Source organism: Tetranychus urticae, chromosome 2 (genome assembly GCF_039701765.1).
Source record: "Tetranychus urticae isolate SD_2017Ah chromosome 2, NJAU_TeUrti_SD_1.0, whole genome shotgun sequence".
Lineage (NCBI taxonomy): Eukaryota > Metazoa > Arthropoda > Arachnida > Trombidiformes > Tetranychidae > Tetranychus > Tetranychus urticae.
The window spans coordinates 3,930,098-4,066,033 of record NC_142959.1 but is presented as its reverse complement, the minus strand read 5'-3'; the positions used below and the strand labels follow the sequence as shown (position 1 = coordinate 4,066,033).

The 135,936-nt window shown below is 31.3% G+C and overlaps 9 protein-coding genes and 3 long non-coding RNA genes across 32 annotated transcripts; 8 read left to right on the top strand and 4 right to left on the bottom strand.

Annotated features, from left to right (window-relative positions):
• Positions 1 to 58,510: 58,510 nt before the first annotated feature.
• Positions 58,511 to 75,951, bottom strand: LOC107363656 (carbonic anhydrase-related protein 10-like). Its single transcript, XM_015930915.3, has 12 exons — positions 75,759 to 75,951; positions 69,425 to 69,575; positions 68,292 to 68,601; positions 67,015 to 67,071; positions 66,502 to 66,638; positions 65,511 to 65,756; positions 65,347 to 65,442; positions 62,831 to 62,897; positions 61,346 to 61,500; positions 60,348 to 60,479; positions 59,406 to 59,448; positions 58,511 to 59,226 (listed from the first exon to the last, which is right to left on the bottom strand). Exons 3-12 carry the CDS (start codon positions 68,335 to 68,337, stop codon positions 59,201 to 59,203), a joined length of 1,005 nt encoding a protein of 334 aa, XP_015786401.1. The 5' UTR covers positions 68,338 to 68,601; positions 69,425 to 69,575; positions 75,759 to 75,951; the 3' UTR covers positions 58,511 to 59,200.
• Positions 74,295 to 75,367, top strand: LOC107363657 (uncharacterized). Its single transcript, XR_001568953.2, has 3 exons — positions 74,295 to 74,610; positions 74,672 to 74,804; positions 74,950 to 75,367. It is a non-coding gene; the product is annotated as an uncharacterized LOC107363657 (long non-coding RNA).
• A 4,243-nt stretch (positions 75,952 to 80,194) lies between the features above and the next one.
• LOC107363568 (transmembrane protease serine 3) lies at positions 80,195 to 93,329 on the bottom strand. The gene is made up of 6 exons (XM_015930802.3): positions 92,459 to 93,329; positions 89,260 to 89,547; positions 82,956 to 83,102; positions 81,440 to 82,174; positions 80,873 to 81,367; positions 80,195 to 80,639 (listed from the first exon to the last, which is right to left on the bottom strand). The coding sequence occupies exons 1-6, from the start codon at positions 92,643 to 92,645 to the stop codon at positions 80,545 to 80,547; spliced, it is 1,947 nt and encodes a 648-aa protein (XP_015786288.2). The 5' UTR covers positions 92,646 to 93,329; the 3' UTR covers positions 80,195 to 80,544.
• Positions 81,532 to 84,187, top strand: LOC107363569 (uncharacterized). Its single transcript, XR_016199009.1, has 6 exons — positions 81,532 to 81,674; positions 81,817 to 82,129; positions 82,283 to 82,501; positions 82,568 to 82,820; positions 83,335 to 83,707; positions 83,815 to 84,187. It is a non-coding gene; the product is annotated as an uncharacterized LOC107363569 (long non-coding RNA).
• A 5,931-nt stretch (positions 93,330 to 99,260) lies between the features above and the next one.
• Positions 99,261 to 101,027, top strand: LOC149093725 (uncharacterized). The gene is made up of 4 exons (XM_089267859.1): positions 99,261 to 100,422; positions 100,547 to 100,618; positions 100,704 to 100,793; positions 100,852 to 101,027. Exons 1-4 carry the CDS (start codon positions 99,310 to 99,312, stop codon positions 100,912 to 100,914), a joined length of 1,338 nt encoding a protein of 445 aa, XP_089123985.1. The 5' UTR covers positions 99,261 to 99,309; the 3' UTR covers positions 100,915 to 101,027.
• A 209-nt stretch (positions 101,028 to 101,236) lies between these two features.
• On the top strand, positions 101,237 to 103,566 carry LOC107363566 (methionine synthase reductase). Its single transcript, XM_015930800.3, has 2 exons — positions 101,237 to 101,770; positions 101,847 to 103,566. The coding sequence occupies exons 1-2, from the start codon at positions 101,359 to 101,361 to the stop codon at positions 103,421 to 103,423; spliced, it is 1,989 nt and encodes a 662-aa protein (XP_015786286.2). The 5' UTR covers positions 101,237 to 101,358; the 3' UTR covers positions 103,424 to 103,566.
• On the top strand, positions 103,563 to 106,531 carry kermit (PDZ domain-containing protein GIPC-like protein kermit). Of its 2 annotated transcripts, XM_089267857.1 has the most exons (5): positions 103,563 to 103,704; positions 103,916 to 104,522; positions 105,517 to 105,747; positions 105,849 to 105,987; positions 106,052 to 106,531. In XM_089267857.1, the coding sequence occupies exons 2-5, from the start codon at positions 104,262 to 104,264 to the stop codon at positions 106,408 to 106,410; spliced, it is 990 nt and encodes a 329-aa protein (XP_089123983.1). In that variant the 5' UTR covers positions 103,563 to 103,704; positions 103,916 to 104,261; the 3' UTR covers positions 106,411 to 106,531. The 2 variants fall into 2 exon arrangements, with proteins under 2 accessions (XP_089123983.1, XP_015786287.2); XM_015930801.3 differs by lacking the exon at positions 103,563 to 103,704 and having other exon boundaries at positions 103,890 to 104,522.
• A 542-nt stretch (positions 106,532 to 107,073) lies between these two features.
• Positions 107,074 to 108,964, top strand: LOC107363564 (acetylcholinesterase). The gene is made up of 2 exons (XM_015930798.3): positions 107,074 to 108,605; positions 108,692 to 108,964. The coding sequence occupies exons 1-2, from the start codon at positions 107,149 to 107,151 to the stop codon at positions 108,855 to 108,857; spliced, it is 1,623 nt and encodes a 540-aa protein (XP_015786284.2). The 5' UTR covers positions 107,074 to 107,148; the 3' UTR covers positions 108,858 to 108,964.
• Positions 108,965 to 109,024: 60 nt separating this feature from the next.
• On the top strand, positions 109,025 to 110,187 carry LOC107363565 (uncharacterized). The gene is made up of 4 exons (XM_015930799.3): positions 109,025 to 109,166; positions 109,236 to 109,339; positions 109,426 to 109,538; positions 109,607 to 110,187. Exons 1-4 carry the CDS (start codon positions 109,148 to 109,150, stop codon positions 110,034 to 110,036), a joined length of 666 nt encoding a protein of 221 aa, XP_015786285.2. The 5' UTR covers positions 109,025 to 109,147; the 3' UTR covers positions 110,037 to 110,187.
• A 440-nt stretch (positions 110,188 to 110,627) lies between these two features.
• LOC107363563 (pfs47 receptor-like) lies at positions 110,628 to 111,656 on the top strand. Its single transcript, XM_015930797.3, has 2 exons — positions 110,628 to 110,809; positions 110,947 to 111,656. The coding sequence occupies exons 1-2, from the start codon at positions 110,683 to 110,685 to the stop codon at positions 111,426 to 111,428; spliced, it is 609 nt and encodes a 202-aa protein (XP_015786283.2). The 5' UTR covers positions 110,628 to 110,682; the 3' UTR covers positions 111,429 to 111,656.
• Positions 111,657 to 111,933: 277 nt separating this feature from the next.
• Positions 111,934 to 113,504, bottom strand: LOC107363561 (uncharacterized). 2 transcript variants are annotated; one of them, XM_089267858.1, is made up of 3 exons: positions 113,419 to 113,504; positions 113,250 to 113,320; positions 111,934 to 113,207 (listed from the first exon to the last, which is right to left on the bottom strand). In XM_089267858.1, the coding sequence occupies exons 1-3, from the start codon at positions 113,444 to 113,446 to the stop codon at positions 111,999 to 112,001; spliced, it is 1,308 nt and encodes a 435-aa protein (XP_089123984.1). In that variant the 5' UTR covers positions 113,447 to 113,504; the 3' UTR covers positions 111,934 to 111,998. The 2 variants fall into 2 exon arrangements, with proteins under 2 accessions (XP_089123984.1, XP_015786282.2); XM_015930796.3 differs by having other exon boundaries at positions 111,934 to 113,320.
• Positions 113,505 to 121,565: 8,061 nt separating this feature from the next.
• Positions 121,566 to 135,373, bottom strand: LOC107363744 (uncharacterized). 19 transcript variants are annotated; one of them, XR_016198504.1, is made up of 11 exons: positions 134,495 to 135,373; positions 133,904 to 134,109; positions 133,503 to 133,813; positions 133,064 to 133,406; positions 131,956 to 132,097; positions 131,381 to 131,521; positions 129,391 to 130,700; positions 127,887 to 129,320; positions 127,315 to 127,381; positions 122,880 to 123,135; positions 121,566 to 121,985 (listed from the first exon to the last, which is right to left on the bottom strand). It is a non-coding gene; the product is annotated as an uncharacterized LOC107363744 (long non-coding RNA). The 19 variants fall into 19 exon arrangements; XR_016198502.1 differs by having other exon boundaries at positions 122,880 to 122,959; positions 132,953 to 133,406; positions 133,486 to 133,813; positions 134,495 to 134,870; XR_016198500.1 differs by adding an exon at positions 134,269 to 134,400 and having other exon boundaries at positions 122,880 to 122,959; positions 127,315 to 129,320; positions 131,188 to 131,521; positions 133,486 to 133,813; positions 134,495 to 134,869.
• Positions 135,374 to 135,936: the final 563 nt, after the last annotated feature.

Below are 135,936 nucleotides of genomic sequence, written 5' to 3'. Positions count from 1 at the left end.
CCATTTTCATCAATCATAAAACACGAATGATTTGAAGAAATTTTTGCTTTGTTCGAACTAAAAGTTTTCTTTGTTCACTAATGGACTGGAATTGTCGAAACATAAAATGAACGAGATTGACCAGTGAACAGAATTGAAACTGATGAGGGTAAACAATTTATTTTCACGCTTCTCCTTGATTTACTCTTCTCGCCTACAAAAGTGCCAAACTATATAAACATTAATACAGTTGAGAGAGAAACAGGAAAATGAGAAGAGGAAAAAATGGTGAAAACAAGAGAAATCAATTGATGAAGGAATCCAATCCAGTGGAGCAATTCAGATGAATTTTGTCTGCATTTATTAAATTGTTGAGAAGACAATATATAGAGTTGAAACAAGAGCGCATAAAATTTACCTTAACATGAACAAGAGTGGGTGAGCTATAAAAATAGATGATGCAAGTGTAGGAATAAAGGTTAAAATTGGTTGTACGCTTTGCCCTCAATTCATCGGATCATTTAATAACAATTCCCTTCTGGTTCAATTTTTGCTAAATCACGACAGGGATCTATCACTATGACGGAATAATTGTCCATGTTTTTACTCTTTTTTTTTGCTATTCGATAATGGTCGAAAGTAAATTGGCCAACATTTATCGAGCATTGAAACACCTTAGTTATTGCAAAGTTTATGATTTGTTGAATAAAATGTATTCCAATGAAAATAATAAACTCTACTCATTGACTTTCAACAGTAGTAATTGGTGTGATGGACTTTAATGTTCCTCTTTACATTGTTGTATCTTGTTGAATTCCACCTTCAAGTTGATAATGAGCTTGAATTAATCAACTTGGTACATTTGAAACATTTTTCGGGTTGATTCAGCCAGCTAAAGTGCAATAGTTTATCAGATCAGGCTACAAATCCTAGTTCAGCTTTCTTCTTGCTTTCTTGAACAATTCCAGTTCAAACAGGAATGTTTCCTGTTTTGAATCGACAGGTCAACTTTGCTCTTTGATCACTCCTTCATCTTCACAGTCAACATCACTTTTTGATCTTTTCTCGTCCAGCATAATACCATCGAGTCTTGACTTAATTAGCTCGGATTCCAGCTAATTAGCAATGAACATTTCACTCAACTTGGACTTTTCATTGTAAATGTAAACTACTCTGGATACTCTATCAGGAGGTATTTCCATCAACGGTTTCAAATTTTCATCGAATAAAGTGTGTGAACAGAGTTATGAGCATGGCCTGGTGGGAAATATGGTAACTTGTAAAATCCAAGTAAAATAATTAAATTTGTTCGATGTTCGTTTTGTCTTGGTGTTACCCGGACAGGTTGTGATCGACCAGAATCATCATAGCCATACTTGATTGAAGTTGAATCAGGGTATCTAACCTCTGAAAGAAGATCATTACGATCATAGAGGAAAGTTTCCGAAACCAAAGAGCCTTGTTGTCTAGGTCATTTTACGAAAAAGCACTTAAGCTGTTAAAAGTTATTGGTTGAAATTGTTGCTGTCAAAATGAAAATGAAGCCAAAATAAATAAGTTATTATTGAATGTAAAGTAAAGGCTGTTTCGAAAACCCGGGTTGTTTCAAAGATAATTAAATGTTTGAAAGTTCAAATGAGTTGAATGGATAATAAGTCTGTTTATAAAGATCAAATGCGAATATGCAGAGTAGATTGATTGAGTACCAGATCAACCATTTAAGCTAATTATTTGCTTTATCTACACAAAAAGCTGCTTTAAACATGACAATAGAAACAGTGAAAGTTGCATTAAAGATATTTGTTTTCAACTTTGATATTGAAAGGACTGCTAGTGGCAGCAAACGGCCTGTTTTTGAACTACCATTTTCGATAACTTAGCATCACCTCTACCCTCCTTTGTCGAAGTCGATTCCAATCAAGCATCGTTGCTAAGAATTTTCAATTGCGGAAGTTGACTTTAAACATCATAATGAGGCAAATGTTTTCAATCAAATACTGAAAATATAATAGTTCAAAGGTAAATTTACTTCGAATGATCTAAAGAAATAAGTTGATACTTACTATCACAAAAACTCGAGTAGTCGCATCCAAAATTTTACCGATAGTAAATGCAATATCTGTTCTAGAAAGTCGATCTTCTAAATCAGTTACCTTGAAATCATTAAATTCAGTTTATTAAATTTTCATCTTTTACCAAGAAACCAAATACTACCTTTATGAAGACTTGCACATTTAATTGTAAATGCCTTGTTGCTTTCCTCAGATTCTTGCAGCAAGAGTGCATCTAAAAGTAGTTAAAATACAAACATTATTATTGAATGGAAACATTGAAAATCCTTTTATACCTTTGCCAACATGACTCCATTGGTGTATGAGCAAACTCCAATTACTACAAAGCCAATCACAGCAATGTTCACAATGAAAAAGTCCATGAGTCCGCGATCAATATGAACAAAAACGGCAGCATAAATTCCGAAATTGTCAACAAAAGAAATTCCGAGATAAGCGACAATGAATAAGTTTCTAATACCAACATTTATTTGCTCGATTTCATTCTGATATCGAATAATCTCACGAACAGTAGCTTTGTAATCAAGCAAATAGCTGGCGTTATTTGATTGTAATCTTTTCAGTGCAAGATTCTGTACAGTTCGGGCTACATGAGCAACTTTAAAGTAAAAGTAACACAATTTAATTGTAATTAAACTACCAATTAATATCGCATTGGTCATGACCCAAACGAATCCAAGATATGTGATGATGAGCCAAAAGCCACTGAAAATATACTGTTCCAATGTTTGCGGTAATTGAGACACTGAATGAAAAATGAAGATTAAAATTGGTGCGAAACTAATTGTAGCACAAAATATTATCCTAACCCAAAAAATTGCTAAATTCGTGACGAAAAAACGCAATTTTCGGCAATAGAATTGATCCATGCATAAAAGTTGACTCTTGAATCCCTTTGAATATATCAATTCAAACTTGAAAGATGTTGAGTGACCATCCTTAGCCAGATATATCCAAACGCGTCTTAATGCTTCCCCAAAAATAGATCCGTTCAAAAAGAAGAGCCAAAAGAAACGACCATTCGGATGACCGTGGAAAAAGTCACCAAGAAGATGATGCCATTCAACGGGTAGATCGAAGCTACTCAACAATATCAAGTGGATGATATTAACGGCCATTAAACTTGAATAAAGGATGGATTTTGTTTTAGTCAACTTTGACTGTGTTGCTTTTGGATCTCGTGAAAATTGAATTGGTAATATATTGTATGTAGTGCATATCGATTCCAGTTGCTTTAAATATTTGACTGCTATAGCATCATCAACATCACTCCAGTGAACTCCAATCACAAACCGAACCAATTTCAATACAATCTCCGTGTGATTGTGTTTAGCTCTTGGTATGACCTTTTTTTGTAACCGCACTGCAATTTTGCAGAATTCAAAACTCAAAAATCGTAAAAAACGTACGAAAAACATGTTAATAAAATTTAAAATATATGCTCTTCAAAAGATCAACTGTTTTTAAGGAAAAATTATTTATGTTGTTTTCAAGAAAAGGCAACATCGATAAATGAGTAGCAGAACCGCTGAATCTTTCTTTTAAATTGTATTTCAGTGATAATTGCCTGATAAATCTAGTTCTTCGAATTACTTTCATAATGAAAACACAGCGGGCAATAGTAAACAATCAACTAATTAATAAAATAAGAAGTTGCTTAAAAATGAGATTTTAACTTATCAATAATTAATTATTTCCTTTATTACTTATATTGATGTGCATTGATCGATTCATGAATGTGAAGTGAAGAAAATGTGCAATAACGATGCTCAATTGTTTCAAGTGTTTGTTTTCAACAGCATCATGGACATTAATTGATCAAAATCAAAATGTAAGTTGAATCAATTTCGACATACATGTAATTCAAAACTCAAGATTGCCTGTAAGTTATTCAATTCAAGGGCGAATTTTAATTGTAAATTGGCTTTGAATTGTGTCAATTCCCAACAATAATAATGTTGCCCAGTGGATTTATTGATGACTCTAGACAAGTTTAAATTAATTAAATGTAGTTTAAAATGAATTTCAAGTTAAAAGTTCAATATTTTATGATTTTTTTCAGATTAAGTTGTTTACTCATTGAAAATTTATAAATGGCAATCATGCTGAGCAATATCAAAACTCATTAGGATGCAATTAGTTTGCTAATTATTGATGCTATCACCATTGAAATGAGGTGCTTTGGAAAATTACATATGAATGTTGCAATCTTAAAGTTTAGAATAGAGTACAATTAATTATCATGTCTAATTCAAATAATTTAGAATATCCTTGATCTTAAAATTGCAAATCAATAAGTTGCATTAATCTGTATTGACTTATTTGTTTTCAAATTTGAATGCCGATCGATCAATTGATTCTCGCTAGTTGACAATAAATGAGTAGCATTTTCCTTCGCGATTGGTGACGATTTTCTTCCATACGAACCAGCCATCTGAAATACTCACTGAAGGATTATACGATAGTTCAGTTGACCTTTTGGAGTACCTACTGGAGTAGTCGGAACTACTAAAAACTAGCACGAACCGCCTTTTGTCATGATTTAACATCAACTAAACATTTGCAAAAACCTATTGAAAACCCAGAGTTCAACTGAAAATCAAGTTATCGATAATGATTTTATGAAAGGAGGGTCTCCAAAAATCTTCACTTTTTTGTCTTTGCTAGTTAAGATCTCAACTTTTTTTTGAGAGCTAATGCAACTATGAAGATCACAAAAATTTTATGTATTTTTCTCTGAGATCAACAGTTTTCGAGATTTTTAAGGTCAAAGTGCGTAACTTTCGGGTCTCTTGCAGGCCAAACCATAGCCTATTGCATCTTTATATTGCAATTCATTGTAGATTATATTTGATACAATTGATTAAACGTATGAAAAGTTTTCTATCAGTTACATGTGCTGAGATAATTGAGAAAGAGATTGAGAACATGGTAAAACTAGAATTAGCATTTGTAAACTATCACCGAAGTTCAAACTTTATTTTAACATATTGAACAGCCATTATACAAAATAAACTCGTTCTCTCTGAATTTACTTGCGCCTAGCAAGAGAACAACTAATCACAAATCTATACAATATATAAAGTCAAAGTATCAAATTTTTGCGTCAAGATTGTGGCTGAACGGAGCGGGTTCCAAGAAAAAAAATTACACAGTCTGAAAGCCCTGATTCAACTACAACGACGAAAAATAGAAAACCTAACCTCAGAATCTCATAACCTCTGAGAAATTCATGAAAATAGAGAATGGGGGAAAAAATGTAGAATCCGTATCCAATAACATTGAGAGAGGGGGAAAAACTTTTTTGTTATTCGGGTTGATGTTTCATTGTTGGACCAGGATTTTATGTAAAAATTTGTCATTTGAGTAAAGAGTAAAGAAAGGCTTTTTTCACCATACTGTCTACCACTCAATCCAACACATCCACCAAATCAACCAAAACAACATCAACAAAAAGACTTTTCTCAACAAAATTGTCACCATTGCACCATCTTGACCACTTTTACACCATCTAGCATGTCCACTATTAATCGTCATCATATCTCAAAAAGTGGTCAAAAATTTGGTGGATTTGGGTGGTGGATAATCTTATAAGAAAAAGTGTTTGTAAATGTAATGCAAAAAAGCCACTCTAAAGTGGTTAATGAAAGTGGTGGACAAAAAGTGGTGTTTGATTTAGTTGATTTGGCGAATGTGTTAGATTGGGTGGTGGACATTACCGTGAAAAGACAGTTAGCATGGGTGGTCAAAAGAAACTTGCGATCAGCCATGATCGCATTAGTTTCTTGTAAATCTAATGATACAGTTTGGTTCATGACTAATGAAGTTTGTATAAAAAGCCATTGTTACGGTATATCAATTGACTGTCAACCCATCCGACTTTCGACTTAAATCGAAAAATTCAGTGAAAAAAGTGTAATCAGTTGAAATGAAATTGTGCACTTCTTTTCTATCGCTTCTGCTGTTCGCTGGCATTTCCATGTTTAGTTCCACCTCAGCAGAATCTGATGTGCAAACTGTGCTTGGGGTGGTCAATAAAGTGACTGATAGTGCGGTTATTTCAAGCGACGGTAATGATAACACAATTTTACATAAGACTGTTACTGCTGCAAATAACCAAACCGAGTGTATACAAGAAATGATACAGACATTTCAGATGTCCAGGGCAATGTTCTGACTGTCGACGGTCTTTTGAATAAGAAGGTGATTCCGAAAAAAGGTTCGAAAAACAATGCTTTACAGAATGTAGCTATGAAGATAAATATCAAAACTAGAGGACTTTTGTACCAAAATGGTACAAATGGGCTAAAACCCTGATGTAACCTAAAAACGACTGAATGCTTCTGCTAATGGAAAGAGCTAATTACCAGGCTTAATTGCTTTAAATGTTAATAATTTTATTTACATTTTTTCAATAAATATGATTATATTTACGTCAACTGAAAACAATTTCTTTCTAATTCTTTAAGATTCGCTTTCAATGCAATGCTTTTATAAATATTGCAAGTATAAATCATGCAAAATACCCAAGTTAACGGCAACCCTATAAATGAATTAAAAGCTACTAAAATCAGATTTTTCTTGGAATCATGAATTTAACTGTTTTTCAATTCATTGGACCACTTTCTTTTTTTGCTGTGACAGAATCCGTTTACTTTAAACGCGATGCAGTAGAAGTCTAACATTTAAAACTTACATGTTAGTCAATAATGATGATGAAAGATGTCAGCAGATGAGAAGGAACAAAAGTTGTAATAAAAGTTTATGCAAGCTTTGTTGAGTAAAAATTTCATCCTTTTTCAAATGATAGATTTATAATTTAAAATAATAAATGCAAAATTAACGCACTCTAACAGTTGCAAGGCTAGTAAATCTATTGTCTAATGGGCGTTCAGGTCACATATTGCAACATCACTATTTTTAGACTTGAAATGTGTGTAAAAATGGTAATTGTTATTCAGTCATATTTAGTAAGTATTATATACTTTAGCTATATTACATATAAACTATCTCTCTGAGGTCTTAAACAGCTGTGTAATTGATAAAGTGAACTAGTTTAAGGACTGGGATGTGGATCCATAATGCAACCATAAAACTTGTAGTGAAAGCAAGTTGTGCAACCTTCTGGAGTCAGAACTCTTCAGAGCTTTTCTCTTTCACCTGAGTCGAAAATTTCTTCTTGTTTCGGCCTTAATTGTCCTTTTTCATCTTTTGTTAAATTTTTCATCTGTTTTCATTATTTATTCACAAAAAGTCAGAATTTTTGCTACAGCTAATGATTTGAACCATGAATTGATCATCCAGAATCAATCTGACAGTTGTGCTCTTGTTATTGAACCGATAAGGGATAAAGGAGTGGGGGTAAAAAGTCTGACTTTCGAGTTAAGAGTTAGGACTTTGTAAGTTTGTAGGCCCATAAAAACTGAGTGCATTAGTGGCATTAAAAATTGTTCTACAATTTCTGGAGTGCGATTGGCTTGAATGGTTTGAAACCGTGCTTTCTCAATATGGTTCTCACTTTATCTTTCTCTGTTTCAACCACAGTCGCTATTGCCGAAGAAAGCTTAAAGAAAGACTTTCAGTTTAAGAACCCTGTCGATAACTCGCGTGAAACGGCAGGAGCGTAGACACGTTTTTCGTTTCAATGGAACCAGTTTACTTGAATTTTTAAACAAGACGCACAATGAAAGATTGACTGACCTCAAGATTGAAGGAGTGGTGATAAAAGTCTGACTTTCGAGTTAAGAGTTTGGACCTTGTAAGTTTTGTGGCTCATAAAAACTGAGTCCATTTGTGGCAATAAAAATTTTCTCCGATCGACAGTTTTCGAGAAAATCGAGGTCAAAGTGCATACTTTGATCGCCTTTTTTTCAATTATGTGACAAGATTTTTCATGGAACTTTTTTTTCTGAGGTAACTTTTGATGGCTAAACAGAAAATGTAATCATTTTGAAAAATCAAATTCTCTGTTTCTGTGATTACAGATCACTTCGATTAAACCTCCGCTATACTGTGACCATAATAGCTAGAGATTTGCAATTTATTATTTGTCGATAAAAACTGTCGGTTCATATCATCGATCGAAAGCTTCTTCAATTTATCAACAGTTCTCTTGATTTTGGCATTGGCCTGAGAACTTTGAACCTCTATATCTCGCGATTGGTAGTGCCCACAGTCATTATTTTTTATCTAATCTATAGCTTTTAACATGGACTATTTCATTTATTTCATTATGGACTTATTATTTAAAAAATGACCTGTTTTCATTTATAATCATTTTTATCATTTCATTCTGTTTCGAGCAAGACGGTTCAACACCGAATTGTGCCAATATGACTTTGGAGCTTTTGCGAGTATATTTCGGGGAAAGAATTATTGATAGAAGAGCTAGTATTGAGTGGCCTGCAAGTTAACCAGATTTGAATCCGTCAGATTTTTATCTTTGGGGCCATCTTTACGCTCAAGTCAAAAAATCTAGACCAAACAGTGAATCGAATTAAAGAAAAATTGATAATAGAAACTGAAAAAATATCTATTGAAACCCATCAAAATGTTATTCAAAATTTCGCTAAGCGATAAATTCAATTGCGTCTCCAAATCGTGGACAATTCATTGATTTGTTGTAACGGAAGGGTCTTTCATTTTTTTCAATTTTTTATCCTTTTAACTCTTTTTTGAGAATAGATTTGGCAGTGAGGATCACAAAAATCTTGTTTATTTTTTGTCGAAGATGAAAATGCACTTCATGATACACATAGAGGTCAAAAAAGCCAACCAAATGCATATCAAAATAACTAAAATCCGAAATCTTTGCATAAATAATCTCTGCTGTCATAAATTGACTGAATTCTTTGATATTTTTAATATGTGGCAAAAGGCATATCAAAATAACTAAAACCCCTGCAATTCTATTTTTTTTCTTGAAAATTTTCATGTTATAATGTAATTAGTGCGCAAATAATTCAAAATTAATCTGATAATTATAGGTAAATACTTGTGTAATTTCAAGTCAATTGATTATGGAAAAATTTTGATAAAATTTATGCAAAAATTCAAGATCTACATAGCAAATACCGTATAAAACCTGCAAACTTAAATAGCAGTTAAATGAAAATAGATGGACATCTGTTTGATAAGTAATTTTGTGATTAACACTAGTAAACAAGAGATCTAGATCGTAAGGTCAATTATTTAAAAAGCTGATTAATCAACCTAATAAGCATTGATATTATAGCAGCACTTAATATTAAGATTTTCAGAAAAATTCACTATTGTTTGATGAATACATTTGAACCCAAACAAGAATCTTAAAATTCCGAATTTAACTGTCGTCTAGACAAATAATCAAACAAAACTGTATGAAGGTGCAGAAGGTTTGCTGAGTATAAAAGGGAATAATCTGAAAGAAAACAGTATCAGTTTATATATTGAGTTTAACAAGTGACTTTACGAGTAATCCTATTGATATTGCGTTTAAAATATAACAAAAACAAAATGCAACTCTTCAAAACTTTCTCATCTCTATTTTATTTGGCTTTAATTGTCATAGTTGGACACCAAAGAATCCAGCGTGAGGATAAACCTGGTTTAGCTGGTGCAGTTAATGCCCTAATTGGAAGCGGTCCAGGAAAATGATAGTTCTTTAAACTTATCATTTTGTATCCCTAAACTTACGTACAATAATATTTGTATACTCAGAATAATGAAATGAAATAAAATTATGTCAAATTGAAAAGTTTAACTCAATACAACCATGCTTCATCTAAATGTTTTTTAATCATAACGGTCGTTTTCATTGATCACTATTGTTTTCAGTATAAATCGCGGACAATTATTTATATAGATAGCAGATTTAAACCATTAGCTCAACTGAATTCAAGACCCATAAGGTAACTCGAATTACTCGATAATTTTAAATCTGACTGACATTTAAAGGTTGTTTTTTGAGGCTTAAATCAACCTTGAACCATTCTGGCAATATTGTCCAATGCTTGCAATTCTAAAACTTTATAAACAAACTTCCCTATCCAAGTTTCAGTTATCTAACATTATCATTGATTCTGAAGTTATCAATTCAAATATTTAAAATAAAAAACTCAGCATCTTGAAATAGTTAACCTTGAATTGACCTGATATTACATACATAACCTTTATAATTTTTACATCAATACTGTACAACTGTAAAACTGACATTTTTTACTGGATCAAATTCGATAATCTATGTTTCATTAATGGACCAAGCAAGTTTATTTACACATGTTTCATTTCACTATCCGAAATCTTTGCATAAATAATCTCTGCTGTCATAAATTGACTGAATTCTTTGATATTTTTAATATGTGGCAAAAGGCATATCAAAATAACTAAAACCCCTGCAATTCTATTTTTTTTCTTGAAAATTTTCATGTTATAATGTAATTAGTGCGCAAATAATTCAAAATTAATCTGATAATTATAGGTAAATACTTGTGTAATTTCAAGTCAATTGATTATGGAAAAATTTTGATAAAATTTATGCAAAAATTCAAGATCTACATAGCAAATACCGTATAAAACCTGCAAATTTAAATAGCAGTTAAATGAAAATAGATGGACATCTGTTTGATAAGTAATTTTGTGATTAACACTAGTAAACAAGAGATCTAGATCGTAAGGTCAATTATTTAAAAAGCTGATTAATCAACCTAATAAGCATTGATATTATAGCAGCACTTAATATTAAGATTTTCAGAAAAATTCACAACTATTGTTTGATGAATACATTTGAACCCAAACAAGAATCTTAAAATTCCGAATTTAACTGTCGTCTAGACAAATAATCAAACAAAACTGTATGAAGGTGCAGAAGGTTTGCTGAGTATAAAAGGGAATAATCTGAAAGAAAACAGTATCAGTTTATATATTGAGTTTAACAAGTGACTTTACGAGTAATCCTATTGATATTGCGTTTAAAATATAACAAAAACAAAATGCAACTCTTCAAAACTTTCTCATCTCTATTTTATTTGGCTTTAATTGTCATAGTTGGACACCAAAGAATCCAGCGTGAGGATAAACCTGGTTTAGCTGGTGCAGTTAATGCCCTAATTGGAAGCGGTCCAGGAAAATGATAGTTCTTTAAACTTATCATTTTGTATCCCTAAACTTACGTACAATAATATTTGTATACTCAGAATAATGAAATGAAATAAAATTATGTCAAATTGAAAAGTTTAACTCAATACAACCATGCTTCATCTAAATGTTTTTTAATCATAACGGTCGTTTTCATTGATCACTATTGTTTTCAGTATAAATCGCGGACAATTATTTATATAGATAGCAGATTTAAACCATTAGCTCAACTGAATTCAAGACCCATAAGGTAACTCGAATTACTCGATAATTTTAAATCTGACTGACATTTAAAGGTTGTTTTTTGAGGCTTAAATCAACCTTGAACCATTCTGGCAATATTGTCCAATGCTTGCAATTGTAAAACTTTATAAACAAACTTCCCTATCCAAGTTTCAGTTATCTAACATTATCATTGATTCTGAAGTTATCAATTCAAATATTTAAAATAAAAAACTCAGCATCTTGAAATAGTTAACCTTGAATTGACCTGATATTACATACATAACCTTTATAATTTTTACATCAATACTGTACAACTGTAAAACTGACATTTTTTACTGGATCAAATTCGATAATCTATGTTTCATTAATGGACCAAGCAAGTTTATTTACACATGTTTCATTTCACTATCCGAAATCTTTGCATAAATAATCTCTGCTGTCATAAATTGACTGAATTCTTTGATATTTTTAATATGTGGCAAAAGGCATATCAAAATAACTAAAACCCCTGCAATTCTATTTTTTTTCTTGAAAATTTTCATGTTATAATGTAATTAGTGCGCAAATAATTCAAAATTAATCTGATAATTATAGGTAAATACTTGTGTAATTTCAAGTCAATTGATTATGGAAAAATTTTGATAAAATTTATGCAAAAATTCAAGATCTACATAGCAAATACCGTATAAAACCTGCAAATTTAAATAGCAGTTAAATGAAAATAGATGGACATCTGTTTGATAAGTAATTTTGTGATTAACACTAGTAAACAAGAGATCTAGATCGTAAGGTCAATTATTTAAAAAGCTGATTAATCAACCTAATAAGCATTGATATTATAGCAGCACTTAATATTAAGATTTTCAGAAAAATTCACAACTATTGTTTGATGAATACATTTGAACCCAAACAAGAATCTTAAAATTCCGAATTTAACTGTCGTCTAGACAAATAATCAAACAAAACTGTATGAAGGTGCAGAAGGTTTGCTGAGTATAAAAGGGAATAATCTGAAAGAAAACAGTATCAGTTTATATATTGAGTTTAACAAGTGACTTTACGAGTAATCCTATTGATATTGCGTTTAAAATATAACAAAAACAAAATGCAACTCTTCAAAACTTTCTCATCTCTATTTTATTTGGCTTTAATTGTCATAGTTGGACACCAAAGAATCCAGCGTGAGGATAAACCTGGTTTAGCTGGTGCAGTTAATGCCCTAATTGGAAGCGGTCCAGGAAAATGATAGTTCTTTAAACTTATCATTTTGTATCCCTAAACTTACGTACAATAATATTTGTATACTCAGAATAATGAAATGAAATAAAATTATGTCAAATTGAAAAGTTTAACTCAATACAACCATGCTTCATCTAAATGTTTTTTAATCATAACGGTCGTTTTCATTGATCACTATTGTTTTCAGTATAAATCGCGGACAATTATTTATATAGATAGCAGATTTAAACCATTAGCTCAACTGAATTCAAGACCCATAAGGTAACTCGAATTACTCGATAATTTTAAATCTGACTGACATTTAAAGGTTGTTTTTTGAGGCTTAAATCAACCTTGAACCATTCTGGCAATATTGTCCAATGCTTGCAATTGTAAAACTTTATAAACAAACTTCCCTATCCAAGTTTCAGTTATCTAACATTATCATTGATTCTGAAGTTATCAATTCAAATATTTAAAATAAAAAACTCAGCATCTTGAAATAGTTAACCTTGAATTGACCTGATATTACATACATAACCTTTATAATTTTTACATCAATACTGTACAACTGTAAAACTGACATTTTTTACTGGATCAAATTCGATAATCTATGTTTCATTAATGGACCAAGCAAGTTTATTTACACATGTTTCATTTCACTATCCGAAATCTTTGCATAAATAATCTCTGCTGTCATAAATTGTCTGAATTCTTTGATATTTTTAATATGTGGCAAAAGGCATATCAAAATAACTAAAACCCCTGCAATTCTATTTTTTTTCTTGAAAATTTTCATGTTATAATGTAATTAGTGCGCAAATAATTCAAAATTAATCTGATAATTATAGGTAAATACTTGTGTAATTTCAAGTCAATTGATTATGGAAAAATTTTGATAAAATTTATGCAAAAATTCAAGATCTACATAGCAAATACCGTATAAAACCTGCAAATTTAAATAGCAGTTAAATGAAAATAGATGGACATCTGTTTGATAAGTAATTTTGTGATTAACACTAGTAAACAAGAGATCTAGATCGTAAGGTCAATTATTTAAAAAGCTGATTAATCAACCTAATAAGCATTGATATTATAGCAGCACTTAATATTAAGATTTTCAGAAAAATTCACAACTATTGTTTGATGAATACATTTGAACCCAAACAAGAATCTTAAAATTCCGAATTTAACTGTCGTCTAGACAAATAATCAAACAAAACTGTATGAAGGTGCAGAAGGTTTGCTGAGTATAAAAGGGAATAATCTGAAAGAAAACAGTATCAGTTTATATATTGAGTTTAACAAGTGACTTTACGAGTAATCCTATTGATATTGCGTTTAAAATATAACAAAAACAAAATGCAACTCTTCAAAACTTTCTCATCTCTATTTTATTTGGCTTTAATTGTCATAGTTGGACACCAAAGAATCCAGCGTGAGGATAAACCTGGTTTAGCTGGTGCAGTTAATGCCCTAATTGGAAGCGGTCCAGGAAAATGATAGTTCTTTAAACTTATCATTTTGTATCCCTAAACTTACGTACAATAATATTTGTATACTCAGAATAATGAAATGAAATAAAATTATGTCAAATTGAAAAGTTTAACTCAATACAACCATGCTTCATCTAAATGTTTTTTAATCATAACGGTCGTTTTCATTGATCACTATTGTTTTCAGTATAAATCGCGGACAATTATTTATATAGATAGCAGATTTAAACCATTAGCTCAACTGAATTCAAGACCCATAAGGTAACTCGAATTACTCGATAATTTTAAATCTGACTGACATTTAAAGGTTGTTTTTTGAGGCTTAAATCAACCTTGAACCATTCTGGCAATATTGTCCAATGCTTGCAATTGTAAAACTTTATAAACAAACTTCCCTATCCAAGTTTCAGTTATCTAACATTATCATTGATTCTGAAGTTATCAATTCAAATATTTAAAATAAAAAACTCAGCATCTTGAAATAGTTAACCTTGAATTGACCTGATATTACATACATAACCTTTATAATTTTTACATCAATACTGTACAACTGTAAAACTGACATTTTTTACTGGATCAAATTCGATAATCTATGTTTCATTAATGGACCAAGCAAGTTTATTTACACATGTTTCATTTCACTATCCGAAATCTTTGCATAAATAATCTCTGCTGTCATAAATTGACTGAATTCTTTGATATTTTTAATATGTGGCAAAAGGCATATCAAAATAACTAAAACCCCTGCAATTCTATTTTTTTTCTTGAAAATTTTCATGTTATAATGTAATTAGTGCGCAAATAATTCAAAATTAATCTGATAATTATAGGTAAATACTTGTGTAATTTCAAGTCAATTGATTATGGAAAAATTTTGATAAAATTTATGCAAAAATTCAAGATCTACATAGCAAATACCGTATAAAACCTGCAAATTTAAATAGCAGTTAAATGAAAATAGATGGACATCTGTTTGATAAGTAATTTTGTGATTAACACTAGTAAACAAGAGATCTAGATCGTAAGGTCAATTATTTAAAAAGCTGATTAATCAACCTAATAAGCATTGATATTATAGCAGCACTTAATATTAAGATTTTCAGAAAAATTCACAACTATTGTTTGATGAATACATTTGAACCCAAACAAGAATCTTAAAATTCCGAATTTAACTGTCGTCTAGACAAATAATCAAACAAAACTGTATGAAGGTGCAGAAGGTTTGCTGAGTATAAAAGGGAATAATCTGAAAGAAAACAGTATCAGTTTATATATTGAGTTTAACAAGTGACTTTACGAGTAATCCTATTGATATTGCGTTTAAAATATAACAAAAACAAAATGCAACTCTTCAAAACTTTCTCATCTCTATTTTATTTGGCTTTAATTGTCATAGTTGGACACCAAAGAATCCAGCGTGAGGATAAACCTGGTTTAGCTGGTGCAGTTAATGCCCTAATTGGAAGCGGTCCAGGAAAATGATAGTTCTTTAAACTTATCATTTTGTATCCCTAAACTTACGTACAATAATATTTGTATACTCAGAATAATGAAATGAAATAAAATTATGTCAAATTGAAAAGTTTAACTCAATACAACCATGCTTCATCTAAATGTTTTTTAATCATAACGGTCGTTTTCATTGATCACTATTGTTTTCAGTATAAATCGCGGACAATTATTTATATAGATAGCAGATTTAAACCATTAGCTCAACTGAATTCAAGACCCATAAGGTAACTCGAATTACTCGATAATTTTAAATCTGACTGACATTTAAAGGTTGTTTTTTGAGGCTTAAATCAACCTTGAACCATTCTGGCAATATTGTCCAATGCTTGCAATTGTAAAACTTTATAAACAAACTTCCCTATCCAAGTTTCAGTTATCTAACATTATCATTGATTCTGAAGTTATCAATTCAAATATTTAAAATAAAAAACTCAGCATCTTGAAATAGTTAACCTTGAATTGACCTGATATTACATACATAACCTTTATAATTTTTACATCAATACTGTACAACTGTAAAACTGACATTTTTTACTGGATCAAATTCGATAATCTATGTTTCATTAATGGACCAAGCAAGTTTATTTACACATGTTTCATTTCACTATCCGAAATCTTTGCATAAATAATCTCTGCTGTCATAAATTGACTGAATTCTTTGATATTTTTAATATGTGGCAAAAGGCATATCAAAATAACTAAAACCCCTGCAATTCTATTTTTTTTCTTGAAAATTTTCATGTTATAATGTAATTAGTGCGCAAATAATTCAAAATTAATCTGATAATTATAGGTAAATACTTGTGTAATTTCAAGTCAATTGATTATGGAAAAATTTTGATAAAATTTATGCAAAAATTCAAGATCTACATAGCAAATACCGTATAAAACCTGCAAATTTAAATAGCAGTTAAATGAAAATAGATGGACATCTGTTTGATAAGTAATTTTGTGATTAACACTAGTAAACAAGAGATCTAGATCGTAAGGTCAATTATTTAAAAAGCTGATTAATCAACCTAATAAGCATTGATATTATAGCAGCACTTAATATTAAGATTTTCAGAAAAATTCACAACTATTGTTTGATGAATACATTTGAACCCAAACAAGAATCTTAAAATTCCGAATTTAACTGTCGTCTAGACAAATAATCAAACAAAACTGTATGAAGGTGCAGAAGGTTTGCTGAGTATAAAAGGGAATAATCTGAAAGAAAACAGTATCAGTTTATATATTGAGTTTAACAAGTGACTTTACGAGTAATCCTATTGATATTGCGTTTAAAATATAACAAAAACAAAATGCAACTCTTCAAAACTTTCTCATCTCTATTTTATTTGGCTTTAATTGTCATAGTTGGACACCAAAGAATCCAGCGTGAGGATAAACCTGGTTTAGCTGGTGCAGTTAATGCCCTAATTGGAAGCGGTCCAGGAAAATGATAGTTCTTTAAACTTATCATTTTGTATCCCTAAACTTACGTACAATAATATTTGTATACTCAGAATAATGAAATGAAATAAAATTATGTCAAATTGAAAAGTTTAACTCAATACAACCATGCTTCATCTAAATGTTTTTTAATCATAACGGTCGTTTTCATTGATCACTATTGTTTTCAGTATAAATCGCGGACAATTATTTATATAGATAGCAGATTTAAACCATTAGCTCAACTGAATTCAAGACCCATAAGGTAACTCGAATTACTCGATAATTTTAAATCTGACTGACATTTAAAGGTTGTTTTTTGAGGCTTAAATCAACCTTGAACCATTCTGGCAATATTGTCCAATGCTTGCAATTGTAAAACTTTATAAACAAACTTCCCTATCCAAGTTTCAGTTATCTAACATTATCATTGATTCTGAAGTTATCAATTCAAATATTTAAAATAAAAAACTCAGCATCTTGAAATAGTTAACCTTGAATTGACCTGATATTACATACATAACCTTTATAATTTTTACATCAATACTGTACAACTGTAAAACTGACATTTTTTACTGGATCAAATTCGATAATCTATGTTTCATTAATGGACCAAGCAAGTTTATTTACACATGTTTCATTTCACTATCCGAAATCTTTGCATAAATAATCTCTGCTGTCATAAATTGACTGAATTCTTTGATATTTTTAATATGTGGCAAAAGGCATATCAAAATAACTAAAACCCCTGCAATTCTATTTTTTTTCTTGAAAATTTTCATGTTATAATGTAATTAGTGCGCAAATAATTCAAAATTAATCTGATAATTATAGGTAAATACTTGTGTAATTTCAAGTCAATTGATTATGGAAAAATTTTGATAAAATTTATGCAAAAATTCAAGATCTACATAGCAAATACCGTATAAAACCTGCAAATTTAAATAGCAGTTAAATGAAAATAGATGGACATCTGTTTGATAAGTAATTTTGTGATTAACACTAGTAAACAAGAGATCTAGATCGTAAGGTCAATTATTTAAAAAGCTGATTAATCAACCTAATAAGCATTGATATTATAGCAGCACTTAATATTAAGATTTTCAGAAAAATTCACAACTATTGTTTGATGAATACATTTGAACCCAAACAAGAATCTTAAAATTCCGAATTTAACTGTCGTCTAGACAAATAATCAAACAAAACTGTATGAAGGTGCAGAAGGTTTGCTGAGTATAAAAGGGAATAATCTGAAAGAAAACAGTATCAGTTTATATATTGAGTTTAACAAGTGACTTTACGAGTAATCCTATTGATATTGCGTTTAAAATATAACAAAAACAAAATGCAACTCTTCAAAACTTTCTCATCTCTATTTTATTTGGCTTTAATTGTCATAGTTGGACACCAAAGAATCCAGCGTGAGGATAAACCTGGTTTAGCTGGTGCAGTTAATGCCCTAATTGGAAGCGGTCCAGGAAAATGATAGTTCTTTAAACTTATCATTTTGTATCCCTAAACTTACGTACAATAATATTTGTATACTCAGAATAATGAAATGAAATAAAATTATGTCAAATTGAAAAGTTTAACTCAATACAACCATGCTTCATCTAAATGTTTTTTAATCATAACGGTCGTTTTCATTGATCACTATTGTTTTCAGTATAAATCGCGGACAATTATTTATATAGATAGCAGATTTAAACCATTAGCTCAACTGAATTCAAGACCCATAAGGTAACTCGAATTACTCGATAATTTTAAATCTGACTGACATTTAAAGGTTGTTTTTTGAGGCTTAAATCAACCTTGAACCATTCTGGCAATATTGTCCAATGCTTGCAATTGTAAAACTTTATAAACAAACTTCCCTATCCAAGTTTCAGTTATCTAACATTATCATTGATTCTGAAGTTATCAATTCAAATATTTAAAATAAAAAACTCAGCATCTTGAAATAGTTAACCTTGAATTGACCTGATATTACATACATAACCTTTATAATTTTTACATCAATACTGTACAACTGTAAAACTGACATTTTTTACTGGATCAAATTCGATAATCTATGTTTCATTAATGGACCAAGCAAGTTTATTTACACATGTTTCATTTCACTATCCGAAATCTTTGCATAAATAATCTCTGCTGTCATAAATTGACTGAATTCTTTGATATTTTTAATATGTGGCAAAAGGCATATCAAAATAACTAAAACCCCTGCAATTCTATTTTTTTTCTTGAAAATTTTCATGTTATAATGTAATTAGTGCGCAAATAATTCAAAATTAATCTGATAATTATAGGTAAATACTTGTGTAATTTCAAGTCAATTGATTATGGAAAAATTTTGATAAAATTTATGCAAAAATTCAAGATCTACATAGCAAATACCGTATAAAACCTGCAAATTTAAATAGCAGTTAAATGAAAATAGATGGACATCTGTTTGATAAGTAATTTTGTGATTAACACTAGTAAACAAGAGATCTAGATCGTAAGGTCAATTATTTAAAAAGCTGATTAATCAACCTAATAAGCATTGATATTATAGCAGCACTTAATATTAAGATTTTCAGAAAAATTCACAACTATTGTTTGATGAATACATTTGAACCCAAACAAGAATCTTAAAATTCCGAATTTAACTGTCGTCTAGACAAATAATCAAACAAAACTGTATGAAGGTGCAGAAGGTTTGCTGAGTATAAAAGGGAATAATCTGAAAGAAAACAGTATCAGTTTATATATTGAGTTTAACAAGTGACTTTACGAGTAATCCTATTGATATTGCGTTTAAAATATAACAAAAACAAAATGCAACTCTTCAAAACTTTCTCATCTCTATTTTATTTGGCTTTAATTGTCATAGTTGGACACCAAAGAATCCAGCGTGAGGATAAACCTGGTTTAGCTGGTGCAGTTAATGCCCTAATTGGAAGCGGTCCAGGAAAATGATAGTTCTTTAAACTTATCATTTTGTATCCCTAAACTTACGTACAATAATATTTGTATACTCAGAATAATGAAATGAAATAAAATTATGTCAAATTGAAAAGTTTAACTCAATACAACCATGCTTCATCTAAATGTTTTTTAATCATAACGGTCGTTTTCATTGATCACTATTGTTTTCAGTATAAATCGCGGACAATTATTTATATAGATAGCAGATTTAAACCATTAGCTCAACTGAATTCAAGACCCATAAGGTAACTCGAATTACTCGATAATTTTAAATCTGACTGACATTTAAAGGTTGTTTTTTGAGGCTTAAATCAACCTTGAACCATTCTGGCAATATTGTCCAATGCTTGCAATTGTAAAACTTTATAAACAAACTTCCCTATCCAAGTTTCAGTTATCTAACATTATCATTGATTCTGAAGTTATCAATTCAAATATTTAAAATAAAAAACTCAGCATCTTGAAATAGTTAACCTTGAATTGACCTGATATTACATACATAACCTTTATAATTTTTACATCAATACTGTACAACTGTAAAACTGACATTTTTTACTGGATCAAATTCGATAATCTATGTTTCATTAATGGACCAAGCAAGTTTATTTACACATGTTTCATTTCACTATCCGAAATCTTTGCATAAATAATCTCTGCTGTCATAAATTGACTGAATTCTTTGATATTTTTAATATGTGGCAAAAGGCATATCAAAATAACTAAAACCCCTGCAATTCTATTTTTTTTCTTGAAAATTTTCATGTTATAATGTAATTAGTGCGCAAATAATTCAAAATTAATCTGATAATTATAGGTAAATACTTGTGTAATTTCAAGTCAATTGATTATGGAAAAATTTTGATAAAATTTATGCAAAAATTCAAGATCTACATAGCAAATACCGTATAAAACCTGCAAATTTAAATAGCAGTTAAATGAAAATAGATGGACATCTGTTTGATAAGTAATTTTGTGATTAACACTAGTAAACAAGAGATCTAGATCGTAAGGTCAATTATTTAAAAAGCTGATTAATCAACCTAATAAGCATTGATATTATAGCAGCACTTAATATTAAGATTTTCAGAAAAATTCACAACTATTGTTTGATGAATACATTTGAACCCAAACAAGAATCTTAAAATTCCGAATTTAACTGTCGTCTAGACAAATAATCAAACAAAACTGTATGAAGGTGCAGAAGGTTTGCTGAGTATAAAAGGGAATAATCTGAAAGAAAACAGTATCAGTTTATATATTGAGTTTAACAAGTGACTTTACGAGTAATCCTATTGATATTGCGTTTAAAATATAACAAAAACAAAATGCAACTCTTCAAAACTTTCTCATCTCTATTTTATTTGGCTTTAATTGTCATAGTTGGACACCAAAGAATCCAGCGTGAGGATAAACCTGGTTTAGCTGGTGCAGTTAATGCCCTAATTGGAAGCGGTCCAGGAAAATGATAGTTCTTTAAACTTATCATTTTGTATCCCTAAACTTACGTACAATAATATTTGTATACTCAGAATAATGAAATGAAATAAAATTATGTCAAATTGAAAAGTTTAACTCAATACAACCATGCTTCATCTAAATGTTTTTTAATCATAACGGTCGTTTTCATTGATCACTATTGTTTTCAGTATAAATCGCGGACAATTATTTATATAGATAGCAGATTTAAACCATTAGCTCAACTGAATTCAAGACCCATAAGGTAACTCGAATTACTCGATAATTTTAAATCTGACTGACATTTAAAGGTTGTTTTTTGAGGCTTAAATCAACCTTGAACCATTCTGGCAATATTGTCCAATGCTTGCAATTGTAAAACTTTATAAACAAACTTCCCTATCCAAGTTTCAGTTATCTAACATTATCATTGATTCTGAAGTTATCAATTCAAATATTTAAAATAAAAAACTCAGCATCTTGAAATAGTTAACCTTGAATTGACCTGATATTACATACATAACCTTTATAATTTTTACATCAATACTGTACAACTGTAAAACTGACATTTTTTACTGGATCAAATTCGATAATCTATGTTTCATTAATGGACCAAGCAAGTTTATTTACACATGTTTCATTTCACTATCCGAAATCTTTGCATAAATAATCTCTGCTGTCATAAATTGACTGAATTCTTTGATATTTTTAATATGTGGCAAAAGGCATATCAAAATAACTAAAACCCCTGCAATTCTATTTTTTTTCTTGAAAATTTTCATGTTATAATGTAATTAGTGCGCAAATAATTCAAAATTAATCTGATAATTATAGGTAAATACTTGTGTAATTTCAAGTCAATTGATTATGGAAAAATTTTGATAAAATTTATGCAAAAATTCAAGATCTACATAGCAAATACCGTATAAAACCTGCAAATTTAAATAGCAGTTAAATGAAAATAGATGGACATCTGTTTGATAAGTAATTTTGTGATTAACACTAGTAAACAAGAGATCTAGATCGTAAGGTCAATTATTTAAAAAGCTGATTAATCAACCTAATAAGCATTGATATTATAGCAGCACTTAATATTAAGATTTTCAGAAAAATTCACAACTATTGTTTGATGAATACATTTGAACCCAAACAAGAATCTTAAAATTCCGAATTTAACTGTCGTCTAGACAAATAATCAAACAAAACTGTATGAAGGTGCAGAAGGTTTGCTGAGTATAAAAGGGAATAATCTGAAAGAAAACAGTATCAGTTTATATATTGAGTTTAACAAGTGACTTTACGAGTAATCCTATTGATATTGCGTTTAAAATATAACATTTGAACCCAAACAAGAATCTTAAAATTCCGAATTTAACTGTCGTCTAGACAAATAATCAAACAGTTGGTTAATCAGTCACATTATCCTGATTAAGTAAAATTATTAAGTTTAGTAACAATTAAACATTTTGATTGGTATTGTTAGGTTGAGCTTAAACAATGTATTTCACGTTAATAATGTTCAGCAATTATAGTATTCAGTTAGTCTGTTAAATAATTTCATACTGTTCACTCTTAACCTTATTCAATATTCAATAAATACACTTGTTTAATAACTCAGAATCGGTAATAATCAACTGGTTATGGGCTCAGCTACGAGAGCAGATTCTGGTTACGGCTCAACAAGCCTTATTGAAAGATTTGAAGGCAAAGATTTTTCTACTTGGAAGTTCGAAATGATGAATTACTTGAAACGAGATGGTCTTTGGGATGTTATTAGTGGAACCAATGAAACTGATAGTCCTTTTCAACAACAGATATACAAGCGTCAAGACGAAAAAGCGCTTGGTTTGATATGTTGTTGTGTTGACTCAAAATATGTCGTTTTGATCAAAAAGGCTAAGACTGCAAAGGAAGTTTAGAAAATACTGGAATCAACTTTTGAACGACATGATTTGTCTAAAAAGCTTGCCGTAAAACAGAAGTTAGCTAATTTGCGGATAAAAACTGGACAGTCAATGATTGACTATATTACTGAGATGGAAAAGCTTTGGTCTGAATTGGCACATTGCGGTGATAATATTAGTGACAATGACAAAGTTATTGAGTTATTGAGTAAATTACCAAATGAGTACAAACATTTCGTCTCAGCAGTCAGGGTTATTCTCGATAAGATTCAATTTGATGATTTGGTAGCTCGGTTGTTACAAGAAGAGGAAACATTCAAGGGACAAACACATGTTGAAACAGCTCTTATTGTAAAAGGTAAAGGTAAACCAAAAGGTAAAAAATGGTTTTCTTGTTATAGCTGTGGTGAAAAAGGTCATTTCAAACGTGATTGCCCTAAAATACAATCAAAAGATGGTTTTGGTAAGCCAAAAACAGTACCAAAAGATATTGATAAGCCATGGGTAAAACAGAATAAGATTACTGAGGACAAAGCATTGACACTTGTTAGTGATTTTAATAGCAACGGTAAATGGTTCATTGATTCTGGAGCGACGAATCACATGTGTTTTCGTCGTAATTGGTTCAAAAACTTTGAAGAAATCACTGACAAACGAGTCAAACAGGGCGATCTTACTAATCTTGATGTTAAAGGTATTGGTGAAATTGATATTCTATCGAGTGTTGGCGTGAAATTTACATTGAAAAACGTATATTACGTCCCTAAACTGCATCTAAATCTCATGTCAGTGGGTCAAGCAGAAGACTCAGGAGCTGAAATGCACATAAAGAATGGAAAATGTAAAATTTATCTTAATGATGAATGCATTGCTCAAGGTGAAAGAGAAGGTAGACTTTACCTATTACAATGTGAAGTTTACAATGAAAATGATGCAGTATTAATGGTTGATCATGAAGACAAAAAGGAAGATATTAACCTTTGGCACCTTCGTTATGGGCATATTAATTATGATAACTTGAACTCAATGGTCAGAAACAGTTCAATTGATGGTATTAACTTGAAGGGTGAAAAGTCATCAATATGTAAAGGTTGCTTGAAAGGTAAAATGGTAAAAAGTAGCAAAAAGGCAAGATCACATGTCAAGACTGAATCTGTTTTAGATCTGATTCATTCTGATATTTGTGGACCAATACGAACTAAGTCATTTACTGGTTTACGTTACTTTGTAACATTTATCGATGATTGGTCGAACTGGGTAAAAGTTATTCCAATCAAGGAACGGGATAAAGTATTTGAACAATATCAGGAATACGAAGCAGAAGTTACTAACTTATTTGGTAAATCAATTAAAATATTGCGCACTGATAATGCTAAAGAGTATTTATCAACAGAATTTGTGAATTATTTGAAAAATAAAGGCACAAAACATGAAACATCTATTGCTTACCTTCATGAGCAAAATGGAGTGGCAGAAAGGATGAATCGTACACTGAGAGAAATGGCTTGTTCAATGCTGCACCAAGCTGAATTACCATTAACCTATTGGGCCGAAGCTATTGTAACTGCTGGATATATTCGCAATCGTTGTTCATCGAAAGTGATTTACAATCTAACTCCATTTGAAAGATGGAAAGGAAGGAAACCAAATGTTCAACACTTCAGAGTTTTCGGTTCAAAAGCTTTTGCACTATTACCTCAAGAGAAGAGGTCGAAGATTGAATCTAAGGTATTGGAAGCAATCTTCACGGGTTATTGTGCCAACAAAAAGGCTTATCGTTTAATCAATCCAGTTAACAAAAAGGTAATTTATTCAAGGGACGTTAAGTTTGATGAATTGGCTATATTGAATAAACAAAATGAATCGATTGTCAATGAAATTACATTGATTGACGATGTAACTGAAACAGACCAAAACATTGAGACAGAAGATGATGATCATGTTTGTTTAACCGTCAATAATGAACCTGAATCATATGATGAAGCAATTTCATGTTATGATGCAAATGAATGGTTGAAAGCTATTCATGAAGAGTATCAATCATTAATTAATGCCAACACTTGGATATTAGTAAAGCGACCAAGCGATTGTAATGTTGTTAAAAACCGATGGGTTTTTAAGATCAAAGACAATTTTGATGGTAAAAGGTTCAAAGCAAGACTAGTTGCAAAAGGATTTACACAAGAGAAGGGAAAAGATTACACTGATACTTTTGCTCCGGTAGCAAAGTTCACTACTTTGCGTTTTCTCATTTCCTTGAGTGTTGAGAATGGTTATTATGTCAATCAATTAGATGTAAAAACAGCATATCTCAATGGTAAACTATCGGAAACGATATATATGGAACAACCAGAGGGTTTTGCCAATGATACTAACTTAGTGTGTAAGCTTCAGCGAAGTCTTTATGGTCTTAAACAGTCAGGTCGAGCTTGGAATCTTTTATTTAACGATTTTATGGTAAAGATTGGTTTCATAAGGTTGATGTCTGACAATTGTTTGTATTACAAAGGTGAAGGAGATAAGCAAATGTATTGTCTAATTTACGTTGATGATTTATTGTTATTCGGTAAATCGATTGAACGCATGAAATTTGTGAAAAAGCAAATGTGTGAACAATTCGAAATGAAAGATATTGGTATAATTAAGTCATTTCTAGGAATTGAGTTCAAATTTTCTGATGATAACACGATAATTCAACTAAGTCAATCAAATTACATTGAAAATATTTTGCATCGATATAACATGTACGAATGTAAGCCATGTAATACACCCATTGACACATCAATGAAGTTGACAAAAAATATGGATAAACAGGTTGACACAAAAATACCTTACTCAAGTGCAGTTGGTGCTCTTATTTATTTGGCAACTTGCACTAGACCTGACATTGCATTTGCAGTGGGAGTAGTTGGACAATTTATGTCAAATCCAAATGAATCACATTGGAAAGCAGTGAAGCGAATTTATCGTTATTTAAAAGGGACCATCAATTACCGTTTAACAATGAGTAAAAATCAAAATAATTGTGTTTTAGTTGGTTATTCAGACGCCGACTTTGCATCGTCATCAATTGATAGACGCAGCATAAGTGGTTCGGCGATATTTTCTTATGGTAATCTAATTTCATGGAATAGCAAGAAGCAAACAACAGTTTCTCTGTCTACAGCGGAAGCTGAATATGTAGCCTTAGTTAACTGTGCAAAAGAAGTTATTTGGTTACGGCAATTGATTCATGAATTAGGAATATCACTATCAGAACCAACAACTATTCATGAAGATAATCAATCCGCAATTGCTTTAAGCAAAGATCCAGTATCTCAGTCAAGGTCAAAACACATTGACATTAAATATCATTTCATACGAGAGAAGGTAAAAGATCAAATCATCAAAGTACAGTATCTATCAACAAGAGACATGATAGCGGACATCATGACCAAAGCCTTACCAAAGGATCAGTTTCAAATTCTGCGGTCCAAGCTATTCATCAATGATAATGTGGTCTGAGTGGGAGAGTTGGTTAATCAGTCACATTATCCTGATTAAGTAAAATTATTAAGTTTAGTAACAATTAAACATTTTGATTGGTATTGTTAGGTTGAGCTTAAACAATGTATTTCACGTTAATAATGTTCAGCAATTATAGTATTCAGTTAGTCTGTTAAATAATTTCATACTGTTACCTCTTAACCTTATTCAATATTCAATAAATACACTTGTTTAATAACTCAGAATCGGTAATAATCAACTCAAACAAAACTGTATGAAGGTGCAGAAGGTTTGCTGAGTATAAAAGGGAATAATCTGAAAGAAAACAGTATCAGTTTATATATTGAGTTTAACAAGTGACTTTACGAGTAATCCTATTGATATTGCGTTTAAAATATAACAAAAACAAAATGCAACTCTTCAAAACTTTCTCATCTCTATTTTATTTGGCTTTAATTGTCATAGTTGGACACCAAAGAATCCAGCGTGAGGATAAACCTGGTTTAGCTGGTGCAGTTAATGCCCTAATTGGAAGCGGTCCAGGAAAATGATAGTTCTTTAAACTTATCATTTTGTATCCCTAAACTTACGTACAATAATATTTGTATACTCAGAATAATGAAATGAAATAAAATTATGTCAAATTGAAAAGTTTAACTCAATACAACCATGCTTCATCTAAATGTTTTTTAATCATAACGGTCGTTTTCATTGATCACTATTGTTTTCAGTATAAATCGCGGACAATTATTTATATAGATAGCAGATTTAAACCATTAGCTCAACTGAATTCAAGACCCATAAGGTAACTCGAATTACTCGATAATTTTAAATCTGACTGACATTTAAAGGTTGTTTTTTGAGGCTTAAATCAACCTTGAACCATTCTGGCAATATTGTCCAATGCTTGCAATTCTAAAACTTTATCAACAAACTTCCCTATCCAAGTTTCAGTTATCTAACATTATCATTGATTCTGAAGTTATCAATTCAAATATTTAAAATAAAAAACTCAGCATCTTGAAATAGTTAACCTTGAATTGACCTGATATTACATACATAACCTTTATAATTTTTACATCAATACTGTACAACTGTAAAACTGACATTTTTTACTGGATCAAATTCGATAATCTATGTTTCATTAATGGACCAAGCAAGTTTATTTACACATGTTTCATTTCACTATCCGAAATCTTTGCATAAATAATCTCTGCTGTCATAAATTGACTGAATTCTTTGATATTTTTAATATGTGGCAAAAGGCATATCAAAATAACTAAAACCCCTGCAATTCTATTTTTTTTCTTGAAAATTTTCATGTTATAATGTAATTAGTGCGCAAATAATTCAAAATTAATCTGATAATTATAGGTAAATACTTGTGTAATTTCAAGTCAATTGATTATGGAAAAATTTTGATAAAATTTATGCAAAAATTCAAGATCTACATAGCAAATACCGTATAAAACCTGCAAATTTAAATAGCAGTTAAATGAAAATAGATGGACATCTGTTTGATAAGTAATTTTGTGATTAACACTAGTAAACAAGAGATCTAGATCGTAAGGTCAATTATTTAAAAAGCTGATTAATCAACCTAATAAGCATTGATATTATAGCAGCACTTAATATTAAGATTTTCAGAAAAATTCACAACTATTGTTTGATGAATACATTTGAACCCAAACAAGAATCTTAAAATTCCGAATTTAACTGTCGTCTAGACAAATAATCAAACAAAACTGTATGAAGGTGCAGAAGGTTTGCTGAGTATAAAAGGGAATAATCTGAAAGAAAACAGTATCAGTTTATATATTGAGTTTAACAAGTGACTTTACGAGTAATCCTATTGATATTGCGTTTAAAATATAACAAAAACAAAATGCAACTCTTCAAAACTTTCTCATCTCTATTTTATTTGGCTTTAATTGTCATAGTTGGACACCAAAGAATCCAGCGTGAGGATAAACCTGGTTTAGCTGGTGCAGTTAATGCCCTAATTGGAAGCGGTCCAGGAAAATGATAGTTCTTTAAACTTATCATTTTGTATCCCTAAACTTACGTACAATAATATTTGTATACTCAGAATAATGAAATGAAATAAAATTATGTCAAATTGAAAAGTTTAACTCAATACAACCATGCTTCATCTAAATGTTTTTTAATCATAACGGTCGTTTTCATTGATCACTATTGTTTTCAGTATAAATCGCGGACAATTATTTATATAGATAGCAGATTTAAACCATTAGCTCAACTGAATTCAAGACCCATAAGGTAACTCGAATTACTCGATAATTTTAAATCTGACTGACATTTAAAGGTTGTTTTTTGAGGCTTAAATCAACCTTGAACCATTCTGGCAATATTGTCCAATGCTTGCAATTCTAAAACTTTATCAACAAACTTCCCTATCCAAGTTTCAGTTATCTAACATTATCATTGATTCTGAAGTTATCAATTCAAATATTTAAAATAAAAAACTCAGCATCTTGAAATAGTTAACCTTGAATTGACCTGATATTACATACATAACCTTTATAATTTTTACATCAATACTGTACAACTGTAAAACTGACATTTTTTACTGGATCAAATTCGATAATCTATGTTTCATTAATGGACCAAGCAAGTTTATTTACACATGTTTCATTTCACTATCCGAAATCTTTGCATAAATAATCTCTGCTGTCATAAATTGACTGAATTCTTTGATATTTTTAATATGTGGCAAAAGGCATATCAAAATAACTAAAACCCCTGCAATTCTATTTTTTTTCTTGAAAATTTTCATGTTATAATGTAATTAGTGCGCAAATAATTCAAAATTAATCTGATAATTATAGGTAAATACTTGTGTAATTTCAAGTCAATTGATTATGGAAAAATTTTGATAAAATTTATGCAAAAATTCAAGATCTACATAGCAAATACCGTATAAAACCTGCAAATTTAAATAGCAGTTAAATGAAAATAGATGGACATCTGTTTGATAAGTAATTTTGTGATTAACACTAGTAAACAAGAGATCTAGATCGTAAGGTCAATTATTTAAAAAGCTGATTAATCAACCTAATAAGCATTGATATTATAGCAGCACTTAATATTAAGATTTTCAGAAAAATTCACAACTATTGTTTGATGAATACATTTGAACCCAAACAAGAATCTTAAAATTCCGAATTTAACTGTCGTCTAGACAAATAATCAAACAAAACTGTATGAAGGTGCAGAAGGTTTGCTGAGTATAAAAGGGAATAATCTGAAAGAAAACAGTATCAGTTTATATATTGAGTTTAACAAGTGACTTTACGAGTAATCCTATTGATATTGCGTTTAAAATATAACAAAAACAAAATGCAACTCTTCAAAACTTTCTCATCTCTATTTTATTTGGCTTTAATTGTCATAGTTGGACACCAAAGAATCCAGCGTGAGGATAAACCTGGTTTAGCTGGTGCAGTTAATGCCCTAATTGGAAGCGGTCCAGGAAAATGATAGTTCTTTAAACTTATCATTTTGTATCCCTAAACTTACGTACAATAATATTTGTATACTCAGAATAATGAAATGAAATAAAATTATGTCAAATTGAAAAGTTTAACTCAATACAACCATGCTTCATCTAAATGTTTTTTAATCATAACGGTCGTTTTCATTGATCACTATTGTTTTCAGTATAAATCGCGGACAATTATTTATATAGATAGCAGATTTAAACCATTAGCTCAACTGAATTCAAGACCCATAAGGTAACTCGAATTACTCGATAATTTTAAATCTGACTGACATTTAAAGGTTGTTTTTTGAGGCTTAAATCAACCTTGAACCATTCTGGCAATATTGTCCAATGCTTGCAATTCTAAAACTTTATCAACAAACTTCCCTATCCAAGTTTCAGTTATCTAACATTATCATTGATTCTGAAGTTATCAATTCAAATATTTAAAATAAAAAACTCAGCATCTTGAAATAGTTAACCTTGAATTGACCTGATATTACATACATAACCTTTATAATTTTTACATCAATACTGTACAACTGTAAAACTGACATTTTTTACTGGATCAAATTCGATAATCTATGTTTCATTAATGGACCAAGCAAGTTTATTTACACATGTTTCATTTCACTATCCGAAATCTTTGCATAAATAATCTCTGCTGTCATAAATTGTCTGAATTCTTTGATATTTTTAATATGTGGCAAAAGGCATATCAAAATAACTAAAACCCCTGCAATTCTATTTTTTTTCTTGAAAATTTTCATGTTATAATGTAATTAGTGCGCAAATAATTCAAAATTAATCTGATAATTATAGGTAAATACTTGTGTAATTTCAAGTCAATTGATTATGGAAAAATTTTGATAAAATTTATGCAAAAATTCAAGATCTACATAGCAAATACCGTATAAAACCTGCAAATTTAAATAGCAGTTAAATGAAAATAGATGGACATCTGTTTGATAAGTAATTTTGTGATTAACACTAGTAAACAAGAGATCTAGATCGTAAGGTCAATTATTTAAAAAGCTGATTAATCAACCTAATAAGCATTGATATTATAGCAGCACTTAATATTAAGATTTTCAGAAAAATTCACAACTATTGTTTGATGAATACATTTGAACCCAAACAAGAATCTTAAAATTCCGAATTTAACTGTCGTCTAGACAAATAATCAAACAAAACTGTATGAAGGTGCAGAAGGTTTGCTGAGTATAAAAGGGAATAATCTGAAAGAAAACAGTATCAGTTTATATATTGAGTTTAACAAGTGACTTTACGAGTAATCCTATTGATATTGCGTTTAAAATATAACAAAAACAAAATGCAACTCTTCAAAACTTTCTCATCTCTATTTTATTTGGCTTTAATTGTCATAGTTGGACACCAAAGAATCCAGCGTGAGGATAAACCTGGTTTAGCTGGTGCAGTTAATGCCCTAATTGGAAGCGGTCCAGGAAAATGATAGTTCTTTAAACTTATCATTTTGTATCCCTAAACTTACGTACAATAATATTTGTATACTCAGAATAATGAAATGAAATAAAATTATGTCAAATTGAAAAGTTTAACTCAATACAACCATGCTTCATCTAAATGTTTTTTAATCATAACGGTCGTTTTCATTGATCACTATTGTTTTCAGTATAAATCGCGGACAATTATTTATATAGATAGCAGATTTAAACCATTAGCTCAACTGAATTCAAGACCCATAAGGTAACTCGAATTACTCGATAATTTTAAATCTGACTGACATTTAAAGGTTGTTTTTTGAGGCTTAAATCAACCTTGAACCATTCTGGCAATATTGTCCAATGCTTGCAATTCTAAAACTTTATAAACAAACTTCCCTATCCAAGTTTCAGTTATCTAACATTATCATTGATTCTGAAGTTATCAATTCAAATATTTAAAATAAAAAACTCAGCATCTTGAAATAGTTAACCTTGAATTGACCTGATATTACATACATAACCTTTATAATTTTTACATCAATACTGTACAACTGTAAAACTGACATTTTTTACTGGATCAAATTCGATAATCTATGTTTCATTAATGGACCAAGCAAGTTTATTTACACATGTTTCATTTCACTATCCGAAATCTTTGCATAAATAATCTCTGCTGTCATAAATTGACTGAATTCTTTGATATTTTTAATATGTGGCAAAAGGCATATCAAAATAACTAAAACCCCTGCAATTCTATTTTTTTTCTTGAAAATTTTCATGTTATAATGTAATTAGTGCGCAAATAATTCAAAATTAATCTGATAATTATAGGTAAATACTTGTGTAATTTCAAGTCAATTGATTATGGAAAAATTTTGATAAAATTTATGCAAAAATTCAAGATCTACATAGCAAATACCGTATAAAACCTGCAAATTTAAATAGCAGTTAAATGAAAATAGATGGACATCTGTTTGATAAGTAATTTTGTGATTAACACTAGTAAACAAGAGATCTAGATCGTAAGGTCAATTATTTAAAAAGCTGATTAATCAACCTAATAAGCATTGATATTATAGCAGCACTTAATATTAAGATTTTCAGAAAAATTCACAACTATTGTTTGATGAATACATTTGAACCCAAACAAGAATCTTAAAATTCCGAATTTAACTGTCGTCTAGACAAATAATCAAACAAAACTGTATGAAGGTGCAGAAGGTTTGCTGAGTATAAAAGGGAATAATCTGAAAGAAAACAGTATCAGTTTATATATTGAGTTTAACAAGTGACTTTACGAGTAATCCTATTGATATTGCGTTTAAAATATAACAAAAACAAAATGCAACTCTTCAAAACTTTCTCATCTCTATTTTATTTGGCTTTAATTGTCATAGTTGGACACCAAAGAATCCAGCGTGAGGATAAACCTGGTTTAGCTGGTGCAGTTAATGCCCTAATTGGAAGCGGTCCAGGAAAATGATAGTTCTTTAAACTTATCATTTTGTATCCCTAAACTTACGTACAATAATATTTGTATACTCAGAATAATGAAATGAAATAAAATTATGTCAAATTGAAAAGTTTAACTCAATACAACCATGCTTCATCTAAATGTTTTTTAATCATAACGGTCGTTTTCATTGATCACTATTGTTTTCAGTATAAATCGCGGACAATTATTTATATAGATAGCAGATTTAAACCATTAGCTCAACTGAATTCAAGACCCATAAGGTAACTCGAATTACTCGATAATTTTAAATCTGACTGACATTTAAAGGTTGTTTTTTGAGGCTTAAATCAACCTTGAACCATTCTGGCAATATTGTCCAATGCTTGCAATTCTAAAACTTTATCAACAAACTTCCCTATCCAAGTTTCAGTTATCTAACATTATCATTGATTCTGAAGTTATCAATTCAAATATTTAAAATAAAAAACTCAGCATCTTGAAATAGTTAACCTTGAATTGACCTGATATTACATACATAACCTTTATAATTTTTACATCAATACTGTACAACTGTAAAACTGACATTTTTTACTGGATCAAATTCGATAATCTATGTTTCATTAATGGACCAAGCAAGTTTATTTACACATGTTTCATTTCACTATCCGAAATCTTTGCATAAATAATCTCTGCTGTCATAAATTGACTGAATTCTTTGATATTTTTAATATGTGGCAAAAGGCATATCAAAATAACTAAAACCCCTGCAATTCTATTTTTTTTCTTGAAAATTTTCATGTTATAATGTAATTAGTGCGCAAATAATTCAAAATTAATCTGATAATTATAGGTAAATACTTGTGTAATTTCAAGTCAATTGATTATGGAAAAATTTTGATAAAATTTATGCAAAAATTCAAGATCTACATAGCAAATACCGTATAAAACCTGCAAATTTAAATAGCAGTTAAATGAAAATAGATGGACATCTGTTTGATAAGTAATTTTGTGATTAACACTAGTAAACAAGAGATCTAGATCGTAAGGTCAATTATTTAAAAAGCTGATTAATCAACCTAATAAGCATTGATATTATAGCAGCACTTAATATTAAGATTTTCAGAAAAATTCACAACTATTGTTTGATGAATACATTTGAACCCAAACAAGAATCTTAAAATTCCGAATTTAACTGTCGTCTAGACAAATAATCAAACAAAACTGTATGAAGGTGCAGAAGGTTTGCTGAGTATAAAAGGGAATAATCTGAAAGAAAACAGTATCAGTTTATATATTGAGTTTAACAAGTGACTTTACGAGTAATCCTATTGATATTGTGTTTAAAATATAACAAAAACAAAATGCAACTCTTCAAAACTTTCTCATCTCTATTTTATTTGGCTTTAATTGTCATAGTTGGACACCAAAGAATCCAGCGTGAGGATAAACCTGGTTTAGCTGGTGCAGTTAATGCCCTAATTGGAAGCGGTCCAGGAAAATGATAGTTCTTTAAACTTATCATTTTGTATCCCTAAACTTACGTACAATAATATTTGTATCCATTTTGACCACTTCCACAACATCTAACACATTCACTATGTATAGCTATCATATCTTAAAAATTGCTCAAAATGGTAGGTCTTTTTTATCTTTTGGGGCTAAAGACTCAACTTTTTTTTCTGTATACAGTTTGCGTTGCTGAGTTCAAAAATAAACTATTTTCATTAATTCACTATAGATCAGCGGTTTCTGAGTTATTTGAGGTCAAAGGGAGCAACTTTCGAGGCCATTGAAGACCGGAAAAATTCGGAAACTTGGGCGCTTGGCCTTAAGTTTGATCGCAGAGTCATGATATTCAGTTTTCGCCACACTACACAGAGGCGCAGAGATTAGATTGGAAACTTTTTCGATATCATTTATTTTTCATAGAAAAAGAGGCATGAAATCTGCAGTAATCCCATGTCAAACTTATAGAACAAAATCAAAACCTGATAAAAGAGCAAACCGAACGCTTTCATCTGTTTGCAGTGATAACTTACAGACATTTAATGCTACAGATTCTAAATTTGCAGTATAAGCATCTTCATGACATGCGAAAAAGTAATAGTCCTTAACTCCAAAAGATAAAAATGAAAAATTCGCGGGACTCTGCTCTATTAGATTTCAGTGGTGGATAATTTCATGCAAAATTGTTTAAAAACACGATTAAATCAGAAACCGAACCTCAGAATTCACATCTCTGCGAAATTCATAAAAAAAGGAGCAAGAAGAATCCGTATCCAATAATGCACTCTAAAAACACTGGAAAAACACTCTAAAGTTGTACATAAAAATGGCGGCCAAAAAGTGATGTTTAATTTGGGGGATGTGTTGGATTGAGTGGTGGACAATGCGGTGAAAAGACGGATAGTATACGTGGTTGAGAGAAACTTGCATTCAGCTATGACTGCAGCAGTTTCTTGTTTTTTAATCATAAAGATAGTTTTTATTCTCCATTTTTGTTCGCATTACGGTTAATTGCCAAGATATTAGCTAATCAATCATTTTTCTTCATTTCTTTTCTATTTAATTTAGCTTTAATTGTCATGGTTTGAAACCAATGCTACCAGCGTGCATTCTAATCTTCCTTAGCTACCTGGAGAAATGTCTGGAGTAAAACTATTTGTAATTCAATGTCTTTTATGTATTTTATACTTAAATTTTTGTATTCCGACTCTCGACGCACTAAATGAATCTACACAAAATCGCACAGATAGAACTGTCCAGTCTATTTGAGTCTTGATTATCTACATGATAGACTGTGATTAGTTCAAAAACACATAAAACCAATGATCAGCAGTATACTGAAAATAGCTGAGCACCTGTCTTATAAGTAATTTTTTGATCAACACTGGTAAACAAGAGACCAAGATCAAAAGGTCAACTATGCCAGAAAGCTGATTAATCAACATAATCAGAATTTATTCGATACGTAATATGAAGAGTTTAAAAAAAATTCAAAACTATTGTTTGATAAATACATTCAAATCCAAACAATTATCTTAAAATGTAAAATTTGACTGTCGTCTAGACATATAGCAAACAAAAATGTATAAATATGTGATAATTTGATGAGTATAAAAAGAATAAGTTAAAAGAAAACAGTATCAGTTTATGTCTTGTAGTTCAACAAGTTACTTTGCAAATACTATAATTGATATTGTGTTTTGAACATAACAAAAAAACAAAATGCAACTTTTCGAAACCTTTTCATCTCTATTTTATTTGGCTTTAATTGTCATGGCTGGAAATCAAAGATACCAGCGTGATGTGTTAAAAGGCGTTAACGGCCTAATTGGAAGCGGTCCAGGAAAATGATAGTTTTTTAAACTTATTATTTTGTATCTGAAAAACTTAAATAAGATTTGTATACGCGAAACAATGGGAAAAATTACATCAAATTAAACAGTTTAAATGTAAAAAAATCTTGTGTTATCTTAATTTAAACAATATATAAAGTCAATATATCAAATTTTTTGCCTCAAGATTGTGGCCAAACTGAGCGGGTTCTTAGAAAAAATCACAGCGTGAAAGCCCTTATTAAAACATTACGATAAAAATCAGAAACCTAACCTCAGAATTCACATATCTGCGAAATTCATAAAAAGTATGAGTGAGGCGGACAAACTTTTTGTTATTAAGGTTCATGAGGGATTGTTGAACCAGGATTTTATGTAAAACTCTGTCATTTGAGTAAAGAGTAAAGATTGAAAAAGCTTTTGCCATCACTTTTTTACCGTCTTCTCATCGTATTGTCAACTATATTGTCCAGCACATCCATCAAATCAACCAAATCACTTTTTAAAGAGACATTTCTCAACAAAATTGTCCATCACTTTAATCCACCACTTTTTTCCGCCACATTTTGAAACAAATTTCTAATAAGATTATCCAACACCCAGAACTCAGATTCTTGAGAAAATTATTTTCAGGGTGGAAGGAAAAGCAATACATATTGAAAAGTATTGTGGAAGGAAGCAAATTATTTTTTAGTTTAGTGGAGTTATGGTTGATTGTTGGATGATTTACAAATGCCAAAACTAGGACTTTCGAGTTAAGAGTTACGATCTGATAAACTTTCAGGGATATAAGAATTAGCACGCTTTGTGTAATTAAAGATTGCTCAGATTCTCTTTCTCTTTGAGAAAATCACTTTCAAAGTTCAAAATTAGCATTCATTTTGTTACGCTGTTGTACCAGATTTTTTAGTTTTACATTACCCATGTTGACCACTTTCACAACATCTAACACATTCACTATTAATAGCCATCATATCCCAAAAATTGGTCAAAAATTTGTTAGATTTGGGTGGTGGATAATTTTATAAAAAATTGTTTGATAATGTGGTGGAAAAAACACTCTAAAGTTGTGAATAAAAATGGCGGCCAAAAAGTGATGTTTAATTTGGGGGATGTGTTGGATTGAGTGGTGGACAATGCGGTGAAAAGACGGATAGTATACGTGGTTGAGAGAAACTTGCATTCAGCTATGACTGCAGCAGTTTCTTGTTTTTTAATCATAAAGATAGTTTTTATTCTCCATTTTTGTTCGCATTACGGTTAATTGCCAAGATATTAGCTAATCAATCATTTTTCTTCATTTCTTTTCTATCTAATTTAGCTTTAATTGTCATGGTTTGAAACCAATGCTACCAGCGTGCATTCTAATCTTCCTTAGCTACCTGGAGAAATGTCTGGAGTAAAACTATTTGTAATTCAATGTCTTTTATGTATTTTATACTTAAATTTTTGTATTCCGACTCTCGACGCACTAAATGAATCTACACAAAATCGCACAGATAGAACTGTCCAGTCTATTTGAGTCTTGATTATCTACATGATAGACTGTGATTAGTTCAAAAACACATAAAACCAATGATCAGCAGTATACTGAAAATAGCTGAGCACCTGTCTTATAAGTAATTTTTTGATCAACACTGGTAAACAAGAGACCAAGATCAAAAGGTCAACTATGCCAGAAAGCTGATTAATCAACATAATCAGAATTTATTCGATACGTAATATGAAGAGTTTAAAAAAAATTCAAAACTATTGTTTGATAAATACATTCAAATCCAAACAATTATCTTAAAATGTAAAATTTGACTGTCGTCTAGACATATAGCAAACAAAAATGTATAAATATGTGATAATTTGATGAGTATAAAAAGAATAAGTTAAAAGAAAACAGTATCAGTTTATGTCTTGTAGTTCAACAAGTTACTTTGCAAATACTATAATTGATATTGTGTTTTGAACATAACAAAAAAACAAAATGCAACTTTTCGAAACCTTTTCATCTCTATTTTATTTGGCTTTAATTGTCATGGCTGGAAATCAAAGATACCAGCGTGATGTGTTAAAAGGCGTTAACGGCCTAATTGGAAGCGGTCCAGGAAAATGATAGTTTTTTAAACTTATTATTTTGTATCTGAAAAACTTAAATAAGATTTGTATACGCGAAACAATGGGAAAAATTACATCAAATTAAACAGTTTAAATGTAAAAAAATCTTGTGTTATCTTAATTTAAACAATATATAAAGTCAATATATCAAATTTTTTGCCTCAAGATTGTGGCCAAACTGAGCGGGTTCTTAGAAAAAATCACAGCGTGAAAGCCCTTATTAAAACATTACGATAAAAATCAGAAACCTAACCTCAGAATTCACATATCTGCGAAATTCATAAAAAAGTATGAGTGAGGCGGACAAACTTTTTGTTATTAAGGTTCATGAGGGATTGTTGAACCAGGATTTTATGTAAAACTCTGTCATTTGAGTAAAGAGTAAAGATTGAAAAAGCTTTTGCCATCACTTTTTTACCGTCTTCTCATCGTATTGTCAACTATATTGTCCAGCACATCCATCAAATCAACCAAATCACTTTTTAAAGAGACATTTCTCAACAAAATTGTCCATCACTTTAATCCACCACTTTTTTCCGCCACATTTTGAAACAAATTTCTAATAAGATTATCCAACACCCAGAACTCAGATTCTTGAGAAAATTATTTTCAGGGTGGAAGGAAAAGCAATACATATTGAAAAGTATTGTGGAAGGAAGCAAATTATTTTTTAGTTTAGTGGAGTTATGGTTGATTGTTGGATGATTTACAAATGCCAAAACTAGGACTTTCGAGTTAAGAGTTACGATCTGATAAACTTTCAGGGATATAAGAATTAGCACGCTTTGTGTAATTAAAGATTGCTCAGATTCTCTTTCTCTTTGAGAAAATCACTTTCAAAGTTCAAAATTAGCATTCATTTTGTTACGCTGTTGTACCAGATTTTTTAGTTTTACATTACCCATGTTGACCACTTTCACAACATCTAACACATTCACTATTAATAGCCATCATATCCCAAAAATTGGTCAAAAATTTGTTAGATTTGGGTGGTGGATAATTTTATAAAAAATTGTTTGATAATGTGGTGGAAAAAACACTCTAAAGTTGTGAATAAAAATGGCGGCCAAAAAGTGATGTTTAATTTGGGGGATGTGTTGGATTGAGTGGTGGACAATGCGGTGAAAAGACGGATAGTATACGTGGTTGAGAGAAACTTGCATTCAGCTATGACTGCAGCAGTTTCTTGTTTTTTAATCATAAAGATAGTTTTTATTCTCCATTTTTGTTCGCATTACGGTTAATTGCCAAGATATTAGCTAATCAATCATTTTTCTTCATTTCTTTTCTATCTAATTTAGCTTTAATTGTCATGGTTTGAAACCAATGCTACCAGCGTGCATTCTAATCTTCCTTAGCTACCTGGAGAAATGTCTGGAGTAAAACTATTTGTAATTCAATGTCTTTTATGTATTTTATACTTAAATTTTTGTATTCCGACTCTCGACGCACTAAATGAATCTACACAAAATCGCACAGATAGAACTGTCCAGTCTATTTGAGTCTTGATTATCTACATGATAGACTGTGATTAGTTCAAAAACACATAAAACCAATGATCAGCAGTATACTGAAAATAGCTGAGCACCTGTCTTATAAGTAATTTTTTGATCAACACTGGTAAACAAGAGACCAAGATCAAAAGGTCAACTATGCCAGAAAGCTGATTAATCAACATAATCAGAATTTATTCGATACGTAATATGAAGAGTTTAAAAAAAATTCAAAACTATTGTTTGATAAATACATTCAAATCCAAACAATTATCTTAAAATGTAAAATTTGACTGTCGTCTAGACATATAGCAAACAAAAATGTATAAATATGTGATAATTTGATGAGTATAAAAAGAATAAGTTAAAAGAAAACAGTATCAGTTTATGTCTTGTAGTTCAACAAGTTACTTTGCAAATACTATAATTGATATTGTGTTTTGAACATAACAAAAAAACAAAATGCAACTTTTCGAAACCTTTTCATCTCTATTTTATTTGGCTTTAATTGTCATGGCTGGAAATCAAAGATACCAGCGTGATGTGTTAAAAGGCGTTAACGGCCTAATTGGAAGCGGTCCAGGAAAATGATAGTTTTTTAAACTTATTATTTTGTATCTGAAAAACTTAAATAAGATTTGTATACGCGAAACAATGGGAAAAATTACATCAAATTAAACAGTTTAAATGTAAAAAAATCTTGTGTTATCTTAATTTAAACAATATATAAAGTCAATATATCAAATTTTTTGCCTCAAGATTGTGGCCAAACTGAGCGGGTTCTTAGAAAAAATCACAGCGTGAAAGCCCTTATTAAAACATTACGATAAAAATCAGAAACCTAACCTCAGAATTCACATATCTGCGAAATTCATAAAAAAGTATGAGTGAGGCGGACAAACTTTTTGTTATTAAGGTTCATGAGGGATTGTTGAACCAGGATTTTATGTAAAACTCTGTCATTTGAGTAAAGAGTAAAGATTGAAAAAGCTTTTGCCATCACTTTTTTACCGTCTTCTCATCGTATTGTCAACTATATTGTCCAGCACATCCATCAAATCAACCAAATCACTTTTTAAAGAGACATTTCTCAACAAAATTGTCCATCACTTTAATCCACCACTTTTTTCCGCCACATTTTGAAACAAATTTCTAATAAGATTATCCAACACCCAGAACTCAGATTCTTGAGAAAATTATTTTCAGGGTGGAAGGAAAAGCAATACATATTGAAAAGTATTGTGGAAGGAAGCAAATTATTTTTTAGTTTAGTGGAGTTATGGTTGATTGTTGGATGATTTACAAATGCCAAAACTAGGACTTTCGAGTTAAGAGTTACGATCTGATAAACTTTCAGGGATATAAGAATTAGCACGCTTTGTGTAATTAAAGATTGCTCAGATTCTCTTTCTCTTTGAGAAAATCACTTTCAACGTTCAAAATTAGCATTCATTTTGTTACGCTGTTGTACCAGATTTTTTAGTTTTACATTACCCATGTTGACCACTTTCACAACATCTAACACATTCACTATTAATAGCCATCATATCCCAAAAATTGGTCAAAAATTTGTTAGATTTGGGTGGTGGATAATTTTATAAAAAATTGTTTGATAATGTGGTGGAAAAAACACTCTAAAGTTGTGAATAAAAATGGCGGCCAAAAAGTGATGTTTAATTTGGGGGATGTGTTGGATTGAGTGGTGGACAATGCGGTGAAAAGACGGATAGTATACGTGGTTGAGAGAAACTTGCATTCAGCTATGACTGCAGCAGTTTCTTGTTTTTTAATCATAAAGATAGTTTTTATTCTCCATTTTTGTTCGCATTACGGTTAATTGCCAAGATATTAGCTAATCAATCATTTTTCTTCATTTCTTTTCTATCTAATTTAGCTTTAATTGTCATGGTTTGAAACCAATGCTACCAGCGTGCATTCTAATCTTCCTTAGCTACCTGGAGAAATGTCTGGAGTAAAACTATTTGTAATTCAATGTCTTTTATGTATTTTATACTTAAATTTTTGTATTCCGACTCTCGACGCACTAAATGAATCTACACAAAATCGCACAGATAGAACTGTCCAGTCTATTTGAGTCTTGATTATCTACATGATAGACTGTGATTAGTTCAAAAACACATAAAACCAATGATCAGCAGTATACTGAAAATAGCTGAGCACCTGTCTTATAAGTAATTTTTTGATCAACACTGGTAAACAAGAGACCAAGATCAAAAGGTCAACTATGCCAGAAAGCTGATTAATCAACATAATCAGAATTTATTCGATACGTAATATGAAGAGTTTAAAAAAAATTCAAAACTATTGTTTGATAAATACATTCAAATCCAAACAATTATCTTAAAATGTAAAATTTGACTGTCGTCTAGACATATAGCAAACAAAAATGTATAAATATGTGATAATTTGATGAGTATAAAAAGAATAAGTTAAAAGAAAACAGTATCAGTTTATGTCTTGTAGTTCAACAAGTTACTTTGCAAATACTATAATTGATATTGTGTTTTGAACATAACAAAAAAACAAAATGCAACTTTTCGAAACCTTTTCATCTCTATTTTATTTGGCTTTAATTGTCATGGCTGGAAATCAAAGATACCAGCGTGATGTGTTAAAAGGCGTTAACGGCCTAATTGGAAGCGGTCCAGGAAAATGATAGTTTTTTAAACTTATTATTTTGTATCTGAAAAACTTAAATAAGATTTGTATACGCGAAACAATGGGAAAAATTACATCAAATTAAACAGTTTAAATGTAAAAAAATCTTGTGTTATCTTAATTTAAACAATATATAAAGTCAATATATCAAATTTTTTGCCTCAAGATTGTGGCCAAACTGAGCGGGTTCTTAGAAAAAATCACAGCGTGAAAGCCCTTATTAAAACATTACGATAAAAATCAGAAACCTAACCTCAGAATTCACATATCTGCGAAATTCATAAAAAAGTATGAGTGAGGCGGACAAACTTTTTGTTATTAAGGTTCATGAGGGATTGTTGAACCAGGATTTTATGTAAAACTCTGTCATTTGAGTAAAGAGTAAAGATTGAAAAAGCTTTTGCCATCACTTTTTTACCGTCTTCTCATCGTATTGTCAACTATATTGTCCAGCACATCCATCAAATCAACCAAATCACTTTTTAAAGAGACATTTCTCAACAAAATTGTCCATCACTTTAATCCACCACTTTTTTCCGCCACATTTTGAAACAAATTTCTAATAAGATTATCCAACACCCAGAACTCAGATTCTTGAGAAAATTATTTTCAGGGTGGAAGGAAAAGCAATACATATTGAAAAGTATTGTGGAAGGAAGCAAATTATTTTTTAGTTTAGTGGAGTTATGGTTGATTGTTGGATGATTTACAAATGCCAAAACTAGGACTTTCGAGTTAAGAGTTACGATCTGATAAACTTTCAGGGATATAAGAATTAGCACGCTTTGTGTAATTAAAGATTGCTCAGATTCTCTTTCTCTTTGAGAAAATCACTTTCAAAGTTCAAAATTAGCATTCATTTTGTTACGCTGTTGTACCAGATTTTTTAGTTTTACATTACCCATGTTGACCACTTTCACAACATCTAACACATTCACTATTAATAGCCATCATATCCCAAAAATTGGTCAAAAATTTGTTAGATTTGGGTGGTGGATAATTTTATAAAAAATTGTTTGATAATGTGGTGGAAAAAACACTCTAAAGTTGTGAATAAAAATGGCGGCCAAAAAGTGATGTTTAATTTGGGGGATGTGTTGGATTGAGTGGTGGACAATGCGGTGAAAAGACGGATAGTATACGTGGTTGAGAGAAACTTGCATTCAGCTATGACTGCAGCAGTTTCTTGTTTTTTAATCATAAAGATAGTTTTTATTCTCCATTTTTGTTCGCATTACGGTTAATTGCCAAGATATTAGCTAATCAATCATTTTTCTTCATTTCTTTTCTATCTAATTTAGCTTTAATTGTCATGGTTTGAAACCAATGCTACCAGCGTGCATTCTAATCTTCCTTAGCTACCTGGAGAAATGTCTGGAGTAAAACTATTTGTAATTCAATGTCTTTTATGTATTTTATACTTAAATTTTTGTATTCCGACTCTCGACGCACTAAATGAATCTACACAAAATCGCACAGATAGAACTGTCCAGTCTATTTGAGTCTTGATTATCTACATGATAGACTGTGATTAGTTCAAAAACACATAAAACCAATGATCAGCAGTATACTGAAAATAGCTGAGCACCTGTCTTATAAGTAATTTTTTGATCAACACTGGTAAACAAGAGACCAAGATCAAAAGGTCAACTATGCCAGAAAGCTGATTAATCAACATAATCAGAATTTATTCGATACGTAATATGAAGAGTTTAAAAAAAATTCAAAACTATTGTTTGATAAATACATTCAAATCCAAACAATTATCTTAAAATGTAAAATTTGACTGTCGTCTAGACATATAGCAAACAAAAATGTATAAATATGTGATAATTTGATGAGTATAAAAAGAATAAGTTAAAAGAAAACAGTATCAGTTTATGTCTTGTAGTTCAACAAGTTACTTTGCAAATACTATAATTGATATTGTGTTTTGAACATAACAAAAAAACAAAATGCAACTTTTCGAAACCTTTTCATCTCTATTTTATTTGGCTTTAATTGTCATGGCTGGAAATCAAAGATACCAGCGTGATGTGTTAAAAGGCGTTAACGGCCTAATTGGAAGCGGTCCAGGAAAATGATAGTTTTTTAAACTTATTATTTTGTATCTGAAAAACTTAAATAAGATTTGTATACGCGAAACAATGGGAAAAATTACATCAAATTAAACAGTTTAAATGTAAAAAAATCTTGTGTTATCTTAATTTAAACAATATATAAAGTCAATATATCAAATTTTTTGCCTCAAGATTGTGGCCAAACTGAGCGGGTTCTTAGAAAAAATCACAGCGTGAAAGCCCTTATTAAAACATTACGATAAAAATCAGAAACCTAACCTCAGAATTCACATATCTGCGAAATTCATAAAAAAGTATGAGTGAGGCGGACAAACTTTTTGTTATTAAGGTTCATGAGGGATTGTTGAACCAGGATTTTATGTAAAACTCTGTCATTTGAGTAAAGAGTAAAGATTGAAAAAGCTTTTGCCATCACTTTTTTACCGTCTTCTCATCGTATTGTCAACTATATTGTCCAGCACATCCATCAAATCAACCAAATCACTTTTTAAAGAGACATTTCTCAACAAAATTGTCCATCACTTTAATCCACCACTTTTTTCCGCCACATTTTGAAACAAATTTCTAATAAGATTATCCAACACCCAGAACTCAGATTCTTGAGAAAATTATTTTCAGGGTGGAAGGAAAAGCAATACATATTGAAAAGTATTGTGGAAGGAAGCAAATTATTTTTTAGTTTAGTGGAGTTATGGTTGATTGTTGGATGATTTACAAATGCCAAAACTAGGACTTTCGAGTTAAGAGTTACGATCTGATAAACTTTCAGGGATATAAGAATTAGCACGCTTTGTGTAATTAAAGATTGCTCAGATTCTCTTTCTCTTTGAGAAAATCACTTTCAAAGTTCAAAATTAGCATTCATTTTGTTACGCTGTTGTACCAGATTTTTTAGTTTTACATTACCCATGTTGACCACTTTCACAACATCTAACACATTCACTATTAATAGCCATCATATCCCAAAAATTGGTCAAAAATTTGTTAGATTTAGGTGGTGGATAATTTTATAAAAAATTGTTTGATAATGTGGTGGAAAAAACACTCTAAAGTTGTGAATAAAAATGGCGGCCAAAAAGTGATGTTTAATTTGGGGGATGTGTTGGATTGAGTGGTGGACAATGCGGTGAAAAGACGGATAGTATACGTGGTTGAGAGAAACTTGCATTCAGCTATGACTGCAGCAGTTTCTTGTTTTTTAATCATAAAGATAGTTTTTATTCTCCATTTTTGTTCGCATTACGGTTAATTGCCAAGATATTAGCTAATCAATCATTTTTCTTCATTTCTTTTCTATCTAATTTAGCTTTAATTGTCATGGTTTGAAACCAATGCTACCAGCGTGCATTCTAATCTTCCTTAGCTACCTGGAGAAATGTCTGGAGTAAAACTATTTGTAATTCAATGTCTTTTATGTATTTTATACTTAAATTTTTGTATTCCGACTCTCGACGCACTAAATGAATCTACACAAAATCGCACAGATAGAACTGTCCAGTCTATTTGAGTCTTGATTATCTACATGATAGACTGTGATTAGTTCAAAAACACATAAAACCAATGATCAGCAGTATACTGAAAATAGCTGAGCACCTGTCTTATAAGTAATTTTTTGATCAACACTGGTAAACAAGAGACCAAGATCAAAAGGTCAACTATGCCAGAAAGCTGATTAATCAACATAATCAGAATTTATTCGATACGTAATATGAAGAGTTTAAAAAAAATTCAAAACTATTGTTTGATAAATACATTCAAATCCAAACAATTATCTTAAAATGTAAAATTTGACTGTCGTCTAGACATATAGCAAACAAAAATGTATAAATATGTGATAATTTGATGAGTATAAAAAGAATAAGTTAAAAGAAAACAGTATCAGTTTATGTCTTGTAGTTCAACAAGTTACTTTGCAAATACTATAATTGATATTGTGTTTTGAACATAACAAAAAAACAAAATGCAACTTTTCGAAACCTTTTCATCTCTATTTTATTTGGCTTTAATTGTCATGGCTGGAAATCAAAGATACCAGCGTGATGTGTTAAAAGGCGTTAACGGCCTAATTGGAAGCGGTCCAGGAAAATGATAGTTTTTTAAACTTATTATTTTGTATCTGAAAAACTTAAATAAGATTTGTATACGCGAAACAATGGGAAAAATTACATCAAATTAAACAGTTTAAATGTAAAAAAATCTTGTGTTATCTTAATTTAAACAATATATAAAGTCAATATATCAAATTTTTTGCCTCAAGATTGTGGCCAAACTGAGCGGGTTCTTAGAAAAAATCACAGCGTGAAAGCCCTTATTAAAACATTACGATAAAAATCAGAAACCTAACCTCAGAATTCACATATCTGCGAAATTCATAAAAAAGTATGAGTGAGGCGGACAAACTTTTTGTTATTAAGGTTCATGAGGGATTGTTGAACCAGGATTTTATGTAAAACTCTGTCATTTGAGTAAAGAGTAAAGATTGAAAAAGCTTTTGCCATCACTTTTTTACCGTCTTCTCATCGTATTGTCAACTATATTGTCCAGCACATCCATCAAATCAACCAAATCACTTTTTAAAGAGACATTTCTCAACAAAATTGTCCATCACTTTAATCCACCACTTTTTTCCGCCACATTTTGAAACAAATTTCTAATAAGATTATCCAACACCCAGAACTCAGATTCTTGAGAAAATTATTTTCAGGGTGGAAGGAAAAGCAATACATATTGAAAAGTATTGTGGAAGGAAGCAAATTATTTTTTAGTTTAGTGGAGTTATGGTTGATTGTTGGATGATTTACAAATGCCAAAACTAGGACTTTCGAGTTAAGAGTTACGATCTGATAAACTTTCAGGGATATAAGAATTAGCACGCTTTGTGTAATTAAAGATTGCTCAGATTCTCTTTCTCTTTGAGAAAATCACTTTCAAAGTTCAAAATTAGCATTCATTTTGTTACGCTGTTGTACCAGATTTTTTAGTTTTACATTACCCATGTTGACCACTTTCACAACATCTAACACATTCACTATTAATAGCCATCATATCCCAAAAATTGGTCAAAAATTTGTTAGATTTAGGTGGTGGATAATTTTATAAAAAATTGTTTGATAATGTGGTGGAAAAAACACTCTAAAGTTGTGAATAAAAATGGCGGCCAAAAAGTGATGTTTAATTTGGGGGATGTGTTGGATTGAGTGGTGGACAATGCGGTGAAAAGACGGATAGTATACGTGGTTGAGAGAAACTTGCATTCAGCTATGACTGCAGCAGTTTCTTGTTTTTTAATCATAAAGATAGTTTTTATTCTCCATTTTTGTTCGCATTACGGTTAATTGCCAAGATATTAGCTAATCAATCATTTTTCTTCATTTCTTTTCTATCTAATTTAGCTTTAATTGTCATGGTTTGAAACCAATGCTACCAGCGTGCATTCTAATCTTCCTTAGCTACCTGGAGAAATGTCTGGAGTAAAACTATTTGTAATTCAATGTCTTTTATGTATTTTATACTTAAATTTTTGTATTCCGACTCTCGACGCACTAAATGAATCTACACAAAATCGCACAGATAGAACTGTCCAGTCTATTTGAGTCTTGATTATCTACATGATAGACTGTGATTAGTTCAAAAACACATAAAACCAATGATCAGCAGTATACTGAAAATAGCTGAGCACCTGTCTTATAAGTAATTTTTTGATCAACACTGGTAAACAAGAGACCAAGATCAAAAGGTCAACTATGCCAGAAAGCTGATTAATCAACATAATCAGAATTTATTCGATACGTAATATGAAGAGTTTAAAAAAAATTCAAAACTATTGTTTGATAAATACATTCAAATCCAAACAATTATCTTAAAATGTAAAATTTGACTGTCGTCTAGACATATAGCAAACAAAAATGTATAAATATGTGATAATTTGATGAGTATAAAAAGAATAAGTTAAAAGAAAACAGTATCAGTTTATGTCTTGTAGTTCAACAAGTTACTTTGCAAATACTATAATTGATATTGTGTTTTGAACATAACAAAAAAACAAAATGCAACTTTTCGAAACCTTTTCATCTCTATTTTATTTGGCTTTAATTGTCATGGCTGGAAATCAAAGATACCAGCGTGATGTGTTAAAAGGCGTTAACGGCCTAATTGGAAGCGGTCCAGGAAAATGATAGTTTTTTAAACTTATTATTTTGTATCTGAAAAACTTAAATAAGATTTGTATACGCGAAACAATGGGAAAAATTACATCAAATTAAACAGTTTAAATGTAAAAAAATCTTGTGTTATCTTAATTTAAACAATATATAAAGTCAATATATCAAATTTTTTGCCTCAAGATTGTGGCCAAACTGAGCGGGTTCTTAGAAAAAATCACAGCGTGAAAGCCCTTATTAAAACATTACGATAAAAATCAGAAACCTAACCTCAGAATTCACATATCTGCGAAATTCATAAAAAAGTATGAGTGAGGCGGACAAACTTTTTGTTATTAAGGTTCATGAGGGATTGTTGAACCAGGATTTTATGTAAAACTCTGTCATTTGAGTAAAGAGTAAAGATTGAAAAAGCTTTTGCCATCACTTTTTTACCGTCTTCTCATCGTATTGTCAACTATATTGTCCAGCACATCCATCAAATCAACCAAATCACTTTTTAAAGAGACATTTCTCAACAAAATTGTCCATCACTTTAATCCACCACTTTTTTCCGCCACATTTTGAAACAAATTTCTAATAAGATTATCCAACACCCAGAACTCAGATTCTTGAGAAAATTATTTTCAGGGTGGAAGGAAAAGCAATACATATTGAAAAGTATTGTGGAAGGAAGCAAATTATTTTTTAGTTTAGTGGAGTTATGGTTGATTGTTGGATGATTTACAAATGCCAAAACTAGGACTTTCGAGTTAAGAGTTACGATCTGATAAACTTTCAGGGATATAAGAATTAGCACGCTTTGTGTAATTAAAGATTGCTCAGATTCTCTTTCTCTTTGAGAAAATCACTTTCAAAGTTCAAAATTAGCATTCATTTTGTTACGCTGTTGTACCAGATTTTTTAGTTTTACATTACCCATGTTGACCACTTTCACAACATCTAACACATTCACTATTAATAGCCATCATATCCCAAAAATTGGTCAAAAATTTGTTAGATTTAGGTGGTGGATAATTTTATAAAAAATTGTTTGATAATGTGGTGGAAAAAACACTCTAAAGTTGTGAATAAAAATGGCGGCCAAAAAGTGATGTTTAATTTGGGGGATGTGTTGGATTGAGTGGTGGACAATGCGGTGAAAAGACGGATAGTATACGTGGTTGAGAGAAACTTGCATTCAGCTATGACTGCAGCAGTTTCTTGTTTTTTAATCATAAAGATAGTTTTTATTCTCCATTTTTGTTCGCATTACGGTTAATTGCCAAGATATTAGCTAATCAATCATTTTTCTTCATTTCTTTTCTATCTAATTTAGCTTTAATTGTCATGGTTTGAAACCAATGCTACCAGCGTGCATTCTAATCTTCCTTAGCTACCTGGAGAAATGTCTGGAGTAAAACTATTTGTAATTCAATGTCTTTTATGTATTTTATACTTAAATTTTTGTATTCCGACTCTCGACGCACTAAATGAATCTACACAAAATCGCACAGATAGAACTGTCCAGTCTATTTGAGTCTTGATTATCTACATGATAGACTGTGATTAGTTCAAAAACACATAAAACCAATGATCAGCAGTATACTGAAAATAGCTGAGCACCTGTCTTATAAGTAATTTTTTGATCAACACTGGTAAACAAGAGACCAAGATCAAAAGGTCAACTATGCCAGAAAGCTGATTAATCAACATAATCAGAATTTATTCGATACGTAATATGAAGAGTTTAAAAAAAATTCAAAACTATTGTTTGATAAATACATTCAAATCCAAACAATTATCTTAAAATGTAAAATTTGACTGTCGTCTAGACATATAGCAAACAAAAATGTATAAATATGTGATAATTTGATGAGTATAAAAAGAATAAGTTAAAAGAAAACAGTATCAGTTTATGTCTTGTAGTTCAACAAGTTACTTTGCAAATACTATAATTGATATTGTGTTTTGAACATAACAAAAAAACAAAATGCAACTTTTCGAAACCTTTTCATCTCTATTTTATTTGGCTTTAATTGTCATGGCTGGAAATCAAAGATACCAGCGTGATGTGTTAAAAGGCGTTAACGGCCTAATTGGAAGCGGTCCAGGAAAATGATAGTTTTTTAAACTTATTATTTTGTATCTGAAAAACTTAAATAAGATTTGTATACGCGAAACAATGGGAAAAATTACATCAAATTAAACAGTTTAAATGTAAAAAAATCTTGTGTTATCTTAATTTAAACAATATATAAAGTCAATATATCAAATTTTTTGCCTCAAGATTGTGGCCAAACTGAGCGGGTTCTTAGAAAAAATCACAGCGTGAAAGCCCTTATTAAAACATTACGATAAAAATCAGAAACCTAACCTCAGAATTCACATATCTGCGAAATTCATAAAAAAGTATGAGTGAGGCGGACAAACTTTTTGTTATTAAGGTTCATGAGGGATTGTTGAACCAGGATTTTATGTAAAACTCTGTCATTTGAGTAAAGAGTAAAGATTGAAAAAGCTTTTGCCATCACTTTTTTACCGTCTTCTCATCGTATTGTCAACTATATTGTCCAGCACATCCATCAAATCAACCAAATCACTTTTTAAAGAGACATTTCTCAACAAAATTGTCCATCACTTTAATCCACCACTTTTTTCCGCCACATTTTGAAACAAATTTCTAATAAGATTATCCAACACCCAGAACTCAGATTCTTGAGAAAATTATTTTCAGGGTGGAAGGAAAAGCAATACATATTGAAAAGTATTGTGGAAGGAAGCAAATTATTTTTTAGTTTAGTGGAGTTATGGTTGATTGTTGGATGATTTACAAATGCCAAAACTAGGACTTTCGAGTTAAGAGTTACGATCTGATAAACTTTCAGGGATATAAGAATTAGCACGCTTTGTGTAATTAAAGATTGCTCAGATTCTCTTTCTCTTTGAGAAAATCACTTTCAAAGTTCAAAATTAGCATTCATTTTGTTACGCTGTTGTACCAGATTTTTTAGTTTTACATTACCCATGTTGACCACTTTCACAACATCTAACACATTCACTATTAATAGCCATCATATCCCAAAAATTGGTCAAAAATTTGTTAGATTTGGGTGGTGGATAATTTTATAAAAAATTGTTTGATAATGTGGTGGAAAAACACTCTAAAGTTGTGAATAAAAATGGCGGCCAAAAAGTGATGTTTAATTTGGGGGATGTGTTGGATTGAGTGGTGGACAATGCGGTGAAAAGACGGATAGTATACGTGGTTGAGAGAAACTTGCATTCAGCTATGACTGCAGCAGTTTCTTGTTTTTTAATCATAAAGATAGTTTTTATTCTCCATTTTTGTTCGCATTACGGTTAATTGCCAAGATATTAGCTAATCAATCATTTTTCTTCATTTCTTTTCTATCTAATTTAGCTTTAATTGTCATGGTTTGAAACCAATGCTACCAGCGTGCATTCTAATCTTCCTTAGCTACCTGGAGAAATGTCTGGAGTAAAACTATTTGTAATTCAATGTCTTTTATGTATTTTATACTTAAATTTTTGTATTCCGACTCTCGACGCACTAAATGAATCTACACAAAATCGCACAGATAGAACTGTCCAGTCTATTTGAGTCTTGATTATCTACATGATAGACTGTGATTAGTTCAAAAACACATAAAACCAATGATCAGCAGTATACTGAAAATAGCTGAGCACCTGTCTTATAAGTAATTTTTTGATCAACACTGGTAAACAAGAGACCAAGATCAAAAGGTCAACTATGCCAGAAAGCTGATTAATCAACATAATCAGAATTTATTCGATACGTAATATGAAGAGTTTAAAAAAAATTCAAAACTATTGTTTGATAAATACATTCAAATCCAAACAATTATCTTAAAATGTAAAATTTGACTGTCGTCTAGACATATAGCAAACAAAAATGTATAAATATGTGATAATTTGATGAGTATAAAAAGAATAAGTTAAAAGAAAACAGTATCAGTTTATGTCTTGTAGTTCAACAAGTTACTTTGCAAATACTATAATTGATATTGTGTTTTGAACATAACAAAAAAACAAAATGCAACTTTTCGAAACCTTTTCATCTCTATTTTATTTGGCTTTAATTGTCATGGCTGGAAATCAAAGATACCAGCGTGATGTGTTAAAAGGCGTTAACGGCCTAATTGGAAGCGGTCCAGGAAAATGATAGTTTTTTAAACTTATTATTTTGTATCTGAAAAACTTAAATAAGATTTGTATACGCGAAACAATGGGAAAAATTACATCAAATTAAACAGTTTAAATGTAAAAAAATCTTGTGTTATCTTAATTTAAACAATATATAAAGTCAATATATCAAATTTTTTGCCTCAAGATTGTGGCCAAACTGAGCGGGTTCTTAGAAAAAATCACAGCGTGAAAGCCCTTATTAAAACATTACGATAAAAATCAGAAACCTAACCTCAGAATTCACATATCTGCGAAATTCATAAAAAAGTATGAGTGAGGCGGACAAACTTTTTGTTATTAAGGTTCATGAGGGATTGTTGAACCAGGATTTTATGTAAAACTCTGTCATTTGAGTAAAGAGTAAAGATTGAAAAAGCTTTTGCCATCACTTTTTTACCGTCTTCTCATCGTATTGTCAACTATATTGTCCAGCACATCCATCAAATCAACCAAATCACTTTTTAAAGAGACATTTCTCAACAAAATTGTCCATCACTTTAATCCACCACTTTTTTCCGCCACATTTTGAAACAAATTTCTAATAAGATTATCCAACACCCAGAACTCAGATTCTTGAGAAAATTATTTTCAGGGTGGAAGGAAAAGCAATACATATTGAAAAGTATTGTGGAAGGAAGCAAATTATTTTTTAGTTTAGTGGAGTTATGGTTGATTGTTGGATGATTTACAAATGCCAAAACTAGGACTTTCGAGTTAAGAGTTACGATCTGATAAACTTTCAGGGATATAAGAATTAGCACGCTTTGTGTAATTAAAGATTGCTCAGATTCTCTTTCTCTTTGAGAAAATCACTTTCAAAGTTCAAAATTAGCATTCATTTTGTTACGCTGTTGTACCAGATTTTTTAGTTTTACATTACCCATGTTGACCACTTTCACAACATCTAACACATTCACTATTAATAGCCATCATATCCCAAAAATTGGTCAAAAATTTGTTAGATTTGGGTGGTGGATAATTTTATAAAAAATTGTTTGATAATGTGGTGGAAAAAACACTCTAAAGTTGTGAATAAAAATGGCGGCCAAAAAGTGATGTTTAATTTGGGGGATGTGTTGGATTGAGTGGTGGACAATGCGGTGAAAAGACGGATAGTATACGTGGTTGAGAGAAACTTGCATTCAGCTATGACTGCAGCAGTTTCTTGTTTTTTAATCATAAAGATAGTTTTTATTCTCCATTTTTGTTCGCATTACGGTTAATTGCCAAGATATTAGCTAATCAATCATTTTTCTTCATTTCTTTTCTATCTAATTTAGCTTTAATTGTCATGGTTTGAAACCAATGCTACCAGCGTGCATTCTAATCTTCCTTAGCTACCTGGAGAAATGTCTGGAGTAAAACTATTTGTAATTCAATGTCTTTTATGTATTTTATACTTAAATTTTTGTATTCCGACTCTCGACGCACTAAATGAATCTACACAAAATCGCACAGATAGAACTGTCCAGTCTATTTGAGTCTTGATTATCTACATGATAGACTGTGATTAGTTCAAAAACACATAAAACCAATGATCAGCAGTATACTGAAAATAGCTGAGCACCTGTCTTATAAGTAATTTTTTGATCAACACTGGTAAACAAGAGACCAAGATCAAAAGGTCAACTATGCCAGAAAGCTGATTAATCAACATAATCAGAATTTATTCGATACATAATATGAAGCTGATCCACCTCCTCGCGGTACTGACCAGGAGAAGCAAACGGAGCTTTTACTTTTGAGCGAGAGAAAAATTGTTTGTAAGGCTTTTTTATGCTTGAAACCTGCAGGCAAACGATCCGAAACTTTTGAGAATGATTTTAGCGACCTTGAAAAGGCAGAAATGACCTACAAATGACCTCTTAAGGGCATAAAAACGATGGTCGAAAAATGACCTTGAACGGCCTTGACCTTGAAACATAAAGAATGAATATCGCTGAAACTCACTATATTCGATCTCTAAGCCAACAGCATGTTTTGTTGCAAAGTCATTGGCGTTCAACATCATACTAAGTAGCTGAATAGCCCTGTAGTTACTTTTGTCAACCATTTAATAAACATTGAGTTAAAATCTTTTCAATTGTTTTCATCAACAAAAGCAATTAAGACGTGCTTTCCGAATTGCACTCTTAAATCCTACCTTTTCATTTTAGTCAGTCTATTTGAAGAAATGTTCAGCATAAAGGCCTCACAAGGGAATATAAAGACAATGACGAAGTTTACAGTACAATTTAACGACTCTCATCATTACCATTCCTGAAAGCTGATGATATATGAATGCACCATATGAATGATGCATTCGAGGAGAGAATTGCAAATTCACCGCAGATCGATCGAAATTAAACCAAAAATGCTCAAAATGATGGGCACTAGCTTTCCAGCCTCAACTAGGCGAAATTCATATGCGCAAAGGCCATTTCTTTTGTAATATTTTATTTTTGGACCAACCTCAATAAAAAGGATTAGAAATAATTTATTCTGAATCCTTCAAAAGTTTTCTTTGCATTCAAGTTTCTGTACAACGCCATCTATTGGCAACAAAAATTATTTTCGCCTAGCTGACTTTCACTGAAATGCTTTTCGCTCAATCATCCATTCACTCGAATTTCTTTCACTCAACTGACCCTCGACCATAGATCTCAGATAACTTGCATGAAAGATTCACCTTATCATGACCTGAATCTCCATCTACTGAATGAGAAGCCAATTAACTAGAAGATTAAGAACAAACCAAAGTCAAATTTTATCACTATAATTAATATCATGCATGAAGAATAATATCGATTCATATTCTTTCAATTGGCCAAAATACAATTTGTTTGATCCAGTAATCGCTCTCAGAATTTGACTCTTTGGTTCCAGCTTTATCAATTTACAAAGCAAATTTGATAGCAATAGTATTAGGTAAACACAGAAGTCTTTATCGGTTTTTTTTGGTATAATTTAAAAGGCTAATTAATATTGTCAAATTTATTCAATCAATTTGATTTTTTCAAAAATATTTAGTCAAAATCTGTCCTACGATCTGCACTAAATTTCATGATCGAAAACATCGATTAACACACTTAAATTTTGCTTTAATTAAATCTTCATTTTTTGAAAATTTCCCCCAACACATTTGCTTGTTGATTAAAAACGATCGAAAATTCAGAATTAAGAATAATTAAGATTAATTCAAAGCTTGATTTCCATGTAATCATTGATGAAAATTTGCAAATTGTAATTATTACCATAAGTTAATTATTTCAGGACAATTTGAAATCAATAATTAAAAAAACCGATAAAGACTTCTGTGTTTACCTAATATTTATGAAACTACAGGGTCCGCCACAAAACATGTCAGCCTGTATTTTTTGAATAACTTTTTTATTTTTTCGTCAATCAAGCTCATTCTCACAGAAAATAATCTTGAATAAAGGGGAAACAAAGATATGGACCGGTCAAATTTTTCGGGTATCGCAGGTCAAAATGGCGACTGCGCAAAAAAAAGTCATTTTCAGACCCAATGTTATTCAATGAGGCTTTCATAGACAGATTTCTGAGATACTATGCACATTTTTCAGTCCAGAATAACTCCATAGGGCTTTTCTTGCCCCTGGCACCTATTGAGTAGCAAAATAATACTGCTCCATCCCATCAATGCTTTATGCTTCAATTTGCTCGAATTCACGCATGATGAAGTGTCCTATTCAATCGGCTATAAATTGCTTTTATCAGAACGCAATGACAAAATTATTTCAGAACATTGGCAAGTGACTAACAAAGTTTGTAAAACAGTGCAAAAAAGCTAAAAATATCTGTACAGTCGAAAAAGATAGAACAAAAACCCGTACGACGCCCGAAAATTGTACCTTCATTTCGCGCAGGCGCAATTTTGACCTGCGATACCCGAAAAATTTGACCGGTCCATATCTTTGTTTCCCCTTTATTCAAGATTATTTTCTGTGAGAATGAGCTTGATTGACGAAAAAATAAAAAAGTTATTCAAAAAATACAGGCTGACATGTATTGTGGCGGACCCTGTATTTTTTACTCACGTTTCACATTCTGTAGACCCGTTTTAGCTGGTTTCGATCAGCAAACGAAAGAGTTTTACAAGTTGGTCTACTGGGTGTTTTTCATCCTTGGTTATTCAGTTTTTTGACCCCTAAATGTCATGTTAAGTTTATTTTCCCAGATCGCATATCTTTTCAGATTCATTGTTGTTCGTTACGAATCATAATTGGTTTAAAAGTTTAAAGCTTATTCATCAAGGCCAATTTTGAACATTATATGCTTTTGAGTTTAACTGCATCCATACAGTTTGATTGAATGTTCACAGTTGCTTCTCTACTTGTATTGTGATGATAGTATTTAATTAATAAAACCATATTACCTTGTTAAACAGCCCAACAATCAAACTAATGAATTTAATTTTACAAGCCACTTTTAACCCTTCTCTAAGCAACTCTATAAATTTATTAAAAAATGCATCTGTTCGCTATCAAATGTTTATAATTTGATTTGATATTGAGCTTTATTTCGATGAAATTGGCTGACAAAAGATCAATGAAGAGTAGATAACATAACTCAGAGAAACAGTGGGAAAGTGAAACTCTGGTTTTCATTTTGATGATAATGAACTGGGCATACCTTGATAAATCAGTTGCATTCTTACTTGATGCAGTTCATTTAGTTCACAAGCCATTTTATCATGTTAACTCTTTCCTTATCAACGGTTTACTCCAACAAATTACAATATGATTAAAGGATTCATTAAATCATTACATTATGAGTTTTATCTCTCTGTATTCATCATTCCCTTTGATGAGCCGGCAAGTGAATGGCAAATCAGTGATAAAAACTCAAGCTTTCCAATTCAAGAAGCAAACATTTAAACTTGAATTCTTGAATTTTACAGTTGTCTTGGTTTTTCCCTGAATGATTTGATTCAAAAAATGTTACTTATTAACATCGAAAAGTGCAAAAATTTTCAGAATCTTTCCCAAAAAGCTTTAATTAACTAAACCATACCTCTGATTGACATTTGCACGTCATTTTCTGCGAGTACAAAATTTTTCAGATAGTTCAGTGTTTGTTAGATGTCAGACTCCCATTCTGTATAATATAGCCAACTCAAAATATTTGATTCGTAAAACAAGTGTCAGATGTATTTCGTTTTAAATTTTTAATGGTCGTTCGAAAATGATTACCGTCTTAAATTTCAAATCGATTGAATCTTCAACAAATGAACGAATGAAAAATACAATCGGATTGATTGCTTATTGGCACCAAGAAAAAAGGAATGATTGTTTCTTTTCGAAAAAAAAGATTTCAGTTGAATGAGATTCACAGTCAACTTATTGGTTAACCAAATTATGTTCAAGAGTGGGTCAAAATGATTAAGTACATAACAGTAAGAGTAAAATTACAAGTGAAGGAAACAATCGAGTTTCATATTGCATTGTATGAACGATGCTAGTTGATAACAGTTAGCCCATGTGTTGGGTTTTGTATCAAAATATGATTGAATACGAATGAGAGAGAGAGAGAGAGAGAGAGAGAGGGAGAAAACGAAGGAAAAAATAAAAAATGAAAGCAAAAGAAAAGTGTGAAAATAGGAAATAAAAATCAATGATTATCATTGCTGTTATCCATTTATGTGAGTCCAGACTAATTCAAAGATAAAATCGTTTCAAGAGAAGAGGAGAAAAAGTCCTTTGAATCATTTTGCCATTATTATGGTTCATCTTTTTTTTGTCATGTTATCTGGAGCAAGAGTGACTCTCCAATGGCCATTTATCAGGCACTTGAGTCCATTGAGATCAATTAATGGAAACGTAAACTAACTAACAACCAAAAATTATGTCCTTAAATGACGAGAATTGACTGAATGGAAGAGAAAGAGAAAAATGGAAATAATAGATATTGAAATAACATGAAGATGTGAACATGAATGATAATGATAATTATCAGTCTTGATGAGGATGAAAACAATGAAGAGTTGGAAAAGTGTTTAATGGAAGGAATAAATTGTCCATTTAGAATGAAAAGTTCAATTAACAAACCTTGATAATGCATATTCGTCTTCAGCGATGGACATTCAGCTCCCTGTGTAAGAAAAAGGTTTTTAAATTTTACATTTCAAATTGAAATTTTTCATTTTTCCAATGATGAAATGTTACAGTGAGACAAGAAATTTTCCATGAAAATTCACAGAAACTTTATAAAATTGAAGCTTTCAATGGAAACATTTATTCTGATGAAAGTTCTCAAAGTTGAACAGAAAAGTTTGAAATTTCAAAAAACGCTTTAGCATCATGTAACATTACTCATTTTGATATTATTTTATCATTTGACCAAATTGGTTTTTAACGAATCTAAGTTTTTCAGTGAATCAATTGAGCCAATGACCAGATTAAATGTTTCATGAAATTTAAAACTTTTCTTCAACATTAACTTGGAAATGTTTCTTTTTCCCTTTCGTTTTCTTGCCAAATTCATATTGATTAATTCACTAAACTCTACTTTATTTGCAACCTTTTTCCCAACAAAAACTTATGGAAAATCAGGAGATGAAGAAGAAGAAAAAAGACTTTGATATTGTGATTATAAAGATCAGGGAGGGATTGTTGATGTAAATTTTTCATTCTCTAGTTTACTATTTCAACAGATAAAATTCAACCATAAATAAGGATAAAAATTTGATTGAAGTCAAGTGAAGTAGCATAAAGATGGAACTATTCAGATAAGGATCAAAATATAATCACCAAAGAGTGCAAAGATGAATATGAAGATGAATGAAAAGTTGAAACTTGGATAATACTTGTAATCGATGAAACTGATGAAAGCGCAATGTAAAGATTTTGAATAAATTTTACTCTTTTTTTGCCAATTTAATGACAATTGGAAAGCAACAATAAATGATCAATTTATGTAATAAACTTTTTGCTTTACTTTTGCTCAGTTCCTAACTCGAAGTTGTAAATGAATTGTATAATTTGAATTACCTGTTTCCGTTTAAAATCAATATTGGTTCGAACCACTCGATGATTGATTTTCGTTGTAGGACGGAAATTGTTTCCCAATGGAGCTTTGGGTGAATCAGCATCGCCTTGCATCATTTTTCGTAATGAGAAAAGCTATGGAATCGGAAGAAAGGGAAAATTTATTAATCATTTGATTGAAGGTAAATTGAATGTTGATTTAGTCGAGACAATAGAGGCTAAATAGTCACACTCATTTGCTCAGCAGCAACGTTCGTGATGCAAACAAGAAGCGCAAATGGCATAATCTTATTGATTTAATATTCATCAAAAGTTTGCGAGAAGAAAAAGAATTAAATTCAGTTTTCCATTTCTTTTACATGATGAGGCAAAAGAAAAGAAAATCTCGTCTTTATAGTTTGTTTGCCACACATTTATCATCATCAGAATCATTATTATGATGATGATTATTATTATTAATATTGAGGCAAGTATAACATCGTATCAGAAGCAATAAAATCAATCATTTGCAAATAACTTTCAAATGTTTATCTCAATATATTGAATGTAAATGAATAGATACTTTAATGCAAATCGATAAATAAAAAATGGTTCAAAGATGAGAAAAAAAGGATGAAAAGTTTGCTGAAGATGGAAAAAGGTAATTGAGCTCTGAAAAGGTATAAACTAACACCTTTTTTATTGGTAAAATAAAATGGCTTTAGAATCGCCATTTTTCTTGTTGTAACACTTTCCACTCTTCAACTTGGGTAATAAAGATTATTATCATCAATAATTTCAAAAAGATAGACTCGACGTTCAGTTGGTCAAACGATGTTGTTCATTGTGCTTTTTATTATAGCCTTTTATCATTCACCCTTGCACAGTGATTTGCATCAATATTTATGTGAGGCTGTTCACGAGTAAATTTTTTATGATCAACAGTTTTAAATCAGAGAAAGTTAAATGTTTCGGCGAAAGAAGCTTGAAATATAATAATGAAAATTTGAAGAGAAACTTACTTGTTGCTTTGTCATGAAGATGGGACTGTTCATGACTATCCATGTAACTGTTTCAGAGCAAGCTGGAACCGTCATTGAACCTTCATAGGTAATGTAAGTTTCCAGTTGAGGAATCAATTCTCGAATGGAAAGCGATTTAACTGTAGTATTTTGACCTTAAAGAACGGTATAAAAGTTCGTATCAGACATTAGTTTATGGTCAATTTGACAGGGAAGAGATAAAACTCTTCATCGACTGAAGGTTGGAGTAGTAAAGAAATGCAAAGATCAAAAAGTAATAAAAATGACGAGAAAATGATTAACTAAGATTTAGAATTGAAAAGTTATTTTGCTTTTGAATGCAAAGTGTCAAGTTGTTTAATGCTTTATCATAGGGAAAACAAGAATAAAATTTCGTGATAATTTGAGTGAAGAAAAAAATTGTTTCATTTTAGTGTTTTTTTCTATTCTTTCACTTTTGAATGAACATGTTTGGAGTGAAAATAAAAATGATTAATACAAAAGAGTGAAATGAAAGGGCAAAATGGCTCAAACAATAAATAACTTTACAATCAAAGTTTTGTTTCCTCAATCAATGAACTACACGAAAGATTGAAGCTCAAATAAGCCAGCAAAGACAAAACTTGATAAGTTGAATAGTTTACAGTTTTTTTTGGATAAGTGAAAAAACTAAACAATCTTTTCCTATTCATGTTTCCATCATGTTACACTTTATATCAATAAATATTCACAAAGCATATTATCAAGCAAAGTGGTGAAAAACAAGAGTAAAACTCGAGTTTAACACCAGCTGAACTACAGCAATCATTGGATAACTTTCAATTCAAATGTTTATACAGAAAACTTGAATAGATAAGAGCTGAAAAAATAGATTCATCATGAGTAAGCGGAAAACGGTTAGGAAAACAATTTGTTTTGAAAAACAAAAACTAAACATTTTTTCATCATAAAAAAAGATGCTCAGTAAAGGTGGAAAAATTAATATCGTGAAAAAAAGAGTGATAATTGATGAGATTGAAATTGGAAACATTTTTAATAATTAGAGTTGAACAATTCAAGTGTTGAATGTTTGTGGTTAAATTGAGTTAAAATTGTGATTACCTTTTGTTCAACTTAGAAACATATTGCTATTCAATTTGAGATGCAAAATTTACCATGAAAATACTGTTTACTTATCAATTGAAGCTTATGAATGTTTCTTGTTTTCATTTGTTTTCTCATGTAAATTGATTATAATGATGAATAAACATTTCCGATAAAATAACCACTGAACATGATGAAGGTAATTTAATGGAAAATAAGAAATAATCTGAAAGTAAGATCAAGAAATGAACATTGAGCTGATTACTGCACAATTTTCTGGTTTCAACTTTTCCATAACATTATTTGATTTAATCATTTTTAATCAAATAATTTCAATGAAATTAACCTTTAATGGGGAAAACTTTGTTGTTGGTGTAAAGATAAGGATGAAAGTGAACATACCTTTGAATCTAATCAAATGAGCCATGCTGGTTAAATGACGAAGCTCGAGGTTTGGATTATCACCAATCTGCAATGAATGAAGTAAAGATAATTAATGGTTCATTGGCTCAATTTGATGGTTACAGGTTAGTCATTTTGATTGGCTGATACGATAGCGAAATGCATTTTTGAAAATTTCCTTCAGAAAAATTACTCCAACAATCATTTTGTGAATGGCAAGATCATTAGATGGACTTTGCAAAGGATAATCTTGATCGATTGATTGGACAATCAAAGAACCATTAATCTTGTAAATGTCTTAAAATAACTTCATGTTGACCTCATCTGATAATGTCTGATGATCTTGAAATTTGTGTGTCGATATTATTAATATTTGATTGGAAAATATGCCATTTCAATGAGTTATCAGAATTTAGATTTTCAATGGAAACGTCAATTTTGATTTTGCGGAAATGTTGAAGTCTTGCAGTTGTGCTTCATGAAAGATATTCTGGAAAAATTTATCAGTAAATCAAAGTTTTTAATCAGTTGATTGAGGCTATTTTACTAGATGAAATCAGGCTCGAAATCAAAATTTGATATAATTAGAAATGATTGGTTGACTCTGTTATTTATGGTCATCATCAGGGATAAATGAGCAGTGTGTTATAAAGAGCAGATACAATACATTTATCATGATAATATCATGATTTATGATAATTTTTTCATTAGGTGAATAAATGTTTGTTTCGAAATGAAAAAAACTCCAATTAATAGTTGAAGTGGTTTTCATTTATTTTCAATTTCTCTATTGTCTATCTAAATGAGATAGTTTTACAATTGAAACAATCTTCATCTTTAAAAGTTGAGTGGTCAATTTGTTTCAATTTGTAATCAGTAATTATCATTGTATGGCTACTATTAAGGAAGTAGATTGGAGTACTATTATGTATAAATGACTCATTAGCGTAATTGTAAACTGATTTTTTGTTTGTGACTGTGCAAGCTTATTCGCTGTTCGTGTCAAAATCCATTTGCAATCAAGTATTTATTTCGGGATTTGACTTGACTAACAGTTTAACAGATTATTAATTATATTAATATTATATTATTTAATGCTAGTGTTTTTACACCATTTTAATTAGCCATTAGAATTGGTTGAATGTGAAAATAAAGTGACTATGACATTTTAAAGATTTGGTTAGCCGGTATGTTGGATAAGAATATTTTTCGAATAAATTACCGAATTATTGGCAGAACTTTTTTCAGACGTATTTAATTTGACATCCTCCTTTGAGAAAAAAACAGAAATAATTTATGCTCTGATAATGTTGAATTTACTGTAAAGCAGATGAAACAAACAAATGAATAACATTCAACCATGATAAAAGCGGAAATTTAAATGTCGGTAGAGGGCAGAGGCAACCTTGATTCAGTTGATGATGAATAAATTATTGAAATAATTGGAAAAAAATCATCACAGAATAAAATGAATAACTTCAATAGAAATTTTATGGCATATTTGAACTACATTAATAACTAATTTTCCCTAATCACTGAAAAACATAATTTTGCCGCTAAGAATCAAAATTTGTTTCACAAATTAACGAACTTGCAAATGAGTAAGAAATTATCTGAAACCCCATGACATGTAAAATCGATATCGAGACTTCACTTGTAGCTATCATTACATTCATCCCTTCATTCGAAGGCCATTATGTTGGAATTAGCTGCCACCTTTTCGATTTCGGCGCTTTTCTCAAAAGATTTGTATGATTTTTATGAAGTTGAAGTTGTTATTAATACATGTCGTGGAGTTTTTTCAAAGTTAACAAGACAGATACTCATTAAATAAATAAACCAATGAGTATAAAAGGGAACTCTTTCTGATTAGCAGAGTGCATTTACAGTTTGGATTACACTTCGTGATTCAGATTAAATGTACTAAATGGGTGTAGGGTGTTTATTTTAATAGATCTCATAAGTATAAAGTGAAAGGCTCTGAAGTAATCTGCATCACTTTCATCTCAATTTTTAGTTTTATTACGGCTGAACCCGAGACCCAACCCAAGAAACTCTGGCCCTTAAAAGATGGATGTTTTTCGGAAACGGAAGTTTTCACTCTAGAAATTTGATTTCGAAAGCAAAGGAAAAGTGCTGAATACGTGGCAGAATTTGGATACACATGTACCCAGTACTATGCATTTTAAGCAAATAGTGCGCTGAATTCATCTCAAGTTTTTCAGAGTCGTGTCTCGGATATTGCTTGTGAAGAAATGTAACCATTAGAACTGGAGCGTTCGTGGCCTGTTGACTCTTTCATTGGTCTTTACTCTGCTCTGGTTCATTACTCTTGGTGAGTTTTTGTTTGATTTTGTATAGCCTGACCTGCTTAATTTTGTACAATTTTCCTAACTTCCTGGGAACTATTATCAAATATCAATTATCAAATTGAAATATTGGAATAATGGGTTGGTTGAATGTACAGCATTGCATTGGAATTTCATTGTGAATGAAATTTTGATCGCATATCTTACCTGAATAAGAACTGCAACTCCAACGAGTCCACTAGTTTTTCTGGAAGCCTCACTGGAATTGCGATAAAGATCTGAATTATAACCAATTATTTGAAGCTATTGTGAAAATGAAATTAGAACAAAAATTTTAAAAACAATTCGAGATTCAACAAATTTATATTCACCTCAGCTGGAAATGGAGTTCCATCTATCCGATGTTCAGACCCATGAGAGTCTGTGCGACCAAAGTGAATGTACAAAGAATCAAAGCTATATGAATATGACAATGGACCTGAGCTTATGTTTATCGGTGTCCCTCGAACAGGATCAACTTCATTAAATATTCTTGAAGAGTCTGTTAATCGATGTTTATCTGACTGAGTTGTTCGAAAAACAATGGAATGTCCATTATTCTCCAGAATACCTGAAATCTGGATAAAGAAAAGCCAAAGACGAATCAATAACAAGTGTTGAATTAAAAATGAGTCAAGCTTGAATAGAGGATAAAGCTAATGAAGCATTAAATTTTCACTTCATATTGCAAGCATCGAGCTATACCAAAAATGCCTTTTTGATCAAAAACTTTTGCCAAAATGGAACTGACCTTTCGATACAAATGAAAAATGAAAATTTTTAGGTGAAAATGGTAAAGAATAGAAGTCAAATTAAGGTTTAATTCGAGTAAATGTTATTGAGGTAAATAGAGCAGTGATTAAGAAAAGGGATTAAATGCTGAGCCGCTAATAAGCTTAACATGATATTCAATACAATTTGTCATTTCTTTTCCTTTTACTTTCTACCAAACTCTCGTTTCTCTCTGATTCATTTCAACAGAATTTTCTTTTCCTTCTTTTTGATAAAATCTAATTGAAGTTTATGAAAACATCATGTTAACTATTAATAATAGTTTGTCTGACAAAACCAGATCACAATTGATGTATGATCAACAATCTAAAGCTAATAAGTCAATAATAACAACACAACACTAAACTTTTCAACATTTTTCTTGCTTCTCCTGAACTTTTCATTTCTTCAACTCTCTTCATTATTTTTCATCACAATTATCTCAAGAGTTTCATCAAAGCTTAAAAGTTGAAAATGATTTAGTCTGTAAAATTGTTTCAAATGGCAAAAGGAAACATTTTGATTCCAATTGCTTTAAATCATTAGTCTAACCTTTTGATCGTCAATATGGATTGGCCTTAAAAATGGATCGTACAAAAGGTGATTTGGTTTAATGTCTATTGGTGATTGTCGTTTCCCTTTGTTACACAAACTCCACTCTGGATTGAGTAAGCCCCAAAAATCCGGACCTGAAAAGCAATGGAACCAATTGATAATCAGAAATTGCAAATCAATCAAATCTAGATTAAAGTGATGAACGAGCAAAGAAAAAAATTCTGATTGTGATTCGAAAAGTTTATAAATGAATAATCAGATGAATCAATTATTAACTCTCCGACTAATGGATTGTTCTGGTCAAGAGGAAGAAAGGGAAAACTTTTTCGAACCAAACAATTGAGCAAAGTGAAGTAAAGAACAAAAAATTGGTTCAAATTGATTGAGACCACTTATGATGTTCCCAGGCAATTCATCATGAAATTAAACTTTAACAAAACTCAATTATCAGTCAATGACTGTGAGTTGAACAGAGAAATGAAGAGATTTAAAAGGGAATCAAAATTTTACCTGAAATTCCGTCATAAGTCCACCATTCCTCCCAGTTGCCGGAAACACTGAGAACACCTTTGATGGGAAAGAAATGCAATTTAATCAAAAACATTTCATGATGAATGTTGAGATTGTTGGATAAGGAAAATTTGGCAAAATATTCTCATTCACTTTTTTTATCTTCTCGTCCATTCTGTGAATAAAATGAGGCTAATCTAATATAAAGAGTTGAACAATCGATTGATAAATGCTGGGACATTATTTCCATTATCATTTATCAACATGGATTTGAGTTCCCATCGAGATTCTTGTTCATGTTAATTTTATCATCAGATAATTTGGGAGGTAAAACTCCCAGTTTTTTATCATTCCATTGACCTTCCCAGTAATTTATCAATTCATTATTTTACATTTGAAACTTGAAAAAATAAATGTTTGACAGGAGAAAGTAAAAGTTATTCAAGATTGATTAGTTTCGAGCAAAAAAATTGTGCTTCTAATGACAAAGTAAAGGTAAAATTGAGCGAGCTTGGACAATAAGATGTAGGCTAGGTTTGGCTAAATTGAATGGACAAGCGTTTTCAAAAAGATAAGTTGAAATGTTTTTTTTGTGACAAAAGTCATCTTTTGTTTAAAGGTTGCTCTTGAAGGACTTTGAGACACTTGAAAGACGATAAAATTGGAAAAACGATTTTACTTTGCTACGTGATTTTGCTGGAATGAGTGACTGTTTGAAAATAAGTGATAAGGTTGCACTGAGTTGGACTGTGTTAAGGTGGAAAGATCAGTTTATGTTCACTTGAAATTTATGTTCAACATTAAGGAAAGTCAAGATTAAGAAGAGATAAAAGTCTCGTAAATATTAGTTAAATTGTAATTTTTGAATAACGATTTCCATTCATCTGTAATGTTCTCGACTCATAAATGGCTGTCATTAATTTTTTACACTTTTAACGTCATCATTCTGTCATCGGAAAAGGATTGCTAATTGTAGAGTAACCCTTTCTGTCATTCTGTTAAATTGAATTTAACCTCGAATTTTAAAGATGAACTTGTATCCAAAAGAGGAAAAGAGTGGACAAAAGTAGACATTTAACTCTTTAATTACATTCCACTGTAACTAGCAATTAGCTTTGTTCAATTCATTACATGATAATGTTCAAAATCTTCATGATTATCTCATAAACTGACTCAACTAGCCACTCAATAGAGAGAGAAAAAAATCTCCATTTTTCATGTCAACTCAAATAGTTTGCAATAGTTTTCAATTATTTTGATTCATAAGAGTGACTTACCTGGAAGAAGTGTGGTCAAGTGAAGAAACTGAATAAAAACTGACATTGTGCTGGAATTGTGGCGATGAACAGGTAATGAGGAAAAGTTTCAAGTGAATTGTTGAATTGTTTTTCGTTTCCTTTTCAATTTATGTAATTAATCACTTGGAATAAAGAAAAAAAGTAAACTTTTCTCTTTCCGTTTCTCTTTGAAAGCAAATTATTTTCAATACATTCTTAATGGTGTTCGGTTGTCCACTTGTTTTGTTTTGTATTTTTAGTTGATTGTCCAGGCAAAGAGTAAAATGATTGTTGATACAGTTTGTTTGACCTTTAAGTATCCATTATGTTATTGATATGAGAAAATGAAAAGAAAAAGATAATGAGGTGAAAATGGGGTGAAAATGAGATTATGATGGTGTTAACTGTGATAATATGAACAATAATAAGGGAAAGAAAAGTGGTTATTGATGGTTTCAAATGTTGATGATCATCTTAACCAATCATTAGGAGCATTTAATTTATGAACATTCATTCATTCCAATAGAATAAGATTAGATTGATTGAGGTTGGTGAGGAAAGAATTGAAATGAAAAAGAAGCAAGAGTTGAAAAGAGAATGAAAATATTCATTGATCAACATTCATCAGTTGAAACAGGAATCGAGCTAAGAATGGAAATATTCATTTTGACTAAAGAAAGAAATTGTTCCTGGAAGTTTGATAATTTAATGAGCAAAAACTGCATCGTTTTCATTTCCACAAAATGTCTTCCCAACTTGGATCAAGCTGCAAGCTCAAGAGTAAAAGTTTGATCAAGTTTCTTTAAAATCGAAAGTCGAAACATTTTTGGATTTACATTTGGAAAAATTTTGATAAGCAAAGATTGAATCGATCAATCCGATTGTGAGAAACAATTTGATTCAAAGTGATTGACTAGTTTCTGCATTCAATGAGATTCATTTTTATATTTGATAAATCATTCTTTTTATCAAAACACTGAAAAACTCTGGAAAATTCAGTTGATGAGAGCAATTTGTAATAACTCAAGAAATTTGTTGAATAACTTTGACTACTTTGCTAGTTGAATTGATTTTTACTTCAGTCTTTCATCAAGTTAAATCTTTCTTCTCGATTCCAGACTACTGAAACTCACCCAGTTTATGAAAATGAAAGTATCCTTGAAGTCAGTCTAGTATCAATGATGGCCAGTAGTTAAGGTCAAGGTTTTGACTCTCTTCAGTTTCCCTAGTCCAATTGAATCAGCAACTTAATGTGATTACATGAAGACTCGAGAAAAGGCAAATCTAAACGGAAAAAGAGAAACAATTTATTATAAAAGTCAACTTTGAACTAAAAGACATTGGTAATCAAGAAAAGGTCAAAGTAATGATTGGATAAAAACATTCACTAAACATTTGGATACAAAAAAAAGTTTCATTTGTTACTCAAAATTATCATCATTTTTAGAGTTTTTGCTTCTTCTCCTTCCACCATCTTATTCATTGTAAATCACTTCGATTTCAATATTTTCTTGTTCATGGTTATTGGCCAATCATGATGTGAGTTTAGTTTTACTTTACATCAAGCAATTGAATCATTCAGGAATCAATCAATTTCAAGAATGATGAGAAAAGAGGAAAACAAGAAGTGATGAAGAGAAGAGGAAAAATGAATATCGAATAAAACATTTGTTACTTTTTTTTCCATTGATATCGTTCCATGAGAACCATGATAATGATAAAAGTAAAGAGAAACAATTGGCAATTGATTTTGATGGACTCGAGTTTTGCTTTTCACTCATTTCATGATTCCTTTTCATTCATGAATCAATTAGATGAGAATTGCAAACTCAAGGAAATACAAAACTGACCACAATTGATGGTCAATTTAATCGTTTACTTTTTGCTTTAGAACAAAAAAATGCGTTCTTTTTTCTCTTTTGACGAACATTTTTTTCCTTCTTCTTCTTTTTCCACCAATTATTTCATTCTTTTCATTCTTCTCATCATCATCATTTCTCAGAGGATTCATTGAATCTGCTTTCAGGCTATGAAAGGTAAACACATGTTTCAAAGTTGATTCAAAGAGCAAGTAAATTGTATCAACAGATTTAGCTTCAGTTAATGGTTAAAAAGGTTGATTGATTGTGGTTTACCATTGTTTCAACCTTAATTGTCGATAAACAATTAAACCAGATTACCGAGTAAAGTTGAAAGAAACGAGAAAAGAATTCAAACCGAAAATTGAAATTTCAATGTTGACGTGAAATATTAATTGATACCATTCATTATTCATATAAGTTGAAAGGTTAATCAAGTAATTAGACTTGTTCAGAGACAAACATTTATCACTAATTAGCCGGATAATTTATTTAAAGAGGTTAACATTAGTCTGTATAAAGAGTTGATGAAAAAAAATTGTAAACAAAATGTTAACAAAAATGACGAGAAAAAAGGAGTAAATTGTGTAAATTAAATTTCTACTCTGTATCAAGCTCAGCTTTTTGTAACAATTTTCATGCAAAAAGCATGAGAGAAAAAAGTAGAGGGAAAAACAGAGAAATAGTAACATTCCCTTCCAAGAGAATGATCAGAATTACAGATAAAATTGAAACCGATTCAACAATGGAAGGGGCAAGACGAGGCAGAGCAAAAAAAGGCACATCACAATACAAATAAACAGGAATGAACAAAAAAAAACAACTCTAATGGTTGAGTAAAGGGGAAAAAGCTGAGTTTCCTTATAATGGTGTTTTTGTTCATTGGCAGGGAAATAAGTTTTCAAAAGGTGGTTGTTTTAAGCGATTATACGCTTCATATGGCATTCATTTCATCAGGATAATGATCAGGGTTAAACCAAGTAAAATTTTCTATGAATAAAGTTGAACATGGAAAAAGATTGTGACTCTAAAATGTGTATACAAATGATATCCAGTTATCTCCTTCAGGGCATCCAGTGTTATTCATTTGTGGAATCGTAAAATTATTTCAACTCTTTTCTTCTTGGCTTTGACTTGGTTTACATTTTTCTCTCTCCTTTAAATCTTTTCCATTTTAATTCCATTTAGTTGTTCATTATTTTACTCAATTTCATCGTTTGACACATGAAGTTTTAACTCTTTTCACCCGGGTTCATTATTTTTCATCAATTATCTTTGCATTTTTCTTTTCCTCTTCACCTTTTAATACCTTTTGTTGTTGACTTGTCTTAATTTGTCGAGACTCTGTTTTTTTTCACCTCTTTACTGGGGAACTGGAAGTGAAAAAAGTTCAATTTAATTCATAACTGAAGTTGACAAGATGGAGACGATGAGGATGATGATTGAGTTAAAAGGCAAACAATTGGGTGTGAAAAAGCAAAAATGTTTGCTTTTTTCTGCTGCTGCTGCTTTCAGTTGACTTGAAATGCTGAGAATCTTTTCACTCGTGATTTAATTTAATTTGTGGTATCATCTTAATTGAATGATTTAACTAGAGCCTTTGGAAGCTTTGCACAATTTTGATCATTAAGTTATTAAAATAGACAAGTTTTGTCTCTTCAATTTCGATAACTTCATTAATGTCAACCTTTACAAATTTAACCTCGTTTGTTAAATTCAATAACTCGATTAAATCTGGATCCATACTTTTGCTTGAAAATCAGGTAATGAATTAAATGAGATTTGCTGTTGAAATATTTATACTTTTTTTCAACTGTCAACCCTTCTTATTGTCAATTGTAACAAATTGCTTGGTTTCCAGAAAAAAAGAGCCAATCCTTGATCATCAGAGGTTAATATCGAGCAACATCAACCAAATTGAACTGGTCAACCAGTCAGCCATGTTTTTGGGTACAGAGAAAAGTTTATTTATGATGGCCAGAAGTGGGACGATGAAATTAAGTCAATGATTGGTAATCAAGCTTGTAGTTAGATCATCAATTATGATGTTGTTATCATTATTATCGAGTGTTTGTACATCATAATGAAACTTCCTTATCCTGAGGGAAGATTAACTTCATTTTTTCTCCCTTCCTTAAGAGTTAATCATTGTTCGTAGAGACAATAACATATTTGTTTTTTATTGTTAACCATCTTGTCAATGGAAATGTTGCCAAAACTTTCATGGGATGAATGGGAGAGCAAAAGATGAACCTGGAGAAAATCATTTTCATCATCATTGGCATTATCATTGAGATTATTGTTACGACTGTGAACTTTATCCAGGCAATTTTTTTCAATGGACCATGATGATCAGGATGAAGATGAGGGTCATTGAATGACTGAAGATAAACTGTTAATGGTTCCTCTATGGCTTGAAACATAATCATGCATTTGGATGTAACTTTATTCACTGGTGAACGATGATGACGCCAATAGGAATGGTTAATCTTGGAAACAAAAGTTGAGAGTTGGTCCGATTGTCAATAATTAATGTCTCAAGTTGTTAAAATCAAATGCAAATTGAAAGATAAATAAAAACATGGACATCATCAAGCATCTGAATCTCGCTCTTTACTATCCTCGAAGGGAAATCAATATCATGACACTTGATGTTGATGCAAGTACATTAACTTGTTATTGAAATGATTAGAAGTGAATACTGTCAAAAGGATAGAGAGCAAGAGTTAACAATAAACATGGTTGATTGATGAGGTGGGACAGGATCATAAACGAGCCAATCATGTGCAAATATGCATTCAGGATGAATAAATGATTAAAATTAACAGGTGAAATTGTTCTTGGGTTAGGATCACAAGCTTTTTTTTGGCATGGGTTGGATGGTGGTCAAGGTGCAATACAAAGTGTCCAAAAAAAGATTGACAAAAAAATAGATACAGTCCAATCGATGGTTATAATGACCAATTGATGTTTCAATCTGGTGAAAGAAAAAAAGAGTTTAGTATTTTTTTTTCAACCGCATCATCAGTTTTCATCACACTTTGACTTGTCGGTTTTGTTGTTTGTTTGATTGCTTGTTAACAAGTGAAAGAATATATTAAACTGACATAATTTTTGGTACTTCGTCATGTCTAATTATTTCCTCTTCAGAGAATGAATAGAAAGCGATGGAAGGAGAATAGAGCTACAGATAAGTATTTCATTGGATGTAACTTAATTTTTGCAGAAAGTGTTGGCTTTCAAAGGTTATCAAAAAGTGCAAGACTCTAGAGAACAGCTAGGAGTTTCTTAATCATCATTATCATCATCGTCATCCACTTTTCAGATAAAATATTTCATTCTGATGGACTATATTCTCATCTATCCATCTATCTTTTCTTCCTCATCAGAAAACCTATTTTATTCAACTTCTTTCTTCCTCACACAAACAAAATATGGATCTATTAAAGTCAAAATGTTAGATAAATCGATTCTTTACTGATTCTCAGTAAAACTTTACCACTTCAAAGATCAAAAAGCGTTTGAATTAACGGTAAAGCAACTAAAAGGGAGTAAACAGGGATAAAGATAGAGGGTAAAGTTGAGTTAATTTAGTTACAAGCAGAGCAAAATTGACAGTTTGACAGGAGGATAGAAAAGGTAAATTGTGATCAATTATTTAACAATCATCATAGCTATACAGTATTTTCTTTGATTTATTGATTATTTTTTGATTTCAATAAGTTACAAGTCAAACTGATTGACCAGAAGATGAACCAAACAAGAATCTAATGGTACAACTTGCAAGTTGAACATTGAATGACATAAAAACTGAAAAGGCTTACCTTTGAATTTGAATTTGGTGACAGACTAATGATAAATTAGGATTATAACTTGAAATTTAAGATTGAACGATTTTCCATTTCACTCAAAGAACAGTTGAATAATCACTTCAAGTGATTCACTTGAAGTTCAAAAATAAAATGTGAGACAAATTCATTTTTTAAATGAAAGTAAAGGAAGATTTTCAACCCGCCATCAAGTCTAGACAATGTGGCGTCAAAAATTTCAGATTTAAACTTAACCAATCACTTTTACCGGTTTTGATGATAGTACTGGGATCGAGATCTTTTAATGTTGATCCGATCCTTTTTTAAAAATTATTTTTTGAAATGTTTTTACAATTAGAATTGTCCTGCTAATTTCAAAGTCTTATTGTATTTTAATGTAATTATTTGCAATTTTTGACAATTTCATAATTTTATTGTTCTACTTTCTGTCAACCTGAAAATGTTGTTTCTTATAAAGTTTAATATGTTTTACAAATGTGGTTCTTTCATAGAAATGTGTTTCATTTGTGAAGCTGCTTTTGAAAAAATCTTTGGTTGAATAAAGCAAATGTTTGCTCAATTATGATTGAAATTTTATTGTTCATGTTGTTAATTTAGACAATTATTCTGTGAAGAATTTTATTGACAACGGTGAGTAAATTTACCAAGCAATATTGTATGAAACTCATTTTGTGTCTGCTTTTGTTTTCAGCGTTTTTACCAGGAAAAATTGCTCGACTTGAAGGATCTGGCTCAGTCTTGTTTGGCATGAATTTACAGACATTCTCTTCAGTAGAACTTACAATGATAATTATCAAACTTTAAGGATGGCAACTCATTTTACTGTAAGGAAGAAGCGACTTTATCTCAATTTAAAGCCAAATTTTCAGTAAAGCCCTCCTGAAGCGATCATTTTCACTTTTCCCTTCAGTTTTTTTTTCAATTTGCTCATAAAAAAAAGTTATCTCAATGTTATTGTTATATTAATAGGGAAAGACAATTAATTGTGATAGTTTCGTTGGTTTGAGACTCACTGCACAAACAATCAAGAGAGATGGAAACAAGTGAAAGCCTAAAATACAGTCATCATGAACAATTCTTCATTGTGGAACAATTGGGAACAGTTTACATTATGAAGCTTCCATTATGTTGCTAAAAAAATGAAAATACTTCCAAAACATTTCTCTATCTTTTATCATCGCCACCATCATCCTTCTCATCATTATTTCCTTTTGTATAGTTAATATAATTGTATCATTTTATGTGTCTACCTGGGTGGGGATATTTACTGTTATCATTAGTTTTTACTGGATTTTTTTCCCACTAGTTATTGTTTTGATTTGTTTTGTTGAATGGTAATGCCAATGATCAAACTTATGGTCCAATAAATCTTTTCACTAAATCATGATCATTCAAGAATCTTGAAATGTGTGTTGATAAGATGGAAAAAGGAATGAGAATGAAACAACAACAACAAATGATGAACAATTTACTTTGAAATTGTTTATCAAAAAAAAAGTAACCATGGAGAGAAAACAAATTTTGATTTAATCTTGAAACTTTTTTCTTTTTCTTGTACCATTTATCTGTCTATTCAAACACCGTCATCAGCAAATAGGTGTAAAAATTAATGATGATGATGTGTTGATGATACTTGGGAATAAAATGATTGTTTCAATTCAATCTTTTCAAGTATTATTTCAAGAACAATACAATAGGAAAAGAATCAATGTAACAATGAAAAATACATGCAACAAGGTAGAGAAAGGTGTAAGTTAACAGTTTTTACAATACTTAACTGAGATCAATTTACAAGTTTGTAATACTTCTAATGATGGTGAAGTGTTGAGTCCAAAAAATTGTGCTTTTAACTGCAGATTGAAACTAGTCATCGATTGAAAGGTAAAAACGTTTAATCCATTTTCAGGGTTGGCGAATCAAAGGCTTGCGAAACTAGACACAAACATAATCATGAGAATCAGAAGATTGTGCAAAAGCTTGAGCAATTCTCGATGAACACAAGTTAAAAGTTGAACTTTGTAAATTTTTACTTGGTTAATGTCAGTCAAAGTCACTGTCAAAAGTTGATGAAACTGAGACGAAAAGGTGAAGAGACTGAGAAAAAAAATAGATGAAGACTTAAGAAGTTAGTTGTTTATTTTTAGAGTGTGAAAAGTTTATATAAGTAATTACACTTGGGTTAATTAATGAGGAAATCCGGAAAGGGAAGTGTTAATTTACTGATGTGATACTATTTGCTTCAACACAGGTGTAAAGTTGAGTAGTTATCAAAGTTTACATGTCTCAATGTAATGAAGGGAAAAACAGAGAATCGAAAGTTTTTGATTCAAATGAAGAGAGTTGCAAACTCTGTTTCGATTGTAATTAGTTGAGGATCAACTGTTGATCAAATTTCAATAGAGATAATTAACACTTTTCCAATTGTCCATAGAGTCACAGTTTAAATCCATGGAGGGAAACAAAAGTTGATGAAATGATAAAAGTTGCTAATTTGAAAAGTGTTTGTATACAAAAGCAAAACCAGCGTCAACAATATATAATAATAGTTTCAAGTAAATATAATATTAACAAATAACATGGAGATCTATTTGCTGAATAATGTTCATCCTGGGTAAAGTCATAGTCAGGCCAAGATCATGAACGATGTCAATCTAAATTATCCTTCATTTTTCCTCTTTGCCTCCAATCTCCGCCTTTATTCTCTTTCTTTTTTTCTTACGTCACTTTATCTCATCCCATTCTGAATATTATCCACTTGATTTTATAGAAAAAAACTGAAACAAATGTTTACATGCGCCGAGTAGGTGAATACCATGGAATGCAAGGTCATCTATCGACTGATATGCCAAGTAAATGATGTCGATACCTTTTGGAATCACAGAGACTTAATAAGTGTAAATTGTGAGCAATCAAAGAATCCATTGGCCATTGGTAAGATATTCAATTCAGATCTCCAATAATCATGACTTCATCTGTAAATGTTGCTGATGTCGAGTTGCTCAGGTTAAAATTGTAATTGTCGTAAGGGAAAATTGAGATATTTAAGTTATTATCAGAGGTAACATTTCCTCTAATTGAAACCTCTCCATCAAATGTTACATTTTCAAACAATGTAATGTCCAATGGATCAGCTGATTTATCTATTATTTCATCTAACTTGATTTCCTTTCCATTTTCACTCTTCAGTTGGTTATATGAACAGTTGCCTGAGATTTTCAATGTTAAATTTTTAAATTCCACTTCAGAATAAAATTCTAATCCATTGTAAGAGTTGTGGCTTAACCAGGGTACGGCTTGTTGATCATTCACTTCCAGATTACCATCAATAATAAACTCATCAACTACAGAAATCGATTGCACATATTGGTTGGATGGGTTTCGATGTACATTCCAAGTTGAATTTTCATAAATGATTCCTTTGCTCGAATTAATCTTATTTTTCACAATCAATTTTTCAGCTTTTAATCCTTGAGATATATTTACAGTGTCAGCTGACATGTCATAAACATTTTGGTATACAGTTATATTTCCAATAATTTTAAGGTTTGACCAGCTCAGAACACTTCCCGTATCATAGTTTATCCGTAAACTTGATCCATATCCTAAATACTTAACATCGCCGTCAAAAGTAACATTACCTCTGAAGTTGATGGGAACGTGGAATTCTTGATCATGTTTATTTAGCAGGGCAGATTCAACAAATTTGTTAAGCCGAGGAATTCCTAGATTAGTTATATTGCAGTCTGCAAGAATCAAAGTCTTTGGCCACCGTTCTGGGCCATCTCGTAGTAAGCGATCCAATTCAAATCCATTAAGTTGTTTTACATCTATATTTGCTGATGCAATCTCAATTAATTCAAAACTAATATTTGATGATATTGATAGAGAACCATTGAGTGATTTAAAGTCTTGATCGCTACCATTGATTAAAAGGTGCGTTGGATCAATGTCATTAATGGTTCCATTTAATTGTAATGAAATGATGTTTAAAGTATCAATTGGATAATTTTCCGTTGAATTCTCGTATAAACAATTTCTTGTCAAACACGAAGTCATATTCCAACCATCAAGTGTTAGTTCATCGCTTTCTAAATCATCGAATGTCAATGGATAGCTGATGTTTCCATATGTTGCTAAATTTACAGTTTCAATTCCATTGACCAGCTTGAAATCACAGTTCTTTACTGACACAGATTCCTCAAATTCAAGCTCCTCAATACTACCGTCAAGTGCGATTAAATTTTCTAATAATCCATCCCAAAGACGGTTATTAAGTTCTTGGGTAATATTCAAGTCACCATGAACAACCCAATTGGTAGGAGTTAAATTTTTCTTGAACAAATCATAAGCTAACCCCTCTGGTATTGCTATTTCATCTTCAAATACAACGGCGGATTCAATTTCTTCCATATTATTTGTATTCTCAGCAAAAACCAAATTGTCCCATCTAAAATCATTGATTGTTTCGGGGAAATTCACGTATCCATTGATTTTCAGGTCATCAAAACTGATAGTTTCACTTGTGTTTAAAGATATCCACTCATCCCAGGCTTCCGTGTAAAAATTTGTTACATTCATTGAATCAATTACTATTTTATTGTATTTCACGGTATCAGTTTTGTTGACAAATTCAACAAGTCTGTCAACCAATTTCTGAACAAATTCATCATCAGCTGACAAACTTGGTCCATCCAACTCGACCTTTTTCACTGAAACGGTTGAATTTATTGTTTGGTTCGTTTTTGTGTCCATAAGATGAGCCAAGTTGATATTGCTAACAACCATGTCTTTGATATCAGTGACTTTAACTTGATCAAAATCAAGATTACTCAAAGTAGATGGTGAAGGTCCATTGATTGGTACAACTGACATCAAGTTGTATTCCGTAGGTCTGCTATAGTTGATTGATACAACATCCATTTCCAACTTGTTGATACTAATGTTTCCACGAATAATCATGGGTTCATGATCCAGTAAAAAAGCATTACTCAAATCTATTGAAGGTGATTCCAACGTATTAGCGCGAATATTTTGGTCAAATGTCACAACACCAGAAACGTCTCTGTCAACATCGTCCAAGCTAATGAAGCCCCAAGTAATATCTCCATCAAGATAATCATCATCACTGTCCTTCTTAATGATTAAATCGTCAACAACTATTGGGAGTCCAGTTTCAATTGATAGATTGGCCATTACACAGCAAGATCCATATATAGACTCACTTCTATTCATCCAAACAGCCTGATGGTCAACAAGATTCCGATAAACTCCGATATCTTCCAGCAATGACTTCGTTTGATTTTCATATTCAAAAATTTGATTAAAATTCCAGTCGCCATTTTCCGACGAAAGACTCAGCATGTCCTCAATATTTTGAGATTTTTCTTGCAACACCAAATAATTTGAATTTTCAGAAATCTCTATCGATTTATAGTTTTGATATGATTCAATTACAATGTCTTTGTCTTTTTTAGATACTCTTGACTCAAGAATGTCCATCAATTGTCGGTACTCATTCAACGTATTATTGATTGAATCAATAAACATTTCGAGTTGTTGTTCAGCCTGTTCAGGAGTCAATTCCGTTGTACTAAAATCAAGCGAAACGAAATCATCACATTCAACATTAATTAAACACAATTTAAAGAAAATAAAAACATTTATAAAAATAAATTGAAATTCCATACTTGAGTGGAAATCAGAGAGTAAACATTAAGAGAACAGTCGAGACATTAAACAACACACTGTGATAGCCAAAGAGTTAATGAATCAACACCTTCTCGGTTGCCCTCTGTTATTGAAAATTAAAAAATATTAAAATCACCAAAATTAAACATCAAAATTAGTTGAATTTTTTATAATGTTTTTACAGCATTCAGAAGCCTGAAGTTTAAAAATTAGATTTTTATTTTAGAATGAGTGACAATAAGAAAAAAATATTATTCAAAACTGGAATTCGAGCGATGCTGGACACGACACTTGACATTTTTTTACGATAGTTACCTAAGCAAATGAACAAAAAAAAAATGTAATACACAACCCGGACCATTGTGGATATGGCGAAACCTGACCAACCTTTTCCTATTTCCATTGAGCTGACCAGTCTTGTCAGGTCAACATGTTTGCCAAGTTTCATTAGTTTAACAGTTATCGCTACAGTACAACTGCTGTAACTGCTTTCAAAACTGTAAGTTGAAAATAATTTCTGGTCAAATTTTCATTTGTGCCTTTTAATTATTGAAATATTAACAAGATAGTCTAAGAGGTTGCAGATCAAAATTACTAAATTACAGAAAATTAGCATTTTTTGAAAGTAAATGAAAACAAAAAATCTCAAATCAATAATATTTCTGAATAAGCAACAACTTTAATTGATAATTTTGAAGTCCATTGAATGAGCTTGTTCACATTTATATTTGCCAAATAAAGATTGACCACCATTGAAGAGTTCTGGTTTGGTCTTCATGATTCCAGTAACAAGCCGTCAAGTTTTATCCATCTGACAAGTGTTTTTATCCGAAATCAGAAGTGAGATTGAAGTTAGATGAGCTCCGTTGGGTTCAATCAATCAACTTGTTGACTTTCCATTAATGGATGACCGTATTCTGCGGTTACTTGCTCGATCCAATCTCTGTACATGTAAACGTTGGTATAGATTCCTATAAAAATATGAGAGGAAAAGGAAGACAATATAAATTAAATATAAATAATAAGAGTTAAACTTCAAAAAATATTTCGTTTGCGATTGTTTTGAATCTAAATTAGTATCCAATGTTTTCTGCAAGAATTTGACAAGTTTTGTTACTTGACTACAGATGGTAGCACAATTGACAACGAATCTTTTCCAATGTTTTAATTTTAAGTCGGTGTCTTTTTAGTGATTAATATTTACCTGGTAAATTGGGTTGTGCACAGTTTATTCCCCACGAAACAATACCGGCCACATACCAAGAATCATCGGAATTTCGACAAAGTAAAGGTCCACCAGAGTCTCCTTGGCAGGCGTCCTTTTTACCTTCTGGATATCCTGCACAGAGCATTTTGTCACCAATAGTAATGTCTTGTAATTGGTACCATTGAGCACAGACAGAGTGATTAACCAAAGGTACATTCACTTCATGGATCACATTTAAATAATCAGAGTCATCATCATGGTTAGGCTTACCCCAACCAATCACGGTACACTTTTTATCGGGAAGAAGATTTTCCTTTCCAGTTGGTAAGCAAACTGGTCTCAAAAATTCGTCGAAATCAACCGATTCTTCCAACAGTAATAAAGCAATGTCATTACCATAAGTGCTGGCTAAATTGAATCCTGGATGTTTGATTACTGCTGCAATCTTCTGACGTCGAACAAAAAATGGTGATGATGTACGCCTAGTTAATCCTGTTAATCGACAAAAATTAAACATTGAGATGAAATTTATTTGGTCAAATTTTCAAAATCAAGTTTACTCACCCAATTTAACATTTAGTCCAGTTACATCAGTCTGGTTACCTATACAATGGGCAGCTGAAAGTATCCATCGTTGAGAAATGAGAATCCCGCCACAGAAAAATATCTCAGCTGGTCCACCATGTAAACCCGCTAACCATGGCCACTGTCCTGGCCTGGATTCTGTTCCACCAACTATACGGAAATTACCAACATAGGAAATGGCCGATTTACCACATTCAAAATTTATACACTTTAGGTAAACTGATATTTTCCTTTCATTGCTACAACCCTTTTCCCTTCCCTTGTAAAACATTGTCTTGGTCAACTGTTGACCCATTCTATCTTTTGGAGATTCAAACGTTTCATCTTGCATTCGTGTTTCATTTACTTTACGATAGCCCAACATTTTACAAGCCTTCATCGACATAAACTGTGAATCCCAATCTTCACCACAAACAGTGTTCCAGTTATTATGAGTCGCGGACCAAGCTTCCAGTCGACCGTAACCCATTCGACCCATGGATTGTTTTAAGCGAAGACATTGACGTTCATCTCGGTTATCATGGCAATCACGGACTCCATCACAAATGTCTTTCTTTTCAATACATCGTCCTTTACCACAATGAAATTGGTCATTCGTACATGAGCTGCAGTTGCGCTCATCTGAACCATCTTTACAATCAAGGAACCCATCACACAACCAGCTTCGAGGTAAACAACGATTGCCATCACATCTGAATCCCTCAGTGCTGCATACTTAATAATGAAATAGAGAGTAAACTAATTAGATCAATTATCACCAATAATACAATTATAATTGGTTTACTCATTGATTATTCATAAACTGCTTTTATGTACATTAAGAAGCTCTTTTAAAAGGATATCTCAAAATGGACCTTCTACTCAAGACTAAATCCAACTACATTTAAATTGGCTTGGTTATGTGATGCGAATTCTGATGTAACACAATCAAAATAAATTTGATTTTTACCAGTTCGAGAAACATTATTACAATATTGATAATATATCAACATCATAAATTGAAAGGAATTGGAAGGAAAGGCTGACGTGAATTAAATTATTGTGAGTAAAAAAGTGTTCAAGTTATAATTCAAATTGATGTCAAAGAATTTTTTTCCCTTTAAATAGATGAAGATTACTGAGCTATAATAAAATGTATTAAGGTGTTCAGAAGACGAATCACCACAAAAAGGAATCATCTGCAAACCTTCACAGGATTTCAAAGGAAAGCAAAGGAGAAACAAAATTCAAGGTTGATAGGGAGAAACAAATGGAAACAAAAGACTGAAAAAAAAGTTGATGAAGATAGTTCAAGAAACAGGCAAAATTTTCATTACCAATCCCAAGAGAATTGATTAAATTGGATTTCATGTTAACTTGGGTAAATGAAATTTTCATTTTGACAGGTAAAGAAAACAAGGTTAAAGGCTTAAACAAGTTAGTAGTGAAATGAAAAGGTCTGAAAGGTTCTGGTTAAGAAAATTTATGAGTAACCATCAAATTTCACTTTTTATACCTTTATTTTTACGAATAACTCGCTGATTATCACGATAACCAACACACACGTCAGGATCAGGATCGTCTGGATATTGATCGCAATTAATTTCCGAAGGCCATTCTAATGAAAATACGCTGAGAAAAAAATCACACCGGCGAAGTGCTTCTGCAAGGAATGGAAATGCAAAAAAAAATTGATTAAAAGGAAATTCAAATTGAATGGATTTTTTGAACACTTTTATTCATTAATGAATCAACTAGTAAATTGATGATTTAGCTTGAATCGATTTCTGTCATTAGTTTAACATCAACTCATCAATTAAGCCTTCACCTTTTGTCTCAACACTTCGATTACTATTAATCTAAAGAAAACGTTTTCTCTTTTTCTCTCTATTCAGGTATCCGTGATGGCCCGAGTAGATTCAAGTAAATGATGTTGCCTGATGTTTAATTTGAAACAGTCGTGATAAGATGAGATTTGTTGGGAAATAATGAAAAGAGTAACAGCTCCAGATTGGTTGATTGGAATGTAAACTAAATTAGCAAAACTTGATCCATCTTCAATTAGCCTTTGTCATTTCCATTTGGAATAAATCATTTCATGAAATATTAATCAAAGAGTAAAAATAATTGAATTAACCAAATGGAATGCAGACTAAAAAGGGAAAAATGAACTCAAATCTTGACAAAGTTTCATGTTTACATAATATTTTAACCATTTCAATGAGTCTCTCCATGAATATCTTGAAACGTTGAAGAACAATGAAGCAAGTAAACGAAAACCTTTACACCATTGCATGATACTATCCTTTTCTTTTCTATTTTACATATTTACTCTTTATCTCTTTTACCATCTCTCTTTATAATCATAACTCTAGATTCCCAATCAGCATTCATGAATATATATTCACACACTCAATCACATTCATCACTTGATCGATTCCAGGATAAGCAGATGGCAGTGAATAACTTATCTTTGTTTCCATATACTTCAATTTTGTTTCTTTCAAGTGCACAATTGACATTTTCATTATCCTATTCTTTGAATGATACCGAGAATAATGGAGAACATGAAAAGTAATTGAATCTCATAATTATCATGATAAACATATCAATTCTGTCTGCTGCAATCTATCCATGAATCATTGCTTTCTATTTTGATAACATTCCCCTTCAAATACACAAAAAATTGAAAAGATAAAGGCCTAAAGAATAGGGTGAATTACCTAATAAGAAATTTTTCGATAACAATTTAGATGTAAAATTTTATACTGAACTCATTGTTCAAATCCATTTTTCGAAGTAATATTAAGTTTTTGAAATTCGTTTGAAGTTAGTCTGAAAAAACGTTTGAAATGCATGAGGACGCATATAACAATTTATGCAACTGAAGCCATGAAGTTTATTTAGGATGCAATTTAAGCTGAAAAAGCCACCTGTGAACATCAGTGAACATAGCGAGTAGTCTTATAAAGTCCTCTTCCAGGACACTTCGATTCTCCAGGACAGATTTTCTGTCCTCTTCCAGGACAGTCCGCCTCTGGGACAAGGGGAATACCGTCATTCGGTATTAGTTTTTTACCGTGAAAAAAATGAAAACTTTTTTAACGAAAAAATAAATTAAATGAAAAATGAAAATGAATTTAATATAAATTAAAGGCCACGACTGGCATCTCTCAATTCGAGTTCCCGAACTCGAGACTCTACCCTTTACATCGGTAAAAAGTTCGATTTCAATCCCACTCTAGTCTCCATCACCATCAACGTGCCTTCATCCTCATCTTTAATTGGTTTAATTTAGTTTATTTATTTATTTTTTGTTAAAATTGACTTTAATTTATTAATCATACCAACTCGAGGGTAAGTACTTTTTTAATTTTATTCACTTTTGACCTTATAAAAACCTTTTTTCTCTTTTCAGTCAATCATCACCTCTATCAATTCAACTTAGAAGGGTACTGACTCATTTGGAGTCAGCCCTGATTGCTGTCCCCTCCTTCATTAGAAGAACGATCGAGTTGGCGATCGAAAAAATTCGATCAAACGAGGACCAGGAAGCCCGAATCGAGCGGTTGTTGGTCCAAAACCAGCGCCTTCAAACCAGAAACCGGGAGCTGAGGGCTGAGGTGGCAGAGGTAAAGAATGAATTAGCCTAGAATGACCAATTCATTGAATATATTGATAGGCGCTGCGTACGTGCCTTTGGTTTCCCTCCTGAAGAATTTCAGGAAAGATACACCAATTGGGTGGAGAATCGAGTGTGAGAGCTCGAATTAAGAGACTCTAGCCGAGGGCTATAATTTTGTATTGCTTTCAGTTTCATTTTTTCATACATTTTTTCATTGATTTTTCTATTAAAAAAGTTTATTTATTTTCATTAAAAAAAGTTTCATTTTTTTCTCGGAAAAAAACTAACACCGTATGACGGTATCATTGATCTGGAAACGGATAGTTTGTTTGCCCTTGAAGCGGACTGTCCTGGAAAAACAGAGTTGTCCTGGAAAAACCAAGTCGTCCTCGAAGAGGACGTTATATAACTACTATAGCGATTTCTAATTTTCAGGATAAGTCATATTGATACACAGGCTGTATCAAAGCTTTATGGTCATCTGAGGTAATTTTTCGGAAATCAAACTTTGACTTTTAGAGTTCATTTGAATGTTCTAAATTTTCTGAATGGCATAACCGATAGTGAGTTATGGCGGCAAACAGGCGTAAATGAAAAAAGCCCGGTATTTAATCGTTTCTTTCAGATAAATTGTAACGATATATAGGATTAGAGTAAATTCAGCATGGTAATTTACACTTTACTTATTGACTAAAAAAGCTACGTTAGCTTGTTTGGCAGTTTGGGCCTTATGTCTTTCAAATCTCTGCAATTTAGATATTTAAATCACCAATGGATAGCGAAAATTTTACACTTGAAAATCCCACAAATTATCCATTGTTAATGTTATTTATCGATTGATCCAGAAACATTTGAATGCTAACAAAAGTAAAGAATTTGCCTGAATTGAAATTTTTATTTATTTTGAAAAAGGAAATTGTTCTCAATTAAAATGATTTGTTCATAAAACGAGTTTGGATTAAAAGAGTTTTACTTTATATTTCATCAAAATACATCATTTGTAAATAATAAATTAATTATGAGGTATTTTTGTGTTGAGAATGATTCAATGGCACTCTGATTTCAATGTTTCAAACTCGAATTTTAACCCATTCGAAGAGCCTCAAAATTAATCATACTTGAAGGGCGTTCAAATTTTGTTAAATTTGTGACTTAAACAGTGCAAAATACATTGACAATGAAGACTTCGATTCGTTCTTTACATAAATATGTTTCTGTCGAATGAAGGAAATGCAGAGAAAGCAAAGAGGAAAACTATCAATCGGATAAACGTAAGAACTACTCAAGATGGTTAAAGTTTGCTGAGAGAAAATGTGAAATCTGAAAAGGCTGCAAGATTTTATTTGAAAAAGTAGAGAAAAGAGAAGAAAGTTGGTTCCAATGGAATAAAGTAAATCTGAAAATGACAAGAACAATGATACTTTTATCTTGCATGCTATTTCAGCCTTTTCTTGTTACTCTTTTTCATCACTGGCAATTGACCTTGGAAACAGAAAGGTATTGAACAATTTGCCTGAATTCAATGGTGAAGATGATATTGATTGTGGATGAAAAGGACGAGGCAAAAAAAGGAGCAAAACAGAAGAGCAAAGAGATTCATTAGGAAATCTGAATTAGGAAATTTGGTTTATTTCTTCTTTCCTTTTTGGTTAATGTTGTTGGCAGCTTTCATTTTACAGTTTCAGGTTCACATGAGACTGTCTATTGCTATTTGGTTTAGAGGTAGAAGAGAGAAGACAGAAAATGAGTAAAAGTGAAATAACATTCAAGGTAAATCAATGGGTTTCAAGGAATACAGTTCAATCAGAGGAAGAAAAAGAAATAATGTTGCTACTGATAAATGGTGTGAGTTGAGATTACATGAGATTGAATTGTTGGATAATGAGAATAATGTTGTGAAAAGAGCTCAATTGAAGGTAATCAAAGCATTTATTCCGTTTCTTCTTGTGTTTATCACAAATCATTGTCAATGTAAAAATTGTTTGCTTTTCATTGTAACTTGTGATTCAAATTTCATTATTTCACTTTTAATAAAAACATTTTTTCATTTCACAAGCCTTTTGAGTCTTCACTTTTGTAAACATTTGTAATACAAGCAGCTCACATTGAATACTTGACTGAATTGGTGTAACAAAAAGATTGACTTTGAATAGAAATAAAATTATCAGATTTTGTTCACTAGGAAAACTGAGGCATAAATTAACCCAAAAGTTTAACACCTTTGGTCGGTTTTACTGTGAGTTATTGTTTGGCTCGTTTAAAATGTATTCAATCCAATAGAGCTATTGGATTGAATTCATGGTAAATGCAATAGACTGAACTGACAAGAGTTGCTATGCTTTTGAGTTTACTGCTATTTCATTTAATGAAAACTATTTTTTAACAAATTCTATTATATTTCAGTTCAGTTGATGTTGATGTTCAAATAATTCAGGTAGCTATTTTATTTGCTTTAGATGTGAAAAGGTTACAATTTAATCAAGATTGATCACCAGTCTCGATTATCCAAGAAAAGGTCAACCATTTATGCCAAAGGTTAATACATTTGTAAACATGAAGGAGAAGTATCAATTATGTAATCATGATAATCATGGATCAACAAATGATGGAAATTATATCAAATGTGGAAAGATGAGTGAAGGAAATTGTTTCACTGTAAGCAGATGAATTGCAACTATTTTCGAGATGTCACTGAATTAATAGATTGAATCAACGTCCAATTTAAGAATATCCGAAGATCCATTAGCCTGACCATTTACGCCTAAAAATACACTGAATGTGAAAAATGTTGTATTCTTATGAACACTTTTTCTAGAGTTTACTGGAAAATAAACAGATTGAAATTAACACTTGGTATTTACTGAAATGAAAAACCTCAATGTCTGTAAATTCTCATAAAAAAATTACTCAGGTCAGTTCAGAATTTGCGAAGTTATCAGTCAGTTAATCAAAAATCTATTAAAGTGTAAAATTTTTAGAAGTTTTACACACAAAAGAGTGTTTTCTTTATACACTTGTACTCTTGTACTAAAGTCGATCAACACGCATTGCAAATTGAAATTTCCTGAAAGTCAGTGAAAAATTTGATAGAAAGGATAAAAACGTGACAGTCCAAATAAAAAACATGATCTGGTTGAGTGAGGTATAAATCAAATACTGAGCAAGAATCGATAGTTGAAGTTGTTATGGATGAATATCGAACTTCACTTAGAAGGTTAGCTATCAGTTTCCAGATGCAAGACAAGTTGAAGGTTGGCATGCATTTGGAGGAATAATGTCTAATATTCTGACTATCATAGTGTAATGGACTGGATGCAATATTTTATGGAGAAGCGTCTCAATTGTGTTTCTTCGTTAGATCAATCGATAAATTTCCCTATGTGGAGATTTAAGAACAATATTTGAGATTAGTTGTCGATTCAAATCAGTTGATAAAAGATTTATTCTCATAGATGCTGGAACACCATGTCATAGAGCTATGAAAGCATCTGAGACAAATTGAATCACTGCCTGGCGTTGGTCGATTGCTTGACATGAAACAAATCCAACTTGGAAAACTGAAAATAACTCTCAGAATTATCGTGGTCACTTTTTTGCATAAATCGAAGAATATTAATTTTTTAGAAAACTTTTGGCTACTGACAATCGAATATAATTAAAATTTAAATAACCTTGTAAACTCGTAAGTGTATCTATTTTTCACTCCCAGCGTACTTGGAGTTAGGAAGAAAAGTATTAATGTTTTAATGCTGAATGATAATAATAATAAATGGCTTTCCACTTTTCACACTTAAACATAAAAGATGGTGAAATTTTACTGCATTCATAAATGTTCCATGACATTCAAAAAATTCTAATAAATATTGCAAATGTTGCGAAAGTTTCCATTCAAAAGCTTATTCTCATTTCGTTTGCTCAATTTTCAATTTCTCATTAGTGAATGCCTCTGTATCTGAATATCAGTGATTCAATAGTTTATCAAACAATGAATAACAAAATAATGAAAATACAACATTCATTGTTTTACTGAACCAAAGAGTTTAGTTTGTTATCAATGAACATGTTCACCTATTCATTGGAAATGACAGTTATCGATTTTTGCTCTTCCTCCCTCTTCTCATTGAATCTCATTATTGAACATTATTAAGACATGATATTACAAAATAATGAATAAATATATCAACAATAAGCTTACCTTTGCAGAAGCTTCGACAAGGTTTTATTGGCTGTGAAGTTGAATTACAGAAGGAAGTTGATAATGAGCAAAGAAACAAGGGAAGAAGTGAATAACATTTGACACTTAAGATGGGATCATATTCAGCTAATTGGATATTAATTGATTCCTGGCTTGTGTCATCATCATTTTTATTTGGCAAGGTAATGTGTGAATAACGAACGTTATGTTTTATACAATAAGCCACTTTCATTGGGACGCAATCATGTCGATCATAGGTAATTACCATGGGATCCAAAAGTTTATTTACTTAAAGATTAGAAAAGGTAGAAAGATAGAAAATAGAAATTAATTAAATGAACCAAATGATTAACCTTAATTTGTTTCCCTTTGCACATTCATTCCCTTCTTTCCATTCCCTTATAATCTCTATTAATATATCCAATTAAATGAGTCTTTACTCGCTAAGTATCTTTACCAATTTCACCAACACTTTCAACATTTTCTGTAACAGATTAGTCTTTTTGTTGGTTAAACAATTGAAACTGAAACTCCAAGTTTTACATGAGAACGATTTGCAAAGCTTTTTCATCATTTGATATTTCAGTTAAATTGACCTGAGTGTTAACAGAATGATGAGAATTTTGAGAAAACTCTTTTTTTTCTGTCCAATCTTCACAAAAGTATTGCTTTAAAAGGTTTGAAAAGTATTAGTTTTGGGAAAAAGGAATTATCTTGCAAAGTAATTTTCAAATCTATTTGTTCAGCTTTATTGCTTCCAAAATTGTCACAATCTTTGATAGAGAAAGTTCAATTTACAGAAACATTCAGAGAATTGAATTGTCATTTTGAAATTTGCTTTGAGCCATTTTCTGTTGTTAAACAGTTTACTTGGACCAGTTTACTTCAACTAGTTAACCTCACAATTCAAACCTTTTTCATTGGAAAATTTTATTGCTCGATATTTAAAGTTGAACTTTTTTCTTCATTTCTATTTCATTTCTATTTCATGTTTGTTAACATGAACACGTTTTATTTTCTTCACAATAAGACAGCTGAAAATGATCATGGTAGAGGCTGAGGAAGAAAAGGTTGAAGAGTTGTTAATGGTTCATTGTAACTCAACATTTGTGAACAAGAATAAAATTTTTAGAAATTTTTCATGATCAAGAAAACAAAATAACCTTTCCAAAGAAGGTTTATCAAGGTGAAATGAGTGGGAAAACTGTATACTCTAAATGGATTGAAATGGTGAAGAGAAAAGAATTATTTTACAGAATCTTCAATCATGGTAAATTGTCGTCTGATGGTAAATGCCAACCTTGTTTCAGACTTTTCTTGCAATTTTCAATTTCTTTTCACATTAAATCAAATGACAAGTTATTGGTTGATTTAATGGCATCATTAGTGTGAATCTTGCTTCGATTCATCAATTTCATTTTGCCTTGGTTCAGCATCATGAATTATCAAGAATCATAAACTATCAATGAATAATGGTAAAGTTATTTGAGAGGGAGAAAAAAGAAAATTGTTAGACTGTCTATTATCGTTCTCATGAGATTGTGAAGGAACCTCAATGAAGCTGATTTGTATTGGAATCCCTGATGAGTTTACCTTTCAAGATGCTTTTTGTATGCAACTCAGAATTTGAAGGTTCCCAGGCAAACCTGGAGGCAGTTTATTTGAATGACAAACTACAAGATTGGGAGAAACAAAAAAGATAAAGAAGCAAGGAGAAAAAAAGAGAATAAATGATGATAATAATGATGATGATGAGAAAAGGGAAAAATAACAACAGAATAGTAACTGAACTCATGATATTTTGTTGAGGTTATTCAATGTTGTTTCTATTCAATGGAGGCAACTCTTTCCATCTCTAAAAATGTTGATCATTCTTGTTCAATCCAATCATCTTGGTTTATCTTATTCCATTCCTTTACCTGAAACTTAGTTTCTCAACACTTTTCTAGTTTACCTTTTCTCTTGTTCATTGTTTCTTGCTTTTTTAAGCTCATTTTTTATTCCAAGTAATGTTATCAATTTTCAAATAAAAATGTTTCACCAAACAATTTTCAGCTAATTTTATTGAATTGCAATTTCTTTGTTCGTGATAATGGTATTCATCGTTACGTTTGGGCAAGAAAATTTGCAATTCAAATGTTTCTTTTCTATCTTTTTTGGTTGAGTTCAATATTTTACAAATATTTAAAACATTGCGAAATGAAGCAAAATTGGTGAATCAATCTCATTTATTCATGACATTCAATGGAGACAAGTTGTGAAGAGTTGAAAGGATTGCGAAAAATGGCAAGAAAATGTTGAAATGGATAACTTGTGATGAAATTGAAATGTTCAGCTGGCTGAGAAACTGTGAGCAGATCGAAAAGATAAGCTCATGTTGAGATATCTTTTGGACGATTTAATTTTGATCCTTTTTACTGAGAATTTTACTTTTACAAAAGACTTGGAATTTTCTCTGGAACTTGGATTATGTTTAGATAATATAAGAACGCAATCGAAGTATAAGCTTGTTGTTTTACAGTTGTATTATTAGTTTACGGTTGACTTGTGAAAATTTTAATAAGAGTTACACATGTTACTAAAGACCAACTGAAACAAGCTCAAAAGTGTTTTCATCTCAGTTCAGTTCAAATATTTTTAAGAGTGCAAGATGAAAATGGCTCAATGAAATGGCAAAAAAAACATGAAAGACGGACAGTCTAAACTTTATGATGCTATTTCGTTGGAAAAGTTGATTCGGTTAGGAGAAGCAAAATGCAGAAAACAATTTTGTAAAAAAAAATTTTTGAAAAAATATAATAATAAATAAGAGCAAGTTTCTTACAGTTGCCATTCGATTTTCAAACAAAAGATCGAAAACCTTTAATGAGCAAACAAGAGTTGATTAACTGAAAACTTCCCAAACAGATTGCTGTCATATTATGCATTGTAAGTCTTATTACTGTATTATTATATTATTATTAATATATTGTTAATGAATGTCTCTATTGATTGATCTGGGAAAAAGTGGAAATTGAATTCAAGATTGATTTGATGTAGAATGCACCAAATTTTCATGTGACAATATTGAACATTTCAAATGTTGAACAAAAAGAAAAAAAGATTTGCATGAAACAGACAAGATTTATCATGAGAAAAGGGAATGAAAGTTTGATGGGAAAGAGCAAGAAAAGTGTGCTTCTTGAAATAAATAGCTTACCCTTAATATACCAAAAAATGAATGACGATATAAGAATGAATAAGAGGACAAATATGGTTATAAATGTGATATGAATTTTATGAATTGGTCGGTAAATTGTTTTGTACCAAGCTTCTTTATTGTCAACTCGATTCTCTGATAGTTTAACATCACCAATGGCAGTTTCAACTTCAACCTCTGCACTCATACTTTTGCTACTTTATGGTTATCTTTTTTTTTATAATTTTTGTTGAATGCTTGATTTTTTACGGAGAATATTGAAGAGTTTGAGGGCAGAACTTTTTTGACTTTTGGATTGGATTCTTGATTCCTTTCTTTTTGTTATGTTTAAAGAAAACTATTGACGATTACGAGAGATTCTGGGTGTTAGTAATAGATGATATGGAAGAGGCAAGAGTAGCACATTAGATGAGTGCAATTAAGGTGAACATTTAAGGGAGACTTGATAACAACTGTTAGGCTTCTTTGATTCACAACCAACGTTGAAGCGGAAAATTCAATTTGCTTTTGAAACTTTTTCTCAAAACTTGCAATTCCAGTTACATGGAAACATTGAAAATTATTTGTTTAATCTGTAGCACAGTTTTGAAGATGATGGAAAATATTTGATGTTTTAGTGCAAAATTGAGTGAGCAATTTTGAACGGACAACTTAGTTGATTCACTTTGAAACTTTGTATTACATCAACTTTTGGTGAAACCATCTTCATTGAGCATTTGTTAACTAATGTCGAAGCTTGAATATCTTTGCTGTTGCTCATGTAAAAAATTAAATTCAACACTAAACTGGCATTAAATTTTTAGTCAAATTACAGTCTCACAGGTTGAAGTGTATTTGATTTGACATTTATTATTGTGGTTGCTTCATTGAAGGCTGAATGGAATAAATTCAGAAAGATAATGAAATAAAAGAAAAAACGAGTGAGAAAAGAGTTAACTCAAGAGTTATATCTGAATAGACCATGCGCTGATAAAGTAAAGTTTTATCACAAAAAGCATCTGGGAGTGAAGTAGCGAGTGTTAAGGATAAACTCCTATGGATTGCTTGGATCGATGATTCTTATCTTGGGATATTTTTCATCTGCTGTAAATGCATCTTGATTATCATGTTTTGTTAATTTGTTCTGATTCATCTTTTTTTTATAATTATTGCAATGATTATTACAAATATTGTGAGAAAAAATGAAAAACTTGAAAAATTTCTTGTCTAGAGGCTGCTTCGGTCATGACAAATTTCGTTTAATTATTAGGCTGCCCGGAGCAAGAGGAACTGGTTTTGAACTATCCGCGTTTTGTTATTACTGATTTCTCAGGTCGCCACAAGGGCTATTTTTGTAGCTAAGGAAACGGAGGATCATTTTCCTTTGTTAATTTTAACAAAAAAGTATGGATTTCAAAAGTGCTCTAATAGAACAAATTAAAACCGAGCATCAACGCTCTTTTATCTTGTTTGGTGTCCTCGCATCCCATTCAAACACCATTATCCACCAAAATCTCGTGAAGTTGATTGGAGATAAGGCGATAAGTCAATCGCAAGTAGCCAAATACGCAGCTGAGTTCAGACAAGGCCAGCTCATTGACAAACGTGGTCACGGAGGTGACAGGTCAGATCCTTCAGCTTTAGAGAGCCAAGTGGACAAAATCAGAGGGCTCATGAATGAATCGAGGCATTGGTCCCAGAGGTCTCTATCGATGGTATCAGGTGTCCCAAAAACCACCGTGGGCCACATCTGTAAGGATATATTGAAGTTGCGCAAACTACTGGGAAAATGGGTTCCTCATAATCTAAGCTCGGAACAGAAGGAACTGCGTGTTGTTAAGTGTAAAATCAACTTAATGCATTGGCAGAAAACCCAAACACTGTTAAAAAGAACCCTAACAGTTGATGAAACATGGGTGTCACTTTATATGGCTCCAGATCGAAGCCAAGCCAGATCATACGTTTATCCCGGTGAGGCAACTCCACAGATTGTTCGGCAAAACATTCATAGCCCTAAAAGGATGCTGATAATGGCAATGGATCATAAAGGAATTGCTTTTTGGGAGCTCATGCCTGAAAAAACCACTGTGAAGGCCGACAGCTATGTAGCCTTCTTGGACAGACATATTGAAAATTGGTTAGGCACAAGATCGAGTCGCTATCTGTGGCTACTCCATGACAATGCTAGGCCACATGTGGCTACAACAGTTAAGGAATATCTTAAAGAAAAAGGAATCACCCTTTGGGACCATCCGCCCTATTCACCCGATATCAGCCCTTTAGATTTCTGCTGTTTTGGTCAGTTGAAAAGGGCCATGAGAGGAGTCCAATACCAAAATTAAGAAGAGTTTGAAGAACGTTTGACCGAGGTTGTGGCAAATCTCAACGCAGAAGATAAAATGGGCGGGGTCAATGATTTACCGCAAAGATGGAAGAGAGTTATCTATAGAAACGGAGAGTATATCATATAAGTAGTAAACTCTGAAAATTTTGACTTGATACGATGGCTAATAAAAAAGTTATTAAAAATTAAAATCAGTTCAGCTTGCTCCGGGCAGCCTAATACATGTGATGAATTTAATCCAGTCTGAAAAGATCAGAATGGCAAGCCGTCACAATGATAAATATTCAAATTAAAATCTTTAGATTTAGTCATTTTGATGATATTTATTTGGGATGAAAAAAGACTTTCTTTTAGCTCAGACGAAATTTTTCGAGTTGATACTTTGCTGGTTGTAGGGACACGAAATCGACCCCAATTGTTTTACTGAAATACTATTAGAGTGTCCCGATCAAAGAGGGAGCGACTAAAAGTAATAAAATATTTTTCAATATTAACCGAGGCCATCAATCTCTTTACACTATAATTTTTATTTTTTTATTGGTTGAAAAATCTTAAATATTTGATATTTCTATTTTACTCATTGTGTGAATCCCAAAATGCATGCAAAGTGATTATTTTTGATCGATTCAATTAATCAATAAAGGTTTTATGTGCATAAGAATTATCATATTTAAATTTTTGATTGATCAATATTGCACACCTGAGTTGATTCTGTCAGTATGATTTAAAAGAATGATATCTACATTTGCAACCCATTACAGGAGTGCATTTGCAAAATCAACATCAAATTTTATCATAAATCATCAACTTTGAGCCAGTTATTTTATTTTTAATTCATACCGACTCTCACTTTGATATCACATTGAAATGCGCCAAAAAATGATGCAAAATATTCTAAATGCGCTTTATCCATCTTTTATTTCTGATTTAATCAAAGCAGCTCAGTTAATATTTATAAATAAATCATTTAATTATGATTTTCAACAGCTTGCACTTGAGTCGGCCACAAAGTTGGAAGAGCAAATGTTCTTTTATTCTGTTTCTAGATATGGATTGGATCAAACTTTTGATAAAATTGCTGTGATTAATCGACAGTTTGATTATGGCAATTGGCTGATTCGTGTTGTTACTCTCGTTAACCTAGCGCGGATGATGATGTTGCTAAAAGTAGATGATGAAACGGCCATTTACTTGGGTGATCCATTATTGAACTCCAAGGACAAATATTCATTGCTGATCGTAGTCATTGTTGGAATAACAGCCATGTATGTAACCCATGAATGTGCAGTATTCATAGAGAGAAGAGGTGGATTCGTTGGGGCAGCTACTGACGTAACATATTTACTCAAAAATGGGTTTTCATATTATCCGTTCTCTCAACACCAAAAGAAAAACTTTTGCTGTTTTGTCTATTTAATCTGTGTATTTCATAACAGCCTCATTTTCGTAATGTATCCTTACATCATGGTTCTCTATAACCATGAACTATGGTGGAATCAATATAATCATTTTTCACTTAAAACATTGCTCATCGCGGTTGCATGGACTATAACTTTGACATCAGTCGTCATCTGTTTAGGTGCTCAAATGGTTTATCACAGTGCGTTATGTTGTATTATTGCTGGTATTTTTCATTTTCACATAAAATCATTAACAGATTCAACAACTCTGCTGATCAAGTGCATAGATAAGATGCAAATTGTAGAGGTAAAATGTGTCATTAGACAAACTTTACAGTTGTTCAACGAAATTGATTCAAGTTTTAGGAAAATTCGTTTCATTGTTTTGTATTTTTATACTGGAGTGGCTCTTCAGTCAATCTGGTTTCTTCATTTCGGCATATTCACTGGAAATCATTCTATTGTGTTGGATACTCTCATTGCTGGCCTTGGGATCACCGTAATAACTGATATTTCAGCGATAAGCTTGTTCTGTGCTGCATTAACGAACAAGGTAAAACTTTACTCATAACATTTAATGCGATGTTTTATGAAACTGAATACATTTGCCATCCGGTTATTACAGTCATTTTTTTTGGATTTGTGTAACAACAGGTTGAGAGTCTCTATCCAAAGTGGCATCGAATATATTCTAAAAGAAAAATACCTATTTTCATGAAGTTACAGGTAACCTATGATTTTTTGCCTAATCACTTTAGGATGATATCTTTTATGTTGCATTCATTCAGCTCAATAGAGTGAATTTTACCATTTCAGATTATTGAAATCTTAAATAGGATAACATTACCTACAAACGGAATTCAAATTGGTGATTATGGTTTGATAACGAAACAATTTGTGCTAAAGGTAAATGCAAATAAATTTTTGATCATTGATTAATTTTCTGCATTTTTCAGTTTCTTCTAGAATTTGCATCCATGTTAATGTTATTTAAATGCAATTTCGGGTCATTATTTTGAAAATATTATGCGATATCAAATCGGTAAAAAAGCTGTTGATTCATTGATCAATTAAGAAGGCCTACAAACTATCACATTTTTTTAAAAAAACCATGTCAAAATCAAATAAGAGGTAAGGTTTTACGGACTAAGGTGAAACTTAAAAATTACACGCTTTCGTTAACCAATAATTTAAAAATGGATACACAAACAGGTGATTATTTTGAATTTCATTGCTTTTTATATGAAATCAATGATTAATCAGAATTTTATTTGCTTCTCTTCCAGTATATATGGATTTGCTGCAGCGCAAGTAGCATCAATAATCATTATAAAAATTTGATTTAATTTTTTAGAGATGAACTGGATTTGATGTAACTAAATGTCCCATTTTGCCCCTCCTTAGTCTGTAGAGTCTTACTCTTGCTAGAATCGGTAGCAGTCAAACGAACACAAGGCTAACAAGACTTAAAATCAGTATTAAATCAAGATGATCTTTTCAAGTTTAATAAAAATAACTGTAATAAAAACTCAAAAAAGCATAAAATGGAAAGATACCGGAGATTATCACGGGTTATTTTTTGTCAAATAATGCAAGTGTTTAATATTTATGGACAAATAATGCATATTAATATCATTGTTATTTATTAATTTAAAACTATGACTAAAACTAACTAACATGATCTTTCTTTCTGTGATTGAAAAAACGTTGAATTAGTGCTCGTCACTGTTTTACTGGACCCTATTCATTATCATATCCCTGAGCTTAACAGCATCATTGTGTGTCCCTATCGAACATCGTTAAAAAAATTCAAACGCGATTCATCTAATTTTTATGATGTTTGAAATCGACCAAAACAAAAAAGTTTTATTATCTTACTAATAAACAAACTAAACCAACAATATTCAAAATGAACCTGAGCCCTCAATCCCCCTCAATCCAAGCCCTCTAATAAAATAGCAATTTTCAAAAATCAATAAAAAACTAAATAAAGAGAAGTGCAAAAAATAACAAGAAAAAAATACAATCAAAAATTTAAATCAAATAAATAAAAGAAAACACAAAAAAGCGATACATTAATCATTCGCATATGTCTCCAACGTAAAGCCACGACTTTAGAGACTCTAATAGGAAACGCAACTTCCTGATACAAACTTAAAGTCTCACTATTTGCGATTTTTATAAATGTGGAATGATGATGTGAAGATGTAAACAGTCCAACATTTCTGTTCCTTCCAATAGAATCAGTAATAACCTCTGTGAAAACAAATATTTGAATTTGAAGTTGTAAAGACATTGTCCAAAAAGTTGTTGCCTCATTTGTCCGTCCACAATTTCCATAAAAATAGAAATACAGTATTATCAGTTAATGGCTTATCGACACCTGTCATTAGATCCCTATACAAAACAATGTTTGAAAACTTTCAATAAATAATACTGTGATACATTTTATATGAGAGGAATCGAATATTTATAATTCATTTAAAAGTGTATTGAGCGCTGTCCTATAAGAAATTCACAGTTGCATAATATTCCATGAAATTGTTTTTTGCACTTATTGGCTGATATTGTGCTAAGAGTCTTTTATCATGAATACAATATAATTTATTAATACATTTCTCACAATTTTACAGCTTAAAAATTGAATAGTTCTTATCATGTTAGCACACAGAAAAATAATTTGCATGGAAAAATTACAGCCACCTATTCAATGTTTTCAAGTTGCCAGTCAACTACGATTGATAATAATTCAGGCGTTGATCACCTTACGATCAATTGCTCGATGATATTTTTATATCTTTAATGACTAGTTTTATTTTAAAATTACAGGTGAATCTATCTGTTTACTGCAACAAAAAAAACTATGAATTAATTTTCAATGCTTTATTGAAATTATTCAATGCATGCAAAGTAATTAAGCATGATGATTCCAATTGATCAATGGTAGTAAAAAATTGAAATCGAAGTCTAATGATCGATATTGGTCAATCGATAGTGATCTTTTTGAATTAATACTCAAGTTCATAATTTATTCAAACAAATGTAAACTTGATAAGTCAACATCAAAATAAAAGAGTAAAGAAGTTTCTTTACTCTTTGATCAAGTCTCAATTTCCAGCTACAATTGGATGCTTGCAATTAGTAAGCGAATCCGTATTTTGCAACAAAAAATGGAACGAAAGTTTCTAAATCTCATGTTCGTGCCATTCATGTCCAATCAGATCAAAGCTGTGCAACTTATATTTGGCAAGCAGTTTCATGATGATGAGCTGGAACGGCTCGTATTAGAATCTTTTTTAACAATGGAGCAACAGATAAACTTTTTTAAAACATTGAGATTTGGATTTGATCAAATTCTTGATAGAATCACATTGATTAATCAACAAGTTGACTATGGTAACTGGTTCATTCGCACTTTCGCACTCGTTCATATTGTGAGATTTACTTTTTTGCTAAACGCTGACGAGGAAGTTTCCATTTATCTGGGCGATATAGCACAAAACTGCAAATACAGAGATGTTCTGTTGATAGCTGGCCTTGTTGGCTTATTATTCATGCATGCTACCCATGAATACGTTATATTAACCGAGAAAAGATATGGTTTCGTTGGCACAATTACCAACATAAAACTTTTTTTGAAAAATACGTCTTTATATTTTTCGTTTGTAGCACAACAAAAGCAAAGATTCATGATTTGTGTTTACTTGATCAGTGCATTTCATAACAGTGCCACTCTCATGACCATTCCTTTCTGTGTAGTACTTTTCAACTATGAACTTTGGTGCGCCCAATATAACAATTTTTGCCTCAAAACAACACTCTTTGCTGTTGGTTGGACATCAACCTTAACACCTCTAGGAATCTGGTTTGCTGCTCAATACGTTGGTCATGGTCTGATCTGTGCTGTTTATTGTGGATTTTTTTATTTCCGTTTAAAATCGGTAAAATATACAACGGCTTTGTTACTCAAAAGGAAAAAGGTGCACATTAAAGAAATCAATTATATCATGAAACAAACCTTCATGTTGTTCAATGAATTTGATTCAACTTTTAGGAAAATACGTTTTATTGTATTTTATTTTTACATCGGAGTGGCTCTTCAGTCGGTTTGGTTTATACAGTTTGGTATAATTACCAGAAATCATTCTGAACTAATTGACGATCTCATCGGCTCACTTGGAATTTGGATTCTCATTACTATGGTGGCAGTAAGCTTATTTTGTGCTGAATTGGCCCGCGAGGTACATCTTTTAATCATCAATTAGCTTTTGTTTCGTTAGTTTTTGTCAACAATTTATTCAGGTTTTGTTTGGATTTCTGGAAAGTCTAATATTCTTAATAATCATTTTTCTTTCCATTTATCAGGTCGAAAGCCTCTACCCAAAGTGGCATCGAATTTATTCTAAAGGAAGAACGCCTATTATCATGAAGTTACAGGTAATCTATCATCTTTTGCCTGATTAGGGTGACATCTTTAATATTGAATTAATGCAGCTCAATGGAGTAAATTTTACCATTTCAGATTATTGAAATCTTAAATAGGATAACATTGCCCACAAATGGTATCCAGATTGGTGATTATGGTTTAATAACGAAACAATTTGTGCTAAAGGTAAATACAAATATTAATAAATGTTTGATGATTAAGTGATTTTCTGTATTTCTATCAGTTCCTTCTTGAATTTGGATCCATGTTAATGTTATTTAAATGCAATTTTGGATCATTATTTTGAAAATATTATACGATATCAAATCGGTAAAAAAGCTGTTGGTTCATTGATCAATTAAGAAGGCCTACAAACTATCACATTTTTTTAAAAAAACCTTTTTGAACTGGAATCCTATGTTGATTTTTGAATCTTTGAGATTTTTTTTATTATTTTGCTTACTCCAGGGAATGTTCAGTGAAAGAAAAAAAGAGTTTTGTTCAAACTGTTGAATTATAATAATAAACGTACTTTTGCAAAAATTTGAATTTTCGTTTCTTTTCAAATATGGCGGTAGAAATTGTGTGACCAGAAAGTAACCGGTTCTTGTAACTAGGTGAGAAGTAACCACAGTTACTGGTTGTTACAGATTGTTGTTTATCTTGTTTAAATTGTTGTTTTTATTTACAGTTTGTTTTTTGTATTGTTTTCTGATTTTTATTTGCTCAATTTCACATATGGTTGGTCAATATGGTTGGCACTCACCAACGCTTAGTAATATTATTTGGCACACAAACCGGTAAAGCCTTGTCTCTCGCTCAAGATATTTTTCAAAATTGTAAGACTAATTTTGCTTCGTGCGATAATGGAATTACAATCCACTGTTACTCATTCGATTTAATTGGGACTAAATATGTTATTGAAGATGAAACTTTGGTCATAATGATTGCGCCTACCGTAGGCGAAGGGGAACCTCCTTGCAATACTTTGCCTTTTTGGAGACACTTGTGTCGCAAAGCAAATCCTAGAAATAACTTTCTTAAAAATCTTAAATACTCATTATTTGCTCTTGGAAACTCAAATTACGAACGGTTTGCTACATTTGGTAAACAGTTGGACGAAAAGCTACAAGAATTGGGTGGAAAGCAATTATATCAAACTGGTAAGATCGAATTAAACTTTAAATTGCAAGAACTTATTTACAACTTTGTTATTTTGTTTCAATTTTCACCCCTCAGGATTTGGTGACGACTCGATTGGAATTGAATTAGGCTACACTCCTTGGTTAGCTGGTTTAATGGAGGCACTTCATCGTGAATTATCAATAGGAAAGCTCAATCATAGCAAGGAGCAAAAACTGCTGGATGGTTCTTTAATACAAAGTTTGAATATTCGCGATGAACTGATAACATCTGACAAAAGCTGGCAACCTACATCTCATGAACTGCCAAAGACCTTTAAAAATGATTCATTGTCGATAATTTTAAAAAATCCTGATGATTTTAATGCTGATTGCGAAAACTTGACGTTCCCAAAGTATCCATTGATGGACTCTCATATTTACAAAGTAAAATTGGTTGATTTAAAATGCCTTGCTGGTAACAATATACCTGTTGATAAAGATGACAAAATAATATTGGAAGCAACTTTTGAAGCAAACTCTGACTTTATCGACTGGATTCCAGGTGACGCTTTTGGATTTATCATTGGTAACTCAGATTATGAAGTTAATTTGGTCCTTAAATCACTCAAACTAGAAGACAAATCAAGTTGTACTGTGGAAATCTCTAGTTCGACTCATTCTCATCTACCAAAGAGATGTACTCTATTTAACTTGATAAAATATTATCTAGAAATTCGATCTATACCCAAAAAAAGTTGTCTCAAAATTTTGGGGGATTATTGTTCAAATGAAAGTCACCGAGAATGCTTGCATAAACTTGCTAGTCGGGAAGGTATTGAAGATTATAGAAAAATTATTCGGACGAAAACAACTATTCTCGATATTTTAATCATGTACGACTCGTGTACACCTCCAATCGATATTTTTCTTACAATTGTTCCTGGTTTGGTTCCAAGATTCTACTCTCTCATGAACTTAAAAGACAACCAAAACAAATTCAGAGTTGCATTCAACATAATATTTTTAAAACAAATCAATGACAGACAGGATACTCAACTTTTCGGAATTTTCACTGGACTAATGTTTAAAATTTGGCAAAAAGGAACAAGCAATGGAACCAAAGATTTTTCTCTCACAGAAGCTGCCCCTATTTGTCCAGAGTTTTTCAGAGTTTTCCTCAAGCGAAATGACCATTTCAAAGTTCCGCCTAAACTTGAATACCCTATGATTATGGTAGCTATTGGTACTGGTGTGACTCCATTTTTAAGTTTTCTTGCTCATCGAGAAAAATATCTAGCTTTAGCTGATGAATCATCTGATGTAGGAGACAGCTGGCTGTTTTATGGTTGCCGACACTCTTTGAAAGACTTTATTTATTCCAAGGAGCTGGAAAAGTTCAAAGAAAAAGGCGCTCTAAATGAATTTCATGCTTGTTTTTCTCGAGAAAATCCCGATTCCCGTATTCTCCATGTTCAAGATGCTATAATGGATCACAAGGAATCCCTTTATAAACTTATCGTTGAAAAAAATGCTTACATCTATGTTTGTGGAGATCAGGGGAAATTTTCAATTGACGTTTTCAATGCATTTGTCGATGCTGTCCAATCAAACCTTGGACCAAACGAATCTGCCAAACTCCTAATGAATCAAATTAGAGATAAAGGAAGATATTTACAAGATATTTGGGCCTGAAAATGTTTTATGAATTTAAAATTTTTATTTAAAACACAAATTTTTCAATTTACTAACTATTTGATGTGAACTGATCCGAGTCACTTATGCTGTGATATGTACACTGTGATATATAAATATAAATACTGTTCAGGTTTCCATTACAGTTTACGTTCCGGTTTTGTGCATTTAACGACAAAACAAGTAAGCAGATGAAATGGGAGGAAGATAAAGAAGAGAAAAGATTATGAAGGAGGAGAATTAGACTTTAATAGTGCGCCATAATCAGTTCATTATCGTTGGTAAGAGTCCGAGTTGTTTATTTATTCATCAAAGTGCCCTTTTAGTAACTTCAATTTGAACCTGGTTTCAATCTTGAGTCAGTGTTTTGGTGTAATCTCAATGTCAATGAAAACCTCAAACTCTCTGTTACCATCAAATACGCTTTAAATCATCAAAAAAAACTTCTCTCGGTGTTAATTAAACAATGTTATCTCAATTATCATTTTTCAGTCGCCAACGAAGGAAAGAGTTGACTTCAAATAGCAGTAAATGTGTTTCAACAGCAACTACAATTCCAGTGGATAAGTTGTCGTCTTCATTGAAAAACGATTCACATGTAAAAAAGGATTCCAGCATAAATACTGATAAAAGTTCATCGTCTGATCAATCATTGACGAGCCAGTTAAACAATGATTCAAATAAAACAATTTCAAGTCAATTAAATTTGTCATCAAATGCAACACCATTAACATCAGCAGTTCAACTAAAATTAGCATCAAATACATTAATCGACAAATCATTGGCAACTAATAGCTGTGAATCCAGTCGCGAAACCAAGGAACCAACTGATCAACAAATGAAAGTTGACGCCAATAAAATTGATTTAACACTAAGTGATGTGAACAAAAATGATTCAACAAACTGCTCTTTCCAATCAACATTCACACCCGGTGAACCGACCAATCGGCAACAATGTAAACCTGGCTCATCGTTTTTAAAATTAACCTTTCGCTGTCAATTAGCTCATGGAAGTCCGACTCAAATGATTTCTGGCTTTTCCAACATGAAAGAGCTTTACGAGAAAATTGCTTCAACATTCAACATTCCAACTGAACAGGTAAACAACAGATGAATCCCTCTTCCCTAATTCAATTAGTAAACAATTTTCCAATCAATTTGCTAATCAATTCCACAAAAATTAGCGCAAAATTTTGCTAAGTTAATCTAAAAATATCTGTAAAACCTAATTACAGTCTTTAAGGAAAGTTTCGTTATGCTTCTTTGCCTGTAAAAATAATTTGCTTTGCCAATTTGTTCACTAATTGTCAAATCAGTCAAGTGAAAGGTAAATTGTTGTTTACTTGTATATATTTTACCTGGATCACGTAAAAAACAAGGTTTTATTTGTAAATCAATTTTTTCCTCTCAATCTAATCCAATAAATTTTAGTTAAAGATTGAAAAATTTCAAAAGCAAACACTTGAAGTCACTTGGCAAAGGTTGAAAAAATTCAACCTCTGAAGTTGCCGTTTTTTTGAGGACCTTTCCGACTCTTTAGCCACTTAAAAATATTACAGCTATTCCTTTTTTTAGTAGGTTATCATTTGGTTAAACTTGAAAAGGTTTAAACAAAAACAAAGACAATGAAAAAGATTTAATTGTAAAATTTAATTGTTGACCCTGAAAATTAAAACTAAAGCAATTGAAGGTTTACCTTTTCACAAAATTTACCAAATTAACGGTCCGTAAATTGCTCTCAATTTCATTGTTTACTGGGTAACTAACCTTTTACATTTAATTTTGAGACCAAATTGAAACATTTTTATGCAACAATTTCAACAAAATTGCCTTGTTTTTAGCTAATCATTCATCATGTAATGTTAGGTTAGCACAATTGAACAGCTAAAAATAGTTGGTAAAAGGTTACTTTTTAAATATTTGACAATGAATACAGGAAAAATTTCAAGAAACAAAGAGAGTTGACCCAGTCAATGAAAAAGATTGACTTTGACTCTTTACAAGAGCACAAAAGGATCCGATTGCGATGACATTTCCTGGTCACGTCCCTTTATTATAAACTAATGTGCTAATTGTTTGTTTTTATTCAATAGATACTCTATTGTACTCTGAATACACCTAAAGTTGACATGGACCAGTTACTTGGAGGGCAAATTGGCTTAGAGGATTTCATCTTTGCCCACTGCAAAGGACAACCAAAGGAAGTTGAGTTAACCAAAAACGAAGAGCTTCTTGGTTTGACAATTACTGACAATGGAACTGGATATTCATTTATCAAGAAAATTAAACCCGGTAGTTTGGTTGATTCAATCAAATTCATTTCGGTAAATTTATAATCAAATTTTCATTCCATTGACGGAAAAGAAATAATTGATGCATTAAAATTTTCTATTTTTAACTTTAATCCTTTTTTTGGTAACTTTAGGTTGGCGATGTTATTGAAAAGATTGAAGGTAAATGTTTCGTTGGAAGTCGCCATTTCTCAGTCGCTAAAGCGTTAAAAGATTTGCCCATTGGTCATACATTTACATTGAGACTTATCGAACCCAGCAAAGGAGGCTTCAGTAAGTTTCATGTCCAAGCTTAATTTGAAAGATTATTAATTTTGTGTTAAATTTTTACTTTTAGGTTCAATTGGTCCTCGTCTCGTACCCAATAACCATTCACCTAATTTAGGTTCTGGACGGGAAACTCTTCGATTGCGTGCAAATGGTTCACCAGTTAGCTCAACATCTGAACTCTCCACTTCTGTTATTGAGAAAATTAATGTTCTACTCGAATCATTCATGGGAATTCATGATAATGAGCTTGCAACTCAAATCTGGGAAACTGGCTCAACTCATGGTAATCCGCATGATTTTGTTATGGCTATCGGTGATTCTGATTTACAGATATTTGGCTTCAATGAAGATCTTTTATTTGACCTTTGGGGAGTCATCAATGACTCTAAAACAGGACAAACTAATTCAAAGGTTAACCCATCCTAAAAGCAGATTGAATATGTTGAATCAATAATTGTTTACCTGCCATTATTCAATCTTTAATTTTGATATTTCAAACGTTATTTATCACCTAATCTTGCTAATGAAAATAAAAGACTTTACTAAATGCGTTTCCTCACCAACCTTTTGTAATTGTTACTACAAGATTGAAGCCAATTTGAATAGCCAATCTGCAAAACTTGACGGTGATAAAACTTATCGGCTTCTAATTTTTGGCAAAAAAAGTAACCCATTTGTTTGTTCAATGATGAATGTTAAGTTTTTTTTCTTTGCATTTGTGACACTAGTGAATTGATCTACAAGCCATGAATGATTGATCTTGATTTTTACTTGTTTGCTTATTGCGTCTGGATTGATGTAGACATAAATTATCATCTGATTACCGATAATTGACAATAAATTAGTTATCTAAAAACAATGACTCTACAACGGATGATAGCAATTTAAAGGCAAGTCCAATGTTCAACTCATCATCAATGTATATCTGATTATATCAATATTAAGACAGAAGTTTAGGTGAGCATAGTAATGATGCATTAAATTGGCTTGTGTATCTTTATAGCTTGACAACATCAATTAATTATATTTCAAATTAATTTATTAGAATCTCGGTGACATAAAAGATGTTCAATTAATATCATTATATCAAAAAAGTCAATTCAACAACATTGAATAGAAAAAATTATATCAAGTTCAAACGTCAATTACCGTTAATATTAAGTTATGGGAACAGTTGTTTATTTGATTTTCCTGCCTTTTATTTGTTTGGTCAATGTTTTATCTTACGGATACGCATTGAGTGATGATCCAATCGTATCGCTTCCAGCTGGTTTAGTCAGAGGTAGAACGGTTTCTTTTCGTGGTATTGATGTTGATCAGTTTCTTGGTATACCTTTTGCTGAACCACCATTGGGTCAACTTAGGTTTGTTAAACCAGTGCCAAAAAAGCCATGGGAAGGATTGATACAAGCCAACGATTGGGGTCCGATTTGCTCACAAAAGGGTAAAAATTCAACTGAAGATTGTCTCTATTTGAATGTGTTTGTAACATCATCAGCAACCAATGATACTAAAAATGGAAAAAACAAACTTCGACCTGTTATGGTTTGGATTCATGGCGGGGCCTTCCTTAGAGGTTCAGCAAATTTTCCTGATAACTTTGATGGTACCATTTTAACGGCTATACATGATGTCATTATTGTTACAATCAATTATCGTCTGGGTCCACTCGGCTTCCTGTATTTACCTGAAAATGGTATTCCTGGTAACATGGGTCTTTGGGATCAAAAGCTGGCTCTTGAATGGGTTAAAGACAATATCATTAAATTTGGTGGCGACCCTGGTAGAGTAACAGTTTTTGGTGAATCTGCTGGAGGACTGGCTATTTCGGCTCATCTTGTCTCACCATATTCAAAGGGTTTATTTAGAAATGCTATCCTTCAGAGTGGTGCGTTTTACACCAGTAAACGTTTAATGGATCCAAATGTACCAAAAGAGTTTCTTAAAGAAATCAATTGTACTCAAAGGGATCAACTACAATCATGTCTATCGTCATATCAATTTGGTCAAAATGAAGCAGCTGATACATTAACTTTTGCTCCTATTGTGGATCATGATTTCTTATTGGACGTTCCAATGAATTTAATCAACAACCATAGTGTGGACTCGTCGATCAACATATTTTTAGGAGCTATTGAATACGAAGGTGCAGCAAAATTAGCCGCTGAAATCGATCCTGTACTCTTTGACCCTGTTAACCCAAAGAACTTGACTTTAAGTTTGGTTCGAAACGTTTTGAGTACTAGATCAGATCCTTACTCACTTGACTACCTAATGAACTTGTATTTCAGTAACGCTGATCCAAACAATTCAACTGAACTTCGATTAATCCTTTCCAAAGTAATTGGTGATATCTTGATAACTTGCCCAACTTATGTTTATGGCCGAGATCTTATTCTAAATGGACAAGCATCTGTGTACGCTTATTATCTAACTCAAAAACCAATCAAATCGATTAATAATTTTCCACCCCCTGATAAAATTTGGTTACCACCAACTCATGCTGACGATGATCCATTTGTTTTTGGTTACCCACTCAGTACAGTTGAATATCATGACAAAGAAGAAGTAATTGTATCTTTTATTATGATGGAATCTTGGACCAATTTTGCTAAAAAAGAGTAAGTTGAACAATTTTTACACCTTTCCACATTTTTCATGTTATATATATTTGAATTATTAATTTCTAATTATTGTTAATTTGTAGCAAACCCGGCTCTTTGGGACATAAAAAGTGGCCATCATGGAAAAAACTTGAGTCTGGTACAATTTCTTATCCCACCATGGAATTTAATTCCAAGAAAATTGGTCATTTTGAAACCAGTGCAGTTGAATTTTGTTTTAACCATTTTCCATTTCCAACTGAAAGCTAATCCGATTATCCGATTATCCAGAATATTGATGTTTTAAAGAGTTTATGTATTTAAAGGCATTTATGTTCAATTCCTGAAATAAAATTCCCGCTTCAAAGTGTTCAAAATACTATTGGTCCCAACATATATTTTTTCAGATTTTCAGGTGGAGCTCAAAACGTAGGCAAATTTTAACCATGCATCGCCCATGTTTTTAAAACATCTTTCAAAAACTCCTCATTTTGAAAACTCAACTTTAAAGTAAAACATCTTTTCCATCATTTTTTCACTTCTATTTCAAATTATACGAGATGCCGCCAAGTGATAAAGGTAAGCCTCGATTATCAAACTATCTTTAGAGCAAATATTAATTCAAGTGTCTGTAATTTCAATGTTTAGTTACGATAAAAGTAAAAATATTGGAGGAAGAATACCATGAAATTACAATTGACTGGTCCGATGGACAGACTGCCTTACAGAGACAGCAAAGTGTATTTAGAAAGGTAAATATACATTTATCAATTAACTAAATTTCCATCCTTTTCTACTAAATCTGTACTAATATTCTGGTTCTTTATCTCTCCAACAGCTGCAATCCATCACAGGAATTCCTATTGAGTACTCTTATTTTTTAATCTTTGCTATACCAGAAGAAAGAGTTGGATGGTCCGTATTTTACAACTCAGATTTTAAATTAAAAAGGTAACAACTTTTCCATCAACTCCTCGTGTAGCTTAGAACTAATTTTTCAACCTTTTTTTTCATCACAGCCATGGAACTTTGACAGATGACGATCGTTTCAATAAAGAAAAGGTGATGTCTATAATTGAAAATGGCGATGAATTCATTATTTGTTCGGATTTACGTTGCTCGGATGACAAACATCTCTATTGTTTTTATACATTGATTCATACAGACTTCCTGGATGAAACAGATTGTTCCGAAGCTATCTGTCATCACAAGGAAAGCAGAGCTTTTACAAATCGCAGAGCGCAACTAGTCGCAGATGAAACGTTGAATGGTCAATTGAATAGTCTGCTTCCCAACAACAGATCAGGGAATGAGCGTGAATGGGTTAACATTTACTTGCGTTTAAATATTTATCAATTCATTGTTGCAGTTTGCAAGCAACACGAACCCTTTCGCCAAGAAAATTCGGGTTTTATGCTTGAACAAGGTGATTCACGTGCACGCGGATAACTTTCATCGACAATTGTTTGAGTGAAGCCAAATATCAGCTATTTTGCATTGATTATTAAATTTATCAATTTGTATTTTTATTATTAAGAAATGGATACAATTTTTCGTCAACATTGAAACCAAACATCAATAAAATAATTTATAAATTAAATTTCAAACTCTTTTTACAATTCTTGTTCTTTATGTAAATTCATAGCTGAATATATTGAATCTTTGGATTGAACATTGATTAAATAATTTCTGGTTCTTGTTTAAACTAAGCTTCTTTGTTCAATTTACTATTCAATTTGCTTTCACTAATTTTTTCATTTTTAAAGTCTAAGTTAACAAATATTACCGTCAATTGTGATTTACTTGCAGAAACAATTTCTATTCATAGTTAATAGGCGTTTGCATTTATCTGAAATTCAATCGCCTAACCACTAGTCAGTAGCAAAGTTTGATATCAATTATCGCATGAAATGTTAATTTCTTTTGTTCATACCGATATGTATTGAGAAAAGAAACAATTGAATATCATTTTAATTCATTATCAAAGATCATGAAAATAAAGTTAAGGAAAAGCATCCTTTCCAATTCACACTAAAACATTGGGTGCAACTCTTTGTAATTACATTGTCACCAGTTTTAAGAAATTTATGCAAAAATGGAATTTAATTTAACTCGAAAACAAATCGTTGGAATTTTTGCTGCGTCTTTTCTCGCTATATCCATTTGTGTCGGAATTATCGTAGCAGTCAGTAAACCATCACAAGTAAATTATTTCAATAAATGTAAGTACTTTCACTTCTGAAATTATTTTTTTGAAATTTCCATTTTTATTTGTTCTAATACTGATCTGGTTATTTCCACTTTTCCTTGGTATTGAAACACGCGAATTTTATTCAAATGATTAACCTTGCAATGACAGATAAACTTTTATCCAGTCAGAATATTCCGAAATGGGTTACATATAAGGAAGATACTGAACTTACTGATGCAGTTTTAGCCGGACAAGTTGCTGGTACAAATGAAAATATTTACGTTTGTCGAGCTCAACATGAGGTGTGGATGGACAATGCTGACTACGAGCCGATCCCTGGAACGTTTATTCCGAGCATAAGACAGTGCGTCGTTAATCATGGTGAAAATGCCTATCAATATTCCAGATTCGAAATATTGACGATGAAAGATCAATCATCTTTAATTTGGGCAAGAGAGTCTCAAGATAATGAACCTTCAGGTGCTTTAATCGGTGGTTATACAGGATTTTACAATGAAGTGCCCATTGTACGGACTTATTACGATGATGAAGTTGCCATTGGTAAAGTTCATAAATCTTATGTGACATATAAAGTAAACGGAATTGTCGATGAATATGAAGTTCTTTGCATGAAGGACATTTCATTATAAAGACTCGAACGTTGATCACCTCGATTCTGTATACAAGAACAAAGTTATAATGCAATTTATTCGTTTTCAAATATTTCCAATAATGAATGAAAGGTACGAGGATCAAAATTGGACATTTCATTTCAATGATAACTGTTGAGTGAATGTCAATTATGATTCAATATTTTCAACACTTGTCAGATTATTCAGTTGTTCATCTCAAAACAATAAAAGTTGATAACTATTTCATTGATGCTATCTTTATAAGTTGTATTGTTTTGAGTTTCAAATAAAATTAATTACAATCAGAATTAAATTGTACTGTATCGATCATTTGAAACATTTCCATTAAGTAAATTTTTCAACTTCAATGATTGGGTTTGGGTTTTTTTATTTCCATCTATTAATATTAATAGTTCAGTACATTCTGTATTGATAAACCCTATTGAATTTATGGCTTTGCTGCTAAAATCAGCTTGTAAACCGTTTGATAAGCTATTACTGTAATAAAGTGTAATAAAGTAAATTTAATTTTTTGTTATTATTTATTTTTGTCAGTGAAAATAAAACTTTAAAATGAAGTTTTTTCTTCTAAAATTTCATGTTGTCAATGTTTCTTTGCAACTTTTTGGACAAAGATGAGAATAGACTTTCGACTGGCTCCAAGGTTTTGTATGTTTGAATGCTCAACCTGTTGGCTCTGGCTTTGTTGACTGATGTCAATGATTCAAATCGCTGTTTGATAACGTTCATTTCATTCTCAAAAGTGTAGATGCTGTTTTGAATGTCTTGAACAAGACCGCGAACAAAGTTGTCCAAAGCTATTTGATTCTCGGAATGAGCGATGAACAAATTTTCATCCAACTGCAGAGACCTTTCATCAAGATGGTTGACAATCTTTTCCCGATCAACGGCCATCAAGTCGGTATCCAAATGATGTCGAAGCTGAGCCACGGTTGTATCAATAAGCTCTTGGAATGTGTTGGCTTCTTGGGCCAATCTGTTTGACACTGAATTGTTGGTCATTTGTACTTCAGTAATGAGCTGACTCAAACTTGATTTGGATTCCAGGTTGACTGCATCAATCTGTCCATTGATTCTCAATCGATCATTATCAATGTTGTAATAATGGTTCTGGAAAAGCTTCTGAATGGTAGATTTACTGTCCTTGATCTTGTTTCGAGCAGAGCTGACCATAGTTTCAAGGGAAGCTTGCATACTTGTCTTACGCTCAACACTTCGTGCCCCTTCAGCATTGATATTAATATCATCCCTCCATCTATTTATTTGCTCCTCCATTTTCACGAGATTATCTTCAATGTTATTACCAGTAGCCAAAGCCTCTTTCAATAAGGTGACCTGTTGTTGAAGCAGTCCCTTGCTATGATTGACATCGGAAGTTCGCATAACAACCTCTTCGGTAGACACTTTGTTTCTGATTGAAACCTTGAATGCATTCCATTGAGATAATAGTGGAGTCAAAGTGTTTTGAATGTGTTCAAACATTGATGCCTGCCAATCAGCAATTCGAACCGAAAGACTGCCCAAAGAATGGTCAATGGACATGCGAAAGTCAGAGTATTCATGAGATATTTCAGGTGCATCAGAAAGTGAACCAATTTCAGTAGATCTTGAAGTTGCTTGAACCAACTCAACAGCATTTGATGGCGGTGTTGGTTGTGGTTGTTCGGGCTGAGGTGGTGCTGGTTGTGGTTGCTCTGGTACTGGAGCTGGTGCTGGTTGTTCTGGTGCTGGCTGTACAGGTGCTGGCTGCTCGGGCGCTGGCTGCTCGGGTACTGGCGCTGGTTGCTCTGGTACCGGTGCTGGCTGTTCTGGTACTGGTGCTGGTTGTTCGGGCGCAGGCTGTTCTGGCGGTACTTCACCCTCGGTCCATACAGAAGAAACGGATAAAACTTTAGATAAATGAGAAATTAAATTTTTAGATTTCAAATTAAGTTAGTTAACTCGAGTTAAATTATCTCTTCATATTTACTGTGTAACCAATACTTACCTAAAATAAAAATTGCAAAAAGCTTCATTTTTAATTTTGACTAATTATGAGAAACTCGGAAAATGAAATGATTATTCGAAGCTATTGTCATGAAATGAAAGCTTTATTGTATTTAATCATGAGATGTTGTTTTTGCGTTTGGACTAAAGATTACAGTTGTAATGTGATGATCAATGTGCAATTTGATTGTTAAAAGTACAGTCGAAACAATTTGATTTTCTTCTGCTTAGAGGCTACTTTATTAATGTTTGCCATTGTTATCAAAAATCATTTGCAGAATATTGTTCCGATGCTTGTTGAAAAGTTGAAGTTTAATCCTTTATTTGGTATCAAATTGTAATATTAATTCATTAACACGTCCCATGGAAGTTAAACAATTGGTTAAAAACTGATTAGATTTTGTCTAAGAATTGGTTTATTACAACATAAAATCTTATTATATTTTGCTTGGTAACAGTTATCAAGTTGATTGGATAACTTATCTGTTGATTGTGATGAATATTTCATTCCCAGTGCATAAAGTCTTCTAGGAAAGATATAAATCTCAACTGCAATGGCGAAAACTTTTCAACCGAAACACAAAATTTGATTTTCTTAAATTACTTTAATCTTGTCAATTTAACTCCATTTAAGTTTATCCTAATTCACAACCTTACTGATAAGAGATGGCGCTAAGGCATTGTACAATTTTGATCTAACCCAAGAAAATAGTAAATATTTTCCTCACCAGATGCCATTTGCTGTTCACGTTTCTAGCATAAAATGATAAATGAATTGAAAATTAAACAATTTTATTTGTATTAATTTAGCAAAATTTGAAGCTTCTAAAGCCTACTATTTATTCAGAAAGAGTTCAAAAAGGACTTTTCTTTTCCATCTTTTCAATCAGTCAATCTAATAAAAGTTATTAGCTATTTTAGTCCAAGAGTATCAAAGGTATTACAACCCACTATTTGAGCTTGTATTGAAAATATTAGGTCATCCGGTATAGTTTTCCCCTCGGTATGAAGATGATATTTTTTCGTGAAGAATTCAACGTTTTCAGATTCGCGAGACCTGAAAACATCCCAGTCATGATCATCAACCCTGTACCTTATCATTCTTTTGTGCAATTTATGAACGACTGTGAATTACTACGAAAAAAATTAAATTTTTGGAATGACTCAAGTTCGAAAAATGGCTATAACTCATACGAACTAGTAGGGAAATTGATGGTTTCTGTGGCATTGTAAAGCCATGATATGTGTCTATTGCATGATGCTAAGATTGTTCTCTTAGGGCTCATAAAACGGCATCAATAGCGCTCAGAACGCAGTACAGCTTGAAAATGGGGTAAGTGGCTTCTCATTCGAATTTTAAGGATTGGGTTAAGAGATAGCGATCAGATTTTCGCTCAGAACGTTTTTTGAAGGTCTAAGAAATCTTTTGATACCACACATTCCATGGTGGAATTCTATATCAAATTAGAAAAGTGACAACATATTGACAGTGTCCCTCAGCTCGCCTGTACTCACGTTGTGGGCTGATCCAAGATCACAATCAATGTCAGAACAACAATTGTTTGAGGTTATTTTGCAATCTTTTTTGCTCATTATATTCGAGATGTATTCTCTGGCTACTGACTAATTCTTTCAAACCTCAAAAAAAATCCATGTGTAGCGAAATATTGAACAATTTATGGTCGAAAGTCGCAAAAAATGTGATTTTTGAATAATGAGCCTGCACACTGAGATGATCAAGTTCGAACGCGTTTTCTCTCTAGGTAGATTTGTTTTAAGGCCTGATAAGGTCATTAGGCGTTTAAAATCCACCAAAAAGTCATTCCTTCATACCAAGGGGAAAACTATACCGGATGACCTAATATATTCAGGGAACGAAAGTGATCTTGTTTGGATCACTAGAAAATCAATTAACTGATTGTGGACAAAGTTGAATGAAAATTAGTTGAATCGAGTAAATTTCTCACTTTTGGGAAAGTAATTTGCTTTTTAGGGCGTTTTTATCATTCAACATTTTCTCATCGTTTGTGTTCATAATCAAATGTTATATAATACAATAATAAGTGCTGTTAATTTAAGTTTCCCTAGCTCAGGTGATCTTTTCGAAGCATCATATTTTAGATTTGAAGTTATTCACAGCTATTTGTTCATTGACCTCTATTTCGGTCTTAAGATCATTTTCTGGAAGCATCCATTTGTTGAGCGTTGTTTAAAATCGATGCCATTTGTCTAAATCTATTGCATATTCAAGCATTTCTCAGTTGATTAGGTTTTGGGTGAACTCATAAAGCTTTTGAATGTTGTTTCTTGTGGATTTAAAACAATTTTAAGCTCAATCGTAAGTGATTTTAAATGTGTCATTTTAAGCTTTAATTTGATGCTAACAATGAATCCTGTGTTCAAAGTGTTCAACAGAGATTAATGCTCAATAAGGTAAACCTTTGTAAAGATTGAAGATAAATGTAATTACTAGTTTATTAAATAAGACACAAGTTTAGGTTGAGACAAAAGTAGAATGGAAATGGCAACGAAAATGAGACAATTTGCAACTTTTGCCTGTAAATTGGATTCACCTTTAGTTGATGAACAACATCATTATTTATTTGTCATTTATTTACAGAGAAAAGAAGGTGAAAAAAAGAGCATCATGATAATGGTAAAAATTGAATGATAAAACTGAATAGTTGAACCAGTTTGTTTATCATTATCGTGGTTGATCTGGTAAAGTACAGAAAAGATGTGATTTAAGTGGAAGGCGAACAGAAGCAAAAGAAGAAAAAGATAAATGGTGAAAATGGCGATCAAGATGATGATTTGACACGTTTACTGTCATAATAATGTTGCCTTGGAAAAGGATTGTTAGCCAGGATTTTGCTCACTCCCATTGCTGGACAGGGTAAAGTGTAAAGTTGATGATGATAAACTTGAAAGGAGATTGAAGAGGAAAAAAATCAACAAACAAAATCAATGATAACAATAACAGCAAGAGTAGCAACATTGAGTGATGTGGTTTTGCTTTGAGAGGTTAAAAAGTAAACAAAATTTTGACTGGAAAAACTGAAGAGATGAAGAAAAAAGATGACAAATTGAAGGAACCAGCAAAATTTGAGTTTTGTTTTTTTGCCTCTTTTCTTTGCTCTTTAACAGCAAACTATGCATAAATGGTGATAATGAGGTTGGCTATTTACATTTATGCCATGTTTCAAGGTAATAACAAGAAAGTTATTCAAAGTGAAACATTACAATGAACTTGACAATAAAAGGTGTTTTTGCAATCAGTAAAGTTAGAAGGTTCAAGGTAGCATGAGTGGGATCAAAAGATTGGGTGAAAATCAGAGTTTCATTCCTGTGATTAAAACGAATGCTCAACAAATGTTTTGTAAATAAATGTTGGAAACGTTGATTCGCCAAAGTGTCGATTCGTCATTGGATTTTGCATTATTTTTACAAAAGATTCATATCAATTCAAACAGCTTCGAATCAGCACTTACCAGTTCAATGATTTGAGATTTAATTTTGAGAAATTTTCATTTTCTTTTGTCGTTTGGATCTGAGTTTAGATAATCGTCGAGCTTATTGCTACTCAGTGTCAACATTGAATATCGATCGTTATTGCAACGGAAGTTTTACTGAAGTGAAAATTGCCCAAGTTTCTGATCAGTTTCATTAGTTCAGAGTCTTTTCGATTACATCTGATTTGGAAGTTTTATTTCACTTTTTATGGATAATTTAAAGAAATATTTTCTTTTTTCTTTTCTGCTGAAAATCGAGTTACATAAAGAACTTGATTGATTATAATGGCGCTGATTAGAGTTGCTTTGATTGTGATGAACGGGCATTCCTCTGTTATGAGAGCCAATAAGGTTTTCAAGTTTAGTCGAGAAAAGTTTAACCATAATTTGCTTAAAAAGATGAATTTGACTTTTTCAAAGCAACAAGATTAGGCGCGTCTTTTTGCTTTAACTTGACCAAAAATGATGACAAAATATTTGGACAATTTGTAAGTTTAAGAAACAGTTTTGTCTCGTTTGTTTTTTTGTTGTTTGTTAAATTTTTTGCTGCCAATTTGATTGTCCAACAGGTAAACCTGGCCAAAAGGACAAAAGCAGAAATTACCTTAAAACTAGCCTTTTGTGACCATTTGTCTCTCAACCTTGATCCAAGGTAATTGAGACTAATAGTCTTAAATCCTTTATCTGTGCAAAGTTATACTCTAACTGTGTTATCCATCTCAACACAAGAAAATAATATCTTTTCAAATTTTTATCTCTTTGGTTCCATTTTTTAGTTCATTTTTGTCTTGCAAATTCTTTGTCAAAATGATAATTGCCAATGGCTTTACCATTGGAATCAGAGGAAAAGTGGTTAAATAATTGTCGCTTGACAGTTTCAATTGATTCAAGAAAAGCAGAAGAAAAAGAAAATATTTAAATCTCGTTTCCAGAAATTGGTGCAAAAAACATTGAACAATTGAACTTCAATCTGCCCAACATGAAGACAGTCATCAAATTGAACATAAAAAGGGATAAAAAGAGTTGAGATTCACATAAAACTGTCAATAATCTGAATCAAGGTGAAGCACCAGATTGGGTTGCAATCAGTTCATTAGTTGATCACATTAAGCAAAAATGAAAAATGATGCGTTACAAGTAATCAACTTGAAATTTCTTTTCTTGTTCACCTTCTTTTATTCCAGGTTAACCTTTTAAGTGCAAATTCTGGTCTTGATCAACATTATTTTCAAACTTAATCACATTGAATTGTAAACAGTATGAAGAAGAAGAAGAACAAGATTCAAACTGTTTTCACTCTGCCATCATTATGATCATCAAATTTACCTCTTGATATTAAATAGCTTACCAATGATTTACCCAAACAACAACCTGTTTAATAAACCATCAATTGTATTGATTTTTTTTTCTCTTCTTCTTCTTCTTTCTTCATCAATGCCACATTTGACAATAGATTTACACCTTATTGTGTCTAAATATGATCAACAAGACCATCTTAAGATCACATCATCATCATAATCATCATCATTTGCCCAAACCATTTAATCTAAACTTTGCCTCTTCTTCAACATTTAACAATAAAAGTCAATCTCACGATGCAATAAACAACAGCAACAACAAACCCATCAAAATGGATTCATCTTTTCACTTTGATTTTTTTTATCATTATTACGATTCACCTTTCACCTTGCCTGTTTAACATTGATTAAGACATCAATTGAATTGCTAAAATATTAACTTTCCAATCAATCAGATTAAAAACTCACAAAACAATCAGTTTAAACAGATTTACCAAGCAACAGGCAACAATCAATTTGAAACCATTAATTAATTACCTTTCATTCACCATCTTACAACTGATCATCATTCAATTAACATCAACTTTCAGACAATCACAGATAAAAGCAAGCTTTAAAGCAAGAATCAAAAAAATCTTTCAATTTATTGGAATAAAAAAAAAGTTTAGTTTTTGGAAAATATTTTAATGATGAAAATGCTCTGATAATTGGAATGCTTTTACATAGAAAATCTCGATTCAGTAACAAGTTAAAAGATGACACAGATGACGAGAAACAGATTATCAAGTTGATCATTGAATGGAATAAGTTTGCCTCGAAAAAGGTAATTCACTTTCTCATCATCATCTTCATCCTTATTGATCATTTTCATTCATGTTCCTCTTCTTGGCTCAATTAGTTTTGACAAGTAAATCGGAAATGAAAGGCCAACACTATTTATAACCTATCAACAACCTGGTTGGTGATAATGATGAAGATAAAGGAAAAGATGGAAAAGAGGAAAAAGATAAATTTCTATTCTTCCTTTTCATTTCATGTTGAACATGATGAGAGAGACAAATTGTGATCAAAGGAAAGACCAATTTTTATAGGCAAAAGTAATCAAGAATGGAGAAGCAAAGAAAAGTTCATGAAAAAAGCAATTATTCATGTTTGACATTCTGGTCAAGGTGGTGATTCGATGAGAGTAATCAAGATGGTTATGATGATGAAGATGACAAAAGAAGAGGAAAAAGGTAATAATAGATGTTATTCAGAAATGATAACTTTTCCTTTTTCTCCTCTTCTATTCTGTCGCTCAACGGAAATTCATATTCGTTTATCCTCACCAAATGGCTAATAACTCTCATCAAGACGACAACATCATTAGTTGAAATCACGCAAAGAACAGTCACAAATGGAATTGGAAAAAATGTGAAGTTTTTTTTCTTCTTCTTAACTTGATTAACCTTGATTAACAGGATAATGATTATGTTCACTGATTGTTCATTGTTGAGCACAATTAACAATGTAAACATGGCGTTTAACTCAACCTTTTATTCACATTTTAATTGTCATTTAACAAGGTTCACCAAATGTGCAACAATTGTGATAATTTTCAATTGTCATGCAATGCTCTCTGTCTAATGGCATCACTTGGAAATTACTTTTCATTCCCATGTGATTCAGTTTAATTCATTAATCAAGAGCAGCCAATTTAATTGTTCAATTTGCATTTTCATCTTTCAGTTGATTTTCTGCTTCAATCAACTTTCAATTTTAAGAATTACTTTTTTGTTCACTTTTGATACTCTGATGATCAGCTTGAGAAGGTTTTAATATCCAAACCTTTGCACCTTTAATAATGAATTGACCGGAAATAATTTCAATTTTGATTCAATTCTTTTTATCCATTTTCATCACAATGATAAGGTAACAATCATGTAATTTCAATTGTAATTGAGGAAAAGGTTGAAAGTAAATCAATCAATGAAAACAATTATTTGATTTACTCTTTGAAAATGGTAAACACGAGAAAACTCATCTTTACAATGAAAATGGTTGAATTAGACTGATGGTCAGATGAGTTCAGAATTGAGGTCAGAAATGGATTACATTGAATCATCATTTTATCATCAACTCTGTTAATGTGATATGTTTTTTATTTGTCTATTATCATGTTGTTGGGAGTCAGTCAAGAGTATCGTTTTAATGTTTCATTGATTGAACAGGTAAGCAGAAGAGAATGAAAAATGAACAAATTTTTTCCATTTTTTGCACTCTTTTCATTATTTTAGGAGAAAAGGCCTTTTGCCAAACAAGAATGAGCGAGAAAATTTAATTTCCAATCAACTTGTTGATTAGATTGAACAGTTTCTACCGAATAATTGTTCATAATTCATTGAACCATTTCACTTGGAAGCTCTTGGCACTTGCCTCTAGTTGCTTGGATTTTTAAGTTTAGTTGAATTTCATGATAAGTCATTAGCAATTGTTGGAAATGGAAAAGATGAAAATTAGTTTCCATTCATTCATGGTAATGAGAGATTAACTGAAAACAAGTCTAACTCACTTTGGGTTAAGTAGTTTACTTGAGCTTGTCAAAGGGTTGATCAAACCTTGAGTGTCAATTTGTTCATTTGTGTATTTATATCTTTGACAGTAAATTGAATTGAGAGGAATGATTGAATTGACTGAGAATCTAAACGATTAAGGAAAGGGTTGAAGACTACTTTAGTCTGTGTAAATACAAGTAAATACTCATTAACAGGCAATCAGTTGAAATGATTTTCCATGTTGAAATGGGTTTAATCTGGAAGCAATGAAAATCTGTGGAAAAACTGGAAACAAAATGTTAATCTAATGAAGCCTTTCAGTGAAACTTATTGGATGAAGGATGATAAATTGATGCAGCAAAGTGATAGTCTTTGGGTTGTTAAACGGTTAAATGGCATCAGTTATTAAACTGCCATTTGTGTGTTTATCATCACTTGAATATTACTGTTGGTTAACCAAATGATGTGCAACAATGCATCATGGCCTTAGGTGATGAACGTGATGATAAAGATGGAAAAATATTAAACACCAAATTGGATGAGAAAATGTAAAAAGGTTTCAATGTTTATATCGTTTAATGAGCTGTAAGGTAAATGAAATTGAATGAATCACAATAAATGGTTAAACATGGATGAGGGTAAAGACAAAATAAGCCAAGCACTTGACATAAAGCAAACAAAAGTGATGACCAAGTGAAAGACCAAGCAAGATTCAATATTGTTGATCATGAAATGAACAATAACAGAAAAGAATAGAATAGAAAAGAGAGAAAAAAAGAAACAGAAAAAAAGGCGAAAGTTGTATCAATATTGAGTAAATACGTTTTTCATTTAATTTACAATTGAGCTTATCGCGTGCCACTTTTTTATTAATATTATCATCACTTATAGACGCTGTAACAAATGTAAATAAACAAGTTAATAACATGATAATAATATTAGAGTTATTTTGTGTGTTTCATCAAGGGATAACATTTGTGCCTTTGGATATTAACAGCCGCAAGGTATTAAACAATTTCCGGTTCCATTTTATTCCAATTCGATTCAATGTACAAATTCATTTTCCAATTTGCTTTTTTAGCCTTTCCGACCTTTCGTTTTCATTTTGCTTTTTTTTGGGTTGTTTGTTTGTTTCACTTTGGGCAAAAAAGTCAATGGGTAGATGAGTGGGTTCATTGATTCATGTTGTTCAAGTTCATGTGGGGAATATGATGATTGTATGAACTGTTCAAGGAAAGAAAAGTGTCATTTTATTATTCATCGTCTTTTCAGAGCAAATTGCTCAATATTGCAACAATTCGAGTTTCAATTTTTTCAATATTTTTTTCGTCTTTTGCTAAGGCAGTTTCAAGTGTAAAGAAACTTGTGAATCGGTTCAACTTTTTTGACAAATCTATTTGACATTATTCAATGAGCTTGGACGGAATGAGAAATGTACTTTCGATTGATATTGACGAACTTTTCGAGTCAATAATTTTCAAATGCGAGAAGAAAATGCTTTGCTTTTCGCTTTGTCCAAGGACTATGGGCAGAAACTTCGACTTTTGAGACAAGAGTTGGAACTTTGTGAGTTTTTAGATACACAAAGCTAAATCTATCAATGCTATTGAAAAATTTCTCTGACAGTTTTCGAGAAAATCGAGATCAAAGTTTGAACTTCGATCGTCTTTTTTCGATAACGATGAACGAGATTTTGTTAACTGAATTTCGCTACCATTTGATAATGAATATGAAAGCTTTAAGAAGCAATGGAAAGGTGCGATTTTTGCAATTCCTTCATTACTTCTCATGCATTTTGAGTCAAACTCGATCAACTTTCTATTTTTGTTCTTGTTGGATTCGCCTTTACCCCACTCCATAAAGGCCATGCAAGGCAATTTACAATATTGAAACCTATATCTTGAATAAAGGAAAAAACTTTTTTTTCATCTACAAAACTCGACTTTTGTTTCTCTTCATTTACCTTTGCCTTAAGGTAATACAAACAGGCAGAAAATTTCATCGCTATCAATAATAATATAAAATGATAACTAAACAAAGGTTAAATATGAGAAAAGTTGAGGAAAATGAAGACAAGAAAAGATGAAGTAAACGGCAAAAAGTAATATTGCAACTTACATGGTGTCCAAATAAAGTGTCTCTTCTCATTGACCATAGACGATGAAAAATATACAGACTGAGTCTAGAGAATAGAATATCTGAAAGAAGAAAAAAAATGAAAAAGAAACTATTTATTGACCTTTTCCGTGTTTCCATAGTTTAACCATATTCTTGGTTAATGTCAATTTCAACAGCTCATCAATCTTAAAATGTTTCTACTCTTCATCATCATCATCATTATCAGAACTTGTAGGACGCTCAGATAGCCAGCAATCTGTGTGTGTAAAAGCAAAAAGATTAATCATCAAGAAAATGTTCAGTAATTATCATCAAACAAGATATGAAAAGAGAGAAATGAAAATGTTCGAATGATAATGAAATAACTTATTTCTTCATCGTTCATCTTCTTTCCTCCCATGTTTACTCTCTTCTCTCTCTCCTCCTTTTGTGGGTGAAATGAAGATGATAATGATGATTGGGAGGAGAAAAGGGAGGTTTTCATCTTGAACATAATTTCCATCATTCATTCATTTTTCATCATTTTGTTTGTTTTCTTCTCTTTCATCTAATCTGTTGACGGTTTTTTGTGTGTTGATAAACAAGTTGCAATCATCAACATTCATAATATTATTTCAATTCAACTTTCTCTTAACAATCTTTAACAGGTAAGAATGTGAAGAATCTATTAACAATGAATGACATGAACAACACAAAGACCATCATCATCAATAGGTAACAGTCGCATATGGTTTATTGATCAACAGTTGAGTGTGTTTGCGTTAATGGTGAAAATGAATCAATGTTTCAATTGATGATTGATAAGATGAACCCAAATCTGTAAATAGCAAAATTTTCATAAAAGTATATCCAAATGGATGATAATATTTTTATACCATTAAACCGTAAAAGAGAAATGATCAACATCGCAACATCAATCATGTAAGGTTCAGGGTTGGCCAAAAAAAAGTAAATTCAGTTCAACAAGAAAATTGCAATGAAAACAAGTACAAAATATGTTTTTCCTTTGCTATTGATTCAATTTTCCTTTTCAACAACTTCTCCAATTTTACCCAGAGAAAAATGACATTTTCAGTTCCATTGATTGCTATTGATTTGTGTGAAGCAATCAGAAAATGAATCGATAATGATTGAGGTCAATTGCAAGACAAGACAGAGGAAAAAGTTGTCACCTTGATTTTGTAAATTTGGGTTTAAATGGATGATAAATGAACTTCAAAACAATGCATTCAACTTTAAACCCAATATTACATTTTTGACCAAAAACATCTTTAATTGTCTATTTTAAGTGTTTTTCAATTTCGAGAGTTTCAACAAATTCGTTGATCAAAACTTGAAAATTAACACACAATTAGATGAAATCAATGAAACAATAACGAGAAGTTTTGGATAACCTTTTGAGAGTCTGATTGAGCCAGAAATATGATTTCTTGGTTTCTTCTGTCAATGTGATTGAGCAAATGACTTGACAGGTTGAGCTTGGCTTTGTAAGAAGCTGGCTCAAGATCAATTAAAAAATGATTTTCAAAATGAATATCATTTCATGATTCATTTGTTAACAGTTGCTGAATCAACTTTTGTCGCAACAAAAAAACGATGAATTTAAAGTCGACTTTGCCTGATCTAAAGAGCTTAATGTTGTCACAACTCTAATGATTTAATGATTTTGACTAATCTCTTGGTTTGAATGAACACTGAAGGAACCTTTTGTGACATTAATGCAAAATAACCCAATGATTTCAACTCAACCAGTTGACCTGTTAAAGGGTGTTTCAGATCGCAACATCAATTTCTGATCTTAATCATTCAATCTTGGTGCACAAACTTACACTAATTTAAACACTTTTCTGGTATTCAACAACCCAAGTTACAATGTTCATTAGCAAGGTTATCCTGTATTGAGGCTCAATTGTTTCAAGTGATTTGATTCATTCACTTTGCGTGTTGATGATTGTTGAGTGATTTTTTCCTTGTTATCATTAAATGAGAATAACATGTTTTATTTTGTTTATTTTTTTCTCTTCTCATTCTTTTTCTTTTCCATTTCAATCTTTTTTTTCTACTATTCTCATTTTCATCCGAGTATTTATTATTTTCAGTTTTTACCTTCATATTGAATGCAATAAAATATCAATCACCAGTTAACACTGTTTGCGTGAATTGAAATATTTACTTTTGATTAACTGTTGATGTTGATTATTTTTATTCACCTCAAGAGAAATGAGCAAAATAAATAAATATCAAAGTGCATTTGCCATGTAATAATGATGAATGAATTGAATCCCCAAAAAAAGATAATATTTTTATAATGAAAAATGTTGCTGTTGATTTAAATGCTTTTTACCGGTTTAATTAGATTTACTTGTAATACAGATTTACACTGGCCGTCAACAAATGATTAACTCTTTAAAATCAAATCTCTCAAAATAATTATCCTGAAACATTCCCATTAGATCAACATCATTATCAATCACTATGACTATTAAGACTTGCAATTTAACAATAAATATCATTAATTCATCAAGATTATAAAGAAAATGTTTATCAATCAAAATAGAGTTGATCTAATATTTGATTTAGTAATTAAGATGAAAGGTTGAAACTTAAATACATTCATCCTTTTCAATCAAAATTAAGTTTATCCGTTTATCAATGACCAACAGAATGGCAATCAAAGGTGAAAATTTCAAGCAATATCGAGAATCTTTTCAACTGAAAATGAGAATACAATTTTTAGGCTTTTCCTTTGAAAATGGACAAATGGTGAAAGATGAAGATGAAGATGATGGAAATGAGTCAATCTAATTAGGTTTCAAGGCTTGTGTTACACAAAAGGCAGGGAAAAAAAAGGTGAACAAGATAATGATGAAGTAAAATGGTAACTTGGTAAATGGATGTTAACCAGTAAATTAAATCATCACCATTAATATTGACAGTAAAACATGGCAAATGGAAGTTATGCTTTTCATTCTTCTTCTTCTCCCTGATCATCATGTAATCATCTTACTTCCTACAACGCCCTTTGCTCTCAGTAAATACAGACTAATTTAGTAAGCTTATCAGTCTTTTCAGCTAAAGACTTTGAACGGAATGATAATGATGTTGAGCTTTTTTTACCTTTTTTACTCTCTCTCTTTACATTTAATGAAAACAGATTTACATTTGTTGTTACCTGAAAAGATGAAAAATGACAATGACAGTGATAATGATGCTGATGATGGCGATGATGATAATGATGTTTGTGTGAAATTTGTTCAACTTATTTTGACAAAATCATTCAACAAATTTGCTGGTAAATCACGGTTCAAGAGCTTAACTGAAGTCAATAAAAAAAAAGGAAAGCAAAGAGAGGAAAGATGAGTAGACAGAAAAAAATGATTCATATGAAGATGAGGATGCTAGAAGACTAGTGATAAATTGAATGGAAAGAGGGTGAAATGGTAAAAAACTGTCGGGATTGCGTTAAGATGTTGCTCTAATCTCTCGAGGATTCCCAAAAGCTTTACAAGATTTGACTTTGTTGGATCAGTTTTTTGTACAGTTTCATCTTCTTCATCCAAGAGTTTGTCTCTTAAAATCAATATTTTTACTCGTAAGCTGGAGGAAGAAGATACTCGACTATGAACCATAAAGAAGATAATGTGGATGAGAGAAGATGAGAAAAGATGAGACAAGTGATATAGGGCTCAATTCATTGGGTTTAACATTTCAGTCCAACCTATAGCATGTATATATCTAGGTATTATAACCAATCCTATCCGAGTTATTATCAAGAGTAAAAAAACAACAACATGATGATGATGATGAGAATGTAACATGTAATTTGCCTTGAAAGATGGTGAACGGAAAAAGAAGGAAGAGGAAGGATGAGAGAAGAGTTTTGGCTTTCAATGTGAATAGAGAAATTGATTCACTTTATTCATTCTATTCTCTTTTTTCTTCTTCTTCTTCTTCTGTTCAACAGAAATTCAATTCCACAAAATATTTATCCTCAGCAGATATTGAGTTATAAATAAATATAAAAATGAACAAAGGAAACAAAACAAAACGGAAAATGATGAACATGGAAACAGGCAAAAGGAAGGTATAAAAAATGTTAAGAGTTAAAGAGTTAAGATAATAATGATGATTGTTGAGGATTATAAACAAGTTTCAACATTTTCATGGCATTCAAGATTAGTAGACTATTTATAGTTAATAACACAATGAAACAAAAAATGAAAAAGGTCATGAGAAGGAAAATTTGATGAATAAGATGAAAACAATATTGAATTGAGAAATTGTTTTCTTCTCAAAATGATAATAAGAAAAAATGTTCTGTTTTCTGTTTAGCTTATTGATTGAATATGGATGATGAGTAAAGAGGAAAAGATGATGATGATGATGATAAGAGGAAAGGGAATCAAGAATGAGTAAATTTCGAGGTAAAACTCACCAAACTCAATGTGGAATCAATTGGCTGGAATAAATCAGTTTTTTTTGCCTTTCTTTTCTTGCCATTTCTAGAGGAAGAGAAGAAAAGAAAAATGTTAGAACTTGTCTTTACAATCGAATGCTCATGAGTAGAAGACTTATTTTTCGAGTTTCGAGGTTGGGCAATCAACAAATCGATACGAGGTAGAGTCAAGTTAACCAATAGGGATGAATGAAACTCTCCTAACATCAACCAATAATCAGATGTCAAGCGTCATCTTTTTCCTTTGCTTCCTCCTTGTTACAATAATGCAATGATGATAATGGTAATGCTCATGATAATGATGATAATGATGATAACATTTCTGACAATATAATCTTGCCAAAAATGAATATCATCTTTACTCCCAGCTTGGTTCAGTTTGCTTTTTCCTTTTCTCCTTCTTTACCTGATTTTGCGATCGTTACAAATGATAATGTCGATGATGATGATGATGAGGATGATGACTGGGATACGTTTATGTTTACACATAATATACAATTATCTTGTATATTGTGACATCCCTGTGATTGTAATTCAATAATAATTTGTACCTTTTGTCAAGTAAATTTCACTCCCAAATTTATCCTTTATTTAAAATGGATTTGTGCATTGATTTTCACGCTTTTATTATCTTTTTCATGAAATCACAAATCTCTTTTCTTTGCCTTTCTTATCCTTTCCTTTCTTGTTCAGTTTCATTCAATTTCGCCTTCTTCTTCTTCTTCTTTCTCTTGTTGCCAGTTTTTTCTTCTTCGCCTGCCTCAAATTACAACGACAAAATGAGAGAGGTTCGAGTCGATGGAATGATTATGTTGATTATGATGATTATGATGATGGCTCCTTATTCAATGATTCAATTTGACAAATGGTGATTTGTATCAATATGTGTGACTGTGTGTGTGTGTGTGTGCTTGTATAGCTGTAAATGTGTGTGTGTTGTGTTTAAAAAAATGTCATCTCGACTTTTGATGTACCAATAAAAGAAGACGAAAGAGAAAGCGCAAAATCTTGTGGAAACTCAGTGGGCACCGATTATGAATAACAATTGACAACAGTTTTTCCTTTTTGTCCTTCTCGCCATTCACATTGTTATTATGATTATCATGATTATTATATTTTTTCACTTGTAATAACCTCGTAATTTGACAAGTTTACTTGTTCACCACCCAACACAACATTTATGTGTGAAATGACAACAAATGACCCCCCAACAATCAATTTGTAAGCCAAAATATGGGCATAAATGAGTATATTGTATTTGTGTATTCAACTGTCGTTGTCACGGTGTGAGTTTATCACTTTTTCGCGTCTCTGTCCTTTTCACAAATTTGTCTCTTCCATTTTTTTCCTTCTCTTTTTTTGGCAGTTTATGGACACTCGTCAAGCCTTTTCTTTTGCCTTTGCTCAAAATTGTTGACCTTTATGAATGTTGAGTGTGTGCATGGTTTAGTTACAAGATGAGGTGAAACATGAAGCAGGTACAAGTTGAAAAGTTTGTCAGCCAAAGTAAAACGATAAACGGCCAAAAAGCACACAAAATGTCCAAAATGCAAGATAAATGGTGATAACGGAGATGATGAAGATGACGACAGAATAAAGATGATGATGAAAATGAGATTCAATGTTAATAGCAAAATAAATGGCATCGCTTGTTTAAGGTAAACATATTTTGCACTTGAATGCTGTTTACCATCGCACAGCGTGTGAGTTGTCAGGTTAATAAATGAAGATTCAATTATTATTTTTCTTGTTGCTTTTTATGGCATTAAAATTGCTGGATACCCTGACGATGGATCAAAAATATTCAACACCTTTTGTGAGTCTTTCTATAGCAGTGTGTTCATCCATTACAATCTTTGCTTCTTTATCCAAGTGTCCAAGTTATTGATTGTAATGTCCAAATCATGTCCATTATCCTATACATGAAAATGTTTCCTTCATCGTGAATCAATTTACATCTAACTGGTAACAACTTTATCTGTCCGCTTGATGAAAAGAGAGAAATAAGAAGTGTTGGAATTGAATAATAAGCGATAATCATTATATTATTATTACCTTGATTTTTCTCTCTCCTCTTTTTTCTTCTTTCTTCTTCTTTTGGAATTTACATGAAAGAAGTGCAAATGACAAGATGATTATGATGATGAAGATGCTTATTTTGGTTTTGTGACACACTTGAAGCTGCCAAACTGCAATTCTTGAAAAATCATGAATCCAAACTAATCAATAATTAGTTGTCAAGAGTCTCCTTTTGCAGCTTCCAATCATCCTATTATTATCATTGTTATTGTTGTTGCTGTTGCTTTTACTGGAGATGATGAGGCTGAGCAAAATGATCAGTGAAGGTTAAAGGTGTAAAAAGATGATAATGTTAAAGCTACTTTACTGAGTTGAAGTGATTCTCGAGAAGATCAAAATGTTTCTCTCATTCGCATTATTATCACTCAAGTTTATTGTTAATAAACTTGTTTTTTTTATTACAAAACAGACTGACTTGATTGCGTTTTAACATGTAAACATCAAGGAAAAAAGAGGAGAAATCTTTCAACTCTTTTACCTTTCATCTTCAATTGACTCTTTTTTACTCATTTCTCAATATTATTTTCCTCTGAGTTTTTCTTTCTCTATTCAACTCAATAATCATTTTCACAAAATTACAATTACACTTGACACCTAATTTTACGACTAGCACTTTATAAGCTACAAAAATTGTGTACTTTGGTTAGTTGGTTAGATTGAGATGTTATCTAACGAGCAATGTTGTAAAACAAAATGAAAGCAAACTCATGTTAAAAGAAGAAATCATTTTATCGCAATAAAATGAAATTTGTGAATCTGTGAAATTGAAATGGGCGACTAGAAAGAGTAGAAAGAGTAAAATAAGGTGACGAGATTAAGAGTGAAAGATGAATGGATGAAGATGAAGTTGAATAACATGATGATGTTGTATGGTGTTATTGTTGGAAATCATCATTGTCATGTTGTCTTGCCATCTCATGAGATTTATCTTGCTTTTTATGGCAACATCAAAACAAGAATGATGAAGAGTAAAGTTGCAAAAGACAAAAGCTTCATAAATCAAGAAATTAACTTTATGAGTTAAGCTTAACATTAACTTTACTCTTCTTTGCACTCTTTTTTATAGCAAAGTCGTCAGAAGAGAGAAGAAAATTATTCATTGCAATTCTGGCAATGTGATTATATCCAACCACAATCGTCTAATCGTAATTTGCGCTTCCAACTGAGTTATTTTTCGCCTTTATGTTTCCATCATTATTAACATCATTATGGCAATCATTTCCGTTTTTTGCAGATAATTTATTACCAATAATATTTGGACAGTTTCAAATTAATCCATTTGAAGCCTGAAGAGAAGATGAAGGAAAAATTTCAAGATTAATAAGTGAAAATAAGAAAGCAATTGGCAAGAGTTTAGTAGCAATTAATTGTAAATGTTGAGAAAATTTTCTATCTCTTCTTGATTCTTGTGTAATGATTTTGAAAACCAATAATCAATGAATGCAAGAAAAAATGAAATGAAATATTACGATTGATATTTTGCTTGCGAATTAGCTGATGGAAAGATTAAGAAGTAAACTTGAGAATGGGAAATAAGAAAGGCGAGGTTAACTGTCAATGAGATGACGATGTTAAAAGGAATAAGGAAGATGATGAAGGAAAAGATGTAAAATGATGAGGATAAAGATTGGCAAAAGAAAAGAACTGATAGAATCAAAGTAATGTTTACATAAAGAATTAAGAAATTCAATTGGAGACAGTTTTTACTCGCCATTGAATAAACAATCAGAGTAAGCTTAACTTGGTTTCCTCTTTTTTTTAATCATACTCAACTTGAACCTGTCTTCATCCTCTTGTTTTCCCTCCATCTTTATCCTCATCTTCCTCATCTTTCGATTCTCTTTTTACATCTCTCTTTAGTATCATCAAAATCCTCATCAACATTCGCCGTTTAACCAGATTTACTTTGATTAAAGGAGAGAAACTTGACTTGCAGTAAACAGGCAAAAAGCAAGATTGTCTTTACATTTCAATTCCTTGTCATCAGCATTGTCATCATGTTTCACCCTTTGATATCCAGTGCAATCCTGAAGTTACAATTTAGTCGCTTTTTTATGGATCAATCAACATTCATTTTGATGTAATCTAACCAAAAACAGTCTCTAATCTGTGGTTCAATAAAGAGGTAAAAAAGGACGAGAATTGAAATAAATGAGTGTAAGCAGGAGAAAAATGATCATGAGAGAAAGAGAAAGAATTGTAATGTTACTTTGTTTGAATTGGAAGGTTTGAATAAAATGAAGAATGAGGATAATCAGAACAAAAAAAGGATGAGAAGACTCGACGTTTGTTCATTGGAATAGAAGAGTTGAAGCTTTTTTTTACCTCAGCCTTTGCCTTGAATGACAAGGATGTTGTAAACATGATGATGGAAACAAAGTTAATGAGCAAACTTGTATTCAAATGTGATTTACCATGTAATCAGATTCTTTGTTGATACTATGATATTATGTTGAGTTTGTTTGATAGAAAGTTTCATGTTAATGGGCTTCTCATCCTTTTCGCGTTTTTCCGCAACTTCATCTTTTCTTGTTTACTTACCAATTAGGGTTACTTAATACTTTATCATTATGATTATTATTATGCTTTATGACTATTATTATCATCCATTGAAAGACCAGGAAAAAGTGTAGCTCAGAAAAAGTAAAGAGTTAATCCGCCAACCTTGTAATCAATTAGTATTCTGTAAAGGATAAAGCAAAAAGATTACATATGTAAATGGAGTAAATTTAGTTTGTTAGTTTCAATATTTTCAACTCAATAATTTTCATGTTGACAGAGCAAGGAAAATCTGTTAATCTTCCCATGGAAAGATGATAATTGAGTAATTGATTAGAAAATATGATTATTAAGGTGAAAATTGAATAACAATGAGAAAATTCAATTTTACAATTGCTTCTCTTTCCAATTTGATTGACATTTGAATTGATAAATTTCACCAATTTCAACAAAGATTCATTGAAATTGGTGTACAAAATGAGACTGATTAAAGGAAAAGTTAATCAGATGGCGAAAGGTGAGAAAATTTGTTTTCAATTGACTAATTTTTTCACCTAAATTATCGACAATTTAAAGTCTCTTTGACATTTTTGTCAGTGAATTTCGTTCTCAATCTGAGAAAAATTTCCATTGAAAATGTTTAAAATTAATCGTCATTATATTTAAAAATCAATTCAATCCAAATGATGGAAACTGATTGATTGCATTTTTAAATAATAATTTAGCTTTTCTTGATTTACTTTTTCCTCCTCCAGAATTTCCCATGAAAAATTGAAACAAATTGAAATATAATAACAACAAATTATCACTTTCATTCCATATAATTGAATGCTTTTTCAACTATCAACATGGGAATAACAGAGTAAAATAGTCAATCAAAAGCAATCCTATTTTAGCACATTTAACACTCAACAATATCACCATTTGAGGGTTTTCAGTCGATTAATTTTAACAATTGATAAATGTTGATCAAAGTAATCAAATAAAACCTAAATAAATGATGATATATTTTAAATTTTTGTTTAGTCTCAATTCACACCTGAAATCCAATTGAAACTAATTAGGTCATAATCAATCAAATTTTGTTTCCCAATAAAGTCAACAGCTCCAATCTATTGATAGGAATAATCTTTCTTATAATCATTCTTACTGTTGAAGCTTCTTCATCTCCATCATTTTCATTATCATCATCGTCTCCAACTTTTCATGCTCTTCCTCTTCTTTTGTCATCCAAATATTTTCCATATGGTAAATGTAATGTTCAAATTTGCTGCTTGTTCAAGTTGGTGGAGCAAGCTAGTCAGAGAAAGAGTAGAAACAACAACAGCAACTACACAAATAGATGGAATCAACTTATCAATATAAAATATCAGTCAGTATGTGTGTGTCCATTGTGTCCCCAGGGGAGGCCCTCATCTCCCATTGAGATGATAATATTCTTACAGGTACAAGACTTAGGTAAAGACCAAGGTTACCATGAAAAAAAATGTTTACTGTGAACAAGAAAAGGAACATAATAAAAATAAGAAATTTAGTCTAAATGCAAGTAACATGGTGTTTTTTCATACGTACTAAATGTTTGTACCAACCTACTTATGCACAGATACAGGTATATATATTGTGTATATATGTATACATAATACTCTGGTAGGTATGTTAGAAAAAATTGTTTTCATTTTGGGAAATTGAGAGAAGTTGAAAAGTACAGCAGTCGCAAGCAAATAATTTGAAGACTGTTGAAAAATTTTATGCATCATTAGACCCAACTAACGTCTCTTTTGCTTCTCATTTCTCTGCCAGATTAGTAAAGAATAGTTAACCATAAGAGTGAGGCCAAAGGGGAAAGAAACCAATAGAAAAGCAGAAGAGATATACCAAGATCAGAAGATAAAATGAAGTGCTAAAAAAGAAGACAGAAGAGAAGAGAAGTGGATTAGAATGATGGAAAGAAAGGAAAATGAAAAGGTTAAAAAGAGACAAAAAAGGCTACCTTGACTTGACCATTTTAACCTGTTGGTTCCTTTACTTGGTCTATGCATAAAACCTTTCAGTTATATTGTAACTAATAAACTCAAACAATTTGTAGTTGGTGAAACCAATACACAAAAACACTTTTAAGCTGTAACCTAATTTGTCTCCAGGATCATCATGTTTTAAAGGGTTGTAACCTCGTTTGTTGGCTCCTTTTGTTTATGACTTGGAAAGAGAAAAGAAAGAGAGAGAAAAATTTTAAGTTAGAAGTATTATTCACTGTGATAATGAACTGGTTTTGGAAAAGGGTTTTGTGCTGGTTTGATTGAAAAGACACATTAATGGAGTAGCAGAAGATACTTAGGCTAGTCAATTTGTATATACATAATTGTTTAATTTTCTCCCTTTTCTTTAACAAGGTGAGTTAATCTTTCCAGGGTGAGTAAATTACAAAATGATGTACTAAACAGTGTAGACAGAAGCAACAGTAGCAACGTCAAAACATGACAAAATAAGCTTTAGCAGGATAGAGGCAAGAAAACAAAGCGTAAACAAAATGGTCCACTAAACAGGGTTGGACAAGGCAAAGGGAAAGGAAAGGAAAGCTTACCTCAAAAGTTTCCTGGGCTCATAAACATTAAAGCGGATTATCCTCAATTTGTAAGCTTATTCTTACTTCTTGAGATTTGATTGAAGAGGTTATTACTGATGGTTTGGTAAATCTAACCATGCTTTACAAGTATTACAAAGGACAAAGAGTGAAAGATTACATTGAAAAAAAAGATGTGATGTAAAAACCAAAACCAATGTTAACCAATGCTTACACCAAATTAGATAACAACAAGCCAGGCAGCAAGGAGGAAAAAAATGAATAGAAAATAAACCACAAATGAAAATCAAAAGTCAACAAAAAAAGCAACAAAAAAGGGCAAAAGAGGCCAAAAATGACCGAGTAAAAGGCACAATAAAGTGAATAAAGGAAAAGGCTGACCAAAAGAGCGCCATTTGATGAATTAACATCACATGCTTTCATTTGAATACATCTAAATAAATTAACACTAGAGGGTGTTACTAGCAAATAAATTGTAAAATAAAATGAAATTAAAATTGAAATTAAAAATTTTAACCCAAAAGGACAATTTAAAAATCGATATTAATGAAACTAAATTTTCCAGCAATTTTCACTTAGCTTGTAAACTGTTGAAATGATTAGTAATTTCAAAACTGAAAAAGAGTCGAAATAAAGTTTAATGAAAAAACATTTTATAATGAAATTTTGTTTACAATTGAATTGATTCGCAATTGTTGTTCAGTTGAATGATGAAAATTGATTCAAGAGGCGTAAAAAGGTGAAAAACAAAAAAGTGTAATGCATGTAATGATGAATGGAAAGAGGAGAAAAGAGGAGAAAAAATATTTATTATAAAACTGGGAGTGAATATTGTGATAAACTGGGAATGAAATGATAAATAATGTGATAAAAATGGTTATTCACTTTAACTGTCTTTTGATTCAAGTCAATGTGAACTTTAATGGATAAAAACAGAGAGATTGAAGGAAGAGGAAGATTGATGTACATAATATCATCATCATCGTCATCATCTTAGTTCAGGTTAACAATATATTTTGGATAATAAATGGAAACAAAAAGCTTTCTTTCAGAGAAACAATATTTTCTTTTTTTTCTTCTCTACTCATTTAACCCACCAAAGAAGATGATATAATGAAACTCTGAGAAGATAAACAGATGACTCTATTGGATTGTTACACATTTAAATGCATTAGCAAGAAGAAGATGAAGAGAAAGTAAATCAAAGATTATACTTTTGGATCCGATTTTCAGCTCTTTTATCCCCATTAATAACATGCTTAACATCCACATTCATTACAAAGTGTATATTTAGTTGACCAAAAGTGAAAAATATAAAGTTTCACTTTTCCAGAAACAAAAGAGTATCAGTTCAAGTTAACATGAATAACAATTTACAACCAATGAAACAATATCAGACAATAATTGTTGGTAATTTCAATCAAGTTCAGTTCAATCATTGA

Bases quoted from the DNA above. Each gene is read 5' to 3' on its own strand.
- LOC107363656 (XM_015930915.3), bottom strand. From the start codon at position 68,337: ATGTCAGTTTTTATTCAGTTTCTTCACTTGACCACACTTCTTCCAG. The intron at 62,898-65,346 runs GTAAGATATGCG...CATTCATTGCAG, and splicing joins GAGTTGCAGTTCTTATTCAG to ATTGGTGATAATCCAAACCT. The intron at 59,449-60,347 runs GTAATTCAAATT...TTTCTTACACAG, and splicing joins TTGATTTTAAACGGAAACAG to GGAGCTGAATGTCCATCGCT.
- LOC107363568 (XM_015930802.3), bottom strand. From the start codon at position 92,645: ATGAGTGCAGAGGTTGAAGTTGAAACTGCCATTGGTGATGTTAAACTA. The intron at 89,548-92,458 runs GTAAGCTATTTA...CTAATCTTTAAG, and splicing joins CATTTTTTGGTATATTAAGG to TAAATAAACTTTTGGATCCC. The intron at 83,103-89,259 runs GTAAGCTTATTG...CATTCCTTGCAG, and splicing joins TTGTCGAAGCTTCTGCAAAG to AAGCACTTCGCCGGTGTGAT.
- LOC149093725 (XM_089267859.1), top strand. From the start codon at position 99,310: ATGCTTGCAATTAGTAAGCGAATCCGTATTTTGCAACAAAAAATGGAA. The intron at 100,423-100,546 runs GTACATCTTTTA...TCCATTTATCAG, and splicing joins GTGCTGAATTGGCCCGCGAG to GTCGAAAGCCTCTACCCAAA. The intron at 100,619-100,703 runs GTAATCTATCAT...TTACCATTTCAG, and splicing joins CTATTATCATGAAGTTACAG to ATTATTGAAATCTTAAATAG.
- LOC107363566 (XM_015930800.3), top strand. From the start codon at position 101,359: ATGGTTGGCACTCACCAACGCTTAGTAATATTATTTGGCACACAAACC. The intron at 101,771-101,846 runs GTAAGATCGAAT...TTCACCCCTCAG, and splicing joins AAAGCAATTATATCAAACTG to GATTTGGTGACGACTCGATT.
- kermit (XM_015930801.3), top strand. From the start codon at position 103,890: ATGTTATCTCAATTATCATTTTTCAGTCGCCAACGAAGGAAAGAGTTG. The intron at 104,523-105,516 runs GTAAACAACAGA...TTTATTCAATAG, and splicing joins TCAACATTCCAACTGAACAG to ATACTCTATTGTACTCTGAA. The intron at 105,748-105,848 runs GTAAATTTATAA...TGGTAACTTTAG, and splicing joins ATTCAATCAAATTCATTTCG to GTTGGCGATGTTATTGAAAA.
- LOC107363564 (XM_015930798.3), top strand. From the start codon at position 107,149: ATGGGAACAGTTGTTTATTTGATTTTCCTGCCTTTTATTTGTTTGGTC. The intron at 108,606-108,691 runs GTAAGTTGAACA...GTTAATTTGTAG, and splicing joins ACCAATTTTGCTAAAAAAGA to CAAACCCGGCTCTTTGGGAC.
- LOC107363565 (XM_015930799.3), top strand. The intron at 109,340-109,425 runs GTAAATATACAT...TCTCTCCAACAG, and splicing joins AGCAAAGTGTATTTAGAAAG to CTGCAATCCATCACAGGAAT. The intron at 109,539-109,606 runs GTAACAACTTTT...TTTTCATCACAG, and splicing joins TCAGATTTTAAATTAAAAAG to CCATGGAACTTTGACAGATG.
- LOC107363563 (XM_015930797.3), top strand. From the start codon at position 110,683: ATGGAATTTAATTTAACTCGAAAACAAATCGTTGGAATTTTTGCTGCG. The intron at 110,810-110,946 runs GTAAGTACTTTC...TTGCAATGACAG, and splicing joins AGTAAATTATTTCAATAAAT to ATAAACTTTTATCCAGTCAG.
- LOC107363561 (XM_015930796.3), bottom strand. From the start codon at position 113,446: ATGAAGCTTTTTGCAATTTTTATTTTAG. The intron at 113,321-113,418 runs GTAAGTATTGGT...ATTTATCTAAAG, and splicing joins TTTTGCAATTTTTATTTTAG to TTTTATCCGTTTCTTCTGTA.